Raw genomic sequence first — 144,179 nt, forward strand, 5'->3', positions numbered from 1 at the left:
CCTCAGAAGCCCACAGCCTGATCAAAAACTCCCCAATTTCAATAAACTATGACTCCAGCATTTACTCAAAGGATCTTTTATTTATTTTTTCTGAGCTTTGAATTGAGATTGACAAATTTTAAGCGGCCCTCATTCAACAGTTGTTTTGAAGGAGCTGCATTTGTGGCATTCTTTGAACAGGAACATGCAAGGACTGCTTTGCTTGCAAGGCTGAATAGTATTTAGGTTACCATGGAAACTTCAGGAGCAAAACTGAAATAAAAGGTCTGAGCACAGCAGCCCTTTCCTGGGTGACAAGGGAGTGATACTCTCTTTGTAGAGGAGAGGAATGTGAAAGGCAGCCTCATCTGTATTCTGGCGCACGAAACAACCCAAAGATCCTATGCATAATTGCAGTCGCCCAAGGCTACTTCAGAGGTAGAGGCATTCTCTGCTTTCCCTCTGCTCCATTTAAAACTTCAACACTCTATCTCAAGTTATTTTTCCAATAGAGCGCTTCCCGGACAATTAGTAGATAGAGTAACAGCCCTGCACGTAAACCTGGAACTTCTCACAGAGTGAAAAACAGCTTCTCCAGACATCCAGGACACAAGCCACTGAGTGGAGAGAGTCTCGGCCCCTCAGCCGACAAAATGTAGTTACAGCACAGAACTGTGCTGAATAGTGCCTGTGTGGCTAATTGGAACATTATTGTGGGCTCAGGAGTGAGCTGATTGGACGAGGGGCTGCGTCATAAAGATTCCACTGTTGGCACACACACAGAACAATGAAGTGTCAAAACATCTTGTCATGCCAAGAAGCCGTGCTTGTGACTTAGTTTCTTAATTTCATTAGCATAAGCATAATTCAGATTGCTTTTACCAGCCAAACCTGGAATTGATCCTGCCATTAGCCTAATTTCAGCATTTGTTTATCTTAAAATTTTATCATTTGAACATTCAGTTTATCAAAATTATTAAAAAAATACTCCTCCATAGTATCTAGAATTGTTTTGGTTTATTTGTCCAGTTTCTAAGATAGTCCTGGAAGCTTGGTGGAGTAGTGCTGGTGAGCTAACCAGTAATCACTAACATGCTAGCCAGCCATGAAACATGCTTTGCAGCCATTTTGCTGACATGTTAACGCTTCTACAGTTCCTTTCGGCAAGTGGGAGATATCTCTGACTCAGAATTGCTACTAGGAGGCTGACATGAACTGTTACTCCGACTAGGCCGCTTGTAATTATGACCTGAATGATATGACACAAACCCAAAATAATTCTGTTAAATCTACAGACCTCAGTGTCAGCAGTGGAACTACATTATAAAAAGAATCCTTATTAACGCAGTGAGGACTGTGGATTATCCAGAGTGATATGGACACTATTACAGCAAAAATGTTTTTATTCCAAATATGTAGAATCTTGTAAAAATCAAGCTTTTTCCCTTCTCCTCCATGGCAGGTTTCTGTCCTCCCTGAGCTCACCTTAGGACAACTTCTTACTGTGCACCACAAAGGAAATTCTGTTGACCTACATGTAGTGGGGTGGAGGCGTAAATCACAGAGGGGGATATCTAAAAGCCTGGCAATTGAACCCCAAACTATCTACAAGACTAGGTAAATTGATAAGATAAGTGGTTAAACCATTTTAACATGTCTACTCTCAACACAGAAAGCAGAATATTAATTCTGGACTGTATATGAGTGGACGTTACACATGGAAGAGCAGTGTAGTGTTACCTCATCCATAATCAGATACTGATGATGCTGCAAAAAGAATAATCACTTCACGTTCCTGGCCTGACATCAGTGTGCTCCAGCCATAAAAAAGTGATACTGGATCAGAGTTGTTCTGCAGGTTCTGGTTACGGGGAATAAGCCAAAATAAAGAAGCTGGAATTGGAGCTCCCTGAAGATGGCAATTGTCCAGGTCTGGAGGCGGGTCATGTGACATCTATTGCAAACCACTGAAAATTCACCAAAGTGCAAGGGTTTTAATTTTCTCTGATTGTTTTGTTTCTTAAACTGCACATGAGAATTACAGTGAGGCAAAGAAAAGACAAACAACTGCAGGTATTGAGTTGTGAGGAAAATAATCTACGTCCTTGGGTCGACTCCAGACATGCTAAACACAGTCTTGGGGAGGGAGCCAAGCGTGGAGAACATCCATCCCAGTGCTAACAGCGCGTAGATGCCTCGGATTCCAAATATTTTCTGTTTGCCGTATTAAATGGCTGCATTGACGTCAGGGCCACACACACACATGCTTATCTCCTCCTGTATCGGCAGCTGGAAGTGCTCTGTCCTGATGTTGCACTTCAAGACCTCCTCCTCCTCACCGCTCTCCTTCCTCTGCTATTTCACTTTACCCTTTGTCCCAGCTCGTGGTTGACCCACAGGGGGTAAGTGGGTGACCCCTCTACTTTCTCTGGACACAATAGCCTTTGATGCCCAGTGGTGGGAAAGAGAGCAAAAGGGGGCTCATTGCACATTCAGACGAATTTGGGCAGCCAGGGCCGGAGCGCTAGCAGCCCTTAAATGGATGCTGCCATTGATGGTTAAATCAATTCGGGATGGTGACAGCGTAGCAAGGCTCCAGACTGTAACAATTGCAGATTACAACAGTACTACGCCCCTCCCCCAATATATACCCCACCTCACCCCATCACCCCCCCGTTCTCCTCCTCCTCCAAACTCCCCCTCCTTGCACTGCCTTTTTAGATGAAGTGTGGGGACTTCAGAAGAGTTTAGATGGGAGGGGTTGGAGGGTGAAGGGGGACTTTAGACAGGCGGGGAGGGTTTAGGGTAACAAAGGAGAAAGATCTTTGGTGAAAGAGAAGAGGGTGAGAAGAGAATAGGCACATTTGGCGCAGCTGAACACACAATGCTGTTTCACTCTTTTCTGAAAAAGGGAGAAAAAAAAAAGCCGGCACCAAACATTACTCAGTGATGAGAGAGAGCTGCTCCACTCAGCTGGTCTCTGTCCTCCTCCGCCTCCTCCCTCGCTTTCCTTCCCCTTCTTGCTGCTGCGCACATGCATTCATGCATGCATACCAGCACACACACACACACGCACAGAATTCATTTTTATTCTGTAGGTGATTTGACGGGTGGGGGCGGGGGTCAGTGAGGTTTAAATCCCAGTCAGGGACTTTTAGTGCTGGATGGGTGGTCCTACATTCATAGTGTGGGTTGTGACACAGCAGGTTTGCGTGGATTCTTTGTGGTGAGGAAGTGTTAACAGGGATGCACAAGGAAAGGCTCAAGGCTGCCCTCTTCAGAAAAAACTGCGAAAAACAAATAGGAGATCTGCATTGCCATCTCAGCATTCTTCTAGCCTCGTATGTGGTGTTGGAGAAGAGACGAAATGGTGGAGTAAAAATCCACAAGCACGACTTTACTCAAACTTTACTATTATATTTGACAAAACCACCTTAAATATGCTACGTTTTTATAAAATAATGTGTGAACAGAATTTTCTTTGCTGGTGCAGAAACACACACAGTCATACTATGAAGAAGCAAGACGGCAGTGTGTTCATGTATGTATGAGAGGTATTGGCTGACAGATGCTCTAGAAGCCAGAGGTGGTCCATGGTTGCCATAGTGACTGTGTGGGCTGAAGGAGCCGTGAGCATATTGAGTATGCAGGAAACGGGTCCCCTGAGATCTCTGAGTGGATTTAAGATGGGCTTTCGTTTGCTGTGATGGCAGCATGAGGAGACATACTACAGAAGGATTATAACTTCATTTTATTTGGACAGTGACAAGAGCTAAAGCTCATTTGCCTGTTTAGTAACAGATCTGTTGATGAATCAGGTTTTTGATGAGGTTTTTGATGCAGCTTCTTTTCATCTACAGTCAGCTTTTATTTCACTGCCTCTCAGCAGAAATGTGGCTGAACTCCTGTTGAACACTGCCTTTGCCCGGACCCCTGTTGCCATGGTCACAGTAACTACGTCACAAAGCAGAGGAAGTGGATGATATCTTCTCCAGATGTTGTCCTTCTCCTAACAGACAGGAAATGAAAAGCAAATATTTTAAACATGTTGATTTTCAAAACAATAATAAAGAAAAGTGTGTTAACATTACAAGGAAAAGTCAGAGCTCCATATTTTCCTTTGATTCTGAATGAGCCGGATACAGCTTGCAGTTCAGAATTATTCTGAGGATGCATTTGTTATAATTAACAGTTGTTGGGGGTTTTTTAAAATCAACAACTGAAAATTTTTCATCAAACTTGTATGACTCACAAAATGCATTTGTCTCAGAGGCAGATGAAAGCATACTAGAAAAAAGTGAAAGAGAACCGATAAAGCAGAAATGTCAAAAGCAGAACATGCCTAACAATAAAAATAGGGATCTAAGATATGTAATGGAAAATAAATTCAATATTGAGCTACATTAATACACAATATTCAATGCAAAGTTGGTTTCCCCGTGCGAGCCAGCTACAGCTACATTCTCCAATCATGTACCCAGTGGTGGAAATGGGGGGGAACCACCATGATAGCGACCCCACAGAGGTTAAATAGTTCCCTTCCAGTCAGTCAGAACTGAAGAAGCCTCTGGGATGAGAGGTGAAATGTCTTTAAGTATCTTAAACTAAGTCCACTTAAGGCCCTTGATTTTAACATTCCTTGGACAATAAGAATTTATAAAAAACAAAAACAAACCCATAAAAAAACAACCCACACCCTCTTTACCAATTATCCTAAAAATCCTTAAAAAGAATAGGAATAGCAATAAATATATGTGCATAATAGCAGTCTAAGGCAGTGACCTAATTTAGGATTCTAGGGAAGAAGCTGAGGCTCTCAGTGCTGACCTGGTGTATCTGTTACCTTCTTCTCAACTACAGCAGGGAGAAAAGGCCATGATCGGGATTTTTGGTACTTTAATGATTCTCCTAGACTTATTCTTGCAGTGCCTGGTGTAAATATCATTTAGGCATGGTAAAGCACTGCCTTCTGTATATTCAGCTGAACAAACTACTCTTTGCAGGGTCTTGAGGTCCTGTTTGGTGCTGTTTCTGTACCTCCTGGTCCAGACCAGTAACTCCCAGTTGGAGGAAATTACTGAAGCCCTGAGCTGTGTTAAAGTTTCATTTACAAGCATGTAGTGCTACTGTATAGTTAAGATGACAATGCGTCCTTGTTTTCCCGGGCATGTCCTCTTTTTGGGACATAAAAAAATGCGTAGAAGGATTCTAAATCGTCTAAAATGTCCGGGATTCGGCTTTTGCTTTCTACAGTCGGCATTCATTGTGTGTGTTTTTGCATTGCTTTTGACCTTTCTATTTAGGTCCCGCCCTCTTGCACGACATGATTGGTTGGGCATATACACGGCACTCAAACATTGGTCAAACTGCATCTGAATCGTTACAACAGACAGAGCAGCAGCTTGTTTGGCAGTATATTACATTACCACCAAGGCCTTTATAAAGTGTATTATAATTATTAAATAATTTTTAAATTTAATTTCTTGACAGTAATTGATGTCTACATTGGCAGCAGCTATCCTGGACATCTCCTGCATATCTTCTCAGAAGCTCATTATGTCTGTTTACATGATTTCCAGAAACAATTTCACATAAAGACGAATGTGTGTGTTCATCTGACAGCATCAGCAGCTGCTGACAGGAGCTCTGCTGCCACGGAAACACATACAGCAGGGCAATGACCTCTGTGCTAGCAAAGGCTGCCTCTTACATTAAGCGTCTCAGTCAGAACCAGAGCTACACATCAGCCACTCTGGCCTTGCTTTCAGCTCGGTCCGTACTGGTATACTTGTGGCTGAGATTGAAATTTGCCCCAAGCAATATACAGAAGGACGTAGGCATTGCTGGAAAGACAGGAAGAGTAATTTTTTTGGCCCTGGATGGGGTGTTCTTTGGTTGAAATCAGGCCCTGATAGGCTTTAGAATGTCATAAATGAGGTCCCTTGTGGCAGGAACGAGATAAGTCTGGGAGCACTCCACTTTGAACTTGAGAGAGCTGCAGTCCAGCAGAGCTGCAGTGTGACAACAGAATGATGTCTTCACTGGCGTAATTTTCTTCAAACACTTGTAAGAAAATATTCTTCACTGGGAAGTGCATCTGTAATGATGCAAGCCTTCCTCAGAACTGTTTCTTACTGAGGCCACATTACTTATTTCAAGTTTTTGCAATTTTAAGTTATTATAAGCAATTATAATTCTCTTCTTTTGGCATTTCAAAAGTTTCTACTTACAAGTTTCAACACAACACCAAAACAACTGGTTTTCCTCGACATTGTGTGCCAACAAGGGCCACCTGGATCAACCTCCCTTGAGTTCCAGTCTGCTGCGAGTGGCTATTTTTATTGCAAGGACCATGAAAGGAGCCTTTCATCTGCAGGGCCCGTATTGAACATAAAAAGTTGCATTCACACTTCTGTGCGTTGCTAAAACAGCTGTTAGGTTATGTTTTTAAGAGCCTCCTTTTATCGTTTTAAAGCTCTTTGACACAAAACCGCACTTCCCTTATAGAGGACGTGCAGTAGAAAGAAACTTATTGAACTGAGTACCCTTTCTTCCTGTTTGTTTGCCCTGTCTGTCAGTTAAGAAGAGTAATGTTCAAGCTTTTAACCTGTACATTAAAAGCTTCCCTTTTACTGATTATTATCACACCAGTGGTTAAAGGAGCGATTACTCCAAGTCTTGTGGCTTCTCCTCCAGGATAAAGACCCCCCACCACCACCACCTCCCCCTCCTGCACCTACTGCACCTATTCCACTTACAAATGTTATGACCTGCAGGGCATAGCTAACAATACCTAAGCTCTTTAAGGTGTAAACATTTACCAAGACATTGTTCATGGATCAAGTATCATGTTAAGTGCCATGGGCTAAAGTCTGTTTGGCTTCTCTGTTCGGGTGTTGTGTTACGTACAACACCATTTGACTTTCTACAATCTTGATGTTTTCAAAACTCTCCTATTTTACACAAGGCCATAGAAAGTACCATTTTCAGTCCTAAGCAATGGATGAAGTATTCCTCTGTGTATGGCATCAAAAAGCTCAACAAAGATGATAGGGCAGCCTGTATCATACCTGAGAAACAGCTTATAGAGGCTAAGCTCCTCAGTCCTTCCAGCGTCCTCAATGTGACCTATTTTCAGAAAAATAAGTACGGAGGTTAACTGTGACAGACAAATCATTTTTTGATCCCGGGTTGATCTGTGCCATGTGCTAATTACACATATGCTGTTTATCAATTCAAAAGATAATTTTGCAAGTCAAAAAAGTCGCAGCATGATCTTTTAAATTGACAAATGTGTGTGTAATTGGCACATGGCACAGTTCAACTGCGATCTCTTGCCATCAACTATTGTACTATTGTATTTTTCTTTGTAGAGTTGTTGGCTCAATTATTTGTAAAACGTGTTGAAAAGATGCCTGAAAGACACAGTGTTGCAGGGGTGATATTGTTCTACCCAGCTTATATCTGAAGTTGACTCTGAGCACTGTATTGTGTACTGTGTTCTCATAGGTGAACAGTAAGAGCACAATATCCACAACTTTTAAAGTCAGCTTCCAATAATTTCTGTAACTTTCTGAAACCAGTAATCTGACAGTCATGTCCACTTTACACAGTGATTGGCAAGGTCTGCTGAGGTGAAAGAGTATGCAGGGTTGGACTGCCTTCAAGTGTGGTCATTCCAACATGTATAAATACTTTTTTATTCTGAAGTGGTTGGACGACAGTGTTACAAACTTGTTTGTTTGGAGCATACCCAAGCCTTTGGTTTTTGCCTTGTTACATAAAGGGCACACTATTTCCTAAATTAGCAATAAATGTTGGCATTAGCTGCAAATCCTGAGGTGCACAATTGTCTACTATGGAATTCCTCAGCATTCTGGGCTGTGCTTTTTTGACAAATCTTTGACAAACGTTTATATAAATAGTTATGTCGGAAGGTCCATCAGAACTTTCACTTCCGAAAGTTTTCCTCTTCGGGAGGACTGATGAAATGCCCTGTTTCACACAAAAAAAAGAGAGTGGATCTAGGTTCCCAAAAACAGTTACATAAAGGCTTACATTCCAAGTATTAAGGCCACAAAACTGTCCATGATTTAATTAAGCAAAGGAACAACTCCCCTCTGCATTTGGCAGCACTTGATAGCCCATGGATACAGCTCATTAGCAAAAGAAATCTCCATGACACTGGAGAAAATGTGCTTTCATAGGCCCAAGGGCAATGTTCCTTTTGACTGCTCTCACACAGTCAATTCTCTGTCTACCTATTTTCAGTTCCTCTCTGGTCTGGTCTCAGCAGACAGCACTAAGTGGTCATGACAAATATCACATCTACATATCCATAGTTCCTGGTTTGGCTTCTTTCAATATGTGCACCAAAGGTGGGCACTGGACTGTAACATCTGCAGAATGCACGTTTTCCAGGCTTACAGTCATTAAAACCGGGAAAACCTTAAAACTGGTTTATGAAACCAGCAAAAACAGACGAGAGAGGTATTCTGAGAAAGACTATAACACACCATAGAGCTGAGGGATGGGGCATAATTCTCTGTGGGTTGTGAGTAGGTAAATATTGATTAGTGCATCTTTAATATTTCATATATATAAAGCCCCATTTTTGGCTTGACAGCAGAAGCCATTAGTAATATGTTTTCACTGTAGTATGTAGAATAGTTTCATTCTGCAACACCACACCACCAAATCTTAAGGATTATACCCTTGCAACAAGAAAGCAGCTTGTTTTAGTGCAACATTATAAATAAACATTCAGTGTTGTTCACTGGTTCACAGTGCTGTTTGTGGGAACTTTTGTCTGGAAAAGAATCACGGAGCACTGTGGTTTACTGTACTGTGTTGACAAGTTTAAATGTAGCTGTGGTTACATTCAAGTTAAATTCCCATGATTCAGTAGTTAAATCTTATTATTGTGTGAAAAAATAAGCCCTTTTTCAATGCCTCATCTTTCATTTTCATCTTAACTCCACACATTTTGAATGGCAATTCTTCAACAATCCAAACGCCATGGTATCCACTGACGGGAAATAGTGGAGCTTAGGGTGCTGCAGCTCCACCTAAAACCAAACATTATAAAAACTGTCAATTGAATAAAAGATGATGCAGATTCGCAGCAGAGTGGAGGGAGATGTATGTAAATGCTCCATATTTGTATAGCGCCTTTCTAGTCTGTTCGACCACTCAAAGCGCTTTTACACTACATCTGCATTCACCAGTCATACACATTCATACACTGGCGGAACAGCCACCAGGGGCAATGCAGCCTGGAGGAGCCGGGGATTGAACCGCTGACCTTCCAATTAACGGCCATAGCCACATGTGGACAAGTGAGAGAGTGGGAACATGAATGTGGACGAAAGTGTCCACGTGATACGCGCTGTCTCTCCCTCATCATCTCCTTTCAGTTCTCATGCATTAGTTCCTGTTTTTGACTGTGTTGCTGCTGTGGCTGCAATGACATACAGTATTTTGGTGTTTAAGTTTGTTGTCTGCTGTGGCATAAAATGCTCTCAAATTGTTGTGAATAACTGTTTGATTGAAGTTATCCTGGCCATTCAAAATACATAAATCGCTCAACATTCATACTATGACTTATACTGACCTTCTCTCAGTAACCAGGTGTGACTGACATCCAGCGTCCCTGATGGTTTCTATAATTTAATCAGTAATTTTAATCAGTGTTTCAAAGTGATGTTCAAGAGTTTTTGCTACAAGAAAATAAACTTAGAACTTAAAGGGTTCTTTCTTGAATCAAGAAATCAGCTTGACTAAGAATTTGTTTACATAAATTTACTTTACATTTACTTTGTACCATGGCAAGCACCTTGTTTTCAGAATCTCTCAGCGATGATAAACTTTATTTATTATTTATTATTATTATTATATTACATAAGGCTTGTAATACTGTTTACTTAGATCATAAAGATGAAGAATGAGGACACAACTGATACCATTTTTTTGAGCAGAAGCTGCAGAGATAATACTGTGTTTGGAAACAGAGTATTTCCAAGGTGTTTTCCAGTTTCCCAAGATATGGTGAGAGAAAGACCACAGGTCATTGCCTTCCAGCTCCCCCACAGCTGTAGTTCTGCAGGCTAGTCAGTCCCGGGGCCTCCCTGCTTCCTGACCCTGGGAGTCAGAGAACTCCAGGCTGCCTGGGCAGAAAGAAAACACTCATCCACTGTGAAATATCTGCAAAGTATTAGTATTGCCTGGCCACAATGGCAGAGGCCTTCACACAATGCCGAGGAGTTCTGCACAGCACACACACATCCGGTGCAGGCCAAAAGAACACATCATCACATTGTATCATTGTGTGGCTGGGGGGTGCTCTCGTGGGGAAAGAGGCCATGTGTACCCTTTGTCTTTATCTCTAACTGTCTTAATCCTTGCTCTTTTCACAGGCAGGCTGTGGTCCAGGCTGGGCTTGTAGAGCAGTGAAAGGAGCTTGACAGTTAGCAGGCAAGAAACTGCCTGCCAGACTCTTCTTTTCACTTATTTAGGCGTCCAAGCCCAAGGGAGCTGGGGGCCACACATGCAAGGCATTGTGGCTCCCAGTACCAGTCACCACTAAGTGGCGCTACAATGAAGTGATTTTTTTTTGTTGGTTAAGTCATACTGCAGTTTATATCGTAAAAAGTATTATATTAGACTGCTGCACACACCTCAGGGGCAAAACATGACACAAGTACATCATGGTGTTTTGGACTGAAATCTTACAAAGTACGTTCACATTCAAAAATAATAAACACAAAACTTGGGCCAACAGATTCCCTTGCCAAACTGAAGCTCTGTGCAATATGTGGCACTAATCTGCCACTAGTTGGCTTTTTTTTGTTTTAAAAAAATCATGAAATTATTTTTTCAAACTACCCTCCACTTGTGACCTACATCATTCCAGTGGGACTATAGGTCCGACTTGCACTGCCTCAATGGACCGCCAGGTGTGGCTTGCCTCAGGGGGCGTGGAATCCGTTAATACCTGCTAGCAGTTCTAGTTCTTTTGAATCTGAGCCAGCCTAAACTGTCATTTCATTTCATATCCTCTTCCTGAGCTATATTGTACTGCAGATGCTTCCCACCGTAAATATACTACAATAAAATCTTGGCACTGTCACAGTTTGGCCTCAGGCCAGAATGGGATTCCTGTTATGACAAGCTCTGACACTTGAATAGGACACTCTTCACTCTCTGAATTCATAATGCATCACTAAAAGTTATCCTTTGACAGTTAAACTGACATAGCACACAATGATCTGTGGACAGAGAATTTTTAGCTACGTGTTGTTCTTTGAGATCACATGACAGTACTCAGGACTAAGATTTTGGGCAGTTCAGGATCTGGTCCAAAAATGTACATTAATGTGTCAAATGAAAAAACACGGGGAAAAGATTTCTATAAAATTGTGCTACAACTCTATGTAGCATGGTTTCACACCTTAGCTTGTGTGTGTATGTACGTTTGTGTGGAATGTTTTTATGCCTCTGGCAATGTGTACATATGTGTACATGTGTAACTGGAACATTAAAAGGAAGTAAATTATAAACGTCTCTTACCAATAACACAGTACCAGCCACCTGCAAAAAAACTGGAAAAACTTGAACAAACAACTGCCTGTTGTTAAATGTGAGCAAGCAGGGCTGGAGGGTGCCCCGAAGTTGTTGAAGAAAGAAAATACACAGTGTTGCTCAGTGTGGCCTGAGAAGTATGTCATGTAACAGACAGACAGACAAACAGAAAATTAAGCCTATTTAATTTTACGTACAGAACATCTACTTGCTGATGGATAAGTAGTTATTATCATTAACTGCATTGTGCTACATACTTTAAACAAAGATATAATTATGGAATTATATTCCTTTATTCCATTATGATCATTCTTTCTTTTTTATGATGTTTTCTGTTTGTTCTGACCATCCAATACCATACCATATTATATACCAATGTAAATCCTTCTACTGCTGAATGACTGAAGCTAAGCAGGTTTGGGCTTGGCCAGTACAGGGATGGGAGACTTAGGAAAACTAAGTTGCTGCTGGAAAAGGTCTTGGTGGCTAGTAGGGGTAGTCTTCCCTCTGGTCCTAATAATAAGATCCCAATTCCCCAGTGCAGTGATGGGAATACTGCGCTGTAGGAGCTGCCGTACTTGATCTGACCGAGGTCCTGACTCATTGTGGTCATTAAACGTCCCATGGTACTTGTCACAAAGAGTAGGGGGTTCCGAAACGGAAGGCAGTTGCCTCCCTGCCTCGATACCGTAATAGACAGCTGCCTCAGAAGGAATCACTTTCAAGTGAAGGCAGCTCTGTTTACATTAGTTTCGAACAACCTTCTAGGGCAGCACTTACAGCAACATGTGACGTCTTGCGCGAGACGCTAGCCCTAGCATAAGCTAACTAGCTATTGAAAAGCCAAACGGCTAACAGATGGCACAGAAGTCATACTGAACAAACTTTGTTGGTTACAGTCACGGGCTATTATGATAGTTCAGTGTTTAGTTCTCGCTAGATTTTCAAAAATTTAAGCGAGAAAACTACTGAAAACCTTTAAAAACGTATATTTGTGTACAAATTCGTCTCGTTTGTCCGGCATCTTGACCAGTTTTCGAAAGCTCCGGGCGGCCACAGACGCGTTGCTTTATGGGTAATAGTCAGCATCAAGTCATCATTGATGCTGCCTTCAAAACAGCAGTTTAGCTGTTTCGAACACAGCCTCTCTCTCTGCCTCAAGCTGATGTGTGGTGAGCGTTCTGGCGCTAAATGGCTGCCATGCATCACCCAGGTGGGTGCTACACATTTGTGGTGGTTGAGGTGAGTCCCCCCCACTTCACTGTGAAACGCTTTGAGTTTCCAGGACAAAGCGCTATATAAATGTAATTCATTAATTCATTATTATGTTTGACTTCATCACAATAGATTTCAAGGAGTTAAATTAGCATATGCGTCTCAGATATTGTGCAAACCCCCATGCTCCTTAAACAAGGTCAGACCATGCGTATAAAAAACATGAAGTTTAATGCAAGGGGCGAAATTCACCTTCCAGAGATTTTTTTCCATGCTTCATTACACTATTTACTAACCCTGGTTATGACGTTAACCGTGACACAACAGGGGGAAAAAACACAAAGGTGAAAGGAGACGATTTCCAATTTTTACCGCATTTAAAAAAAACTGCTTATGCACTAATTGTGGTGTAAAAAGAGTATTACATTGTAACAAGTTAACCTTTAAGAAAATATTTCTGTTAAATTTCTGTTCTAAATAGCTAGTTGTAAGCCCAAGCAGTGGCCTCTAGAGGCTGCAATGTTACTTAGATCCCACTATATGAAAATGTTCTAATGGACAACAAACTGACAGTTGTGATTATATTTCTGTCTTACCAATGAGATAAAAATGTAAATGTGTTGATAAAAGACAAGGTACAAGGTTGTTTATTTTAGTTTGTAGCCCCCTCATGCTACACACACAGAGCTTAACAAATATTAAGTGTATATTAAAATATGGTAACAAATACAATAAAATAAAACTAAATACAGTTATACATATACGTATACACCCTGAACATTCCGCAATGCAATTTTTCAATTTGTGTCTGGGGAGAATGTAAACAGCAGCAACACCATGTTAATATGGTTTTATCTTCACACAAAAAGATCTGACATGTGGGAAACGGAATCCATCGTGACTGTGTTTGAGCACCAAGCATCATCGATGTCATACACAGAGTCAGTCTTCTCTCAACTTGCCGGAGTCTTGCACTGACAGCTCGGAACATGGACCGCCTGCCAAGTGCATGATCCAGGATGTTGATAGGGCAGGTCTCTGTAAAGATGTGGGCATAAGAGTCTCTGCTTCTAAAGGTCCGGTCTGGACAAAATGGGACTCATGATGACCAAGCAACGGAAATCAGAATTCAGTCCAAGCTGGGCCAACATGGCTTCCACCTACCCACCGTGGTGCCTGGTCCAGTTGTTTAGACTGGGAGGATCTTGGTCTGCTGCTCTTTAATCCAAAAACCCCTTCCTCCTTTTCCAGTGACTGTATTTCAGTACATCATCAAGACAGATTGTCCTGCCTCTGAATATCATAGTTCAATCAGCCACGGCATCGAGTTGTATTCCGACCCAGTCTGCTTAAAAATCGGCCCATCTCTCTGATAGAGTTTCATGTTCAGGTAGTTTTATTCTAATATTCTACCAGCCGATCGGGGCTGCTTTAAACAGAAATTTGCTGTGGCCAACGTAAGTGTTAAGCATTGACTTGTTAGTCTATCAGCATTTGGTTCTGCACTTTGAGCTTAGCAGTCACAGGGTCAGAGCCCTGCGCTGCTCCAGTAGTCAGTCGGGCCAGCCTGGGCAGGAGCTGACCCAGAGTAGCCCTGGCAGCCAGGACTCCTGCCAAACAATGTGGTCAGCTGGGTGTAGTAGGAAGTTCTTCTGAACTCTGACAAGAGTTCAGTTCAAAGTCATTATAGTGACACAGATATATGGTGTTGTCATTCATGCACCTGGATAAGCAATGACATTGTAACAGAGGGTCGAAAGAGAGCTCTAGCAAAACAGAGAATCAGCATGTTTTCACAATGAGTAAACTATCAGGTGAATTAATGGAATGATCTGTCTCAGTTATAGCCTTCCACACCTTTCTCCTTTTCTACTTAGCTTTTTACTGGGCTTTCAACCGTAGTTGTAATCTTATCCATTTTTCATCCTTGGTTGCTTAAAAGTGGAGCATAAAATTTGAAACAGTAGTTTGACAAAAAGTCTTTTGAGCTTAGTTGTTATAATATAATTATTTCAATATTTCAAAATAGTTTTATGACGTCTCGTATGCGTTTGCTTAAAAGTTGAGTATAAAAGTTCATTCTTCATCATTTGACAAGTAAATTTTAACTCCCCTTACTAGCGTTCTACAGAGCTGTCTACCATGTCTCTAGGTCTCTGCTCTGCAGAGAGTTTTCTCAGTTGTAATCTTCACAGTTTTCAGAGTACTTTGAGGACTTTTTGTCTTGCTTTTTGAAAGTTAAATAGTGAATATTGTAATAATATAATAAGTATGACGTTTGGCAAATTTGCCTTCAAAACATAATTACAATGTTATTTGGATACAGCTACTGCCCAGTGTTGTTGTCTACTGGAAGTGTGTTATACTGTAAGTAAGTGGAGTTAGGGGCCTTGCTTCAGGCATCTTAGTACAGGTGTGACTGTCTGCTCATTGCCTACGTAGTGAAAATGAAGTATTTATCTCAACAAACCTGTGTCCCTCCATCAAGCTCACACTTTCAGAAGCATTGGTCTCCTTGGGTGGTCTGTGAGTGACAGCTACCTGCTGGCCCTGGCTAGACTCCACAACCATCCAGGCCACATCAGCAATAATAACAGGAGGGATATTGATCTTCTTCCAGGCCATGTTTTCCTTACACTGAGAGGATCTTCAAACACAGACCTCACAGCTGTCACAACACAGGGGATTGAGGATAGAGTTCAGATTTAGGGAAAGGTAACTTTGGGCAACGTGTCCTCACCGGGAAAAAAGATAAAGAGCATCTGATGTTTGTACAAATGCTTTAAACAACCTATGTTAACATTTTTTCTGAAAATCAAACTTACTTGTGATCATTTGAATAATGTTACAGCTCTGCAAAACCTCTAATGACCACTCAGATGTTTTCCTTTCAAAATGGTCAATAACCTATTTGGCTGTCATAGAGTCATAAATTCATGACTTGTGTACCTAGACATAGACACAGCATCAACATCAGTACTCCTCTGCTTTGTTATGTTCTTGTTGTGCATACAAGAGTGCTTTGTTGCTATGGGTCAGTGTCAGAGAACACATTGTAGAAGCTGTCAAGCTAGGTGCGAGAATTTACTTCAATTTTATCTATATTGCGCCAATTCATAACAGAAGTCCTTTTCATAGAGCAGGTCTAGACCGTACCCTTTTGAAGATTATTAACAGAGACTCAATAATTTCCACCATGAGCAAGCACTTGGCGACGAAGTCATGGAAAAACTCAGTTTTAGCAGGTAGAAAACTTTAGCAGAACCAAGACTCAGGGTGGGCGGACATCTGCCTCAACTGGAGGGGGGAGAGAAAGAGAGACAGACATGGAAAGAGAGTAGCAGCCCAACTTTGTATCTACAGAAAAGCAAAACAACAGTAAAGCTGGTAATGGTGCAGACATCAATGACAATGAATAATAGTACTAATAATGAAAGCAATTTTAATGATGATATGAATGCCTGGTTTGAGACATAGTCTTTTTGACATTGTAAGGAGCTCCAACCCCAGATGCATCATTGGTTGTTTTCCACTATGGCACACTACATGGGATAAAATTAGCAACTGGGGTCCAAATGTCGACACATTTTTACAAAAAAGCCGTGCTTTGTGTACTTCTAGTGGTTCCTATCACCGTCTCACGTTGCCGGATCTCCTATAGCCATGGGGTGCAGGTTCAGGCTTTAGCACTGCTGGTGGTGCGCTGTTGGTGTTCTGACAGGAACCAGGAAAAGAGATCACATTTCTCCTGTCTTAGCTTCTCTGCATTGGCTTCCAGTAAAATCCAGAATAGAATTTAAAATCATTCTTCTTACCTACAAAGCTCTTAATGGTCAGGCACCATCTTATCTTAAAGAGCTCATAGTACCTTACTACCCCACCAGAGCACTGCGCTCCCAGAATGCAGGGTTACTTGTGGTTCCTAGAGTCTCCAAAAGTAGACTAGGAGCCAGAGCGTTCAGCTATCAAGCTCCTCTCCTGTGGAACCAGGTTCCAGTTTGGGTTCAGGAGGCAGACACCATCTCCACATTTAAGAGTAGGCTTAAGACTTTCCTCTTTGATAAAGCTTATAGTTAGGGCTGGCTCAGGTGAGTCCTGAACCATCCCTTAGTTATGCTGCTATAGGCCTAGACTGCAGGGGGATTTCCCATGATGCACTGAGCTCCTTCTCCTCTTTCTCTCCATCTGTATGCAACCTCATCCCATTATTGCATGTTACTAACACAACTTCTCCCCTTTCTGGTAGTCTTGTGCTTTCTCGTCCCTCTCCTCTCTCCTCCTATCACTTCCTGCAGGTTTTCTGGCTCTGGAGCTGTGGAGTCTGGATCTGTGGCTGCGGGTCACCTGCTGCCCCCGTGTTCCTGCTCGACACCCTCTGCTACAACGACTTTTGTTACTAGTCCTATTGTTATTATTGTTATTATAATCATTAACATTACGATTGTTATCATTAACACTACTATAAATATCTGTACTATTTTTCATTCAGGCTATAGCAACATTACCTTCACTGTCTGTACCTCTGTGTATATATTGTGTGGGCTGCCTCCCTCCCCTCTCTCTATTCTTCCATCCCCCTCCCTCTTTCTCTCTGTTCCTCTCTTGCCCTCTCCCTCTCTCTCTCACCCCCAACCGGTCGAGGCAGATGGCCGCCCACCCTGAGCCATGGTTCTGCTCGAGGTTTCTGCCTCTTAAAAGGAAGTTTTTCCTTGCCTCTGTCGCCTAGTGCTGCTCTTGGTGGGAACTGTTGGGCTTCTGTAAATATCATCTCAGAGTATGATCTAGACCTGCTCTTTTATGAAAAGCTCTCAGAGATAACTGTTGTTGTGATTTGGCGCTATACAAATAAAATAAAATTGAATTGAATTGAAATTGAATTGTCTTCACTATGGAAAAAAATATTGGTAACACCTAATACTAATTCTATCCATCCTACCTTAACCTTAGTTTTTGTTGTTGATGCCCTCCTTTTGAGATGACATCATTGCCCAAAATCACCCGTTTTGTTTCGTAGGTAACAAGCCTCTGGTTAGGCTTAGGACTTGTTGAGTAAGGCCACATAGTGCCTAGTGACTGGCCAGGAGTAAACGTCAAAACTCAAACTCATGAAAAGCAGGTATTTTGCTGAAAAGAACATGCTGTGTGTGCTTTTCAAACTTGTCAAGGTAAAGGAGCTGTTAATATAGGACTCTTCTAAATACTTAAAGCAGTTAACTGTCTCTCAGTGAGCTGTTTGTTGAAGTGGTTGTGGGTTGGCACATGTGGTGAGGTATGCAGAGAAGTGATAAATTGTCACGTCAGTAGTTACAGTTGTGTCCAGACATCTCAGGACGAGCCCAGCAAGGGGAGAGTAATTGCTCTCTGGGGATTCTAGTTCCAAAGCTCAGACAGCCAGGAAGTGTCTCTCTTGGGAGACAGCAGCTCATTTAGTCGACTGCAGCTGGAAGTCTCTCTGCCACCAGTCGGTGGAGAACAGTTCTCACTTTCTAACATCTGACTTGGCCAGAAAAGAGAGATGTGAAACTGCTCTGCTCTTTTGGCACAGTGCTACAATTCAGTACAGAGAGTTTTCTTTCTGTTGCATTGTTTGGATTTGTGGCCGACTTGTGGCTTGAGTTGTGTTACCAGCGTAGAGATGGATACACCTCCTCAGCAATCACACACATTTCCAGAAAATGCACTTTTCTAGTTCCTATACTGTAGCTTTATCATCATGAACACCATTATCATCACCACTCACTTCACATTATAGCAGTGTGTTAGTGTTGGAGACCAGGTGCTGTTTTCTTACATTAATCAGTAACAAATGACGGGCAAGCCCACATTCCTTTGAGAGTGAATGATTAATTGATCAATCCTATTATCAACACAAAGACATGAACCCAGGGAGCTATGGAACATTTTGAGGAGACAGTGACTGACCATCCAAGGGGATTTCCCAGGAACATGCAAAACGCTGCTTGATCGTGTACAGTAAAATATGATGCATGTGGATTTTCTTTTCAGTTTTTGCCACTTCTAATGTGAAATATCGTAAAACATATATTTTCCCTCCCTTCCCTCTCCAGCTGTGAAAATATTTTCACTGTCAAACATCTGTTGGAGGAATGTGGGGGCTTCCTGTCAGAAAAGCTGCTGAGTGGTACTCTCCCAGCCACCCTCCCCTCTCCATGGCGGCTTCCCACAGTGGGTTCCAAAACCTACCCCATACATGTCCCAGCATCCTTATGCCCACCTATACCCACATATACAGTACTTTTGTATGTATGTAATGTACTCTACAGTACTTTGAACCAGTAAGATGACAGTGCCTGACTTGAATCAAGAATATGCTTTATTTTTTCACTCAGCGGGAGAAGCAGAAAATGTTCCTATCAAATCACGGTCACTTTAGGGACAACCAGTCAATCATATGACCATGTTGACTTTGCTCCTCCTACCAACAACAGTGTGACAGTGTCTCTAATTGGACAGTTTTACATAAGGATCATGTGAAAGGTGAGGGCAAATAAAATAACTTTAGTCATGTTAAAGCTGCACTAATCAATGTTTTTGTTACTCATGGAGAAAACCTGCATTACCCACGAGCTATATGTTTTTTGCCTATATTACTGTAGCTATTCAAGCAACAGCAGGTAGGTATTCATGAAAAAGACCCTGGTAAACCATTTAAACTAGCTTCCTAGCACTAAGGAGAAAGAAAAAGTTAGCAGTTAGCTGGTGAACATAGAAGAGTGGGAAAAAAGGGAGTGAACTTCCATTTATCACAGAAACAAAGCTCCAAATGGGTCTGCCAGATGTGTAAATAAGCAACTGTTAAGGAACTCTGAAAGGTGATAATATGTCATTGCTGTGTTTTCAGCTCGTTCTGCAAAAAGAAAACAAAAAAAAAGATCAGAAGTGCAGCTCTAAGGTTAATAGTTGGCTTTAAACATAGCGTTAAATCAGTTCGTAATACAGCGGGGGACTCTTGAATGAAAGAAAATAATGAATATAACCTTGAGCTGCAATAAATTTCTTTACACCTTCAAAAACTGTACTACCATCATTTTGTCACAGACACTGGGAGGGTGAAAGTGCATTATAGACATTAACTGTGAAATGGCTGTGTGTTTTCATATGAAGAATTAGCTGACATGTTGACAGGGTAATTGCTCATGTTATTGAGGCTTTAAAACTAAGGCCAAGAAAACTATTTTGACACAATTACAGAAATATTTCCCTCCTGGTTAAGCACAAACGACTTTAACTAAAAATGAATTCTTCAGGAGAAAATGGGTTGCCATGCCCGCCAATATGTTCAGGAAGTATATTCTGCATAACAGTTGTATTAAACCTTTCTGCTTTATGTTACTGAACATGTGTTTAAGCTGCACGTAGACATTTAAGGTACATTATACAAACATTTTGAGTTAACCTTTAATGGGTGGAGCCATTATTGAACAATAATATTTTGGAGCACAAGTCAATTTCCTGCAAAAAATAATAGCAAAATATAAATAAATGAGTCAAACTAAGTCCCGAGCAGTTGCGCATGTTAGCATGCTATCATTTGCTAATTATAGCAGTAAACATGAACAGCACTTAATGATGATGAGATGATCATTAGTTTGTCAGGTAATTGGTTGCAAAGCAAAGTTTTGGACAAATTAAAGTGATGGCACTAAAACGTTAAGGGATCACAAAATGGGCAACATGAACGTGTGACTGAATTTCAACAGCAATCCATCTAATAATTGTGGAGGAATATCACTCAAAACTACTAAATGTCAGTCTCCTGGTGGCACTAGAGGAAAAGTCAGGGAATTGCCAAAGTCAGTAAGATTCATCCTCGGTGTACCACAAAAGCCCATTTCATACCAACCCATGCAATACAAAAAACAAAAGATTACACTGTTACAGTAATATAACAGTGAATAACAATAATATGAAAGGCACTATAATCACACTAATGTATTATGCATAGGGGCTGTAACCTTAGCTGTCTCCAAAGAACTGGTATCACAGTCACCCTGCTGAGGGGTTCTTCAGCATAAAACAGAATCCCCACATTAAACATTAAACACCTATGACTCAGTTTAGATAAACAGCTTTCCATCATGTGTCCTGGCCCATAGCATGATGGACAGTATTTTGTCATTTTCTTTCAACAAGGACTTGAAGTGAAGCTTAATGGATTGTTGATGTGCAGTCTCTGCACACTGATGTGGTAACCCTGGAGTCGTGAAGTGAAGACAGTTTCTGTCCGTAGGTGCAGTTCAAACACTGACAGCTCTTGGCACTTTTATCACAGTACTGTCATTTGACTGTTTCCACACATAAACAGATCTTCTTAATCTGTCTCTGGCTATGCTTCTATAAATATCTCAATCTGTATATAATACAAGTTTTTATTTGCATGATGTTAACATCAGATAATTCTGAGTGACATTCAACAAAAAAGAATGAAAGCTGGATGGTGGTTGTAAGTGGAAAGAAAAGGGTTTGAAGAGTCACATATAGCAATAAAGTTTTGTAAAATATGCATGAATAATTATGTAGAAATATTATATACAGTACATGTTACCAGTTTGTTCCACCGGCATAACCTGGGGGGCTTTACAGTTGCCTGAAAAGGGAATTTATTTTGTTTGTTTGGCTGGTTATGTGAAAGGGGTCACTTGTAGTGGCAAACCAACAGAGAATTAACACCCAACTCTGCAGTTCTCAGAGCTCTAGAACCTTTTTGTGTCTTTCAGCTCATTGTTTTGATTTATGATCCATAACATTACTGTTTGGTGCAGTCTTGCCACTTTCATTAGCAAGTTACCAGCACCAGAAGACAGCTGCTTTCAGTGAAAAAGCCCATTTAAACCTACTGTACCTACTACCTACTCAGCATGAAAGACAAAGTCAGCAACTAGCCAGTGAATGTAGTGGAGAATTTAAGACCAAAGCATTTTCTTCAGAAGTTGTTGAAGACCAAAAGGGGCTAAGGCCCCATCCACACTACTGTGTTTTCGAATTAAAACGGAGACCTTTTGCTACGTTTGCACCTCCCGTCCAGACTAAAACGACAAAACAAACAACAAACAAAGACCTTAAACGGAGAAGTTTGGAAACACTGCCGAACCCGTTTTGCGTTTAAAAACTCCAGAGGGCGTTGTAGTGAAGATGGGTGCTCACGCTCAGCTCTCTGATTGGGTCTTAGAAGTCAGGCAAAGCAGAAACACAATGCCACTGACAGAGGTTTAGACATCATATTTTTATTAAAATATTATGTACTGTGCAAATAACACTTACAGCATACACTTGTGCTGTGCATGTTGCCGTTTACTTTTGCGACGACTCCCACTTTCCGCCACCACAGTCCCATGTTACATTCAGTAACAGTCCCAGCTCCTTATTGATCCATGCAACAAAAAAAAACTGGTCTGATTCTTCGTCTGTATTTATTTATTCTTTCGCCAAATCTTCTGTAACTACGGAATAGACCATCTGCTTCATGTTTACACCAGCACGCGCATGCCCAGTGTACATGAACGGGTCCTAGCTGTGTGCTTTCAGTTATTTTAATGTCAACTCCAAAACACAGCGAAAACGCTGGTGTGGATGGAGATCGTATTCGTTTTAATTCTCCGTTTAGGCCTAAAAGAATAGTGAATACTGGACATTCATCAAGGACAGAAATTCCAGATGAAGCCAACAACTTTATACAGTGATATATCTCGTCCTGCTGCCCCAAAATGGCACAAAAAAACATATATTATTGCATATATCATCGTTAAACTAAACTTTAGTTAAAGGATAACTCCAAATAATTTAAACGCAGATCTCATATTTCATAGTCCCATTCATTGGCCATTATTCCTATTGTTAATAATTGTATGAGATAATTGCTGAGATCTGGGAATGCGGCAACATTTCTTAAAAGAACTCATTATGACGCATGATTCTGAGCAGGCTTAGCAAAGGTCGTTCATTCACTCAGAGGTCATCCACTCAAAGCTACTGGCCTCTGCCTTGGCCTTACCGCCACTGTCTGAGTGACCTCCAAGGTCAGGCTGGCACGGAAGCAGATGGGCAGGGGTCTGAGATATCACCACATGCTGTGATCAGTTGTGATTGGCCATGTTTCTGTGCGGCTGGATGATGACAGAGTGTGTTATCAGAGCAGAGTGTGAGAGGCCTGCTGTTTGACTTTGGCTGCACTGGGCCCTGACAAGAGCAGCTGGGCCGCTGCACAGGGTTCCCATTATTCATGTGGGGTCCTGGCATTAACGTTCCTGCACACTGCTGCGCTGGGGTGCTGCACCAACTGCCACTTACTGTACAATCAAGTCTGTGAAAGGACACGGTGAAGGAGAGGGCAAGGGGTAGATGGGAGGGTTTCCTGCCAACAATCTTGAAAGACTGCCCTGATACTGTACTGTGAAAAGTAAGTGTGTTATTAACTTATAAAGCTGATTCATTTGGAGTTTGAATTTAAGTCCAATATACATTCTCCTTTGAGCTCTCGTTTGGTGTCTATTAACTCCTGACTATCTGGCTCTTCTGCTAGAAACAGGATTCGGTGAGAAGTACAGTTGCAGGCTGTAAAACCAAAAGAATGAGCTTAAAGAGTCAAAAAAGCTCCATAGAGCTGAGGGAAACTACAGAGTGAGTTATAATTCTGTGTGGGTTCATTACTACATGTGACACTTTTCATATTACACATAGTTATCTGACCTATTGTTTATATAAAAATATTAAATAGTTTAGCTATATCAGTATGTTTCATTGAGTGTAATGAACATGGCTTCTCTGATATCTACTAACAGGGTTTCACACTGTACTTGTAGTGTTGTTCCTTTAAGGCTAATCCAGGTCTGTCTCTTGAAGATGACTAATGATTCCAAGGATTTTTAAAATATCAAAATCTCTTTATTGTCCCTGTAACATAAGAACACAACTTCCAAAAGCCCAGCCCTGCTGCACCATCAAATATTCCACAGGGGCCCTGACAGTTGTTGCCTCCTACTCTTCCTGTCTGGAAAGCACTAGCTCTCATTGGGCTCAATCCGTCGAGCAGCTTGTCCTCCCTTTGCCTTCCCCCTAGGTGGGGTGATTAGCGTTCAGATGTGGACAGTGAGGATATATATAACTCTGGGCTAATCTCCACAGTGCCTCTTACAGTCTGTCTCTGCACCTTAGCTCAGTATAATAACCTCAGACTTCTTGCCAGGAGTCATATCGGGATCCAGTTTATCTGAGCAAACATGTAAAATAATCTTTAGGGCCACTGAGCACATGAAATGGTGGTCCTACATAGCATCTAATCTGAGCTGCAGCATGGTGGTGATTGTCCATTGTTGATTCCACAGTACTGCCATTCCGCTGTCAGCCATGTCATTATTTGATTCAGGTGTTGTGGCACAGTCACAATTGTGAAAGCTGCAGCAGCATGTCCTCAAAGCGAGATTAATAAGTAAGTAAAGAAAAGGTGGCATTCAGGGAAATGTGAAATAATTCTGTACTTAATACCGTATGTAACTGTGAAATCATAAATGGTTTCACTAAAGTGTAGTATTTCCATTTGGGGAGAAAGCATTTGTTGGATGATTTGGCAAATATGCTTACTTGTTTTCTTGCCGAGAGTTAGATGAGAAGACTATGTCTGTACAGTGTAGTAAATATAAGGCTTGCAACCAGGACACCGGACGTGACCATATTTGGACAAGACGGTGGCACTAGCAAGCTTGGTTAGCTAGGTGCATCTGTAATTCACCTTAACTAGGATTTTAACCGGGATGCTAATTTTGCCTAGCTAAAAACAGGCTTAAAACAAAATGTACCTAGCGGGAAAAATTAACAGCAACTCCTAATAAGCTTTTTCAATGACGCTGGTTAAATGTACACTAGGACGGGCTTCTTTTTGCAGCCCCTGCTGGCCGTTAGAAAGAATGCAGGTTTAAGTTACTTCCACATGGCTTCACTTTTCAGACGTGGAAGTTGCCACTTCGTAATAACACTAAGAGTCAACAGGCATGCTAGCAGCTCTGTCAGGCTCTGAGCTAAATACAAATGTCAGCATGCTGACATTCTCACAGTGCTAATATGTTTAGGGCATAAATGCCTGTACCAAATTGTATGGCAATCAAACACTTGAGATGTGTCACTCAAAACCATAAAGTGACCCTCAGGGTGGTGCTACAGGAATAGTTGGGGGATTACTAGAGTCAGTAGAATACATTATCTGGGAACCATAAATGTCTGTATCACATTTTGTGCCAATCTGCTTTGTAGACGTTGAGATATTTCACAGGATAAGTGAAAACCTGTGGTGGTGTTAGAGGTAAAGTTACGGGATCACCAAAAGTCATAGTGATTCATCCTCTGTGCACCATGGATATTTGCACCAAATGTTAAGGCAATCCATTCAACAGTAGAAGCACATTTAAACACTAAAACCCTAAAATGTCATCTTGCTGGTGGTGCTAGATGAAAAGCAAAGGGGATCGCCAAAGTCAGCAGGATTCATCCTCTGAAGACTATGAATGTCTGTACAAAATGACATAACAATCTAGTCCAGGAACTATCTGGTCCAGAACTGAAATAGTTAAGATGTGGTGACATTGCTGCCACAATGAGCCATAACTTGTACTGGTGAACTGCAGGTGGGACTGTTTTCAAATGAAGGATATCTTATTTTGGAACAAAACTTCAGTTCCTCATTATGAGTGATGCCATAAAACAGGGTTAATGTTCAGAGACTGAGGGGCTATTACCAGAAACAGCTGTGCATGTGTTGATTATGCCCCAGTGAATAGAAAACAGCAGTGGCCTCCGGTCAGTATGCACAACAGCTGGCTCTACTGTACTGTGTTCTTTAGAGAGAGGGAACGATTGGATGAATTGACAATTCAATTCAGCTTTATTTATACAGCGCCAATTTATAACAAGAAATTATCTCACTGTACCTTTCATAGAGCAGGTCCAGACTGTTCTCTTTGTAATATTATTTACAGAGACCCAATAATTCCCACCATGATCATGCACTTGGCAACAGAGTTAAGGAAAAAGTCTCTTAGCAGTTTTAGCAGAAACGCATAATAAATGTTGCGCTAGGTGTCAAGCAGGAACACAGGGGCAGCAGTTGGCCTGCAACCACAGATCAAGAATTATAAAAACATTGGTACTAGACTTAAAAATGCTGTCATTGAACGCATGACACGGGGTTTTACAGAATAATCCAAAGTCAATGTTTTTATGTGGTCGGCTCAGGGCAGCGCCACCGCTGCAATCTGTCCAACAATGCCATGGTAACTTGGTGTGACAGTTGCACCAAGTTGCACTTTTGGTGTGAAAGCAGGGTGAGACCCCACTACTAATGAGGCATAAATAAGATATCCCACAAAACATGGCCTCAGCGAATCATGGATTCTGGATGTGGAGTCAACAAGTAAGAGCGACTCAGCTAAATATTTCATTATGGTCCTGCTCCAGAGGCGTGGTCGGATCCAGAGTCTGCAGTATTTTGTTCTCTCAAGCTCTGGTTCTATCTGTGTGTGTGTGTGTGTGTGTGTGTGTGTGTGTGTGTGTGTGTGTGTGTGTGTGTGTGTGTGTGTGTGGGGCCACTGGGGGATGTGCACTTTGATGGCAGCAGTTGTGTGTCTATGATCAGCGTGCCTGACCTCTGCAGTCACAGGGGAGGCGTCACTCCAGGGAAAAGATTAAATCTCCTCCCACATGTCCGACACAGGAAGCACTAATGTACACAGCAGTCATTTTGGTATGGATGTGAGCTCTGAGTGATTGTACCTGCAATGCTTTTTGCTGATGTTTGTTGTTTTTTGCACCCTTGGTCTTCAGCACATCTTGCTGAATGCGACGCTTAACATTTTTATATTTTATCATCACAGTCAATATTTCATAGAGCTTGCGTTCAAATCAACCATGACCTCTTCCCATTCTCCTTGCAAAGTATTAGAATACAGATTAGACAGGAGTGATGATGAGGGATGTGTTTGTCATTACATGTCAGAGCTGGGCGTCAGAGGGAGCCGAACACTACAGTAAATGTCCACCCTTTTGGTTTTCCAATAAATCTTTTCAGTGAGTTTCAGACTCACCACTGGATCAAATCACTTGCTCAGATATTTGAGACATTTTCTTCAGTGTGAGCTCTACCAGAATCTGGAGAGTGACAGACGTGATGAGTCACGCACAAGACTGATAGTAAATTACAGCCCCATTACATCTCCCTGCCCAGCAAAACCCCCTTACACATCCAGCAACATCTATCTGCATTCAATGAATAAACCATTAGAATGCAGATACAGTACAGTATACGCACAGGATGCACTGTAATCACACACTGACAACATGCAGGATCTAAATTCTGCAACCTTTACAGAGCTCTAATGGATCCAGAAAACGCATGTAGAGGTCCCCAAATCTGTCTCAGGTTAGGAAATCCTAAAATAAAAATGACACATTTTCTTTGCACTCACAAAACATTAAAAACATGCAACAAAAGCAAATTAATATATTCTTTCAATCAACCATTACACAACGGACAACAAAAACCAAACTACAGCTATCAATGAACCAGTTCAACCTTAATTTGTGCTAAATATGTTGTGCCATTTGTTGATACTTTACATAGTTATAGTATGCACCAAGCAAGTGAAGCAAGTATACCACAGCATGAAGTGTATTATTTTTTCAAAAAACCTTGCTGCACTCTGCACCTGCGCTTTTTACAGTACACTTTTTAAGATACTCTGTTTAAATACTGTAAAACAACTTACATTTGCCAAGAAAGTTTTCTTCATTCATTTAATTCTTCTGTGCAGGTCTTTCTGTGCTCATGAACTGTAGTTGACATTAAGCACCTAGACTAGACAAATTCATTCATTAATGTGCAGCTTCTGTACAACATGCTTTCTTCACCAAAGAACAAAAGAAAAGAATTTCACCCAAAATCAGAAATAAAAACTTTTATGGCACTGCAATCAGGACCGATTACCATGGCCTCTTATTCTCCATACGACCTTTGGCCTCTGTGATCACAGATGTATCTTTTATGGAGGAATGAGGGCTGATTGCTGATTGAAGAGTTGTACAGAGAAGAGGTGCATTAGAGATTTTATGTATTCAGCTGTGAACAGATGTTTTCCTAACACAGTTAATCCAGCAGAGTTTGGGGTCTTTCTATGAGATCTGTGTTAACTGTTTTTGGTGTAAAGAATGTGTGAAACAAAAGAAAAAGTGTTAGCATTTAAGTCATCTAAACATTTCAACATTTCAACAACTCTTTCAGTTTAATCATTGTGACAATCACATAGTCCAAGATTAAACAATGCAAGGCACGTGTTTCAAAATGACTCACTGAAGTGCTAACAGTAATCTGTGACTGTTCACTGCACTGATTCCACATTATGCAGAAATGAAACTGAACATTACCCATCACAATCTACAAAAATAGTTTCCATATCAATGATCAGCGATAGTACTGTATTGTACATGCTGTAATCATTGCAGTTATACTGTTTGTTAGAGCTCTAAGATACTAGCACTAAGGTTTGAATCCCACTGAGGTCACATGAAAGTCTCACACCTTAGGGATTCTGAAGTTCTGAATCCGGCAAAGTAAACAACAATACATATTAAACAAATGTTTCAGCGATGATCAATTAGGAACAATAAGCATAGTGATAGTGATAGAACTGTATTTTAACAATAGAGAAAAAAAACTTGTCCAAAGTTATGCATGTTCTTCGTATGAACATGTTTTTCTAGATGTTTTTTTTTACTATCGTGAAAAAGGTCTTTCTTGATGATCTGTTGTTTTTTGTACTAAGTGTTGAAATATAACCACTATAGCGACAAACAAAAAGTTCCAGTTACCAAACAGAAAAGATAGGATCTGCCCCAGATTTGTTTTGTTTTTATCTCAGAATATGAACAGATCTCCAGGGTCCACAATAGACCTCTACAATCCTCTGAGGTCCATATGGAAGTGTATAGAAAAAGGAATTTGTTGTGCTTGGTTACCAGTTTGCGGTCTGTGCCAACAATACAGTCTGCTACAGATAAGGTTATCCACTGTATCAACAAAAACAGGCACCTCATGGGAAAAGGACATCTCAAATAATACATAATGCATAATTCATAGTTTGAATACACTTGGCTGACTCGGCCTCCCTGTGACTGAACGCAGCAGGTTCTCTTCTTCTTTTCTCATTTCTATGTAAAGCAGTAACAGCGCAGGTAAAACTAGTGCCATTACCCCATATGACACCCTTCTTACTGACTGGCATGGGCCATAATTGCTGTGTAGCTTCAGCCATAACACTCACTTAGTGAGCCATGCCAAATCTGCTGATTTGTGATCTGTCTGCTCTGCCACAGTTTTTTTTTTTTCAAAGGGTGTCTGGCAGGGGTCCCATCCTGCAGAACCTGGGAAACAAAAGAGGAGGAGAGCCTCCTTCCTCCATGCCAGCAGGCCCTGGGGAGGCACTGCAGCTGGTCCCGCCGCTTCAATCCGAGAGCAACACTGCCCTCTAGAGTGTCTGCTGCTGTAGCTGCAGGTGGTAAGAGGGGGTGGGGAGGGTGGCAGACGACCGGTCCAGTGCTCCTGCCATGGTGGTGGTGGAGGTGACAGTGGTGAGGATTGCTGATGATGACAAATTAGATTGTTTATCTGATTTAGTGCTTTGTTTTCCCATGCAGATGTTGACAAAGCAGCACTGACAGCAGTGTCTTTGTGTCTGTGTCTGTGTCTGTTGGGGGGGGGCATGTACTGTGCGCGTATGTGGGGTGGGTGGGGGTGGGGGATTTAAAGTGTAGCTGAAATGCTCATTAGCAGAGATCCCAGAGATATGAGGTTAATTGTTAATTAAAGATGTGATGACACGCCATGAAATAATTTCAGGGTTTCAATTTTCTCTGATTGGGTGACAGCTGTAGACTCATTAAGCTGATTCAGTCCTGCAGTTTCTACCCTTCTCCTCAGACACGAGGCAAAAAACTTCTATCTTAACAAGACTGCATGTCTGAGGTTCAGCCTTCTGGTGATGTTTTCCCTTAAAACTAGGATCCCAATAATTGCACTTGTTAAAAGTGCAGTTTCCTCTCTTTCAGGAATTAAAAAAAAAAGATTGCTAGTTGAGACCTGTCAGATTAAGGTGGAGTCTTGCATTAAGATGACTCCACTGCCAGATGTTTATTTGTCGTCTGTTTAGAGGAAAGAAGATTCTCAGAGCAGACACTCTTTTCAAAATAGGCTTTCTTTCTGTTTGTGTAGCAGCACATGTTCTGATGTGGTTTTGAACAAACAATTCCAACTTGATGGCAGGGATGGACAAAAAGAATAGAGGTGGTTTATTGTAATGGTTCACAAAGTGGAGTCTGTGGATTCCCTGGGGTCCTGGAGGTGCACTATAGTTTTTGGACAACAAAATTACAGAATCAATACAATTATTCCATGGTCATTATTTCAAATCAGAATTTAATGAAGCATTCATCTTTTCTGTGTTTGGTTATACTAAACACTAACTCCTAACCTCTAACATGCACTTCCTGTGCTCTTCTTCTTCTATCCCCTACAATTATCTTGTATTGATTGCACTTTTTTGTTTTTTTTGACTCTCACTTCCTTCCCTAGGTATTTACCTCATTAATGTGATATGTACTATGAGCTCTTACTAGTATTTATTGCTGCTCTTACTAGTATATATTGTCAGTTGTAGATCTGTAGTTGATGCTCTGTTGATGCTTGTATGTTGTTCCTCAAATGTAAGTCGCTTTGGATAAAAGCGTCTGCCAAATGAGTAAATGTAATGTAATGTATACTAACAGGGCTGTCGCTACCAGTGAGGACACTGAGGTCACATCCTGAGGAATATTTCTAGGTATTTGGGGAATTCAATCACAATCTATGTTAAAGGTTTTAAGTTTGATTCTGATACATTTTTGAAAATATCTTAAAATCGGTAAGTGTAGACTTGATTTTGCTCCTCTTCTGGTTTATGGAATACATTTGCAGCCATGCTTGCACATACACGTACGTCAATGCAGTCCTCTCCTTGCAGACACACAACACACACAAGTCATTTAGCCAGTTATCGTGTCCTTTAATCTCATTCCCTGATGGCTCATCTATTTATGTTTGTGTTGAATCCAGGTGAAGCAAACTGATGTGTTTGTCTCATGCCTAGAAGAAACCACCTAATCCTCCAAACACTGTAACCACGCTAAGTAAACTGTGATGCTCTCGAGCAAATATTTGCTCATTTTAATTGTTGCCTGCTTCGTTTTGAGCCACATCTCATTTCCAGCCGCTCCAATGTTTTGTCTTTCAATCTTTTCCCACTGCCTCAGTGTCGTCTTTCTCTCTTATCTCTTACATTTTGATGTACCTGTATTTTTTTCATTTATGTCTCCTTTGTATTTGTGATTTAACAAATGAGCATATGTTAATCCAACATTATGACTAACTTATATTTACGTATATGGTGCAGCCATTAAAACACAGAGTTTTGGGCTTGAATATTTCCCTTAGTGTAAAAATTATATAGCTCTTTTAAAAACTTGAAATGACCAATTAAATAATATCCATTATATGTACAACACTGACATATTATCACCTCGTGAAGTTGTTGCAGCAAACATGTTAGCACTATACTTAGCTGTAACATAATGAGTATTTACACATTTAGCAGACACAGAGCAACAGTAGCATGTGATTTAGAACTGTGTTTCAGTCCACCTGATGAATGTAAGTCCAATAGTCTCTGTTAGCTCTGTTTTGGTCTCCATCAACCCTTGAAAAAAAATATCTGTCACTTTAGCTGCTAAATGCTTCACTACGTTCGCCAGCTAGTCTCTAACTGTGCCTGTCTGCTGTTGGGTGCTGAGCGGGTCGTGTACAGCGGAGTTTTTGATGAAAAGAGTTGCTTGTTGTGGTTGATGTGGACCGTAAAAGCAAAATACTGAGCTGTAAGATGCTAAGAAGCTCCATGGAGCTAAGGGGAACTGGGGAGTTGGTAATAATGCTGTCACTGCAAGGGATACCTCATTACACATAATCATTTGATCCATTGTTAATATGAAAGATTAATTAGTGCAGCAATCTGCTGCTCTGTGCTACATTAATGCATTTAAACTTGGCCTTTTTATTAGTTGGTTACTTTGTTCACAACACATGGGATGGTGACATTGTGTGTGTGTGTGTAATCTGCCAGATGATTAAAGGGTTATATAACCAAACATTTTAACCTCAGGTAAAAAATAAAATGTGTTCTTTTTTTGACGAAGAAGTTGGCTGCCTGCTCACTATGGAATGGTTTGGCAGAAGTGTTCAAGACAAGACAGCAGGTGTAGGATTTTACGGGAGATTTTTCACTTTTGACAAAACGGAGCTTTTTTTGAATCTTATGCTGTGCTATTAATGTAATTATATTGTGCTTTTGTTATTTTGTCCTCTCCTTGAATACGTGCTCTTTTTGCCAGTGAATCCCTTTGAAGTGTGTGATAATGACGTTCTTACCCACACTTCTGAGAGCTCAGTGTTTCTAAAATGAACTGCAGCAGTCTGTGACAGTAAGGACGAGGGACGCAGCTCGGAGCGCAGATGTTTTCGTTTGGCCGACAGTGCACGCCGGCAGATTCTCCGTCCTTCCTTTCTGACAGCATCTGGACTGAGTGTGCAACCAATTAGACGAAGTGCATTTGTCGCCCAAAATTCCTGCGGGCCAATCTCGTAATATAATAGGAGAGATGAATGAATGACTTGTGGCAGACAGACAGGAGTGGAAAAATAAATGAAAGTAATTTGTGTTGTGTTTTCTTCCCAGTGACATGCATGTGTGGGTGGACAGCTGGACGGGGTGAAAGAGAGTTTAGGGAGATTTGTCTGATGGATTACTCCGTCTAACAGCAGCAGAGCAGAGAGGGTGGACAGCAGGTAGACAGCTCTCTGTTGTGTGAGCTGTTAGTGAGTCAGACTCCGCTGTGACCAAATCCCGTTGATTTATGACAGATCACCCGCTCTGATTCTGTTTCTCACTGTTTCTTTATAGAGTCTTTGTTTGTCTTTCTCGACTTAGATTCACTCTCAACATTGGACTGGCGCGAATACACCATGAATCAGAGCAAGTAAACACAACAGCAGCTGGTAAAGCGAAGACGAATATATTGCTACGAACTGAATTGTCTCATCTCTCTCTCTCTCACGCATACAGCTTATTGTCATGGTTCTGCAGTGGTGGGTGTCTTACATGTTTCCTCCTTTACTTTGTTGTCTGCCCTAGTGTCTTTGTCTTGTTCTACTTCCTGTGTATGTGCTTACTGGTTGTCTTAGTGGTTTCACCTGTTTGTGATTATGTTTATCCCCACTATCCCCACTATCCTGTGTTTAGTTGTTCTTTCCTGGTTTCCTGTTTTGCTACCTGCGTCTCTTGTTTTCTGGATTGTCTGCTTCACAGCTGACCTTAACACTCAACATGATATGATCAATGTCATATTCCCATGGTTTGAATGCAAACCGTGTCATGTTCTGGCTCCATCACACCTGAAAGACTTTTTGTTTATAATTAAATTCTAAATTCATTCAGATTAAGGCACTATGTAGGGGGGGAAACACTCTAGAACAGTAATTCATGAAGATCGGCACAGGACTCACTGGACAGGCTTGGACCATGTACCCATGATAAAAACATTTCAAGCGCAGAGATGCTTAAAAAATAAAAACATGAATTCATTGACATGATGCACAATATAAAGGTTAAAGAAAGGATAAGAGTATTTGGCAATTAGATCCCTATCGTGACGTCATATTTTAAAGGGGTAGTGATGCCGCGAGCTGTGTTCAGTATCCCTCAGTGGTGGTGAAGAGCAATGGCTGAAGATCTAGATGGATGAGATGTAGAGCAGGACTTCTGGCTGGGATTAAGAACAGAGGTGAATGTCTGACAATGAAATGACTACAGACAGCAGCAGAGAAAAGAACCCTTTTTATACTTGAGATGAGATCATTGGCTCACAGAGTTTGTTGGGAAATCTGATTGGTTTAACTGAAAGAGTGAATTCCCTCAGTCAGCTGATAAGTTGGAATCAGGGAACAGACACAAACAGAGAGAGGGCAACTAAACAATAAATAGAGCAAGCAGGAGGAGTCTTCCTGATCGAACATATGCTAAGCTTCATTATGCCAAGCCACCTCTCATTGGAGAGGAAAATAAAGGCGATTTTTTTTAGTTTAGACAAGTCAAGTACTTTAATACAAGACAAATATTTACAGAATCTTCACCATTTCTAAAATAAAGAAATAAATGTGTAGACATCCCATCATCCTCTCCACTGTCCTTGGGCCTCTGCTCCTGATATGAAGAGACTCACAGCTGTGCAGTTAAACATGTTCTGGTAGAGAGGAGGGGTCTGTTGGTCTCAGCCACAAAGTCTGTAAGAATTCAATACTTTTTAAGGCACATGGCTTGTTAGACTCAACCGTTGCTCAAGTGGTGTTTGAATTTAGCTCGTTCATTACAATTCACTATTAGCATAGTGGCAGAGAGGCAAAAATCCCCATTTGAATGGTTTCTGCAGCCACGCTCTACATTAGCAAACATTACCTCCCTCTGTCCTGTCAAGTTTCTAACTGCAGTTTTAACTTCTGCTGCTTAAATTTGCTGTGACATTGCTGCACGCACGGAAACATTCAAAATGACTGAAAAGCAGCCTCATCATTAGTCATTATTAGTAAACTATTAAAGGATACATCAATGGTTATACATCAATACAACACACAACAAAGAAATCACCTGAAAATCTTGCGCTGCTTGAGATTATTTAAAAGGTAATTCAGCCAGCAGGGACCGGTAAAGGTGGAGTAAAATGTCCATGCGGGTCGGAGAAAATAATTGGGCGGGTGGATGATTTATGCGTTTGTGCAGATTCAGATAAAGTCACAGATATACTTTAACAAGAATACATATTCCCCCAAGCCTGGTGTGCATTAGGGGATATGTGGGAGTGTGTGAACTTTTAAGTGTTTGAGTGTCCATGTTGTTAAGTGTCTCTGCATATGATTCCAGACTGTATGAGTGTGTGTCTGCTAACAGGACCAGTGGTGTTCTCACAGTGTTGAGGAGGGGGTTTTCCTGTTCTCCTCAGCATTACACATCTCTGCAGTGGAACACTTCCACTCTTACCTCTATGTGTTGAGTGTTGTGCTGATGGACCCCATCCTGTTCGGTGGACACAGGAACAGGCTGAGTACAGCAGGATACTGAGTTTGGTGTCTGAAGTCATGGAAGTAAAGTATTCAGTGTTAGGTCAGTGTGTAAAATGATCTAGCTCACAGGAAGTAGATTATTATGTCTCTCCAGCAGCATATACAGCAGCTTCTTTTCAAAGATTTTGGGGGGGGAATAAGCCTGTTGACAGTTGACAGTGTGGTCAGATACACAGTTGTGGTCAAAACTTTAAATACATTTGTAAAGAACACTTATATCATGACAATCTTAAATTCCATTGATTTTTACAACTGTTTTCCTGTGATGGAATTAGTGAGACACACATGTCTGTCACAAAAATATTCATGCATTTGGTTCTTGGTTTGGTTTTTACAAAATCTGCAAATTCTCGAGAATTAATCAAGGTCTGACCTGCACGAGTACGTTGCCTTCTTGAAATTTGGGTTAATAAGATGTTCTTCAGGACCCTTCTTCCTGTGTACTCTCCACTCTCTTTACCTCTTATTCCACCCTCAGGTCAAAATTTACCATCTCTGTGTGCAGCTGTAGAGCTATATAAGGACATTCCAAAAACAACCCAGACTCTTCCAGAGAGTCTGTCGAAGTGTCCTTGATCAGGTTGGAACCTTCCATGGCAGCCTCTGCCATCAGTGTGTGAGATAAGATAAGATTTTGTTGATCTCACACTGGGGAAACGCACTTGTTACAGCTGATTCAACAAAACACAACAGAAAGGAAAGGAAAGTAATAGAATAAATGCAAGATATAATTATACCAGTTTTATATACAGATGTGTGATGTAAGGGAGTAAATAAGCTATATAGCACCTATATACGGGGTGGTGACGGCGCAGTGGCTAAGACACATGCCTTTGGTGTGAGAGACCTGGGTTCAACTCCCTACTGTGACACATGAGCAAGACACTTAAACATAGTTGCTCCAGACCTCTCTGTGTGACCTCTGACACATGTAGCAGCTTTGGATAAAACAAGAGGGGTCACAAAGTGCTTTACAGTAAAAAACAAATAAATAACATATATCATCAAATACCAACCAAAAACTATCCTGCACGCAGGGGGCCGGAGCCAATCCCAGTTTACATTGGACGAAAGGTACACCCTGGACAGCAACACATAGACAAACAACCACTCACATCGACACCTAAGGACCGAAACCGGGGTTTGAACCCACAACCTTTTTGCTGTGAGGCGACAGTGCTGACCACTGTACCACCTGTCAACAAATACCATATAAATCTAAAGAATGAAAATTTCTTCAAATGACCATAAAATGTCCGAAAGAATTGTGGAAAGCAAAGCCTTTTTGATAATTAAAAGCTTGTCTAAAAAGATGTCTTTAGGTGTTTTCTAAAAGTTTCTACAGAATCCACAGGCTAAAGGGAGAGAGTGCAGAGCCTTGGAGCCACCACATGGAAAATGGATGAATGTCTGTGTAATATGTGGATGTCGGCATGTGTTGTAAATCACTTCGCTAGACTAAAAAAGCGCAGCAAAAATGCATTCCATTTGCCATTTAGGACATGGCAAAATACAGTAATACTGAAACATGTCCATAGGTCTAATTTAAAAGAGAGCGACGGGTCAATTGGGGTTCAGCCCCATGGAACCTACTGCACTGTACAGAACTGGATAGCAGCATACTTTGGCAAAGCAAACACAAGTGATGTTATACTGAAACAAATATTTGAGCAGTATGATTGAACAAATTGGAAAACTGGCTCCAGGTCCGAAAACAGATGGAGTTAAGCTGTGTGATGTGCCGCACTTAATCTAAATTATAGAAAACATTTTAGTGAGTCCTCTGAGACTCAGCCTGCATTGGCAGAATATACTGTATGAATGCTAAAATTCACCACTGCTGGATCCTAATGGACTTGGTGATCCCCTGACTTTCCCTCTTGCACCAGCTCTTTTGTTTTTAATGTAATACCTGCAAAACTAATAACATTACTACTCTGGAAATATACTGCATGTTGTTGCGTAGCAGGAATATATGTTGTAAATGCATGTACAGTATATATAGCATGATATACCACTGTCACTACATCCTGCCCAATCAGTACTGTGCAACTTTCAACAGAGATGGGTATGAAATGATATGGCTAACTCCGCATCATATGGGCAGCCATACATACCTCACTAATGTGCATGTTTTACAGCTAACCCAGGTCTGAGTGCAGAGTTTAAGTGTCTCTTGATTGGAAATATGCTACTTCAGAGGCTTTTTGAATATCAGCACTAAATACCGTCTTGAACTTCACACACCCTCAAAAATCCACAGAGCACTGGACTGAGTGGATAATCACATGGACCAAGAGGCATTTGAGCTACCTGTTGTCCTGTTAGGGTAGCTATGATATTTTAGACAAAAGCATTTATGAGAGTTAGGGCAAGAGTATTAATGGATCAAAAGGTAGACGTATTGCTTTTGGCATACTGATCTTTATTAATACATTAGTGACTTTTAAAAGAACAATATTTTATTTTGAAGCGATGTTGGGCAAGTCAGTAAAGTATGTATTTACTTACTCATTACACATTACTACAACACAATATTTTATTAGAATGTCTGAGGGAAGAGGTTTGGGTTTCTGATTTAGCTCTACAGTGTTTTTGCTCCTATACATCTAAGGACATATTATCTGTTTTTTGGCTGTGATTCTTATCGTTGCTATGCCGAGAGTGAGTTTCAATGAGGTTTAGGTAGAAGTGAGAGATACCAAGTTTAAAACACTTGAAACAAATAGAAAATACAACAATTTGAACTTGTATGTCCCTCCCCAGTGCCTAAAACATTATTTGACGTGACTCCTTTGTTTTGCACCCCACCACCCTAACAACAACCCCTAACGTGCAAAGAAACAGAGCAATGTGCCAACAAAGGCAAGCGAGATGAGAACTGCTAGCAAGTAATCATGTATCTAAACAATGCATGATTTAAAAATATTTTTATGAGAATTCAGCATTATTATTACAACATTTGTTAGACCACAAGCATACACATAATTACTAATTGGTGAGACACAGTCAATGTAAGCTCATAAAGAAAAGTCTTTGAACCTTTGAGAAAAACTTTCTCTGGCTGTCCCAATGCTTTGTGCAGTTACATCACAACATAACTGATATTATTTTTTGCTGCAAACTGCACAGTATTACTTGTCAAGGGGTTATATGAAAGAAGTTGTTATAATGCTCTCACTTTAGTCTGTAACTTTAACCTTGTGATATTGAAATTTTAAAATAAGTTCTAAGTAATGCTTGCAAGTAGGTCAGGGCCTCAAGCTGATGACATTAAATCTTAATTTAATTTGCATCTAAATGTTAGACTTTTGTTGTCTTTTCATTTTGATCTGTTGCTTGGTATGTGCAGAATCTAGCCGGCTAAGGCTAGCTTTGCATATTAAATCTCTTGTCTTGTTTTTTCCATGAGTTGTCTTGGAAAGAGCCTGGACTCAGATGGTGTAAGCTTACCTTTGGGGAAATGCACATGAAATTACACAAGCACTGCCAGGATTTACACATGTGATTTGCAGCACTCTAATCGGTCTGATAGTTCAGTGAGGACAGTTTATGTGAGTGGAGAATAATTCTATTTTCCCACCAAGCCCAACCTCCTCGCTCTACATTTTTCTCTGCTCTCTCACACCCCCTCCTCGTTCCATCTGTTTCTAATCAACACTCACTGCCAAGACTGAGATACAATTCTCCCTAAGGCATGAACTCACAAACTGTGAGATATTGTGAGGCTGTATGTAAACTGGACAGTGAGAGTAACAGGATCCAACTGGGAGAGCAAACATGCCTTGCAGAAGACATTGATGTAAATGTTTACTCCTTTGGATGCTTACATGACTTTGGTTGTAAATCTTAAATATTGAGTACCCTAGGAAAAGGATACCTAAATCTCTAAACACCGTTTACCACTGATTAAATACTGTCAAATCCTTAAGGCCTGGGTGTATAGTAACAAATGTAATCTACCATCTTATTTAACACTTTGTGATAGACCTTTTTCACTGCAGACATTTTGACTTGATTTAGCAGGGAAAGCACAGGTGGAGCCAGTTACAATAAAGGTGGGTTCATTCTATTTGGCCGTTCTAGTGAGTCATGTCAGCGAGCCAGCATGCAGAGTGCTGGGGCCCTGGAACTGGCATACTGAAATGTAGCCTATTAAGTTTGGTAATTATTTTCTGTTCCTTCTATAACATGTCAAATGTCTGCAGTGAATGAGGTATGCAACCTCCTTAAGTTCATATTTTGTACTGTCTAAAGGCATGCACGAATCAAACCGCTTGCCGAATCAGACATTATGGTCCTCAGATGGATGATGTTGGTGACCTAAGAAGTCAAATCTACTTGGCAGGTGGTGTTGAAATATCCAGAGTACATCCTTACTGCCCAACGGATGAAATTGTGCACTTTGGACACTCGATGAACTTTCTACTTGGACCACCCTCACCACAAACTATCAAATTTTCATACAAGATACAGCGGGACACTAGAAGGTTTTATTACAAGTGAGATGTGAGTAAATGGCTACATTTATATTGTGCTTTTATATAGAGCACTTTTCAGGTTTTTGCCAGCGAGCAACGCAATATGGGGTTCAGTGTCTAGCCCTAACAGCACTTTGACATGTGGACAGGTGGAGGTGGGGATCATCAACCCTGTAATCAGTGGACAACCCGCTCTAACTCCTGAGCTACAGCTGCTTCACCAACATTTTAAGTTCCTCCACTCTCAGTTTACCACCAAATAAAATGGTTCAGATCTGGATAAACTGCTGGCTTGTGTCCAGCCTGTCAGATTGTCTGACTGTCCATGTTTCTTGCTTCAGCGGCCATTGTTTTGTCATTACTTTGGTGAATACAATGTTTTTCATAACTGATAGAAATGGTGGCCAAAACCATTAAATATCTGAGTTGTAATAAACCAGCACGTACCTTTAATTTTGCAGGACGCTACCAGTAAGTGTGTGGCATCAAAGTGAGGACGTGTTTGTTGTGGTGAAGGTTCCAGTTTTCTCTGGTATGTGTGGAGAGTGTAAGGAGACACCGCGGGCAGAGGAGAGAGGGCTGTTCTGCTGGACCCTCTGACCTCCCGGCCCTCTCAGGAGAGGCTGCCATGCCTCTCTCCTTCTGCCCTGATCTGGAGGTGAACCTCAGCACATCATGCGTGAGATAGGGGCACTGTGCTTTCAAAATAAGGTCGAACATGTGATTCAGTCTTTGCTTTTCCTGTTGCGTGGAAAAGAGTCATTCAAAGGTTAGTTACCAGGATGTTGGTCTGGAAGCTGTGGAGGCTGTTTACAGTGGACAGTTTTACAGTTCGCCTTTTGTTTTCTCTCCACTAAAGCTGGAATACTTTCATGCCCTGTCTGACTTCTTTTTAGCAATGTCTGTGTCTTCCTAAATGCCAGCAATTACTAATTTACTTACTAGTGCTTTGGTATTATTTAAAATAGAAATAGTTAGACCCAAGTTGAAATATATTGGAATAATCCTTTGTGAACCCTTTTTAATATGCTAAATATTGCCAGGCAAACAGCAAAAAAATAAGTACAAGTATCATTAACACATTATGGTTGTGATAAAGCCTTGTTGAACTGTATTAAGTAGGGTCTTGTGATACTCAGACTGCAGCACTGCGGATGAATTTCTCCCTGTTGCTTTTGGCTCAGAGGGCAGTGTTGCACTGTGCCATGCCTGCTGTATCACTCAGCTGCCAGACCCAGCAGTGGCCTTAGATCATATGAATGGCCTTAGCTGAATAGGGGACAAACCCACACCTTTTTAGAGAAGGTAAGAATACGGTGCTGCTGTTGTGAGACCGAGAACACTGAATCCAGCCCTCGTCTGTGAGTGATCTCTGGTGTTTATACCATGCCTGTGCTGAGAATAACAATGCGCAGTGGGCCAAATGTGGAAAAGTAAAAGTCCTCTCCGTCTAGCTGAGCTGGTGAAGTAAACAGACTGAGGTCATCAGCTTTCTGGTGGTTAGTGCCATCACTGTGCCATTTACATTGTAATGCTGGAATTGGACTGCATTACTGGAGTCTACAGTTACTCCCAAAACAACAATTAACTTTGTCATGCTACCAGTCTTTTCAAAAGCAGGTAATATATGGTAGTTAAAGACCAAATAAAGAGGATAGTGCTTTGATTGGCTAAAACCAAGGTCAATTTCGGACACTTTAGTTTTTAAAGTCAAAATGGAAGAAAGAAGACAGCAGTATTCCAGAGGGCATGAATATTTTGTTCCGACTGACTGGCAGTTGACCAGCTGTGTATTTGAGCACTATGTTACTCCGTGATAGCTAAACAAACACAAAAACACTGTGTGTGCAGGGACGGATTGTTAGTGTGTTTTCATCCTCCTGCTTTTATGCACATCATCAATTTGCATCAAATGCATCAAATCTGTCTGGACAAGGACACTGTGATGTTCCTTACCTGTCCCTAATGTGTAAAACAAACATAAATGCCATATTACCATGGTGTTTTACACTGGGTTATCCATTGTTTGAGGTTTGACTGGCGTCACCTTTTCAAACCCTGTTCCTCTGCAATGGTTTAATGGCATTTAACTAGCTAGTTGGCCTAACTTTCTGAGTGGCATACAAACTTCAGTCCTACCAAATGATTTAAAGGGACATACATCTTAACTAGCTAAGGTTGCATAACCAGGGCTATATGTGGGTTTGTTAAAAAAGGGGGAAAAGCATCCTTTACCAAGTGCAGAGGATATAGCCTACTGCTGACGTGCTCCAGTCAGTAGCGCAGCCCAGAACTTTACAGCTCACCTCCTACCAGCCAGCTCTCAGATGTCAGTTAACGTCTTTCATGGGAAACACCACCCCAGAGGCTCGAGGCTTCAATGCTGTTTCTACAGATGTTTCCAAAAACTCACCTATCTGCTTTTGGAAATTTCAGAAAATAGCTGCAGTAACATTTTAATGTATAAATCTGTAAAATAAATAACTACAGTATGAGTGAGGAGAATTCAAATTTCATTTTGACTTTAACCTTGGTTTTGTTCAGAATAGTAAAGATAGTCCTGGCTGAGGCCTTGTTTTGCTCTTGTGAGAATGACATCTCTGCCATGCATAACTGGAATGTGACAACCTGTTTATTCGTCACTTGAGACATATAACTTCCACATGGTATTATGGGCTAGCACGACATAACTTGGACATATTTGGAACTGCTTACAACATGGTCTTTGTGGAGAAGTCAGAACTGTCTTTGGACCTATGTGACATGTCTGCTTAGATTCATCAGTTAATCATGTGCTCAGCAATTCAGATCTTAGGGAACTACTGTTTTCAGTCTCTGACAAGACATCCTTTGTGCTGGAAATGTCACACTTCAGGCACTTCCTGTTAAGAGTCTCACACAATATCTGTAAATTTAGCAGCTTTTGATGGTCTGACCTTGGAAAACAAACAGAAAGCTCATGTCTGGGGCTCCGTGGTGGAGCTGGGCCAGGATTTAGGAGCAGCTGTTTCTTTTCTGCCTGCGGAGTGCAGAGTGAGTGTTGAAGCTTTCAACCCTCTGCCCACCCTGGCCGAACAGGGGGAGGGGGAGGGGGAGACCAGAGGGAGGGGAGCTGCCTATTGAGCCCAAGGTGAAAGGGTGCCTCGGTCCTGCAAATGGAGATGGGGCGCTAACACTCAATCTGACTCTGTCAGTCAGGGGGCGAAATATGCAGTTTGGATGGGTGCACTGTCTGACTCAGGCCTGCCTACTGCTCAAGAGACAGAAGCCCTCTGTTGCTCATTTGCCTCTCTGTCTGTCGTTCTTTCTCTCTTCCCTCTCTCACTCTTTCTCTCAGTTTCCAGTCTTCCCATCTGTATGTGATTTAGACACAGGCTCAGGGGAGAGGCAAGTCTGCTAGGAGAGAGGAATCAGGGCAGGGACAGAGGGAGAGAAAGGGAGGAAGTCTACACAAGTTTGTTTTACAGGACTCAGCCTGGGCCGGGACTAGGCGCAGTGCCGCATCTGGAGGTCAGAGCAGTGGAAAAGTGAAGCCAACGTGTGCAGCCGTGCAAGAGGAGCTGCCCAGAGACTTTCCTACAGCCAGGAGTCGCTGACAGAGACACAGACAGAGAGGGGATCAGTGCTCTACTGGGCAAACACACAAATATGGCTGCTAAATCTCTGTCCTGCCTCTGCCTTCTCTGCATCCTCTCAGGGATTTCCTATCCAGCTTCTGCCGCCAGGCTTGGGGAACAGCAACGATCGGTGCTGAAAGTAAGACAGATTTGGTTTTATCTATTTTTGGCTGGTAAACCGTGCATGCTAGCACAGCTATGTTTAGTTTCTGACTTTTTCTACCTACTTCACATGTATGTAATTAGGCTGATGACGACGTACACAAATGTTACGGTGAAAACTGTAAAAGGTGAGGCAGGTCTTTTTGAGGGGGATTTGTTCTGGCTGACTGGAGAGCTCTCAGAGGACTTCTATGTGTCTCTCTGGACGTCACAATGGTCCTGCGTGTGTTTATGCGTGTGTGTGTGTTTATGCGTGTGTGTGTGTGTGTTTGTTCCATCAGAGGTATCCCAAGGCGAAAGTTCACATGGGCTCTGAGTTACTGTCTCCACCATTATCATGCCCCCCCAGCAAGTTCCCTAATGGAAACCAGCTGCCAAATGTTGAGCAACTCCCCAGAGAGAGAGAGAGAGAGAGCACAATAGACAGCAAGGGCATGAGAAGCCATACAGGACCAATGTTCCCTTGGCTTAGTATAGCTCCAAAGGAAATGAGTTTATCTATTTTGATTTAAAGTTATAAGTCATTATATCAAACCCATGTTTGAACTTTTTATGGCCAAAACACTTTCCATAATCACCATTCAATGTGGTTGCATTCCATTCCACATTTCAACATTTCATAACAATACAGGAAGTAGTGTGTCCTTACTGTAGCAGGGTGGTGAGTAAGGGTGTGGAAGTTGCCGGGGTGGATGAGTGAGACTGGAGTTCACATCCTGTCACAGACCTTTCCCTAGCTTTAACCACATTTATTAGTTGCCTACCACTACCATATTTTAATTGCCATAACCAACATTGTTTCCCTAACCTTATTCATACCATGGTTGCATGTGAAGATTTTGTAGAAAGCTAAATTAAAAAAAAAAAAGGCTGGCATTGAAGGTAATGAAGGGTTTTGTCCAAGATTGACATTCTTGTCAACCAATAGGGTTGTTATTATTAACTCAGTTGTAAGTAAAACCGCAAAATATGTCTAATAGATGCCTAATTTACATATCTAGAACGAGATTGATTGGTTGATAGCCTTTCTTTCACAGTTTTGATATCATCGTAGTCATCACTGTTGCACCTGGATGCTTTTGGGGATGATTTGTGTCTATTGGCCCTATAGAACTGAACTGGACAGCCTTGATTCTTGGCAGCCAGTCAGTGTGAAGAAACATCCTGGGAAAATGGGCATTAGGTTAAAAATGTGGAGAGAGAATGAGGTGGTATTAAATCCCTAAACTTAGCAGTGCTAAAACAGTGCAATTTAAACAGGTATTCCTTGTTTATTTTCGGCTGTACATGTTTATTTCTCAGTGTTTTTCTGAGTTGAGGGTCATCGGAGAGGAGGCCTCACCATTGCAGCCAGACTGTCTGTGCACAGTTATTGAGTCACGATGAGATTCCCATGACCTTGGATCTGTAATGTCTTGAGGATGTTCAGAGGAGTTAGCGTGAATAAATCCAGTGTCTGAACCCCTCTTCAAGGTCAACTCTAAGTACAGCAGCCAGCTGCAGTTGAGAGGCGAAACGGAAATGAGACTCAACCTTCGAGCTTTAACATTTAATCTACTTAATTCTCTCTGGGAAAACTCTGTCAGCAGGCAGATGTACATAACTGCCAACACCACAACAACCAGGACACAGGCGTAGGACCAAGTGCATTTGAAAGTTACACTGAAAAAATTATGAACACACTTTTGTTTTTGCCCCCATTCATCATGAGCTGAATTCAAAGATCTAAGACTTTCTCTATGTACACAAAAGGCCTATTTCTCTCAAATGTTGTTCACAAATATGTCAAAATCTGTGTTAGTGAGCACATTTCCTTTGGTGAGATAATCTATCCACCTCACAGGTGTGACATATCAAGATGCTGATCAGCATGGCTATTGCACAGGTGTGCCTTAGGCTGGCCACAATAAAAGGCCACTCCAAAATGTGCAGATATGCGTTCATTATTTTGTTCAGTGTATCTTTATAAACTAACATTGCAGAGATCTGTCAGTCATAGAGGCTTCCCATCCCCACACACACTGCAGGGAGAGGGCATGGCCACAGTGTGTTGACATTGGACAGCACTCCTCTGCTGAGCCAAATCCTGTTTTTGTGCTTGATACCAGCTACATTTGTTCAGCTCTGTATCGCAGAGATGGAGCCTTATGGTCCGTCCTGTATGCATTCAACACTCAGGAAATACAGTGATAAATACTGAAAATCAGAGCAGAGCATTGGAGAAGGCAACTTCACATGAAAACAAAGAGAGTCTAAATAACATGTTGAATATCATCTTTGTTCTCCACTGTCGTAGGCACAGCCGGAGACCCGCAGAAATAGTTCACATTGCTGAGTGTGGTCATAGTTGGCAGAAGGCTACAAATGTCAGTTAGTAACCATTAGTTCAAAATGTGGAGCAATACTCTTATTTGTTGTTTGAGAGAGTAAAATGAGAGGATTGATATCAACTTTATGTCTGTGTAAGTGCTGAGCTAGATTCAGGACTAGAGCCTAGCTTAAAAACTAAGTGCAAGATAAAACAGCTATGCTAAAAGTAAAGTTCACTAATGAACATGTTGTATCTTGTTTGTTTCACTCAGTGGTTCTCAAACTAGGGGCCATGACAGGGAAGGGGGGGGGAATATTTATGGGGAAAAAATAGAAACAGAATGGTGTTTTCATGCTAGCAGGGCACAGATCAGCGACAGTTATTCGCTAACACATTTTGGGAGGAAACACAATCAGATAACATGTCCTGACTCCAGCTTCAAACTTCTCACTCTCAGAAAAAATCCTTTTAAAGTTTTTTTCGCAAGGATTAAAAAGACCTTCAAAAAGACCTTCAAAAAAACCTTTTGAAGGTTTATTTCCAGAAATGTTGAACTATTCCTATTAGGTCCAGAGCTTAAATTACAAATGCTAGCGATTACGACACCATGTCATCCAAACATGGGCAGAAATGTTATTTCACCAGCTGCTAGGTGTTTACTTGAGACGCATTCCTCTCATTTTAGAGAGTTTAAAGAGTCCATGTCCTACCTCAAGACTATCTGCTGCATCTCCCTCTAAGCCTCAACTTTCTGCCCTGTGCTCCCCTGTCTATACACTCCGCAGCTGTTTGTCACACTGCTAATAGGTCTGAACCTTTTCAAAACCCTTTTAAGTGGCTTCACAAATGGTAATACTTCAGGATCTCAGTGGTTTTCCCATAAACCTTTATTACTCCCAATGGCTTTAACCACCATTTGGGACCAAAACTAAAAAAAAACTTGCACCAAAGTTATTAGCATCTTTAGCTGCATTTCCAGGGTGTGTTTACATGGAAAATTGACACATTGAAAGTTTATATGGGAATGAGGGATGGGTCTGGTATGAGAGTATGTGAACTTAGGCTTAGTAGAAGCCACAGGAAAAGGGCCTGCAAGAAGAATCGGTGCTGCTGTTGACAGGATGTTTGAGATTAGCTACAGAGGCATGCCTTTGTCTAACAGCCCGTCCGTGAATAAATCAAAGGAAAATGTGAATCATTAGTAAGCATACAGAACTGTAAGTCTGTGGAATGTTCCGTCTTCTGGCCGTTCTGGATGGACAGCATCAATGTCCAGTTGACTGAATGGAACAAGGAGGTCAAACTATGGAGGTCTTACAGAGACTGCTGCAAACAAAGTGCTATTGTACGCCTCACTGAATGGTGCTACTTTAAATGTTCAAAGATTTTTATAGAGTTGTGTGTGTGTGTGTGTGTGTGTGTGTGTGTGTGTGTGTGTTTGTGTGTGTGTGTGTGGGGGGGGGGGGGGGTCTGAACTGTGACATCACATCATCCTGAGAAACTGTGGTGAACACACATCAAACAGGATGCAGGACAGAGAACTGCTGCATTTCTGAAGACTTTCCTCCCATCTCACTTGGTGCAGTTTTAATAAGTCAGTCAAGTTTTTGACCTGAAGCATTAGGGTCAATGCTTACATATCATGTAAAAGGTTTTTGCGTTGTTTGGTATGTTACTTGGGTGTATTGGCAGTATAATTCATGTATATTATATCTTGATTAAATCAAATATAGCTTTCAAAATTCCTCTATTACCTGCTGTCCTTACCAACTATAATCCCTTTCAGACATGGACAGATGGCTATTCTAGATGTGTTGTCGGGCACATTGAATTAGCTTTAGTTATTTAATCTAGTAACTTAGTAACTTGGTCTTATGCAATGTTGAGCTATATAATGATATAATGGCAAAAAACCCAAGAGATTACTAAAATAAGTACTATGTTATTTTTATTCAGCTTAGTTTAGGATCAAAACATGAACCTGGCTTAGTGGCCCCCTGAAGATTTGGGCCCCTGATCTTGTGTCTGGTGGGCCTATGCTTGTAGAGCTATTTTTGTCATTCTTAGTTCAGGCTGAGCTTTGCAATACCAAGGAGTTGAAGAATCTGTACGTTGTGGAAAAGTATAGCAGGTTCACTTGACTGGCAATAGTGCCCTGCGCCTCCATTGGAAATACATTATTTTATGGCTTTTGTGTGAACATTCACATTCACTATTTGAGTCATTATGCATTTTAGCTTTCCTGCATTTTTTGCTTCATGTGCTGAGAGGATTATTTCCTCGACCTCTTACAAAGCACAGGCTGGTTCAGGAACAGTTGTAGGCCTATAAGCCCCACTGACACATTGTATGTGTTTTTGGACAATACAAATAAACTTGAAGTAACTTGATATTGACCAAAAATGGTACTGGAAGAGGTACATGTGTACATCTGCAAGTGTGCGCCTGTAGTTAAGTGATGCCTGCCATTTCCTTTGTCAATTAGTCACTTTATTATTTACTTTGTATTCTTGCTTTGGAATTTGGATTCACAATGAGCATTTTCCTTGTGCCATCCTTAGGAGAAAATATTAGCCAAAAATGTGCTTTCAGTCCCAGTTTTCAAAAGGAGTGAAGGCAGTCTACTTAACATATTCGCTGAGAAAGTCGGAACACAGAATATGCCTGCAGTGCAAATGGCTCATGTGTCTTAGAAGACTTCAGACTGAATCATGCTGTGGGAGCTTATACCACAGTTTTACTTTTTTTCACTTAAGTAAGAATTTATATTTCTGCTCCCACTGTAGGTGTGTGCAAAGGGATTTTTCCTGAGCGAGCAAAACTTGTGCTTACCATGTAACTGCAAAGGCCACGCAGACTACTGTGATGACATCACTGGAGTTTGTAGAGTAAGTTTCCCTACATTGATTATTGTTCACTGTAAGTATCAGAGTGAACAAATCACATTAATGTCAGGAATATGGTGCCATCAGTTCTAATATTCTCCCTTTCAGAACTGCAAGGACCACAGTACAGGTGATTTCTGTGAAATGTGTGAAGATGGTTACATGCTCGCTCTCAGCCTGGATGGACGACACACCTGCCAACCCTGCGCCTGCCCCCTGTCTGTCCCAACCAATAAGTAAGCCAATCTGTTCTTCTTTCTGCAGCCACAAGACTGTGTCTTGGCAAGCAGTCGGTAATCTCTGAAATACTTTCCCCTGTGTGTCCGGCCAGCTTCGCAGTGCACTGTGACAGAGGAAGTGCCATTTTGAGGTGCAAGTGCCAAGAGGGCTACGCTGGACATTTTTGTGAGAGGTCAGTGCTGCGACAGCTTTGACAACCAATAAAGAAGTTATAATAAATCCAGCGTGAGCAAGTATTCTCTCTGCGCACATTCAATAAAAACTACAGATTACTGACTGAGGTGGGCAGAACTTCACAACAATACAACAATCATACAAGCAGTCTATGTTTTCTTACAATAGTTACAGTGCAAGCCACCAGTGAATGCCTGCAATATGTATCTATCCAGCAACTATTGTATGTTCTCTCTCCACTGAAATTACAATAGCAGCTGTTTCTTTGTGAAACTTCCATTAAAATACCTTATTATAAAAGATCTTCTTCATGTGCACTGGAAATCAAAGAGAGTACCCAAAGGTGGATTTGTCATTAACTTGTTCATTTGTAACATGCAGTGATTCAGCCTTTCCCCTCCAGGTGTGCTCCAGGTTACTACGGCAACCCGATGGTGATTGGTAATTCCTGTAAGAGATGCGACTGTAATGGCAACTCCGACCCCAACCTGATCTTCAGTGAGTGCCACAACATCACGGGCCACTGCCAGCACTGCTGGGGAGACACCGCCGGCGCCAACTGTGAGAGGTGTGCCCCAGGTTTCTACGGCGACGCCATCAGCGCCAAGAACTGCAGAGGTGGGGGCAACGAGCAAACTACAAGAGATGTTTGATTCATATTTGAAAGACTCATAATGTTAAGAAGTGCTTCCACATTCAAAGGTTATACTTGAGTGTACATCACAGGCTGACCAGTCAGCATGAATGCATGAATGAATGATGTACAAGAATAGCGTTGTATAAAATATCTGTTTTGACCAAATATTTATTTGTATTTCTACTCCCTGATATCAAAATGATTATATATGTAGCAAAAGTTACCGCTGATCTACTTTGTGGTGTGCATGTCATCCTGAAGCTGTTCAGTGGGAAAAAAAGACCAGTCACAGGGTCACAGTCCAGGATCAAGGATTACCATATGCTTTTCGAGGTCCTGCAAAGCCTAAAATAACCCTCTCCACTCTGCTCATGACATCTTTTGACCTCTAATGTTGTCATCGTTGCATGTGTCCTGTGTCTGTCGCAGAGTGCGAGTGCAATAAATGCGGCACCTCTTCATGCGACGACAGGACAGGAGTGTGTCACTGCAAGCCGGGCGTCACCGGACGATTCTGTGACCAGTGCGAGGTGAGAGGAACCATGTGACTCTGCCCAGTCCAGTCCAACTGGTACTTCTGTGTGAGACTTAAGGATTTCATGTGAAGAAGGATTAAAGGGCCATTCTAGTTTACTACAACCTGGGTCATATTTACCTGGTTTTGGCCATTATTTCTATGGGTAATACTCACACTATATTGTTTTTATAAGTGTAGTGGTCTGTGCTTCTTGAAGAGGTGAGTGAAACTGAAATTAGATCCATTGTAGCAAAATCCAAAAATCAGACATCAACCAGTAGTGATGAGAATGTAATAAAAGCTATATTTTCAATCTTTCTTTTCAGAATGGGAGATACACGCAGCTTTACTAACTACAGACCAGTGTCCTTGCTTTCATATTCCAAAGAGCTTAAACTGTACAAAAATAAAATAAAAACTTCTATTGGAAATAATGAAAAAAGTATTTAGATTTTATTTAGATCATTACTATCTTAAGTTCTAAAGTTCGTATGCATGGTGTGAGAGAAGTAGTTCTAAATTGGTTAAGCAGCTATAACAGAAACTACGTACAGTTACAAGTAATACAGGTAAAAGTTTGAAGACTGAATGTGGAGTCCCCCAAGACTTGGTTTTGGGGCCTAAACTTTCCATTTTGTATTTTAATGTCAAGTGCAGTTTGTGCTGTTTGCTGATGACACACATGTATTTGGTTCAGGAGATGAATTAAAAAAGCTTTAGCAGAGAGAATTGTAAATTTAATGAACAAACTTAAAAGATGCTTTGATAAAAATAACTTTATGGTTTCTGCAAATCAAACAAAAGATAAAAATCCTTGAAAGATAAAATTTGAAAGATAAATTTTGTTTTGGTGTGACATGGAATGACAAACTCATGGAAATCTCATGTAGCACATGTATAAACAATATTTCAGTTTTTAACAGAGATAGAAAGGATGGCCAACACTGCCTAAATAACACCCCCAGCTATAATAGACTTATCCTTTAAATAATGCACAACAATATGTTTCAAAATACACTTGAACAGCCAGATACTGGGATCTAACAGAGTCCTTCATTTTTGTAATCTAGGAGGGCTACTCTGGTTTCTCCAGCTGTCAGGGCTGCCGGAGGTGTGAATGCGGGCCAGCTTCCATTCGCACCACCTGCCATCCTCTCACCCACAGCTGTCCGTGCCGCCCAGGGGCCGGAGGTCGTTACTGCGAGCGCTGCCTGCCAGGCTACTGGGACTACAGCCCCTCCGGGTGCCAGAGTAAGTCATCTGTCCATCATATGACATGTCAAATGTTCTTGTGGTCTTTTTTGAAAAGATGCCCCCAGACCACTTGTTTAATGCAGATAATACTTTTCCAGAGGAAAAGGCTGTACTGAGTACTCACGTTCCCACACCCACTAACACAGTAGTGCCCATGATGTCAGAGAAGCATCTGCAGAGAGCTGTGACCCTGTGGCCGGAGAATCTCTGCAGAGAGCTGGATGACTTCACCATGCAGCCTAACTTTATACACACACACACACACACACACACACACACACAGCTCCTAAAACCATCAGTCCCACACAAGAGAGGCCACAAGACAGATGTGCAGGCCTCAAGCCAAAATACCATCTGTGGGTCTTGATATATTTGACCTGTTTCTAGCTGAACAAGAATTTAGGCTGATGTGCAGAGGGTTGTCTTACACTGTATGATGAATTGCATCTGCTTTTTACAGAGTGTGACTGTGAGAGTGGCCACTGTGATATGCATACAGGAGAGTGCCTGGCAGAGGCTGCAACAGTCAACCTGTGCAACATCAGTAAGTGGAGTTAACAACTGTAGCAGAGATAGAATGACACTACTACTACTACTACACTGCCAGTACAGTTTTGAAATGAACAAAAACAAATTGTTTGGAATTCGAGAACTGTAATCCACTTTTCTTTTTTTCTTCTTTTTAGGTTGTGATGAGTGCATTTGGCATCTGATTGGGGACTTGCAGCTGTCCAACAAGACACTGGACCAGCTGAAAGTCGGAGTGTTGAACATATCCACCGGTGCTGCGGCCAACGACAGGCTCAAATACTACAACTACACTGCTCATCGACTGCAGGTACACACACGTAACGGGATTAATGCAGATGAATTAAAAGACACGTTAAAGCTGCAATAATCAACACTGCATCAAAGGACAATGTGTCATGTGTAGAGACAAACCCCACATCCATATGTTCCACAACTCCGAGTTTCTCTTCAGCTCTACAGGTGATTATTTCTTCAGACAAATGTACTTATTGTAAGTCGCTTTGAACAAAAGTGTCTGCTCAATACCCTAAATGTAAATTTACAGAAAATATTAGCCTCTTTTAGCTCACTGTTTTGGTTTTATGACCAGGTCAGCATGCAGCAGCTTTCAGCAAACAGCTCTGACCTTACCTGTTTAGCATCAAATCAGAAACAACTTTAGTGACTAGCCAGTGGAAGTGTAGAGTTTAGCATCAGAAAACAAATCTATTGATGTGGAAATCCATGCAGAAGTATTTATAAACTATGGAAGCAGACTCAATAAACTGTGGGAACAGATTGGGAAACCGAGCACGGCAATTTCTGAAGAGTTTACAAACCCGTGATGACCCCCCCTTTGGCCAAAACAAAAAAGATGAATGCAGCTTTAAATGTAGGAAACATGGCAGGTAAAGATGAAGTGGGTTCACAGAAAAAGTCAATTGAGGCACAGATCAATCCTGTGTAACAGTGTTTTCTTTTTTCTTTACACTACGCTGGGCTTTTCACACTTTCTATAATGTGGTCAAATAAATGACATCATTTACTTTGCTTCCAGGCTCAGTTTCATGGCTGGAGAAACAAGTCTGATGTGATGAAGGCCCAGACTGGGGAGCTGGAGGAGGCCACAGAGGCTGTGGTGCTGGACATTAAACAGTTGGGAGAATCGGTCAGAAAACCATCATTTATAATTTCATGTACTTTAACCATTTAAGGGAAGTCTATAGATTTTAAAGGGCTTTAGAATTGGAAGCCAAAATTTGTTTCCCTAGTAATACATTTAATTTTATTTATTAAAACTCCTATCCTCAGAACTTTACTAAAGATGTTTCAGATTGCTCAGCTGCATGTCCTTGCTTCTATACAGTCAATCAAATCCATTATTTAGACTTCAGGGATTTGACAACATAACACAGCCTACAAAAGGTGGACCTGACATGTTCCAGTTAATTTAGACCTAGTCAAATCTTTGTACAGGACACCTGAGAGTCCCAGCTCGGTCTTCAGAAGCAAACGACTTCAGCCTCTGATTGATGTGTCATTGATTAGTTATTGTGGTGGTTTTCCAGGAGAGTGTGGTGAAGACTCTGGGGAACAAGCTGGAAAATGACACGCTGGAGACCATCACTCTGGCTGAGCAGCTCAGCACGAACCTCACTGATCTCAACGTGCGCATTGAAGGTACCAATAAGCTCTACTCGGGTGCAACCAGCTCTTTTGTCCTGTCAGTGTTTCCCGCAACACATTAAATGCACAGTATCTTAAGAGTGCTAAACTGTTTAACTATCAAACCATTTGGCCTCAAAGCCTAGACTTCTACAACCTGGGTGACTTGTGAATTTAGGTTCCTAACTCATCACATATGTGCACAGAGATGATCCATGACTGGGAGCTGTACAGTGTTTACCAGGATGTGGATCCAGAGGTGGTCAGACGGAACACTGAGGTGGCCCAGGGAATGGTGACCTGGATGAGGAAATTAGATCTGTCCCCACGAGAGCCCATCGCCACTGACGAGTCGACTGAAGCCCATGACTGTGAGGAGATATACAGAAGTTCCCATAACAACAACAAAAGAGCACAAACACAGCATTCTAGACATGATTATTTCTTGTTATCATTATTGTCATCATTGTGGTATGAAGTCAAAGCGCTCATGAAATTGTATCAAAACGACTCTTTGTCTATCATTATGGTGGAGAGTGAAGATTAAACAAAACTGACCATCACATTCAAACCCATTTAAAATAAAATAACAGAGGTTGTGTTTTCAGTGCTGAGGCGTATCCGTCAGCTGGAGAAGAAGTTAATGATCATAGACGGCCGCCTCCCGCCTGTCAGGGAGGTCCTGTCCCGCTTCTCCACCAAGCTTTCAGATGCCCAGGGTTTTCTCCAGAAGGCAGCCAGCACCATACAGGAGACGGAGGACCGCAACAGAGCCAGCATCCTGAAATTCCAAAGGAATGAGGTGAGTTCCCATGACCCCCCCTTGTGCCGCTCCCCTCTCATCTCCTCCGGCTCTTTCTGAAAGCATGCGTGCATTAGTAAACAGTCCTGTTAAAGAGCTCACAGCCCTTCCTCCCTGCTGTGAGGAAAGTGTTCTGGCATGGAGATCCTCCTCTAAGTGCTGTTTGCTTTATCTCTTCTTACAGTGTTGAGTTTCGCTCACCCTAAGGTACCTGGCCTTAAAAGACACAAGAAGAGCCTATCCTTAGCATGCACTGCACAGTTGGACAGGGGGGAGGGAGAGATCTGGTTGTTGTTTGCCAGGCCTGTCATAGAAGTCTATTACTTGTGGTATTTTTTAAGTGTTGAACAGAAACACAAAACCAACTGTGGGAGCTTTGGACTGTTACATTAGGAGGAGGCCCGCACAGAGGGAGGAACAAGGCTGCAATGCACCCCCACCCCCACCCCCCATGATATAATATCCAGAGCCTACACAAAGAAACATGACTATTCCCATGATAAAGCTAATAGTCAACACACAGAGTTATTTCTGCGCAGAGGAGATTCCTCTTTTCCCAAGAAAACTGCCCTGCAAATCTTCAGTATATAATAGATAGCAGAGATGTAGTGGTGTGTATACGTAGATCTACAGCTTAAACCCATCTCTGAGCAGGGGGCTTTACCATATATCTACCTTACTATAGTCAGAGATACATACTGGATTAGTACCACTAAGCTTTATGAAAAAGAATGTATGATGGCTTCAACAATATGCAGATGTATGTATGACGTCATCTGGCGAGTGCAAGCTACTTTCACTGGAAGAGGGTTGGCAACACAGGTGTTGACTACATGCTTTACCCAGAAGTGATGGGTGTGGTAAGAAGTACAGACCACACCTGACCACACCTAGCTGTGTGGTTCATGGGCATAGTCAGTAGAGATTTAATATTCCTTTCAACCTATAGAGGTCAGTGAATCTTTCATACATCTAATGTGAAGTTGCATATAGTAGCTAGTTAATTGAGTAGCTGCACAACTACTGTAAGAGGCAGCAGTATGAGATCAGTGGTTTAATGATCAAAAATACATTCAGGCAGGCAGGTAGGCAGGTCAAGGTTAAGGTCCGAGTTTAGGTGACAGAAGCAGAAAAAGAAAAAACACAAGGCAAGACAGGTGCATAGCAATTAGTACGAACTGACAGGAGAACAAAGAATCTGGGCCAGTATATGTAGAGAGTGGCTGAGTGGGATTGAGAAGCAGGTAAGGAGGTGGGTAGGGAAGGCCAGGCAATTGCAGAACAGATGAGGGAAGTGAGAACAGGTGTGAAGATGGATGGGGGCAATCAGGTGATGGGGAAACAAAGGAATGAGTGAAAGTCAGAGCATCTGGTGGATGGAAGGGAAAAGCCATTGAAGAGTCCTGGGGAGCAGAAATGTAGCTGGAAAAAATATTGTAAATATGTTTTTACAGTAACATGGATTGATGTGAATGCTATTTGGTGTATTACCTATCCAATACAAATCAGACATGATGCTTACTGTGATGGATTACCAACAGTATCTGAGGCAAATTTCAAGCCTCTGTAAGTTCATGTTCAGATGTAAAAGCCATATGCTGCCTGCCAGGTAGGAAACACATTAAAATATCTTAACATCAAAACACGTGCAATGGTTGGCAGTAATGTAAATATTCATGATTTGTAGTAAATGGGTTAAAACATGCAAAAACCCTAGAATGGGCCTTCAAGTCCTTGAGTTCATCAGTTCGTTCAGTTCATGTATTTTAATGTGATTCACAACTGTGTAAAATCATGTGTGGTTGGAATTTGGATCCAGGAAGTTGTGATCCAACCCTTGTCGTCACGCCCTGGTTGACATTATGGGTCTGCTGTCCAGCAGAACAGCTGCTACTGAATGTTACTGCACTATCGGGAGTGGAGATCTCCACGATCAGGGTCTCTCTGTAAATCAATGCCATGAATGGTGCACTAACCAAACATGGAGCCTCTCCTAATCCAGGGCTCTTCCTAGCCTCTGCACAGACTGGTCGACACCAGCTGCAGCCACTGTGTGCACACTGCCTGGTTCCCATAGCCAATCAAATGGTCTCATCATCGTGCCATACTCAGTCATGCAGTCAAATTATCAAAATGGGAATGTTATATGATACACATCTAAAACTAGATCAAAAACTAGATTCAGCCTATAGAAATAATTTGACATTTTTGGATCCCCCCGCGCGATCCTGTACGCAGGATAAGCGGTTGACGACGGATGGATATGCACTTATTCGCTTTCCTGCCAAGAGGCAATACCAGTTTTATGTCCATGTGTTAAACACAGAGCTGGAGCCTGGAGGCGATCAGCTTAGCATAATGACTCCATGGGGAGATGACAGTTACTGGTTTTACAGAGAGTTATGTGCTGTAACTATTTCTTGTTAATAACAGTTGGCAGTTCACCAAGAAATACTTCCAGCATGTACCTTCGTTTTATAACCACAAAATGTTATTTTTACATTTATGTTTGTGTACAAATAAAGCAAGTGAGATATAACGTGTTTATTAGTGTGCTTTAGAGGAATTGGAAGGCATGGACTTTGGTCAAAGGTGAACTAGCTGTTTCCCATTGCTTCCAGCCTTTATGCTAAGCTAAGCTAAAGACTCCTGCTCTAAACTGAACGCACAAACATGAGAGTGGTATCGAACGTCTCATCTAAGGCTACATTCACACTACTACGTTTTCAAATGCGAAAACCTAAAAGGGAGAAGTTTAAAAAAGCTGCTGACCCCGTTTTTTGCTTTAAAACTCCGGACAAGGGTTTTAGTGTGGCCAGGCTGAAACGGAGAAGTTTCAAAACAATGACGTAAACACTCACATTTGGCTTCTTGATTGTGTCTTATCAGACATGCAAAACAAAAACAATATGCTACTGAGTTTTTGTTTTGCTATTTTTATTCAACATTTTAAAAACAATTCCTTGGTGACAGCTCCCAATCTGTCTCTGCTCCTGTGTTCCGCCTCATCGTCGGCCCATGCAAAAAAATCTCTGATGAGGTTATTCACCATTGCTATTCTTTGTTTGTCTGTAGTAGTACTTTCTTCTTGTGCCACATCTTCTGCAACTGCTTCCTGTTTACACCGGCACGCGCATGCCCAGAGTATGTGACTGGCCACCAGATGTGTGTTTTCAGTCATTTTAATATAGACAGAGATCAATTCTTTTATGCAGCTAAAATGCTGGTATGGATGGAGATCGTATTCGTTTTAAAACCCCTGTAGCCCAACTCGCTCGGCAAGACAACATATTAACCAAAATAACAAACTGTTCCTTGAAAGATGGTGTTTCAGGATGTCTCGATTAAAGACGCTAAACATATAATTGCTAAATAAATTTAGCTAATGATCCCACATCTCATTTCATATTTACTGTATCCTAGTAGTACTGGAATAAGTTTTGAAGCTTGAATTGTGGCTGAATTTTACCATGTTGATTTCCTTGTGCCCCCAGGCGAAGCAGCAGAGGCTGGCAGAGGACCACGCAGCTGTCAATGATACACTGGATATAGCCAGAGACTTCATCTCTGAAACAGAGAGCACTGTGGCTGAGGTGGATGCGCTAGTGCAGGTGAGGCTTACATGACTGTGAGGACCCATAATTGTTAGGAGGACTTATGGTGGTTACAGAAGCAGGGGTCAAGGGTGCGAAAGGAAAAATCGTTGGGTCCCTGCTGTCCAGTGACGCTCAAGTTTTCTTTAAGGCTCACTGAACGAGAGGGTACATATCATAATCTAATAGACTGTCATATGAGGCTCCAGTGTCTCAGGATCAGGATTGAATTTATTCATGAAATGAATGAATGGATTCCTGAGACGCAGCCTGTGTGTCTAAAGCTGGCCAATTTGATTTGGAAGCAATTTGTGGATTGCTAGAGATCGAATAAGCCGTGTTCTCAAACAGCTTTACCTTTTTAGTCCTGGCTCTCTATTGAGTTACTCTGTTGGGTAAAACAATCATTCTGAGTTAACAATGTTAGCTTGGACGTGTGTGTGTGTGTGTGGACTTTGAGTAATCGCAAGGTAACAAGATTCTGAAAGTGGGATATAAATAGAAAACAGTGGAATGTCCCTGCAAATAGTAAAATATGTACGTGTGTTTGCATGTGTGTATACATCTGTGCGCACACAGAACGTGACCGAGTACCATGCAGCGATCGATGGCGCCAGCCAAAAGCTGATGGAGAAGACTGAACATCTCTCATTGGCTGACAGAGATCTGGTGCAGAGGGCCGACTCGCACGCTGAGGAGCTGGAGAGAGAGGCCAACGAACTGGAGGAGTGAGACACACTTTTGAATTAAACCGATTAGTTACAAATAGTCAGGCCTACTGGTTCCTACTGAAGATATAAATCTTGAAAATGATTACCTAAACAGGAGTTCCATATACGGTGCATTTGTGGGGAATTAATAATATAAAAGTACGGGTGTTACTAAAAACATTCAGCCGTTATTCATTTTAGTATTTATTTTATTTTTTTATCTTTTATTTTTCTTTACTTTACCTGTGCATTTCCTGCTGTCACATGTCAAAATGCAGCAGAAAGCAATAATATGTGTTTTTTTTAAGTCTCTATTTTCTAGTGTTATTTTTGCTACCATTTTTATTTTTATTTAACTCATTGGTATGGTACTACATGACAATGAAATCCTCCTGACTGGGAAAAAAAAAATTTGGGCTAATGTTAGCAAGCAATATGCTATTAGCACATCTAGCAGACACAGAGCAGCATTAGCATTCATTAGGAGTCGGGGCCACTGGTCTTGCAAGCCACCTGACAAATGTAATTTAAATATTATTTTTCACATTGTTTGCAAGCTAGTTGCTAACTTTGTCTGTCTACTGTTTGGTAAGTTAATGTACACTGAGCATGTCAGAGCTTACTTACAGACAACAGCTGCCTGATGCAGGGGACGAACCAAACAGTAAAGTTGTGGCCCAAAAACCAAACCAGTGAGCTGAAAGATACTAAATTGCTACCTAGATCTGAGGGGTACTGAAGAGTTGCATGCTTATTCTCTGTGGGTTGATCACTATGAGCAATCCCTCAGATTTACACCTAGTCATTTGATCCATTGTTAATCTAAAAATATTGATTAGTGCAGCTTTAATTTGAAATGAGAACTGGGATTCTTTAAAGCTATTTTGTGCAATATAGCAGTCAAACTAGACTGCTGTCATCCTGTCTCCTCCAGGGATCTGAGAGAGAGCGATGCCAATGGCTTCGTGCAGAGAGCCATAAGTGCTGCCAACGTCTACAACAACATAGTGAAATACATCGCTGATGCCAATATCACCTCACTCACCACCCTCAACTTATCCGAAAGAGCTGAAGATGTATGTTATGTCACTGAAATACACAGCATACATACATTGTTAATTCTTGTCAACATTCTGTGGTTTTGTTATGTGTTCTGTGTTTCAGGCCATCACAGGGATCAGTAAACAGCTTGGGTACCTGGTAACGCAGAGCAACAACGTTTTTAAGGAGGCTGTTTCCTTACGTTCAGAACAAATCGGTATGGCACTTTCTCAGAATGAGATATCAGTGAAATATTAAAGCTAGGGTAAGCAACACTGGGCAACTAGCAAGAGATTAGCAATAGATAGCTAGATAGCTAGATTTTGAAAGTATCCAACTGAAACAAATCCAGTCCCCTCCCTTCAGGCCTTCAATCCAAATCCTGTCGATATTCGAACTGAATGAAATAATTGGCCGTACATATTACAGTCCTGCGACAGCCACAGAAATCGGATTCTATTTATTTTATTTCTGAGAGCATTTGATTAATTGATTGCTGTCAAGCTGTAAAGAGAATATTTTAACAAATTTCAAACAATATGTTTCTGAAATAAATTGCCTACTCTAGCTTTAATGTGTCCTCTATCTGGCATCCCTTTGATATTTATTGTATCTCTCTGTAACAGAGGTAGAAGCTGAGGTGGCTGACAAGTTGAAATACATTGAGGAGACCAAAGAGACCATGGATAATAACAACAATAAACTTGAACAAATAGTGGAGGATATCAGTGGAATACACAGAGGTAAGACAATACTTGGTTATTCTACAGTAACAGTCTGACGTTTTGCTGTCAAACAGACAGATTAGAAAATCCAATTTCACATCTGTATGTTCAGTACAGTGAGAGGTCAGTGGTATACTTAGCCTAGCTTAGCACAAACACTAGAGGCAGAAGGAAACTGCTAGCTAAATGGAGCTTTCCCGCAGTTTCCCCTGTCAACATGCAGAATTCCTGAGTTGTTTTTTAAATTTTTTGATTAAATGGCTGTTGCTTCACCCAAATTGCAAAACCAGCCCAATTATAAGACAAAAGGCATAAAAAGTATTTTCTCTCTTCTTACCTGGCAGTATGGAGCTGATTAGCTTTTATTTGCCCAGGCCAACATACGCTACATAACGTCCCCACTACTCTGTATAATTCACAGACTCACTGAACAGTTTTCACTGGAATATTTTTGGTAACTTGAATGAATTGACCATTTTAAGTACTGGGTTTTCATGACAGCTGGCCACTTTTCACCATCAACTAAACGCTCTAGACCTTGATATACTGTATCAGAATTTGCTCTTTCTTACCCTTTGTATTTCCAGACCGAACACCACAGCGACTGGAGTTCACCTTAAAGGTGGCTGAGGGGACTCTCAACCGCTCAGCTGAGGTCCTTCAAACCATCACCCCAATCAGCAGCAAGGTGGAGGAGTGGGCCAACAACATGAGAAACAACAAATACTCTACAGCTGCTTATGAACAGGCCGTAATGTCTGCCGGGGAAGCAGGTATCCGTTACCACGCTCACGCCAACACATCAATCACCATTTTACCACTATAAAACAACAGTTACTCAAAAATCTATTAACCCTAATAGTAATGTCATGGGTTTCCTTGTGTATCTTATCTTATCCTGTTTCTTTTCCTCGTGGTCAACGTACTTTATAGTGGAGAACCTGAACGTGCTCGTTCCTAAGCTGCTGGACAAGCTGAAGGTGGTTGAGGAGAAGAGGCCTGTCAACAACGTGACCACCAACATCTTGAGGATCAGAGAGCTCATAGCCCAGGCCAGAAGTGTGGCCAAGAAAGTTAGTTCATCACTTTAAACGTGCTTCCATTGTGGCACATTTAGGACACTCAAATCAAGGTTTCTTTTAGGCCTGTTTCCTTCCCATTTACTAACCATCAAGGACGCACGATATGATGCGATAGAAGAAGAATAAGAAATAAACACATAACATATTAAAACCTAAAAGAAATTAAACGTGGAGGTGACGTTCATAAAATAGGATTTTTAAAGGATAGGTTTTAATAGGTGTTTTGAAATACGTTGCTGATATGTGCCAGGTGTCAAGCAAAGCTTAGTATTATTAAGTATCATTTATCAGCTGTCAGTGTCATGGAATGAAAATCTGCGCCTGTTTTGTTTTTTTCCAGCATGACAGTGTGATGCATCTGATTGACTGGGTTGTTTTCTACCCCAGGTCCAAGTGTCCATGAAGTTTAACGGTCAGTCCTCAGTGGAGGTTCATCCTCACAGCAACCTGGAAGAACTGAAGACAGTGACGTCCATCAGCTTGTTCATGAGAGTGGACCCTGACAAGGATCCCATCGAGGACCGTTTGATCTTATACCTAGGAGACAGAAATGTGAGAATTCCAAGGGGAAAGATTTGGTTGCTTTGTCATCTGTGGTTATCATTTACTATAAAAGAAGGGATGTTCTTTTTGCTCCCAAATCTAAAAATGATCCCTTATGTATCTGCCAAATAGGTGCTGGTTAGTGAGGAGGGTTAGGGTGGGTATGTGGCCCAGATCTGCTACTGAAACTTGCTCCCAGAGGCCCGGGGCAAAGATAAAAGGAAGGGAGCAGCTTGTGGACATGAATAGTTTGTTGTGATTATGGAGGCAGGAATGACAGGCTTTGAAAGTGCACAGTTGCCTCTTTCAAAAGGTCTCCAAGAGACAACTATAACAATAGCGCAAGTGTGTATCTTCAAAGCTGGAGTTTGATGGCATAAATACTGTTAGCCTCCGCCCTCCAGGGCACAGAAACCGCACCGCTACCCAATGTGAGGCCTCTGTTCTCTTTAACAACACTTCACCATGGTGATTTCACTGCCACTGTAATATATGCGGTGGTGTTTGTCTACTGCTTTTCAGTGTGGGATAATAGCCTCAGCATGAGTACTATTGGTATTCACAAATGAAGGATGTTTCATTTTTTAAAACCACCATATCTCAAGTTAAAATATAATAATTTTCCTGCTGGACACTCTTACCTCAGTGGTGAACAAAACATAAACCGTGGTGCAATATAGTCTCCTGTTTTTGCTCACAGGGTATGAAAGACTACATGGGACTGGCGATCAAGAATGACAACCTGGTGTACGTGTACAAACTTGGGGGTGAAGATGTTGAGATCCCACTGGGTTCAAAGCCTGTCAGCCAATGGCCTGCAGTCTTCAACTACATCAAAGTAGAGAGGTAATATCCATAAATGCAAGAATCACTGGTACAAAATGAGTTGTTCAAGTGGCACCTCGGTAATTTAATCATATCGTGCAAGCGCACAACGACAAACTCACAGGTGCGGTCGGTGTGTGAGCACCTATTGCACACCGTGCCGCGGGTTTCACACTGTTCCAGTGGTGGTGACATACCAACAACTACGCAGTCAAGGAGACTAGCCAGCAAGCTTAGCAAATGTTTTATGTGGAAGGAAATTCAATCAACTAGTTTCTTTGACCTAGAATGGATTTAGGTGAGTAACACTGAATGAAAACATAACTTGTGTTTATTTGTACTATAACTACTGTACTGTAACTTTTTTTTTTTAGACTTTATGATTTTGGCATGCCAACTTATTCAGTTCAAACCTTCTCTTCCTCTGACAGCTGCGTCGGAGTACATCCTCTGTTGTATTCAAAGGTGTAACATCATCCTACTGTCTAATGACAGCGGTTCCCAAACTTTTTAGGCAACGCACCCCCTTCTACAACTTGACCAGGTTGCTGCACCCCCAAACCCCTCTTTCTCTCTCTGAAGGTGCAATAAACATTTAAAATCTGATGATCTGTTTCTATGATGACAAGCAGCGCAGTGTCCCTGTTCCACCAGTGAACATGCCCGAAGTCACAGCTACAGGGATTCTCTCAGTGACATTCTTAACACTTAAACACAGCATGCGTCGGTCTTCTGTCTTTTCACTGATCGCGATTTAACATTATATATTTATTACTTTAAAATGTAACTGTGTCAGTAAAACTTTTTCTCAGATGTGATGGTTAAACTTTGCAATCAATCCACAGTTCATCTGCGTACCGAACCATGCAAAACATCCCCCCTCTGTTTTCTCACAAATTGCACCCTGTTATAGCCTCATAAACAGATAACATGGACAAAAAGAGGATCCATATGAGGATTTGTAAGTACAGAATGGGTGGCTCAGTCTGAGAGAGAGGGAGGGGAGAGGGAAAGAGGCATGTGAGTAGCCATTCCCTGTGATCTAACTATTAATATTTTATTTTTAAATTTAATTTAAAGGAAAGTTTTCAATTCAGGCTTTTATTTCATGAAAATTTACCCAAAAAATAATTGTTGTAGTTATTACACCACTACACCACCATTACATTTTTCCTGTCACGCACCACCTAGAGGCGCACCACATTTTGGGAATCACTGGTCTAATGTTCTCTCACCTGTGTTGTTTGTCACATCCCCTTGACGTCCTCCATGTAAGTCGGGGACTGCTCTGATGACACGTCTTTGGCAGCTGAATTAACAATTTTAGGAATACAAAAATGTTCTTGCATGAGGCTCATTGTCTCACGTGCTGTATGTCTCTCTAAACCAGATTGTGGTAAAATTACTCATGCCCGCTTTGTGCTCTTTGCTTACAGGCTTGGCAGACATGGAAAAGTCTTCCTAACCATCCCCAGTCAGAGCTCTACAGACGAGCAGAAGTTTATCCAGAAAGGCGAGGCTCCAGGCACTGACTCAATGTTTGACCTTGACCCCAAGGATATAGTGTTCTCTGTTGGTGGTGTCCCACCAAATGTCACGGTAATGCTTTATACAAACATACATTAATACAAATAAATCCTTCCAGTTTTTTGCCCTAATGATGACATGTTTTTTTATTTCATTACTTAGCTTCCACCACCTCTGAGTCTTGCTCCTTTTGTAGGCTGCATTGAGTTGGGTTCGCTGAACAACGACGTGATCAGTCTGTACAATTTCAAAAAGACTTACAAAATGGATGTAGTCACATCAACACCATGCCCCAGGTACACATTTTGCATGGCTGGATTAACCTGTTATTTGACCCCAGATCAAAATGTAGCTTCAATCCCACTGACCACTCACTGTGGACTTTGTATGTGCTCTGCCACCTCCATGTTCCTACTACAGAGATGGTTTGTGGTCGTTCAAACTAGATTTTGACACACAAAAAAATATCTAATAATTCGGGACCCTGCTTAATTAATTTTGTACATTAGTGGTGCAAATTCCCTAACAAATTTGCTATCAATCAAATTAAGAAAATTGATCTGATTATTATATGAATGAATGTATCACATAGTTTTCAAAACATTATAAGTATCAAATAACATTTCTCCTTCTGTTCTCAGGTACAAGTTGGCATTTTCCCAGAGTCGTATTGCTAGCTACCTGTTTGATGGAACGGGCTACGCACTCATCAGTAACATTGAGAGGAGGGGCAAATTTGGTGTTGTCACAAGATTTGATATTGCAGTGCGAACTGTCGCAAACAATGGTGTCCTCTTCCTGATGGTCAACGGGGTAAGTCTAAGGGCTCTTTAAATGTGCTTCAATCTTAAACCTCACACAAAAGACCTAAAGACCCATTTCACAATGAAATATAAACATAAGTCTAACAACCATTTAGTAAATGTGAAGTGAGTGTGACCCGTTATCTGACCCTCAGACCCTCAGACCCTAGGCTTGGTATCACTGGAAAAAAAAATCCAGATAGAAATGTCCACATATGCTGTACATTAAACATACACTACATCTCATCTTCTCTCTAGACATAATAACAAGTGTAGAAGCATAATTAGTTTTCATTGTTCAATGTAGCTAAAATGCAGAGGCAAATCCTAATGTATGTTGATCTCTTCTTTTCAGGATAACTATTTCCTTTTAGAGTTAAAAAATGGCTTCCTGCGCCTAATGTATGACTTTGGCTTCAGCAGTGGGCCACAACTTTTGGAGGATAACATACCAAAGCTGCAAATAAATGATGCACGATACCACGAGGTAGATTCCTTCTTCTCATTTAACTGGTTGAATATTTTCAATTTGAACTTGTGAATAGCTTACGTGTTGGCGTAACTGTCGATGCTGGGCTGTTTGCATAGGTGTCTGTGATCTACCACCAGTCAAAGAAGGTTATTTTACTGGTGGATAAGAGCCATGTAAAATCTATGGAGAATCCTAAAACCACATTGCCTTTCTCTGACATCTACATTGGTGGGGCTCCCTCAAGTGTTCTCAAATCAAGGTGAGTTAAATACACTAGAAACCATACGTGTAACACTCAACACTACAGAGGTCTGGATTCTCATGTGTAGACCAAAATCCTCAGAGCTAAACTGTGCATCACGCTTTGGAAAGCCCAAAAGGCAGTTTAGAAGAATGTATTTCATTTTTGACAGTTTGACGATCCAAATTCTCTGGATGACACAGATGCTCACTGCTGTCAAAGCTGCATTATTGATTTTTCTCCCACTTCAGTGGCAGCGGAACAAGCTGTAAACACAGTATTGACTCATATCACCCTACATCACCTTAAATTGTTAAAACATGTTAGCAAACAGTTGCCATTTTCACATCCAGCAGTTATGGAGCAACAGTGGCATTCATTTAGAGTCATGTCTCTTGCCATCTGACAAATAACTCCACTATGCTCTACCTATGTTCACCAGCTAGATGCTAACTTTGTCTATTGTTTGGCGCTGGACAGTGAGTTCAGCATAAGTATCATTTACACTAGGGATGCTGGGGACCCATGTACCCATCACTTTTTAAAATCCCTGATTTTGTCCCATCAGTTTTTGAAATCATTTGTAAAAAATGTTCTGAAAAAAAACTTGCATTTACATTTATCTGACGCTTCTATCCAAAGCGACTTACAATTGTTGTATATGTCAGGGGTCGCACGCCTCTGGAGCATGTAGGAGTCAAGTGTCTTGCTCAGGGACACAATGGTGTTTCACAGTGGATTTGAACCTGGGTATTTCACACCAAAGGCATGGGCCTTATCTACTACTCCATCACATCATCCAAGTAATGTAAAATAACAAATTTAAATGCTTTGAGAAAGGTTTATTTGCACAATAAGAATACATGCAATGCAATTAAAAAATAGAAGAAACACATGTGCATTGTCCAATAAATGTAACTTAAACATTATGCTTATTATAAATTGGCCCATAAATGTGCATGCACCTATCAGTAACTTCAACAACTTCTTGACTGTTTACATTTGGCCAAGTTCTCTCCCTGTGAACATGACAAAAGACGAGGGAAGGCTAAATCCTGCCTACCTGTGTGCTGACTCAGCAGGGATGATATCACATGAGAAAAGTTGATCTACAGGAGAAACAGATCTGAAAGCAACACAGAATGACTGAGAGCTGCACTGTTTTATATTTTGAATTGTCATCTCTCACCTTTTGTGTTTCCCTTTACATAAATAAAATATTTCCACCATAACTTGGTGCAGAAAAATTCACCAGAATGCAGGAAATTAAGTGTTTAGCGCTCAAAGTTTTCTAGGTGAGGACCCACTGATCCCCCACTCATATATTTTGGCACTGAAGATTTCGTCAAAATTTTGTCAAAATTTCTTCTTGTCTTGTTCTTGTGAACCCAGTATAATTGATCAAGTAAGTTCATCCTCACACCCCTAATCTGAACACCTATGTCCCCACCACTTTTCAACACAAAATAAGTTTAGGAGTTGGAGTTTAGCAGCACGTGTGAAAGAGGGCACCTACCTACAGAGATTTCTCCCAAGCTCTATGGAACTTTCTAGCCTCCTTAAACTCATTGTTTTGGTTTTACTGCCCCAAATTCTGCTCTTATAAATTCTGTTCCCAGCTGCAGCAACTGTTTTTAGCAAAAAAGCTCCGAAATATCATAGTACACGCTCAGCACCAAACAGCAGACAGACGAAGTTAGCAACAAGCTAGCTAACTGGAAGTCAAACATCTAGCAGCTAAAGACCCAATGTAATTCTAAGGAGTTGGTGGAAACCAAATCAGAGCTAAAAAGGGAGTTAATACTAGAGTTACATCTGACAGGTGGCCGGTTTTCCTGCCTCCAAGTGTCCAAAAAGTATATTACAAGATCTTTAAAAAGAACGTTTGGATTTCACTTTAAATTTGGGGCAAATAGGTGACTCCTTGGATTATGTGTATCACCACAGGCCTGAGCTGTCTGCTGTCGTAGGCCTGAAAGGCTGTGTGAAAGGTTTCCAGTTCCAAAAAAAAGATTTCAACCTGCTGGAGGAGCCTGGCACAATTGGAATCAGCAGCGGCTGCCCTGAGGAGTCCTTTGTAAGTGCTCCCTCCACCACTTCAGACACTGTCAGAGATAATACACTGCATAAGTCTCCCTGGAATATAATATGGGTGAAGAGTAGATCGCACACAAATCTACACACACACACACACACACACACACATACACACAAACTTTCATTCTCAGTTGTGAGAGAATAATTGGCTGTTCTAGTTCATCAGCTTTCACAAGAGTCAATCGATATTCCCAGTAGGGGATCACTGAACTGTAAGCTGAGAGAGTGATGGGCAATAGGCGATAAAGGGAGATGTGATTTTTTTTTGTAACAGATGTCCCGTAAAGCCTATTTCACCGGAGAGAGCTACCTGGGATCCACAGCAAAGATCTCACCTTTCGATACCTTTGAGGGAGGACTCAACTTTAGAACGCTGCAGCCCAGCGGACTCCTGTTCTACCACAGTGAAGGGGTACACACTCAACTGTGTCTTTTAGATGTCGTTTGGATCAAGTTGGATTATAGATTTTGTATAATGCTAACTTTCAAATTGTTGGTCAAGAAAATTTATTTTTGGTGAAGTTTCAATTGCTTTAAGAACTTTGGGTCAAAACAATGAAAGTATACTTTGTATGGTTAATAATAACAAATCATTAATTTACATTACATATTTTTTCGTAATTTAAAAAAACCTCAACTTAAGACCTTGTGCTTCTTAGAATAAGCTAGAAACAGATTTTCTCCCTCTGCAGTCTGATGTGTTCAGCATCTACCTGGAAAACGGCGCAGTGGTGCTGAACTCCAGAGGAACCCGAGTTAAATCACAAAAGAAGCAATACAATGACGGAAGGACACACTTCTTAGTGGCCTCAGTGAACAATCAGAAGTAAGTATTCAACCTCACAGCCACAGTCCGGCCAACAGCTGTCTTGCATCGTGTTGGGTTATGAGCTATCTCTACATCCTGTTTCCTCTCAACTCTTATAAAGTTAAACAGACTTAAATTTAGAAACATGGAATGCAAAAATCCTTTTAGATAGAACAGGTCTCCATCGTAATTAAAGGTCAAGATAATTTGATTGCTTAACCCATGTTTATCCGATGTGAATAAGTTTGATTTTATAATTGCAAGTTGTAGTTTGGTCTATAGGCATAGTGTTTAGAGGAAAATCAGTCACTTGCTTTGTGTTGCTTTCATCCAGTGGTGGAAAGTAATTAAGTGCATTTATTCAAGTACTGTACTTATGTACAAGTTTGAAGTACTTGTACTTTTCTTGAGTATTTTCTTTTCATGCCACTTCTACTCTGCTACATCTCAGAGGGAGATATTGTAATTTTTACTTCACTAGATTTATCTGACAGCTTTAGTTACTAGTTACTTCACAAATTAAGATTTTTACTTACAAAATATGAAGACTTCATAAAATATGTTTTGTTATAATTTAAACTACCCAACATTTTAAACAAGATTATTAGATTGACGTTGAAATTAACTGGCCACAGCTTTGATTGTTTAAGTCACTTTTCATGTAGAAAAATGCACCTTCACAAATGTGAAGTTTTGTTGCTTTTCCTTTTAATTATTTTAATTTATTTGTAATAATTTTGAGCTTTGTACTGTTGGTTAGACAAAGCAGGCATTGTGAAGGTTTCCCTTTGGGCTCTGGGTAATTGTGATGGCATTTCTCATGATTCATGCAGAAAATAATCAGCAGAGAAACCCATAGTGAAAATAATCATTAGCTGCACCCTGATACAAAATAGTTAAAATGAGCTCCTGCTCAACAATTAAAACAGTAAATCCTGCTTTTACATTAATGCATGAGTAATAATAATAATAATCTCATGATCTGAATTTTTCCACCACTGACACACACACACACACACACACACACATACACACTAACTTCAATTATTATTAAAAGGACAACCTGTTTATAATAAATACCATTGTTTAATGAATAGGAAAGTTTGCTTTCTGTATTTTTAAATTCTGTTTGTCATGTCAGCAAACCACGACAGACAGAACCAAACTAATAGTACTTTGGACTTTTGAAAAGCAGGTACTTTTGTACTTTGACTCAAGTAAAAGTTTAAATGTAAGACTTCTACTTTTAGTGGACTGATTTAGTAAGGGTATCTGTACTTTTACTCAAGTACGGGATTTGTGTACTTATGTATCCATCACTCCTTTCATCAAATATGCTATCAATCACATTTACAAAACCAACTCATTCAGTACGTTCATTAAACCTTGGACGTTTGAGGCCCTGTAGGAGTTGCACATTCTGCCCATAATCCAGCCCTGTCATGTTAAACCTTTGTAGCTCAGTCACTTTTAGTGTCCCAGAGTTGGATCAGCTGTAGAGGAGGTGGCATGGCTTTTTTTATACTACTAGGGGTCACCAAAGTCACACATTTTTAAATCCTACACATATGTTGCTTCAAGATTTGTAGTCAAGCACATGGTCTCTAGTTTCATGACAGTATATGTTGGAGGAAAGACCATCAATGGTGTGTGCAAATCCGGTGGTCACTCTATGGAGCAATGATACTAGAAGCCGTTGTGACAGATTAACTAAAGTAACTTCACTAAATTAAGTAAATTCGCTGTGGTGCTTTTTTAACCAGTAAGTTTGTGTTCATTCTCCATGGGAGATCCTCTGAGATGTGGGTACCCAGGAACCTAAAACTGGAGACTCTCTCCACTCTGTCAATGCTTATGTACAGTGGCCGGTGGCCTGCTTCTTCCTGAAATCTGTACTTTTGTTTTCTTTGTTAAGTTATCCTCAATGCACCAGTCCATACAGGATATGTGGAGGGGGGGTAACTGTAATTACTGTAGGTAGAAATCAAGGTGCACTGGTGACTAAAGAATTGAACGACTGTCTGAACATCTTAGGTATTCACTGTTGGTGGACGACAAAGACAAGCAGGAGAAGAAACGTCCGTCATCAGCTACAAGATCCTCATCAGGTTCTGCTGTAAAGACCTTCTACTACGGAGGGTCTCCAAGTAGCAGCTTCAAGAACTTCACAGGCTGTATCAGCTATGCCTACATCAACAGGTAAATCACAACGCAACAGGTACTATAGCCTATGAAGAGGGGATGCAACTAAATTATCCTACAGCAGGCCGTTATAAATGACAAATGCAATTGGGCCAGATTTCAAAACCAGGAAATGTAGATGGGCCTTACATTTTCAGCAGCCTGTTTAAATCCAACTGTAATATACAATCAAACTCCCCCGTGGTCGCTACATCCTGCCTGCTCACTTGTTATTTATTTCCCTACACTATATACAGTATGTAGTTTTCTTTTCTTGTCCTATATCAGATGTACAGTCTGAAAGCTGGGCCCCTCTGAGGTTATACTAGGCCAAATTGTCCCCTTCATATCTCACCAGACTGCAAAAGTGAGAGCTTTCTAATTGTGTATTTGGCTCTAGTCGCTGGTTAGTGTGGAGGCTTTACCCCGTCTCCCTCTTTACCCCGTCTCCAACTGCATGGAGTGTGTTGCTATGGAGACATTCTAGTGTGTTGAGAGCATCTCTGCAGCTCAGTTTCTATTTCTATTTTGCTTTATTGGTATGAATGTCGATAGAATGTAAGACAGCGAAAGAGCTTGAACCCTCGGCAATACTGTTCTAACTGTAGACAGGACCGGGACATTGAGCCTGAGGACTTCCAGCGGTACACAGAGAACGTCCATACCTCCCTGCAGGACTGTCCAGTCCAGCGCCCCCCTGCTGCTCTGCTGTCAAGGCACAGAGAACCCACGTCTAGAACCAAACAGAGCCAGTCACAGAAGGTAAAACAATAAGAGTGCCTTCAGTAGACCCTGATGAACTGCTTTTTTTGGGGATATATTCCATTTGGTTACAATGATCTTAGCCATCCTGACATTCAATAAATGCTCTCATAGGTTAGCGGGGAGAAGTCCAGCCTCCCTCTGGACCTGATGGAACTGAAGAGTGATGACCAGGAGCCATCAGAGCTGAACATCAAGCCCTGCTACCTCTCCTCAAGTCCCAGAGCAACCCGCCAAGCTTTCCACTATGGCGGCGTCGCAAACAGCAGGCAGCACTACACAGACCTCCCAGACTCCCTTTCTGAGAGGTATGGCAAGCGAAGAACTCTTAACAAGTAACCTCAAGGTCAAGGCTGTTCAAAAGCTCTCTGCACATGTACTCTTTCAAGGTTTTCTTTGTGTCTGCACGCACGACTTACTGCATCTACCACCTCCCAGGTCCCACTTCTCCTTGTCCCTGAAAACCCACTCATCGTTTGGCCTCATCTTTTATGTATCTGATGAGCAAGAAGACAACTTCATGGCTCTCTTCCTGGCCCACGGGAAGCTCGTATACACCTTCAACGTAGCAGATCAAAGAGTCAAAATCAAGAGCGAGGAGAGATACAACGATGGTGGATGGCACAATGTAAGTTCTCTCAGTCTGTATGTATGCATGGGTGGCTGCATGTTCAGTTATGTGCCAACAATTTCTACAGTGACAACCTCCTCTCTTCTCCGGCTGAAGGTTGTTTTTATCCGTCATGGGAGTATGGGGCGGTTAATAATTGATGGGCTCACAGTGTTGGAAGACAGAGCTCCGGGAAGCAACGTCTCTTGGCACGTCAGTAGTCCCATCTACGTCGGAGGAGTTCCTCCAGGGAGAGCCCAGAAAAATATTCAGGTATGGGTCAAAGTTTATGTGCAAGAGATTTAATGTTAAAAACATACACCTCTTACAAATCTCTGTAACTGATAACCCTCTGGTGTCTTCGTCGAAACATTATACTGTCCACCATTGTGACCCTTTCCCCTCAGAGCTGAACAGAAAGGCATCGTGTTTTTGTTTTTTTAAAGCAGGATCAGTTGATTGATAGCTGAATGCTCCACTGTGTTCACAGGCTAGTCGCTAACTTTGTCCATGTGTCGTTTGATGCTGGTACAAAGCTTTTTCCCCATAAACTGTTGAAAGCCATACAGCCATGTCTATCTAAAGTTAGCTTCTATTAGTCACCGTAAGATACTGGTCATACCAGAATAAGTTAACTGAGGTGGAAGAAACCCTGAGTTTGTTTAACTGAGCAAGAACATGTGTTATTGCTTATTTGTTCTACTTTTTATTTGTAAGAGGAAGAATGGGTTTCTTTTTATTCGGATATTTACATTACTCTACCTATCTACCTTCCTGTGATTTCTAAAAAATAGCCCTGAAATGTTTTTTTAAGCTACTGTTATGTGTTTCCGTGTGTGTACTTTTAGAGAAACTCTGTATACAGCTTTACCGGCTGTTTGAAGGACCTTCAGCTTGATGGGCAGTGGCTGTCCTCCATGGCAGAGACTTTTGGAGTCACTCCATGCTTCGAGGGACTCTCCGAGGCGGGAACATACTTCTCAGAGGAAGGAGGATACGTCATGCTGGGTATATTTCTAGCAGTTTTTAAAGGAAAACAAAAGGCACAGGCTTGTTTTTCCTCCATCCTCGTACTGATTCTAAGGAATTTTCCATTTTGCATTAATCCAAAGTTTTGACTTTGCGCAAATGTAACACGGTCATTTGGCAGGATCTGCAACTCTCTGACAGCTGAACATCTGTTATATTACATGGCTCATTAGATTTCCTTTTGGAAAACTCACAAGCCCCTCTGGTCTTTCACCATCCCTTGTGCACAGAGAGAGTTTGGTTTGGGTGAGGGAACATGATACCCTCAGTGCAGCTGTGGTGAAACTGTGTCTCTGCCGATGGGGGAGTGCAGGGCATGTGTGGAAGGTGAAGGCCCCACAGAACTTATGAACTGAGCTGTAGCTGTTGATAAGTCGAGTAAATTCACATGTGCACACAGACAACCATGGCTGATTAATGCAGCAAAAAGGTACTCACTTCATCTTGTTCTCTCTGCTTCTCTCCCTCAGATGAAACATTTGAGCTCGGGCTAAGGTTTGAACTAGTGATAGAGGTGCGCCCCCGTGTGGCATCTGGGGTGCTACTGCATGTGCCCACAGCAGAGAGCTACTTCACTATGTATATTCACCAAGGGGCAGTAAGTCACTGGTACACTTATTCAGAAATACACATTTAGGAAGTCTACAGGTTATATTAATCAAAAATGCAAAAAAAAATCTGTTAAAAAGTATGGACACAATATTGGTTTGTGTTTCCAGGTGGTGGTTCTTGTGAATGATGGGTCTCAGGAATTCTTCACAAAGGTGTCACCCAGACTGGGTCTGTGTACTGGCAACTGGCACAGAATCACTGGTGAGAATTTCCTAAGAAACACTCAAAAGGCAACAAAAGTAATGATGAAAGATTCATGTAAACTGAAAAGTTGCAAAAAAGTCAACAATTGCTATGATCTCATGTCCTTGATAGACATTTCACACTATATTTTTTAACTGGAGTCAATATCTGTTGCCAGTCTGAACAGGTCACGCTGTTGAATGGACCTGTATATACACAATAATTATACCAAATATGTCGCAGCAGAAGTTAAGTACAAATGTATTTACATACTGTATATGTAGCGCCTTTGTAGAGTTGACATCTATGTACAGCAGTGCGTCACAGTAAGCACACAACTAAAATACTGACACAACTAAGCAGGTGGGTCGTGAGCCGCACTAGTTGCTAGGGAAGCCAGTGTGAAGACATCATGATTGCTGTCACTTTTTAATCTTTTAAAGACCCCCTAAAAAGCTTTGCAACAGCATTCTGCAAGAAGAATGAAATGCTGTCATTGCAAAGATTCACTGTTTTACAGTGCTTAGTTTTGTAAGTTAAGTGGAGCATTTAATCTCGCACACCATTTAAGTCACTTTGAGTTTTGCAGCTGTTAGGCAGAGATTCAAGCAATTATTTGGTCTAACAGCTCACTGTCACTGAACATCTCCACAGCAGCTGTCCATGATCTTTTCCTAAGCACCAACATAAAGTCACAACTGGAGTGACAACATTTACGTTGAACCTGTGTCCATACAGACTGGTTTCTTTTTATTCAGTTTTGCTGGTGGATGAGTGATGTGTGATGTGTCTGCCATGTTTTTGCCATGTTTTTGCCACGGTGCAAGCCAAACATAACATGAAAACATTAGAAACATAGAAAACATAAGAACTGGTTCCAGATTAAACTACCCAACAGTAAACCTTTCAGTTTATACCATACATATACTGTTGGACATGTATTGGATACTATGGTACAACATATAGTATTAAAATTAACTTCATCTCCACCACCCAAGAAGTACTCCAGCAATTTAGTATTACACTTTCGTAAAATTTGGGAACTTGCAAGAGACTGATTTAAAAAAAGAAGAATAAAGTCAAACCTGTAGCAAGGCTAAGATATGTTGATGTTAAGTCCCTAAAATTGTCAAGCTCCAGAGAGATCCTACACTTCCCATGATGCATCTCATTCTGTAGAACTTTTTGGTTAAACTGATGCTCTCTGTCCTGCGTGATCTTAGTGATCCGGGATGCCAATGTTGTCCAGCTGGATGTGGATTCTGAGGTTAACCATGTGGTGGGACCTCTGAACCCCAGCTCCACACATGCCAGGAAGCCAGTGTTCATCGGTGGAGCTCCAGGTGAGCCAGAAACATTGTTGATGTTCTCCTGTTATACTACCCTTACACCTTTCTGACCGTGTGCTGCACCCCTCCTTCTCTCAGATCTTTTCCTCCCAGAGAACACTGCCACCAGGAAGTCCTACGTGGGCTGTATGAGGAACCTGACCATCAATAACAGCCCAGTGAGCTTCAGCAAAGCTGTTGTGGTCAGTGGAGCGGTCAGCGTTGGAACCTGCCCAGCAGCATAACATTTCTGTCCACACCATCACTATCCCCAATGAAGCACTGACCAAACACATTAAAAATGACCTTTCTTTAATACATAACCATTATGAGAAGTATTGCTACTTTTCGGTTCACTCTTTGTCAAATGTTTGTCCTTGTTTCTGTCTTTTACTGTAATTTGTCAATTCTTTTTTATTGGTTTACAGAAAATCTCTCATGCCACGAATATGACCAAATTGTCCAAATTTAAAAATAACCAGAAAAGAAATGCATCCGTATATGAGAATATGAACCGATTTCAGGTTCTGAACCATCCAGAGTGTATCCATGACTTAGACTTCAATTATTCCTCTGTAGTAGGTCTTTACTTTCTTCGTTTCAATGGCACTTTTTTTTTTTTGTACAAGCTCCTTTTTGTATACTGTTTTATTTCTGATAAATAAAAGATATTTCACATCCACGTAAGCTTGTTTGTTTTTCTAGTTTATCTTCAGAATTTTAGACGTCGATATTGCAATAGCCTATTTTAGAAAATGACGAAAGCATGTTGTGTTTTGTCTTAAATAGAAAACACAACTAACTTACACATATTTTCCATTTGTGTATTGTGCTGACAAAGAAAGTGAACTGTGGTTTTATTTTTGGTTTTGAATGTTGGGTAGACTTTTGTGACACCAGTGACGCCCAAATTGAGCTGCTTCCAGGATGGACAGCAAACTACTTACTTGAAATGACTTATTCAAGTGGTTCCTTTTATTCCTGTTGTCTAGAATTAATATATTATTTATTTGTCTATTAAAACTATACTTGAGATAAATGTGGAAACACTGCCCTCTATTGCCTATTAGGTGGATTTTCCCAACCAAAATGAGGATGAGAAGCTGAGAAACGTGGAAGTAATATGATGTGATTTTTACACAAAGTATCTCTTCAGTTAAAATGTATTTTTATGACTGATCTGCTTGAGTTATTGGTCCTAGCGCAATGTGTCGCCAAATCGATATTAGTGTCATTAGCAATAGTAACTTAACCATCATAATACAACCAAATCAGAGTGATGGTTCTTCTAAAGTGTTGACCGGTTTTAACTAAATATCTCTTCTAGGAAACGTTTGTCTGTAATAAACTGATGACTACGTCGTATCTCATATTTATTTGGACAGATAAAGAGGTGAGATAGCCTAGTAGGCACAGCAATGATGAATGACAAACCGTTGCAAAACGTTTGGAGATTGAACCTGAACTCGCCCCTGGTGAGCCAAACACGCCGTTTCCATGGTAATACGTCATCAGCACTCGACCAAACACAGTGGAGGCGCGAGTCGCGTTCAGTAGTCTTTTCAAAAAGTCGTTGTAACGGACAGCTGCGGACAGATGTTAAGTATGAGGGCAGCGTTATGAAAGGGTCTGTGTGTTGCTGCCGCCATGACACAGTCTGTTATTGTCCAAGGTGAGTTTAACTCGAGTGCAGCTCATTGAACTGAAGTAACATAACGTAACGCATCCAGAAACGAGCTAACGGCTAACGTTAGCTGTCATTTCCTGTCTTCTGATAGGCTGGGTGACTGTCCATAACTTAAATATTACTTCTCAGCTTGTTGCGGTCGTTGACACGTCACTAACCTCAGTCATCTAAACTTTTACATCGTGTTCTACAGTTGGACAGTGTGGCAACCAGGTTGGCTGCAGGTTTTGGGATCTTGCTTTGCGAGAACATGCCCATGTCAATAAAGTAAGTCCTAATACACACAATGCATCAAAGGCACTCTGTTGACGCTCCAGGTGCTCTCACTTCTAACCCATGTTCACCTCCACACGTGCCTCCTCTGCCAAGATTAACAATGGTGCTGTTACTAAATGTTTATATAATATAGATGATAGTTGCTGTCTTAATCAGATTATTGCACATGTATTAAATTGATTTACACTTATAATAGTCACTTGACTAAATCATGATTTGCACAAATGAATGTCGTTTGTTTTGTTTTTTTTAGCTGTTTTTAAGCTCTGTTGAATCACCCACTAACTGATTAAAAATTGAAAAAAACTTGTTTATCAGTTCTGATAACATTGTGCTCACCACAATAATTGAGAACACAACTCCATTGCTATAATGAAGTCTGATGGATAGGAATGATGGTCAGAACTTAGAAAATGTATTAATAAACCTGAATTATCCTTTAAGGCAAGCCATTACTTGTGACCTTACTCATCTTACAAAAACAGACATTTTATCACATAGCATGGCTTTTAAGGGCACCCCTAATATCCTGTATTTTGTCCTATTCAGAAAGGATTGTATGATGAGGCTCTCAGTAGCTTTTTCAGAAATGTGGACTCGAGGTAATCACATCATTCATATATGCATACATACAGCGGTCAAAAAAAAGTCCTTTGTAACCTTAATTTTTTTTTTTTTCCTGTGCTTTTCCAGGAAAAGTGACAGGGGAACCTGTGTTGGTGGGAGAATCCAACATCTGAAGGCCAGGGTAAGTTCTACCCAGAAAACAGCTTGACTTTTTTTTTTCTTCTGGCCTTCACAGGGGGTAACAGCTTATTTAAGAGTCAGTGTCAAGGTCAGCGTTGGATTCTGCGTTATGAAACGGTTGGCATCCACTGGTTAGAATTACAAAGAGGATTTATGGAATGACAGCAGGGCATTAAAGGCATGTGCTCTGCGTGAAATGGCAATAAAATATATGTGCTGGCCCCATACTCACATATCTGAATCCACAGGCGGTGCTGGTGGACATGGAGGAGGGTGTGGTCAATGAGATCCTGCAGGGCCCATTGAGAGAAGTGTTCGACAGCACTCAGCTCCTCACAGACGTGTCAGGTTCCGGCAACAACTGGTAAGAGATGGACTAGCCACAGGATGTCGGCTCACAAGCTCACATATCTGTTAGCAACTGTTGAAAACCATCATCTTTTCCATTCAAACGTTACATCAGTTCTAATGGTGTTGTGTTCAGGGATTAAACCAATGTAATTGGATTGCATTTGTCTTTGGCTGGATGAATTAAAACCTGCTATCTTATACAGCCTCTGCATTTAAAATACCCAAGAGTATAACAGCATCACAAAAGATCAGTAGAGGCTTTTCCTACTTTGCCCTTTCTCAAGGCTACATATTATAATTTGCGAGAAAGGTCAGCAGTGCTTCTTGACAGGGCTGGTGTGAATGTTCCCTCTATAGGTTTAAGCCTGACAGCCATTGTAAAAGGAAGCAATGCGTCTTTGCAGTGAGTTATGTTAGAGCAGTGCCTATCACATCATACATATTTCCCCCTAAGTAATGCCTTGTCCTGCCTCTCATTCTGAAGTTTACGTGCAGAAGGGTTAGAAAGGAAGTGCTAAAAGGAAGAAAACTGCCTTTTAGCACGGACTTTAAATTATTGGACAGGCCAGTGCCTGCGGAAAATCCTGCACATGCCATGTCAACTCAAGGAGTGTGAAAAATGTAGTCTCTACTTTGACAAACTCATTTACAGAGCTGACACTGCACTGCAACATTTAAATTTGTTTTTTGTTTGTTCTTCATGTGGAAATTTTCACTTTCATGTAGAGTGATTTAATGTTTTTGCCTTTAGCCTCCAAGACATTCTAAATCTATGCTCTATTTTTTTTCACCTCTTTTCTAAAGTTTGCACCATTTACACATAACACTTCTCAATGTATATGAACTTAACAGAATCAGGTTTATTGCCAAGTAGGTTTCCACATGCAAGGAATTTGCCTTGGTATATTGATACATAACAATTATCATAGTAAGTAGAACACATATGGGATTACTTTCCTATCTTTATTCAAGAGCGTGGTCTTTCAGTTTGAGAGCATGACTTCATATTTAGATTTTGTAATGCTTCCCTCAAACCCCTGCCCTCCTACAATATGAAAGAGCTGTACAGGGATGGGCAAAATATTGACAACCCCTCATTAATCTGCATCTTCTTCTCCAGGGCAGTTGGACACATGACATATGGCTCAGCCTACAGGGAGCAGATAGTGGATACACTGAGGAAGGCAGCAGAACACTGTGACTGTCTGCAGTGCTTCTTTCTCATTCACTCTATGGGAGGAGGTGAGACACAAAGACAGTTTGACCCCATCCATGCATGGAAACACTGATGCTGGAGGAACAGTTTGCCTCTCTTGCAAAGACGGGTGTGTGTGGATGCTTTCCCAGTCATTCATATCATGTTCAGCCTTTATTTGGTAATGTGATGTGTTGGCGGTTAATGTGTTAGTGATACGAGATACTGCTTCCTAATCATTTGGACTGACCATTTTTCTACCTAGTATTTATGTGTCTCAATTTAAGAAATACTAAACTATATAATAATTATACATTACATGCTCAAAAAAATCTTTTTTCTCTGGGGGAATGCTTTACATGGTGTCAAAGAAATCAGCTTACAGCAGAAAGAAAATTCATTGATTTTTGAATTTGAGGTACTGGTTCTGGCCTGGGGACCAGAGTCCTGAGCCTGCTGGAGGAGGAGTTCCCTGAGGTGTGTCGAATTGTCACCTCCATTTATCCGTCTGCTGAGGACGATGTCATCACCTCTCCCTACAACAGCGTTCTGGCCATGAGAGAGCTCACCGAGCACGCCGACTGTGTCCTGCCTGTGGAAAATCAGGTCTGTGCTTTTGTAAATGTTTAAGTTTTCTCTCTCTCTTTCTCTGCAAACATCTCTGTAGCAACAAAAATCATCAATTTCTGTTCGCCCTCACTTCTCCTACTCCAGTCGTTGGTGGACATCGTGAACAAGATCAAACATATGTCTCACGGTGGAAGGCCAGGCTCGATGATCAAGAGAGACAGCACCATCATCTCTGGGCAGGGCGGGCTCAGTGGGGCAGAGAAGCCCTTTGATGCCATGAATAACATTGTGGCTAACCTGTTGCTCAATATTACCAGGTATAGTGTCACTCTTTGCTCATATACAGTAGACCGTGTCTGCTTAAAGAACCTGTCTCAGAATGTTTATTTTATTACTGGACATGCTCCCATTATTTTTTTACTGTATTTTTAAGTCTTTATTTTGAAGCCATTTTATTTTTAAACCTTTTTGTATACATTTATTTTAGAATGTTCTGGTGCTAGGTCACTAAAATATAATGCTATTTATAGTACTACTTAATATATCAGAGGGTTCTTTTTCCATCCAAAGCTCAAGGCAGAGTCATACTCTTTGTGTTGTTAGGTGATCCCCCTTCCAATCCACATTTGTCTGGTATGGCTAAAACATTTGTTTAAGCTCATCCTGAAACGGGCAGCGTATTTGCATTTTTGAGTACCTAAAGATCCTAGGCTGTGAAATGACTCACATTTTTTTTCCATTTTCATCAAACCACTTAGAGAGCTTTTGTGTCCTGTATTGAAGCATCTGTTTGTCCCCGCTGTGTCCTTTCACATTTATTTCAATGTTTTCTTTAATTTTATCTGTAGTTTCCAGTGTGAGTGAGTGAACTTTGTGAGTTGCCTGAAGTTTGAATATTTGTGAGAGAGGCAGTTTGTATATGTGCATTGTTCCACTAGTAAATACTAAATAATTGAGCATTACACAGTATCTCATTATAAAACTGCCTTTTCTTGCTAAATCAGTGTCATGTCATCTGTTTGTCACTGCCTCTAAATGTTGCTTGTGTGTCACCTTTCTTTGTTGCAGCTCAGCTCGTTTTGAGGGATCTCTCAACATGGATCTGAATGAGATTGCCATGAATCTGGTCCCCTTCCCTCATTTACACTACCTGGTGCCCAGCCTCACCCCTCTCTACACACTGGCAGATGTCAGTGTCCCCACCAGAAGGTCTGCTGTCTGGCTGTCACTGCAGCTATTTTAACCTCACAGTTGTTTGGTCCCCCGCAGAGCTCCAGATATTGAGCTCATGTGAACTCCATCATCCTCTCAACACGAATCTCACGTTGACTGTAGTGTTGAATAAGAAGGTAACCCCCTTCAGTAATGACCTCAGTGATTAAAAGTGTGTAGTTACTTAAAGGTGGGGTAAGCGCTTCTGGAGAAATCCAACACCCTGATAAATACCATGATATAGAGTGAACAACGACTCAGCAATTAATGTAACTAATGTAAGCTAGGTTGTGGCTAACATGCAGAGGGGACGAGGCGGCCCCAGAGCCAGCACACCAGCTCCAGACTGCGATGCAATACAACTCTCTAGCTGCTATAGCTGACATCAAAACAGCATGTCTTGGCGAAATGGAAAGTAAGCTGAATGTCTGTGGGCGAGTCATTTATGTACTGACACACAAATCATGGCTGGAATAGTGTGGTGTGGCTTGAGCCTCTTTGTTTGTTTGAGAGCCAGGGCTTTGTACAAATACCAAAACACTGCCTTTGGACAAAAAGACGTGCATTGGATGAAAATCGCACACCACACCTTTAAACTGTCACTTGGAACATAATGATAAAATATTTCTGGTCATGTAGGAGAAGGACTTAACGTATTACAGATAGGGTAGGTAAAATGATGATATAAATGTCTCTATTTGCACCTTTCATACATAAATGCAGCTCAAAGTGCTTTACCTTCACAAGCACTTAAATAAGTAGCAAATACAGCAGCATGCACAAACGCCACATGCTCAAAACACAGGTATTAAAACTGGAATTAGACAGGGCTATAAAATCAAATAAATACATAAATAAAGTGTGTTTAATCAGTTAAAAGCAGAAGCATAAAGTAGGTCTTGAGCTGCTTCTTTTAACTATCTGTAGGAAACTTCTCTTATTTGTAAAGAAAGTCTGTTCCAAGCCATTGGTGCATGAGAACATAACGCATAACTTTTTACTGTTAAAACTAGAGTCACAGTACAAATAACAATATTGATTTGACCAATGTGATATGATCTCTAGTTTTTTTCAAACACATTTTAACTGTGAGAGATGATAAAAAGTGGGCTCAGTAGATGAGCTCCTTTAGCATTTTTTCTTTTTCAGTGTTAATTTAAATTTGATGACTTTTTGCTCTGATCAGTACCAAAAAGTAAACAAGAGGCAAAAGATTTTCAAAGACCACAAAGGTGGCTTTCATGTTATCGAGTGTGATGGTGGAAACAAACAACAAGCATCTGAGCCACCACCCACCCTCCTACCTCCTCCCCTGCAACAACTGCCATGAATGTGGCCTTATGTGAGGCATACAGACCTCATCTGCTCCAGAGGACGTGCTCATCGGTCAAAAAGAGGTGGTGGTTGTGCTGGGCCAACTCCCAGAGGTGAATATATGTGACTGTATGTGTGAATGCAGAGCAAAGTGTTGCTTAAAAATATCTTGCCTGCTCAGCAGAACCTGCCTGGATAAATAAAGGTACAACATGTCTTTCTCAAACATTAGCCCCTTGGGCCCCAAGTCTAACTCAACTGTACCTGAAATCCCAACACGGCCATTTCAGTTACCATAGCCCGTCAATAGAGACATTATGTTCTGAACAGGCAATTCTCAAAGGCTGCTATTTGTCAGGATCATTTTTTGTTGTAACATGGCGTGAATCTTCATTTCCATCTCCTAACTGTGCACTCTAGACTGGATCAGATGTTCAGTGATGCCTTCAGCAAAGACCACCAGCTAATCCGAGCCGACCCGAAGCACAGCCTCTACCTGGCCTGCGCCCTCATGGTCAGGGGAAATGTGCAGGTGTCCGACCTCCGCAGGAACATTGAGAGGTCAGAGCGCCATCCTTCCACTCAGTCTCTTTCTGCAGCAAAACAGCCAACGAGTCAGTTCACTCGCCCAAGCTGGCCCAGAAATGACCTTCACGCTCACTCTCCCAAGTAGTACCCCCATTCAGCACCGTCAGCAATGATTCATGACTGGTCCATAGAGCACCCACCTCTCCTCTGCTCTCCCTCAAGAGTGGATTCTCATGTGGCACGTTTTCAAACTTGAACTGAAGCTGCTGTAAGAGCAAATATTTATAGTGTAAAGGAGAAGGAAAGGCACAAAATGTGCATCATACTGCAGCATATTTTGCGGTTGGTTATCTCTGCCTTTTTTTTTCATTCAGAAAAATTATAATTTAACAGGATGTTTTCGTTCCTGTGAATTTATGTAGGTGCTGACGAAAAAATGAATCAATTAATTAATTATGAGATGAATCATTTGCCATGGTTGCTTCCACACTGCAAAAAGTGAGCTCTCAAAAACAAGGGGAAAAGCATTAAAATAGGGGAAATATTCCTTAAAGTAAGCAACATTATCTGCCAACAGAACAGGAATATTTCACTTCATTGCTACTGAAGGACAAAAAAACTTGAAACATAAACGCTGCCCGGTAAGAAGAAATATCTTGTCAGACAAAAAACATGTTTTGCTTTCAATTAAGATAATTTAGTTTAGTTTTTGCAGTGCAGCTGCTCATATATGAAGATTTGCTACTTTTCTCTATTTTATATCATTGGAAACAAGACATTTGGAATCTGGGGAACTGCAGGATAGTTTTCACTATTTCCTGACATTTTATTAACCTCATTAATTGGTTAACTTAAAAAGAATTAACAAATGAATAATGAAAATAGTCCTCAGTTGCAGTCTCATGGGTCACTCTGTCATTACCATTATTTCTCCTTGATAGCATATTGCAAATAATATTACAAATGGTGCTGTTTTAATTGTAACGAGGACTCATGTAGATTTTTCCATACATTAAATGTTAAATGTCCTGTTAGGTGCCCCGTAACCCTTTTAACCATATGAATCCTTTCTGCAATACTTGATGTGTCGTTTCCTCCCTGTTCTAGACTCAAGCCTTCGCTGCCCTTTGTCTCGTGGAACCAGGAAGGCTGGAAGACTGGCCTGTGTTCAGTGCCTCCTGTGGGTCATTCCCACTCCCTGTTAGCCCTGGCCAACAACACCTGTGTGAAGCCCACATTCATGGAGCTGAGAGAACGCTTTACCAAGCTCTACAGGAAGAAGGTGCATGTTAAAAAAAATTTAATAACATTTCTGACCAGCCTATTATTTTATTTTTTAGAGAAAGATTAATTCCTTTTTCATTTAGGTTAATTTCAAGTTGTTTCATTTTACAGGCTTGGAATGCAAAGAGACATACATTTAATGTAGGCTAATGACAGTGACAGAACTCAACCTGCCTATATTTGGGACAGGCCTTTCGTGACTTTTGCACAAAACTTGGCATGATTCCAAACCTGGAATATCAACACCAAAACTAAATACACCACCTTTAATGTGCCCCCTAGTCTCTTTTCGTGAGTATATAGAAAATAAAGTTGTGGTTGGGTCGGACTACATCCCAAAAGAAATTTTGCTCCCCCAAATGTATTCTGTCATTCCTTTAAAGACAGAGAGGAATCTAAATCGGATTAAAATAATTTTGTTTATGTTTTTTTTTTGTTAGACTTAATTACTTAACATTGTGCTCTGTCTCTGTTTTTTCAAAGGCTCACTTACACCACTACCTGCATGTAGAAGGGATGGAGCAGAGCTTCTTCTCAGAGGCCATCAACTCTCTCAGCTCGCTGATTGAAGAGTACCAGCATCTGGATGCCACCAAGGGGAGACTCATGCCTGACGCACCCAGACTCAGCGTCGCCAGATGAAGTTCCCCTCTATTGTAGATCTGTTTTCTGTCTGTCTGCTTGCATAGCAATGATTATTGTTCCAAATGAATTCACACAACCAAATCTTTTGTCTATACTTTTATAACTTATATATATGAATATTGTCTAATTTATCAACAAAAAAAAAGCAGGAACTTGTAAAAAGAATGGAAGAGTTTATTTAAACCTGTAGTATGACCTGACTTGGCATTGTTTAGGCCCCCTGTTCATAGCATTGCGAGGTACTGTTAATGAGTCGACATCTGCTGTTACAGCTACTGCACTGGCCACAGTCTTTGTTGTTCTTGCACGTAAGATTCATAAACGCTTTTATCATAACTAAAAACCTATATTTTCATTTATTTAATGATTCCAGCCATTCTTATAAAATGAGGTTTTGCAGTTTCAGCTTGTTTTACTGTGAGGAGAACTTAGTAACCTAAGTATGCATAACTTTCAGTCCTTAGTCTGCCACAGCAGGGCTTGTATCCTGTGACTGTCTCTGGACTTCTTGGAGGGATCAGTTAGAGTAACCGCAGGTCAGAAAACATGTCACCTGGATCATTGCACTTCCTCTGGCACACGCATGACATTATCCACTGCATCTTCCACTCTATGGAGCCTCCCTTGCACGTGAAGTTGACCTTGATCATGCGTGACTTGTTGGGGACACAGCAGCGCTTGTCTGTGCAGACACCGCAGTACGTGGGCTTAAACTTCTTGGTACTAGTACAGCCTGAGAGTGTCAGCTTCTCCAATTTCTTTGCTTGGAATTTAGGCCGGCATGTCTTTCCCTTTGGCACCTGTGAGGGGAAAACAGTAATTTTATTAGTAAATATTTAGATTTTATTTAAAACTATGTCAACACTTGAATAAAATCTGACGGACTTGTCACCTTAACACTCTTCATCACACTCTTCTCGCACGGTCGCAGCAGACACAGGCGTCTGTCCTTCCTCATCTCACATTTGCTGTTGTCGTTGTTGACACGCACAGAGATGCCCAGGCCGCAGGTTTTGGAGCAGGGGCTCCAGGGGGTGGTCTGGATCAGACAGTTCTTCTTCCAGGCTAAAGGAGGATCCCTGTAAGCTTTCAGTATTACAGTTAAAGGGCACTGTGTCAACAACACCCTACACAAAGAACTAGTCTGTGTGCCACCGCACAGCAAAGCAGAGCACAGATCAGAATCTACCAACATACCCCAAATCCCTGTTCTTACACACATGGGAAGCTCATTTTCTGCTAGCAGTTGTATAGGGTCCTAAAATTCTAAATGTTTTCTTTAAGCTGTATGTACACGAGTTAGTACTGTAGATACACTGCGATTTTGTAGCTTTTCGTTGACATTTTCCTCTGAATGTCAGCTCAAAGCCACGTGTTCTGTTTTTCCACATTGACAAATTAAATTAGCGTTTTCCTCAATCTGACACATCGTGGTATAGATAGGTTTCATGGCAAGCAAGCAAACTACACAGGTACATCAGTGTAGAATCTTTGGTGCTCTTAATAAAAAGTGAATTCTCCCTCCTGTTTATAACAGGAACCATCCATCTTTCTGTTTTCCCCGGTGAGGCAGTCTGACCACAGCTGGCCGCACCTCACTGCTCCCTCCGCTTACACCACCAGAGTAATGAAAGGCCCACTCCCCTTCACATCGAGCTAACTTTGACAGCAATTAGCATTCCTGGCCAGACAGGCGTTCCCTCTTTTCACAGTTTTACTCTACAAACACACACCTGACATGTAGGTAGTGTCCTGCTGGTGCTTCTTTGGGCTCTGGCCACTGCGAAGGCCGGCTGGCATGCTGCCCATCAGCGGGGCAGGGCCTAAGAGACCGGCAGGCTTCTCGATGAAAGCAGGGGTACAGCCTATGGCTCCAGCAATGCATGTGCACTTATAGAGTGGGCTGGGCTGGAAAGCTTCTCCGTTCTCATAGTGGGCCCCATTCAGGTCACAGCCCACGGCCATCATGTCTGAAAGTGTCAGGGAAACATTAAGGCTCTGTTCATCACTCATGCAAGCAACATATCTCTCTTAAAGCTGTGTAAGGTTTTTACATAAATTAATGTAAATGTTTTTGTGATGATCCAAGAACTTTTAATATATTTGACAGTATATTAATTATTCAGAATTGTCACTTAAAAGTAATATTAATCGACATGTTGCAGTTAGACATATATAATAGTATTCAACAGTTCATTATGAGAATGACAAAAGAAGCACTAGATTTAAATAAAATCTGGCAATTTCTTTACAAAAAAAATCTACAATGAAATTTGGAAATGGTACATATCCTGTATTTATATATAAAGTGCTTTTGTTTCACAGTCAGTTGCATAATTCCTGTAGTTACGCACATAAGCTGAATAAAGTCTTTAAAGGTGCCATAGAATAATTATTTTCAGATTCGTGTATTTTAAGATTTCTCTTAGAATTTATTTAAAAACATTTGTCTCAACCTGTCTGTTGCTTCAGCACCTCTATTCACCCTCTGTCTAAACACTTTTGTTTTAGCTCCCGTCTCTTTAAGACCCTCTGCCTGAAAGCCCACTTGATTGACTCTGATTGGCCAACTTCTAGGGGCAGGGGATTACAAAAACAGACAGTGAGCTAAACTGAATTCTATAATGAGATTGTTGCCACACTTAAGTATAACAGTTATACCTAGTAAGTAATGTTTTGAATGGGTCTTCCACTGTGGTGTTATCCTGAGCTGTTATGTTGCATAAGTTACAGTGTCTGAGACGGTGAAGAAACTGTGCAGTAATAGGCTGAATGCCAAATCTGGGTCAGTTTTTATATCCAAAACAAAGCGGAGGTCTCTACCGACTCAAATGCCTCTCTGATGTTAACCCAGGTTATCGCCTGATGTTGATCTGACTTTTTGTTGTTTTTTATCCTTACGTGGAGTTTGTATGAAAGTCTGTGTTGTGCTGGGAAGTGGTTGTTTCTTTTGTGTTAGCGGACTCCATTTCGTTAGCTGAGGTGTTGTTGCTGTGCATGCTTCAGAATCAGTAGGCAAGAGGTTTGGGAGTGTGCATGAACATCACAGCCAACATAAACCAATGGGTTTTGCGGATTAGTATGAATACTTTCAGCACCCCTGTTCCTTTGACCTTCCCTCTCATCACTAATCAAGAAAAGATTGGAGTCACTCACATGCACACACTCCAACCTCGTATCTTGGGTGGTCAGCTGAGAAGTCGCAGTACATGCTCTTGTGCGGGTCACAGACATCCCTCTCGTTGCACGACTCTCCAATCTGCCTGGCACAGGTCTTGCAGCAGCCGCACCCGTCTAGGACAGAGCTCACCCCCGGGGCACAAGGAAGTCTTTCCCGACACTTGCAGGGCCACTGGCAGAACTGCCGCCTCTCGGCCACAGCCCGTCCGTCTCGAGGAGCCAGCTGCCCATTGTTCTGAGCCCTGCTGAAGTACTGGGTGAGGAGGAGGAAAGATCCATTTTAAATGTCCTTTTGCGATACAGTTTTTTTCACCATTTTATACTCATTATTCAGTCATTTCTTTTATTAGATGCAAAAGTCTGATCGCTTTAGAAAGCTGAACCTAACAGGTTTCACAGGGTGCAAATTACGGGGGAGTCAGGGGGGGGGCTTGGCTCCTATTAATAAGACACAAGCTCCCCCGAAAAATTTTTTGTGAAATCTGGGGGGGTCTCTAAAATACTGACAATATGCTATGTTTGCCACTCATTTCTATTTTTCTGTATCATCGTGGATCACCGACCGTCCGCAGTGCACCGGGCCACTCCACTTCCTCCTGTGCCTGGCCACTCCAGCACCCCGCTCCCATTCCAGCAGACCTATATGGCTTGTGTCCAGGTCTGGAAATTAACACCCTTCAAGAGTCAAATGCGGGTAGATTTTCCATTTGGCGGCTAAATGCTGGAAGGCTACCCGCCACATTGGCGGCTAAACATATTCGGTACGATATCACCATATAACATCTTTTTTACGGTACCTAACCTTGATTTTTGTTGTGTGTCACACTTAAATTGGTCCCCGCTGTACCAAGGGATCTAAAATCATGTAACACACGGGTTAGAGGCGTTCATGTTCATTTCAGGTTTCTTGTGTTTGATTGGCGTATATATGTAAGGGATAGTTGGGAGTCGTCAAGTTGTGCTTGGAGTACCTGGAGTTTTTTCAGCAATTAGCTAGCTAGCTACTACTCTAACGTTCATACCTGTCAACCCTCTTGTTTTCCCCGGGCTTCTCCCACATTTTGCCGTTCTCTCTTGGTGTCCTCCCTTAAAAATATTTCCCTGTAAATCTCCTGTTCAATTATAGCTGCTGTTTGTTACGTTCCCTTCCGTTAAAGCCAGTGGCATGTAGACAGCTCGGTAACAGTAAAACTAAAAATAATAAAACAAGAAGAAGAAAAAAGGCAGCGCGACGGGTTCAGGACAGATGATGCGTTGCTAAACAGAGTATTTCACATGCATTTGCCTGTATAATAGATACGTGCGAATGAGAAAAATGATCCATTGTGTGCTGTTTTCTGTTAGATCTTGTCTTTGTTGGATGTTTGTTCCAGCCCAGTGTCCTGTCTGCTTGATTACCAGATCTGTCACCCATATATCTCGCTGCCTGTGTGTGTGTGTGTGTGTGTGTGTGTGTGTGTGTGTGTGTGTATGGGCCTTTCCGAAAGTACTACCTGCTTCCACTCTGTTTGCGCGTTCATGCGGAGGGTTAGCGATGCGTCTTTGACTAGTTCACGCATAACGACTGCTGATATATCGCATGTGGGGTTGTTAAATTCCGATACTACACTAACATTTCTATATCACCACACACAGGTTAATAACATAGCCTAAAGGTTATACTGTGTTTTAATAAAAAATGCTCTTGCCTGATAGACGATACAACTGTTATTTTTATTCTTATTTATTCCGTACGAAAATCTTCAGCCAAAACAAAAGAACATAAAACGATAAACAGGGGTATCATGTAAAAAGCAACAAAGGCATTAAATAAAAAGATTTGAATCTTTGCACATTTTATCTGTTTTAATTACTTTTTCTTAACACTGCTGTTGTTTGTTTGATACACGAATGAGAGCAGTGAGTGCAGCATTATCACGAAGTACATCAGGCCGTATTTACCTCAGGGAGAGGGAAGTTCATCGGAAAGTTGGCTGCTGTATTTATAACCTACAAGTTAAGGGAACTGTATTTGGCTGTGAGGGTCTCCGACCAGAGTACATGATAGAGTGGAAGTAGTGAGGGTCTAGTCTCAGAAAGGCCATTTGTGTGTGTATTTTCCCTGTACTGATTGCCTGATGTGTTTCACCTAGTTGTGCTCCACCCTGCTTGTTTGCTCTTGAATAAATTGTTGTCAGTTTTGTTCAGTCTTCGTTTGGTTGTCATCATGTCTCTAAATTTAGAATGATATTAAAACATAACGTCCCGATTACATAGCCCATTTTCACTTCTAAATGATAACAGACCATGTCGTTCAGACAGGACCCTGACGTTGATGAGGTCAGATGTTGAATTTCTTAGTAAAAGCCCTCTAAAATGTCATCATGGCATTGTCATTTATAGATTACTTTCATACATAGTAGCATGTTGTTTATTAACTTTAATGTAAACAATATTACAGAGATGCACATAGGAGGTGGAGTATGTAAACATGAGGCGTTACGTCACATGTCTCAGTACTACAGAATGAACTGGTTTACCAAATGGAACAATGAGGAAACCTGCAGGTCCGAGTGGCAAGATAGATTTGTTTTGTATTGCTGTCTTGCAATAGTGACTTCTTCTATACTTATAAGTGGAATCGTTCAGTGGAAACAGGACCTTTCCTTGTATTTGTAATCATAATTAAGTGGGAATATAGCTCATGTAAGTTTTTGATACTGTCAGACTGATACACTGGAATGGCTGACTATCTTTGTGAAGTGCAATAAATCTGTGGAAACAGTTTCCTTTTAATTGTAATCTTAATTTAGTGGGATTAAATCAAATGATTTTTTTTGTTATTATTTAATATTTCTTCTAGTGCTGGGCAACGCTTAAAATTTTTAATCGCGATTAATCACGTGTAAAAGTGAATAATAAAGTAGTGTATTGCGCAATTTTAATTTAAATGTACTGCTATATACACAAAGGTGTGATAACATGTGGTTTGCAAACACTTTAAACAAATAAGGTGCTTTTCCCCAGCAGTATTCCTTTACACAGTAGCAATAAAATATTTCTCATAAATCTCAACTTAAACATTAATGTAATCAAAACCTTCACTTGCACAGACTTCACTCTGTTAAAAAATTTAAATGACGTTACAAGTAGCAGTGGATATTTTACAAGCACAGACCAGGTAACATTAAAGGAACATTGAACACAGGGTGCAGATGTTGGTTTCGGCTGTTTGAGTTGTTTGATGACAGCATAGTTGTTGTGGCAGCCCGGCTGACCGTGAGTGTCCTGTTCTTTTCTCCTTTTCATCAGTTTTTCTGCTTTTTCCTTGGTTTTCTCTGTTCCCTGCCGGCCTCCCTGTGTCTCCTTCCCTGTGTGTGTGGTCTCTCTCTCTCTCCCTCTGCTCCTGATCCGAGCCTACAACCTGCACCTGCACCTCATCAGCCACCTCGTCAGCCTGCCACACCTGCCAGTACTCAACCTCATCCCTGCCTGTATTTCAACTCCGGTTCTCCACACCATTCTTGCTTGATCGTCGTTGCTCCCAACCTGGTGCCAACCTCTCAAGCTTTGTTTTCCAGCCCCTGGTTATTCCTCGCACTAACCCCGTCTGTCTTTCTGTCTGCTTTCCACCCTTTCCAGTCGGCTGGGCTCTTCCTCCAGTCCCCTCCTCCTCCCTCACGGCGTCCTCCCAGTCCTTCTTTGCTTCCTCGGCCCCAGTGTTCCCCAGCTCTCTGGTCCTAGTCATCTCGGTTCCCTGTGCCTGCGTTTCCCCGGCAATCTCCTCTCCCTCGACTCCAGTCCCTAACCCCCCTTTCCTCAATAAAACCTGCTTAAACTGAACATTGCATTTGGGTCCACTCTTTCCCCACACCAGGCCCCCCCTCTAACAGTAGTCTGCCGAAGCCTCCTTCTGCTGCTTGTCTGGGTGCTGATTTGCATGCTGATCAACATCCCGCCCCTCCTGTGACCCATGGTTTGACTGGATGTGTATTCAGAGCCAGTGAGCAACTGACTTTAAAACTAATAATAATACAATAAAAACTGCGTTAATGTGCAATAAAATAATTGTTGGCATTAATTAATTAATGCATTAACGTGCCCAGCCCTAATGTTTTTTTTATTTTTTTATTTGTTAGTAATCATTCATTCACTATTGACTGACTCATTCTATCCACGCACTTTAGGATAATTGGGACAATTTCGGGTCACATTCTCCCCTCCTGACAATTGCGGAGATATTCCCAGTTCAGAGGCTGGTTAGAAAAGATTATGAACCCAAATGATCCTTTAGTGTGAGGGTTTTACACACATAATCTTAAAATCACTGACTGGATTGTACATTGTAAACATTTGTTTATGTCTGAAGTCAAGTTTGATCACACATTTCTGTGAAGTCCCCGGGAAGCCACTCTGAAAGTGTGTATGGTCCTGCGTAGGGACTGAATCGGCTGGTTTGTGCATTCTTATGATTAAAATATTGAAAAACAGGCAATTCTGTTGTTTTGACTTTGGTATATTTAAAAATTGTTAAGATTTGAAAATGATGTGTTTGAGTTTAGGTTTGTTAAAAAAACCAAGCGATTTCTTGTATAGTTGACGGGAATGCAACATTGTTATGCAGATGAACCTTGATTAAAAAGAAAAATATTTTTTGGTACTTTTACATTTGCAACTGCTGCGGCTTCCTCTGCTGCCATTTTTAAGAGTTGTAAAATAGGTTGGGAGTTCCTCCCATTTTGCTACGTAGCCAAGATGGTGACTGTTGAGGGTGAGAAATTCCAAGCGTTCCAGAAACAACTTTTTGACCATTGTCAGTACAACTTCTTGGTACTCATAGTGCGCTGCATTTTGACATACGTGTCAGTGTGAACACACTTATGCAGTCAAAATGGCATAGTAGCAAGTATGAAAGGGTGCAAACAGACACAGCAGTGTCTTTCAAAGTGGAGGCTGGCTTGACCACTGTACAGTTCACTAGGTCAGTGCTTAGTTACTTACTTCACTTCTGTAGCTAGATGAGCAACACATGAGCACTGACACAACCGCAGGATTGGATACCTTCAACTAATGCGCAGCTAATCTCTAATAAGTAGGAAAGAAACAGAAACTGCTAATGTCTCAGGGATTTTCATTTATAAACTTAATACAATAAACTTTTAACACTAATAGACGTAACTACTTAACTAGGTAACTACGTAACTGGTTTAGTTACCGCTGACAACTTCCTATTTATATTCCCATCCATCTTTCTGATGGACAGCTACTTGTCCTACATTCTATGTTGAGAAAAGTTTGTTTGAATTTGAGAAATCTTAATAGGGCATAAAATGCATTTTCACATGTAGCTTTGCACTTCATTGAAGTGCTATTTGGCTGGCAGGTTCAGTGTTTTGTGTCAAATATTTTTTGGCCCAGCTTAAGAGAGACAGAATGCTCCCAAAAGTTATAGCATGTTTTTCCATCAAGACTGAATAAAACTCGAGTGAGCAGAATACTCCTTATATTCTAATCTCTGCAATCGTCACCAAAAGGCAATATCAGTTTGCCAGTTTGCATTTTCTATAACTTTTCCAACTAAATCTAAGCATACTAGTTGTTGTACCAGACATGTGTAAAGATGAGATACCAAAAAGTCATCCTGAGAAAACAGATGTGGAAAAACATAGTTATGACGCTGAGGCAACAGTTTTCAAAAAGAAATGTTGGAATCCCCTGCTGCAAAACGCTCACATTTGGCTCTCTGATTGGGTCTTATAAGTCTTGCAAAGCAGAAACACAATGCTACTGACAGAGTTTTTTATTTTTTTAGTATTTTTTGATTTGGTATTTTAATAAAAATATATTGTACCATGCAAATAACACTTATAGCCTACAATGTGCTGTACTGTGTATGTTGCCACAGTCGCTTCAGGGTACAAAAAATGTGTTAAGGAAACACAAGACAAACTAAGAAAAAGGGTCTGCTCTCTACCAGAGAGTTAGACCTGCACTTAGGGGAATAAGGTTCAGCGCTGCAAGTGGGACATCCCCTGTAGCCGCTTACGCAGGCAGTGGAAATGTGGGTTGAGCGATATCGCAGCCACATCGCTTCTTTGTTTCCCATAAATTGAAGTCCCCAAGAGTGTGCTAAAATCTACAGTGCCCAGCTGTTTAAGGAATTCATGATCCCTTTCTATGTAAAACTATACATTTCTGACCACTTAATCTTGAGAATGAACCAATGGGCTTGAGTGAGAGTCACTTCCCTACCCTAACACATTGGAATAAAAATGTTGTTTACAAATATTTTGGATATATCTTTTATCCTTTAAACCAGCATTAACTCATTTTGGCCACTGGAAACTAGCTGTACTCAGAACATAAAATTATCATCTTATAAAGTTGATAATAGCTAACATGTTAGCAAACATCCAGCAGATACAGAGCAACGTTACCATTCAGTCATGTTTCTGGCCACCTGATGAATATATTTATCCTTTTTAGCTCTGTTTTGGTCTCCACCAACTCCTCAGAAAATTATTCATAATGTAATGCATAACCAGAATATAAAATAGGCTAAGCTAGTTAAGGTCAATACTAGAAAGTGAAACTGACTGTCTTCAACTGTGTCAGTGATCATCAGCCAGTCAAAAGTCATGGTCAGTATTCAAAATGACCAACCTCCTCCTATCCACATGTCAAAGTGTCCTTGGGCAAGACACTTCACCCCATGTTGCTCCCCAACCGCCAGCGATGCACAAGCCAGTGAATTCCTAATTGCCTGTCCTAAACCCAGGTTAACAGGGAGGGTTGTGTCAGGAAGAGCAGCTGGTGTAAAATAAAAATAAAAAAACCCTATCCCTAACCCTGACATTTATTATGATGCAATCCATGCGTAGTGCCACTTCCATGACTATTCAGCCCTTCCAAGGGTCACTAGGGGTTATGCCAAAAATCTGAAGCCTGTCTGCCAGGTTTACTGAATGAGCTCATTTCACAGTGTTAAAATAGGTCCACAGGAGCTTTATATACAAAGAGCTCAGACTTTGCTCCCCTTTTGCCAGTTTATAAAACCTGAAAGAAAGACTAACCTCGAGCCCAATGAAATAAGAATAACACTACCAAAAACCTACCAATATTAGTCTAATAATCTGATGAGTAATGAGTCTAATAATGAAAAGCACATTTCTTCAAAAACAATTCTAAACAAGACAGAATAGTAGTAGTGGTAAAAATAAAAGAAATAAATTTTTCTGTAAGTCACTTTTAAAGAGTTGATGATACTGAGAACACCCGAGCTTGTCAATTGTTGTAGATTTTCTTGGTTCTTATATGGTAGATGTTGAGGTGTACTATCAGACATACCCCATTCTGTCTGTAGTGTTAGAATAGAAAAAGATAATGCTCTTCTTACCTGTTGAGCAAGGATGAGCAGGAGGGAATGGCAGAGAAGTGATAGCATCTCTTAAGTGAGAAGGTTTGTGCGAGCTCCAGGAGGGTGCAGGGGGACGAGGGAGCTGGAAGGTGGGATTTAGGGTGAAAGACTGGCAGAGCGATGGAATAATGGGGGCGGGAGGGTTGGGAGAAGCTGACCTGTTGGAGAAGGAGACAAAGCTCCCCTCTGTCTCCTCTCTAAACACACCTTTTCCTGCCTTACTGATCCAGAGGGGAAATATTTGTCTTCATAACTGCTGGGCCACTCTAAGGCCTTCAAGTCCTGCCCATTTTTTTTTTATTCTTAGTTGGTTGACATCACTCACATTTATCTGGTTGCAGTTAAATCTGTAAACCGTATGTGACAGGCTGCTACATAGCACTCAGTAAAGTACATCTTACAAAATAGTCTTTTAATCTTCAATGGACAAAAAGTGAATTCACGAGTAGAATTCTAGTTAGTAAATGCATTCACTGTAGGTTGTTTGTTTAATGCGGTGCCTAAGCTGTATGGTCCCACTTAATGTGGACTGACATGTATTTGAGGTCACATTCCATTATTATTTACATTGAGTAAAGAGGTCCCTCTCACAGCCAGCACTCTGCCTCCATCTACGTAAAGCCAACACCCCTTTGAGAGTTCACATAGACAGGACAGAATAAATTCTGCTTATTTGTAATGTTCCAGTTACTGCTATACCTACTGAGGACCATGAGCGCCTCAACAATACTGGTTTTCTGAGGCTGTTATCAATATAAGAGTTTAAAAATTCCATACTATATCAACCACAGCTTGTTTTTTTGTTGGTTTTTTTTTGCCATGAATCCAAATGATTTTGGTGATTCCAGAGTTTTCCTGTAGCGCCACCAGCAGGTCAAAGTTTTGACTTATCCAGGGAATTATCTCAACATCTGCTGGATGGATACACACAAATGTACAGACATTCAGAAAAAAATTACTTTACACCATAAAATGTGTGTACCTGCATTTCATGGTTAACTGATCCTGTCGTTTACCTTACTTTGCCAAGTGTGTGAGGAGGTTCAGACTGTCTGATCAGAAAGTCCTGCTTCGGCACGGTACAAAGTAAACAGTACGCCATAAGAAGAGACACACACACCTCCAATCTGTGACCTTGTTTCTTGGGTATAAAGATTTCAAAGATTGTTACTTGAAGCAAATCTCATTTGCCACTGTTTTGTGGGGTTTGGTTCCAGGTAACTGTCTTGTCTTTGTCATAAATACATTCAAGACTGAGACTGAGGAGTTTGTTCATTAGAACTGAATCTTAAACCTGATAGTACAATTCGTTCATGTCCACCTCAGTTCCAGTGAAGGTCAAAATCGAAGGCAACTGTGGAAAAACACTGAGCTGCAGCACACACTCTCCTTCCCAACACTAGATACCCTCCAGCCAGTAAATGGATATAAAGTTGTTCCTGTGATGTAGAGACAGAGCTCAGTTAAAACTTTATGGATGAAAGATACATTTGTTACAGATTAAAAACTCACCACTCTGAAACTCTCTCTCCAGTCCATGTTGCCTGCAGCTGAACCGAAGCGGTTTACCGACTTTTCGCTGACCCGCCCTTCTCTGCTTCTGATTGGCTAGTAGTCCTTAACTAGGAAATGCGCATGTGCAACTCCCAACAAAGATCATTTAGAGACAAGATAAGATAAGAAAACGAAGTGTTCATCTTTGAAGCTGCAGCAATGTGCAGTATGACAAAAAAAAATGTTTGTAAAATGTGTTTTTTGAAAATGAAACCATGTAAACCTGTTCTGGTACAACCCCTAAATAAGATTTTGAACCTGAAAATGAGCAGAATACCACCTCTTTAAGTTAACTTAAAATAAGTATAAAAACAGAAAGATATGAGATCACTCCAATCTGAATTTTTGCTCTTAAATCCCCTTAGGAGAAAAGGATGAGATGAAGAGAGATTGAGGTTTTGAGATTTAGGTAAGACAAATGGATACTGAATTGAGATTACAATAGGATAAATGAAAGTAACAGATGAGATCTCATCATTGTATCTTTTTGGGTTCATTAATGTCTTGCTTGTTGCTCCTAAAAGCAGTTGGGAGCTCTGGGGAGATGTTCGTGAGCTTCATTGTATTACATTACTGTCTGTGCTTGGAAAACTGTGCTGGAGGATTGCCCTGAGCTGGATTTGAACCCTGTTCCTGCTGTTCAAAGGGCAACACTGCCGCTGCGCCATCCAGCTAAACTTAATAGTGAAGGACTGATTGTCTTTAAATAGAGTACAATTTTCCTTTACTTAAAAGAGGAGAAATACCATATTCCACAATTAAAGTCCTCAAATTCTACTCAAGTAAAAGGTATAAAAGTATTCCATAGTGAATGTACTTAAGTATCAAAAGTAAAAGTGCTCATTCTGTATGACAGATACATGTTGTATCTCAGTTCTTGCGTGCATTCGGTCATTAATGAATTAATCTCTAAACAACATGTCAAAGTATTGGGTGTTTCAGTTATGCTGTCTGTGAACAAACTGGAAAACATGACATTTGAAGTCAAAACTTATTTTATTTCAGTAACTTGTAACAACAGATAATTAACAATAAATACAAAAAGGATTTGAAATTAAGCGGGTGTAAAAGTACAAACCCCCATAAAAAGAAAATACTCAACCTCAACCTTTGACGTAAGTAAAGTACTTGAGTAAAATAACCCCTAAGTGGTATCACTAAGACAAAATTGAGAAATATCTTGGGGCTTTTTTTCTGATCCACATTCTGGAGACTGAAATCACACTTATTTAAGATACTGTAGAGTTCTCATAGGTTCATAGGTAGCTTTATTGTCACACATGCACAAGTGCACAGTGAAATTTGTTTCTATTGGAGCAAGCCTCCGGGCCGCAGCTATATTCAGCGCCGCCACTCGTTTTCCTCATGTTTTAATCAGAGTAAGACAGAGATGAGTTTGGTCCTGAGGCCAATATGAGAAAACTGAGACATATTTGAGAAGAATCATGAGATCCCAGGAGTCATAACTTAGTTTTCTTTGAGCTCTTTCTCTGATCTCATGGACAAATGTTCAAGAGACTTAAATTAGACTTATTTAAGATCAGTTAAAGATGTCTTGTTTTGATCGGAGTCAGACATAAATGAGATTTTATGTGGTTGTTTCTCCTGAGATGAATTTGAGAAGTGGGAGAAAAGGCCTTTGGTCTCACCTTGGTATTAAAAGCAGCTCATTTGTGTCCAGGAGAAAAGAAAGAAACAACTATGAGATCTCATCTTGGATTTTGCTTTCCTATGACACTATGATGGAGTAACATGAACTGTACTTAAGCCAGGAATCCACTGACTCCGGCTACGGCACGTTACGGCTACGGCACGGTTTTGATGCGTCCATAGCCCGGCGTCAAAGTCCACTGGAAACATCTCGGAAGCATTTCAGCAGTGGAGCTTGCAGCCTGCCCCACATTATTTACTTGTTATTAATTTGTCATTTTCGTGCTTCTATCTTCTTCACAGCTGTGACCCTTTTTCGTTCTGTCAACTTCACGCTGCATTTCCCACAAGAAGCATTTCAGAACCAGAGCGTTTTGCTGACATGTTTAGATTTTTTTGATTTGGTAATCAGTGTTTGCATTTTGTGCTTCTACTATGATTAAGTAGGCCACATAGTTAAAGGATATCTTTTTGTGTCTGTTTTAATTATGTTTATTGTTGTTTTACGATCAGGAGTATCCACAGGGTGTTTTATTTTGAAAATTCTCTTAAAGATTCTCTATGCCATTCTGTATCTGACTGCCTGCCTGGTTCGATCTGCTCAGTGCTGCTTGAAGCAGCTAGCGGCAAAAATAGACCTACTACCTATTCTCTGCGGAGCGGAACGGAGAACCGATTCTGGGACGCGCTGTGGCCGCGTCTGGTGGGCTCAAAAGCATCAACTATAATGGCCGCGATTAGCTCTGGCATCTGCGGCGCAGCTGCAACACACCGTAGCCAGAGTCAGTGGATTTTAGGCTTAAGAGTTGTAATATACTTTCAATAACTCATGGTCATTACCTTCAGGTTTTAACACAGTATACACTCACAGTATCTGAAAAACTAAAAGTAAAACCAAATTCTTCAGAGTTCAATAGAAAGAGGCTCAAATAGTGTTACTTAGTTACTAGATATATGTATTTTCAGTAAGTTTGCTTACAATATTTGTATTTATATACAGGAATTTTATTTTTGCAGAAGAAACTTTGGAATAACTACTTTAAATATTAAATTTGTGGTTGGGGGCATTGGTAATTTCGGAGAGGGACTGGTACTATGTCCCCTGACTTTCCTGCAAGGTACGATGGGTATGTGAAAGGGGTTTCAAAGTCGCAATCAAAAGTGCATACATAACTAACATTTAGTTTTCTTTTCATATATTCTATACAAATGTAACGTTCACCACTTTGCAGAATGACACAGGTTCGTTTAAGGGGGTAAAGTGTAAAGTGACTGAGTGAGTGATTTCAAGACTGCAAGATTTTCGTGGATAACCCATTTCTCCAATTCTGATTCTTGCTTAAAGCCTTTAAAACTACTGTTGTTCTACCAACATACCAGAAAAGGCAGAACAACAAACTGCCACAGACTGGTTGACTGCTGTGGATGACTCAAAGACACAGAAGAGCTGATAAGATCTAATTTCAAGAAACAACACAAACACAGACCAACCAGCCAGCCTTAGGGAATGGGACAGAGAAGGGCTTTCCTGGAGAACATGTTAGATGTAGTCTATTGAATCAAATTAAATGTAGTCATGTAATCATTTCTTGGATCAACGCCTGGACTGCGCTGCTGCACTATTGCAACTGCGACCCTGAAGGATAAGCAGAAAATAAAGGGATGGGTTTCAACTGATTTGTTTTTCCTGGAGAAAACAAGACACACTTTTGTGAGAATGGGTTGTACAGACCACAAACCGTTTGCGGAGAACTATATTTCCAAAGCCAAATGGTATTATAAACAGTATACAGAACATATTTGTATCTGAACTGGGAAAATCAGAAAAATCCATGTGTGGCTGTGAAAATCTAGTCTTTAAGCCAGTTAGCCCAATCCTTCGGTATGGTGCTATGTTTTTTCAACGTACTTATTTTATTGCAGTCCGTGTAAAGTGCAGTTGTGCACAGGTAGCTTGAAAATTCTGCACAAATGGAAAAACCCTAAAATAGTACAAAAGTACAAAACTCTTCAAATTACACCTCTGAACACAGCAGAAATATTTTTTGGTTTCACATTACATCATGCCAATTTAATTCAAATATACTGTACGTGTCTGTAAATAGTTGTGTAATTATTTATTAACCATGTTATTTTGACATATCCCACTTTTTAACCATCAATATGACAGAATATTTCAATGTGTTGATGAAGCCTCTTGCATATTTATTCCTTACAACAAATAAGAATTTAACTTAGGCATGACCAGCCAAGGTGGAAATAAATGAAGAGCCGTTTGGGAACCAAAAGAGCCAGCTCTCGGAAAGGAACAGCACGATGAGATCCAGCTCCCTTTAAAGGCCATAATTCCCCTCGCTACTGGAGAGGAGCCTCTACCCCTGGCTGTATACCTCCAGCAGTGTGAAAAACCTACTACTACTCTGGTTGTTTAATTGGCTTCAAATGGGGTTTAATGAGCGAACACCAAGTTCAGCAGGCTAAGGCCCCATCCACACTACTCCGTTTTAGTTTATAAACGGAGAATTAAAACGAATACGAGTTAAAAGTAACTGCGGAGGCGGAAATCAGACTGGGAGTCGTTGCAAAATAAATACGGTGACATACACAGTACAGAAGAGTGTAGGCTATAAGTGTTATTTGGATGGTAAAGGATATTTTAATAAAAATAGTCAGTAGCATCGTGTTTCTGCTTTGCATGACTTATAAGACCCAATCAGTGAGCCAAGCCTGAGTGTCTGTCATCATTATTAAAGTCCTCTGTTTTTGCCCATCTTAAATCTAGTTCACGCTACACAATTTTTAGCTTGATTTGCTGCTCGGCGACCATCAGGCTGTGATCAGGAGTAAATCGGCGGTTGATTTGGGGTCGGCAGTCGTTATGTGTGAACTACTCAATGACTCATCAAAACGGCTCCCCGCCATATTTCTGACACATCGCCGACGTCTACCGGATATCTAACATATCTGGAGGAGTCTGCTGACTCGACATCCACATCCAGCCAATGAGAGCAGGCAGCTGGCAGAGCAGGCAGTTACCTTTTCACCTCATAACACTTTACTCACCTCCAGCTCTGTGTAGCACAGACGATCCCTGCTACCTGCGCATGCTAATCCATTCTTTCACCCAGATTCTTTGTCTTTATAATTTCTATCTCTATAATAACAAACAGCTGTTTCGTCTGTAGGTTCGCATCATTTCACGTTTCACATTTCACGTGTTTTCTTGACAAAACGTGGTTTGGAGACCGGCGTCGGGTGACACAGCTGCTGTCATTGATCAGTCACGTAATGTGAACGCCACAACGCCGAGATTTGCATCCACCTGTTTTTTCAGCACAAATGAGCGTTACCAGGCATGAAGTTCTTGGCTGGCATGCAGAACTCCGCACAATCGGGCAAGTCAACAGCAGAAACAGCTGATCAGACGTGAGTTTGCTACGTCAGAACTTATTCGGAAGAAGTGTTTCCATCTCCCATTTAGCACATTAACTCTTTTTTGACAAAGGCAAAAAACACCTCAAGCGTAAAACTTTTTTGCAAAATTAAGAATTTTTTTTGTCAAATTTTGCCATTTCCATCAACCTTTCTAATGCGATACACAAAATGCATTAAAAAACCTTGATGGAAACACGGTTATTGATTGATCCAACCTTGCTAATGTTTCTTATAAACAAAAATATTTATTTGTGAATGAACGAGTGAACAGAATTAGCCCATTTAAACAGCAACAGCTAACAATACACCCCAACAATAATACATAAGTTTAAAAAATACATCAAGTCAATGAAAACCCTGACACTGCTTCCAGTGCATGAGATATAGAGAACACATTAAAAAAACTTGTTTAAACAGATTCAATAAAAATACATGCACCAACCACCAGGATGATATCATTTCTCACCTTCTGAAGCTAGGCTGCTTGCTATAGCCCAAATTATACTATGAACATATGTAGTCTACTCGGTCATGCTCTCGCCATTGTAGGATTATTAAACTTAAACCCTTGTAGGTAGAACTTGCTGAACAAGGGCATCCTGATGAGAGGGATGACAGACTGCATTTCATTTTCATGTTGCCCCAAAAAGAGCATGGTCACATGTTAATTTAATAGACTGTTTAATATATTGCATTTGAATATTGTGCACTGTAAAGCAGGTTAAGTCTTTGAAAACTAAATTTCAAATGCAGTGTTCATTTTAATTTTTGAATTGTTAGAAAATTGGATTTTCACTTTGACTTAAAGGGGCTAAATGAAATATTTCAATTAAATCATTTATTAATAATAAATTCCTTTTTGTCAATGAGCTGTAACCTCACTTAGAAATGAACCCCACGTCTTGCTGACTAACGCCAACCAGTTTCTAACGTCATCTGATGCAAGATACTACAGTTTTAACGTTATGACTTTCCACATTACTTCACCAGCTAACGGAGAACCAAGCTAACGTTAGCATGGATCTGCCACTGTTTGCTTCACAACGTTTAGATTTAGTGTCGTTTTACCGATACTCAGGTACTCATCTTCTCCATCGCTGTAACTGACGTGATGTTAGCTTTACGCACTGGACCTCGGAGTGTTCCCGGTGAAAGAGCTCTGGCGCAAATCAGTCAGTTGTTAGGAAAGAAAACAAAACGTCTCTGAAGTGCTACTAACAAGCTAACGTTAGCTCATCGCCTCAGAATGGGCAAATGTCTGAAGTTCAGAAGGCCGACGTCAGAGTTGGCGGACGAGGCTGAGGGCAGTGACACTGACATTAGCTCAACAAGTGGATCGGCGTGCGAGTCAGTCATACTATGGCGAGCGCTAATGGAACAGCGGAGCTGGAAAACCCGCTGCAGGTTCCTGGTCACTTAACATTACAACAGCAATGCAGAGACAGTTGTGTATAAGACGAGGACCGTGTCTGCGCCACTGTTGTAGGGTAACATTATGTGAATGGAAACCATCCAACATGCTCACACACATTAAACTCCTTATCCCCGCTGCTTTCAAGCCAATACTATATAACACAATAATTCAAGCAGCCTTTAGATGCAACAGAACAGGATGAATAATCACTGCAAGCAACTGGCTTTTTACATTGGCATATTATATTATATTATATTACCTTATCTAACCAAGGTGTAACTAATTGTAACAACTCAACTGCACAATTTATTTTGTATTTTTAGTTTCACTCAATAAGAGTTCTTAGTGTGACAAATATTGTATTCATTTCATAGGTGTCATTTACGCTGGGGACGTGTCTCCGTCATGTTTTAAAGCATTTGTTAAATATGTTCTGAAAAATGGCTTGCAACAAGAAATGTTAAAAAAACAAATGAAAATGTTTTAGGAAAGGTTTATTTGAACAATAAGAAAACATGCAATGCAGTGTAAATAAAGAAGAAACAAATGTGCTTTGTCCAAAAAAGTAACTTAAGCTAAAAAAAACCTGCTGCTGATTACTGCATTGTATTCTGTTTGAATTGTCACCTGACTTTTGTTTCACCTTTATATAAATAAAGACAATTCTACTATAAATTGGTGCAGTCTCCAGAATGCAACACACCACTTCATCATTTAGTTTTAGTCCATTTTAGTTAGATTCATTGTGTTTTGCTTTGTTTATCTTTTTAAATAATTGCTTATGTATATACTGGTTTCTTTAATGTTGCATACGAAAGCAAAATAGCAAAGTTGGAGAAACGCCGGTTGAACTGTGTGTGGAGGTCTGTGAGAGTAGTGATGTTTCTGTTGGTGTGGCTTGGTGGCAAATCCAAGGTAGCCAGTGTAGGGAAATGTATGAAGCACCTTATTTGTCGGGAAAACAGGGTCAGCTTGGCTTTGAACGCTTGCACGCATAAATACAACTTGTGCACAAATACATTCCTCCTCTGCAACTTCAGATTGAGGTCATTCAGATGGCTCATGACATCGCCAAGTCAGCGTTACCAATGGTCACCAGATATGTCCCTATATCTCCTCTTAACTCCTACACACATTGAAACAACCCTCCTGAGGCTCGACCAGCAAACATTCGAATGGTACGCCTGAATGTTCTCTCACTTTCCTCCAGTAGCTGGATGAACTGGCCGTGTGGAGGTGGGCATGGTTTGCATTCACCTGCAGTAAGGAGAGGTGGGGGAGGAGGCTCAGGTGAGCAGAGACAGGAAGAGCAAATTGACAAAGCTGCTGTTCATTGACTAATTATGCTCTCCCTCTAGAAGCAGTAGTGTGCTGGACTTCAGATGTCTGCTGCCAACCTGCACTACACACGCAGACACAGTGGAGATGGCCTTGTTTGGAGCTTTTGTTAATTTGAGTTGAACCACGTCAGCTGGATCAGAGTGACCAGCAGGAGCGGGTCGGACCGGGAAGACGTCGAAGAATCGTGTTGAGTGAATGTATGTTTGTGCTGGCAGCAGAAAAATAGTGTGAATCAACTTCTCCGTTCACCCGTGGGCCACCTATTGCCGACCACTGTTCTGTATGGTTCAGTCTTACACTGTACCATTAATGCATACTGAAAGAGGATATATTCCACATAGCCCTTAGTCCAAGGGTTGGATTTTCATCATCTCCATAATTTTCATTATCTTTAATCTCCATTATTTTCATCTCATCAATTATTTCCACCTTGCCTACTTCCAGATCTGGTTCCAATTAATCTAAAGAAAAGCATATTCTATACAATCTACATACATATAACTATGTTACAATTCTTATCAAAACATTTGAGAAGATCTCTTCCACTCAGTACATTTCTTTTATAAACAATTGCATATTAGAAAAATTCCTATTAGTTTCCAAGCTTTCCATTGCACTAAAAAAAGCTCTAATTGAGGTCACCAATTACCTTGTACTCAGCTGATCCTGGTGATTCTACCGTTTAATCCTACTGGATCTCAGCTCTGCATTAAACAGTTGATCACAAAATTTTAATCAATGAGCTGGAAAAATGATTTAGCTCCTGAATGATCCTGCTCCTGTCTCACTGAACGTCTCTGAGGAGGCCTTTACATGCTGCCCTTGAGGCACATACAGTACTTTATGATTATTCACAATAATAATAATAAATTGGACACATACCTTCAACTCAATCTTGTCAAGAGAATTTCCTTGGAATTTGGAAAAGATCTTTTCTCCATTGCAAGTAGAAGCTTTGAGACTTTTGACATTTCTGCAGGTGATGAAAGTCTTTGTGGACCAGGATGTCATGGTCCAAAACATTGGCTTGTTGGTCCATTATTCTTGAGGTTGAGAATCCAGGACAATGTTGCAACATGCTTGTGAAGATGTGTAGACCTGAGATATTAGGGATTCTTTGCATCACACGGACAATCCTGATGCAGTCCTCCACTAGAAACTTGAAAGACTCAAATGTCATTTGAGACTTCTCCTGCATGACATCTGTTGAAGATAATTATTTGAGCAAGTGTCACTCCAAGCCAGCTCTGCATACGTCTGTGGAGACTCAGGGTTTTTCAGGTTTTCAACAGTATCAGCTGATTTCCTTTCCAGGAACTGGTGGAAAAGCTGCACAACCTTTGTGAATGGTATGGTTGATGGTTTGTGTAATTTTGATATGTTCAAAGTAGCAAGAGCAGTGTGGGGGATAAGTTCTGCGTGTAGTTTCTTGAATCGCTGCTTTTATTTTCTCTTCATCCTTTGCTGCAATGGCCCAACAGAGAATAATGTCACCAATCTTTTTGAGCAAATGTCTAGTTTCAGAGCAAGACGTGGTGTGCAATAGGAGTGCTTCTCTTCATCATAACCAGCAACATCTCTGACAGCCTCAATGACTTCAAAACTAAATAGTTTTTTGTCTTTTCAAGCTCAAAAAAAGTCTGCCCACTTCCAAGGTTCATGATCAGAACAGGTATGAGGTCTTCATCAGCGCAGAATTTGACTGACTTGGAAGCAGCTTTGTCCTCCCATTTGACTCAGTTTATAGGTTGTGGCACACTCTTTTTTTCCTCTCCATAGAAGACTCTGAGACAGTTGGTGCAGTCTTACAATATGGTGGCTTTATTGGCTGGATTATTGATGGTGGAAAGCTATCATCACAATCACAACTTGGTGCAGTGGAAGATGAACACACTGAAAAACACATTATAATAAAAGAAAAGAGCAGTTGATGTTTCTTTAGCTTTAGTTTTCAACATTATATCATTGAGTACTGTACTGTGGCCAATTAAAGTTATGATTTTATAGCACCACCTATAATCCAAAATGCTTCAAATTGCACCACCTAATCATCCATCCGTCATCAACCACTTATCCTGTGTACAGGGTCGCGAGGGGGGCAAAAGGCGGGGTACACCCTGGACAGGTTGGCAGTCAAACCATGTGTGTTGAATTTGAGTGCAGAAACATATCAAAGGCAGATGCTTCTGTGCACCAGGGCTCACTTAATGGTTTGTGTATGAAAGATGCGATGCGATGGCCTTTACAGTCACCAGAGTTTAAGATTAAATCTCAGTTTCACACCCATGGAAGAGTTTGGGCCAATGTGTAAGACAATGCTGTCCACCACCATCTCAGTAAGACGGAACAATTTAATACCAACTTTTATCTTCAGATCTATTTAGTGATGTCTGTAACGCTATAAGTCCTTTTGTTCTGTCTGGCTGTACTCATTACCTGATTAAATAAAAGGTGGAGTACATAAATGAGGGAATATCTTCAGGAGGAATGGTGTTAATCCCTCCATTAGAGTTCCACAGACTTGGCAAGTAGCCCTGAAGCTGTTCTGGAGGCTCCATACTGAGACACTTCATGTTGTTTTTTCCCCTTTTATCAGGGTCAGAATTTCTGGCTTAAGACCCAAAAGCAGACCAAGACAGTGAATGACTTCCACAGATTTCTTTGGGCTGGCTGGTAGTTAGTCGGGTCGAGGGAGAGCGTCTAGGACAAAAAGGAATCGGGTTAGCTAGGTTACAGAAAACCAGACTAGCTTCGTAAAATAAGATTCTTGTTTCCAATTTGGCAGGCAAGCGGCAAGACGTACGAATGTGACTCGACGATCCAGCGAGGACTGGATCTCTGGTTCTGCTTAAGTAGAGGCATAATTAAAGATCAGCAGCAGGTGTGGAGCTGGCAGGCGGAGAGGATGGGCCCCTCACGTCCCCAGGCCACTGCATGAGAGAGTGAGGGAGAACAGGGAAAGGAGCAGGGGGAAACCTGGGGAAAATCAGACGAAACTAAAACACAACAGACACACTCCACCCGCACCAAAAGGTCAAAGAAACTTCAAAACACACTCAAACCCAAACCAGGGGGGTTCGTGACACCATCCCTATGTGCCACGCCCTTTTGCTAACTTAATTCTGGGAGTATAGAGACCAAATTTGGTGACAATTGTCTCAACAACCTTTCACATGTAAGATCTTTCCATTGTGTGAAAGACTAATACATTTCGATTTACTTTCTCATTCCCTGGTGTGTAGGGAGTTGCACAGTATCACTTGACTCACAACTGAATTCTTGCCTTATCCGTACATTTCAGGTCAGTGCTGGGACCATCCCCTGACACACAAGGAAGTAACTTGCTAAACGTGATGGGCTTATTTCTAGTCATGTTTCACAAGTTGTCCTTAAAAGATAGCCCTTTATCTTACAAAGTACTCTAAAACATTCCACCAGCTTCTGTTTGACCCATTAACGGGTGGAGACATCAGATCACTATTAGAAAGACAATAGTCCAGACAAAAGAGCCCTGTGCTATGTCCACCCTTATGTAAGAGTAAAAGATGATTACATCTGAGTTCCATCACAGTGTCACTTGACAAATCACAGGATTCCTGTAAATGAGTAACCTTTCATTCAGCAATCAATGTGCTGCAACACTGGCCATTTGTCTGGCAGAACTTTCACTTACTAGCCAACAAGAAAGGATGAACGGAGTAAGATGTCTTTTAAAGGGTGGAATCAAAGAAACGTATTATTCTTGATGAAGCAGGTTTTGTGCCAGAATGTAAAACACACTGAAAGTAAGGAGTCACATTAGGGTGACGTCCAATTTCAAGCTCTTTTAACTGACTTTATCCTGACTCGTAGCTGCAAACTAGCTAGCTTTCTTCAGAGTCTGGACCAACTCTGCTGTAGTAACGTTGGATTAACAGGGTCTTTTTATTGCTTTTCTGGGGCAGCAAAAACAATACAGAGCGTTTCAGGTACTATAACCTGATTAGTGTAACCTTAATGTAAGTACACTGGACCGTCCTTTGCGAGGAAGGAAAGACGATCATTGTGTCCTACAATTGCTAGGGCCTGCAATATTTAAATCGACGCACTGTCCTCGAACTCAAATGATAAAATCTATCATAACTGATGAAGGACCACCATGTAAGATACCATTGGCTATTAAGCATTTTCTCTTATATTCCATAACTTGCTAATATGCATATGTTTTGAACTGTCAACAATAATTTAAATCTGTACACAAGCTCTGAAATGATCAAAGCGAGGATAATGTTGCAGCGTGTAGGCTATATGCTAAGTTTGCATTAGTTATTTTTGGCCAATGTTTTGCTAGCCTCGTTTTGCTAGCCTAGTCAGAAATGCTGACACTCTTGCCGTAATAAAAGCAAGCTGGATAACCTCAGTGGCCTTCAGTGGCAAGAGAAATGCTGCCGTTAAATAATCTTCTTAGGGGGCTTAATTGGTGGGACAGGGAAAGGTGAGACAGGTCTAGTTTGAAGTCATTAGCTGACCCTACAAGTGTTCACTGACCTTCCAGCTCTAGTTACTTCTCACATGTAACTGTCCTTGTTAGGTAGAGACAGTAGCTCAGGCTTGCAGAGATCGGTGTTCTCTGGGAATCCGGCAAAGTTGAGTCTTACAAGAATTCTTACAAGAATTTACCGACTCCACAGATTAGAGAACAACTCGTGGATAGTAATAGATTCCAATATGACGTACAGTATGAATTCTCCTTAATGTCTTGTATTTATCTTGTGATGTTTTCCATCTAGCTCTTCCAAAGGAAAAGTGGTGAGGAAAGGACATAGGACCAAGAACCTGAATGCAGCCCTGGCCAGACTGTGTGTTTACAGGAGGAAACAAAAGAACACAATTTGGTGTATCACCACCACGATGGCTGTTTGTTTTACAAGAAAAATACAGATGAAGCTTGATACACTTTGTTGTCAGTTAATACATAGATAACAGTATCAGTTACCAGTTCAGTAATTCCAAGAATGTACCGTTTTAGTGTAAATTTGAAGCCATTGTGCCATCTGCGATTCTTCTTCCCTCCTGGCCAGATCTTAACTGGAACCTTACTGTGAGATATGGAGAAAAAGCATGAGGGACTTACTTCTGTTTTTTCAATAAGGAGTTAAGGAGGAAAAACAAATTAAGATTATTCTGACACCACATGAATCCATCTTTAACCGCTCACCCTTCCCTTTCCAAGCTCGGAGGAGAATCTATGGTGGCCGACACGCTCTGTTGGTAATAATAAATAATACGTCCACTTGTCCAAATTTCTTTTCTCTTATTACTTTTAATAAACTAGACAATTACACAACTGTTCATTACGTAAGGTCTTTATACACCACTGAAAACATAGTTATGGATATTATACTGCATTTCTGTCAATAGATCCTCCTAAATATTACACACTGGACCTTTTTAGTGTTTCTACACATCTTGACTTGTGAGTACTTGTCGTTTGTGCTCACAAGTCTGAAGTCCTCACAGGCTAAGGGCCCGATTTACTAACATCCCGAATAAAGAGGACTAAATTGCGTGTGCATTCTAAAATATTGCACGTGCAATTGTAGTACCTGTTATGGGTGATTTACTAAGAATTATTGCGTAGATGACAACAGGAGCAAACACAATGGAGATAGCAGTATTTAAAGGAGGGTTTTGTGTGTTTTAATGGTTAACGATCACTGACCGTCCGCACGACCGGCGTGCTGTGAAAAGTTGGTGATTGTTCCCTCTGGCTGGATGAATATTACGCGTGATCCGTGCACTACTGCAGCGGGGGGCTCTCCGCAGCGTCACGCAACTTTCTAAACTCTTGATCTCGCGGAGAAAAAAAGTGAGGTCGAAACGAAATTTGCTTTATTGGCAGAATGTTAGTACAACAGTATTGCCAAAGCTAAAGGAAAATACAAAAATACTATTCAATTCATATAGTTCATCAAATAAATACAATAAAATATTTTTTATTTCTATTTATTGGATATAGAATAATTATCTAATATTGTTAATTTCTCTACATCTTCTTTCATTACAGCTGTGTCTCTGCGCAACACTTGGCGGTTTGCACCTTCCTTTCAAAGGTATTAAATCCAGATGCTGTTGCTTGGTAGATCACATTGCGTGTAGTAAATAAATGTATTTGCATGTTACGCTCCAAATTGCATATTCATTAAGGCAAAAGTAGTAAATGAACAACAGGTGCTATATTGCACTTTTGAAAGACGTCACTCTGTGTGCACACCGTTAGTAGATCAGCTTATGTTATAATTTGCTGGTGATATCAAGTTTGCACGTTTTTACTCACACAACCCTTTAGTAAACCTGGCCTTAAGTATTTATTTCATTGAGCTGAGAGAAATAAACGTACAACGGGCCTTTCAAGCTTTGATCTACACCAAATGAGGCAATGTAATTTCTGAACACTGACTTAAAGAACATATCCTATAAACTCTGATGCAACTGTGTGTTTATACAGAGGGCTAATCACATCATTGTGACATGATTTTTTGCCATTCAGATAATCAAGTTTGACTTTATTGGAGACTGTCAATTTGTTTTATTTACTCCAGTCGGCCATGATTGGAACCTGAGTTGAGCTAGCTTCTTGTAGCTTTCTTTAGCTAGTTACTTAAGTGGTCCCGGGCTTCTCCCATGTCAAATCACTGAAGCTAGATATTATCTTTTTCCAGGAAACTCACATTAGTGTAAATGAACAGCACAGACTGAGAGCAAATTGGATTTCTCAAGTTTTCCAAGGCCCGTTTACTTGCAAGGCCAGTGATGTCGTCAATCTTTTTCATAAAAATCTTTTTCATAAAAATAGTTTGCTTTAACTCTATGATAGCAGACCCATATGGCAGGTACCTAATGATTTCAGGTCATAGAAATTCCCTTCCAATGACAATGCTTAATATCTATGGCCCAAATATTGACAATCCTGTGTTCTTTCTTAAGGCTTTTGATATGAGGCGAGCTTCTCCTTCCAATTGGAGATTTGTTTAATTGTTATTTTGGTTCTGATCTTAGACAGACTCTCAATGAAAACACTTCCTGCCAAAACCTCAGTCCAAACTTAAAGTGATTTGAGACAAAATACATAGTCCATAAGTCATGTCCATAAGTCTTACACTAGGATTTCCTGATGTCTTCTGAATTACTATCCAGCATTACCAACTCATAATATTTTGGTATCTGATCATAGCTTGGTCTCGCATTTATTTAAAACTATCCTGTACAGCTTGGCGCTTCGACCCTCTCCTTCTTGAGGACCACTATGTCAATGAGCACATGACTGTGCGTTTCTTACCACTCACGATAGTGGGGAGGAGACAGTGGGAGACTGAATTTATCCCTGGTAGATTCTCATTTAGTGATGTTCCTCTGGAAAAAAAAGGACACACAAACTGTCATCTAATATCTCGACGCACAGGAGGCATTCGATCAGATTGGCTTTTTATATTTGAAAATTGTGCTACTGTGTGTGTTCATTTTCCTCCTACGCTCTACCCCCCCCCCCTTCCCCGCAACCGGTTGAGGCTGCTTTGGGCTGCCAAATGTGTCATCACACACCCCTATAGCAAACACTCACTTGTTCAAACCAACTCTGAACAGTTAAGTGGTACATTGACAAAAAACTACCATATATACAGCCATGAAAATCAAACAGACTAAAACACTGAACTAAGTTTCAGTACAGTGGACAGCGCCTACACTCACGCCCCTAATTCAGCCAGACAAGATTCATCATTTACGGCACAAATGCCAAGTTGCTTAGCAGTGATAATAATCATATGCCAAAAAGCATTAACCACGTGCCAGTAAGCAGTGCATCTACCAAGTAAAAAGTTGCTCCTCGGACCCAGCTGAACAGGCTCCCTCCTGTAGAGATGGGGACTGTTCTAGAAGGGACCTGGTGGGACTGCGACCTCCTAAGGGCCGGTCTAAAGCAGGAGAATGTAAAGACAGCAAGGACAAAGTAGTAAAGGGGCAAAAAGAGAAATAAATGAATAAAATAAAGCACAAATAAATGAAACCTAGCCTAACAGCTGCCCAACCGGTCCTGGCTCTATCTATCTCTATCTCTTCATTCCCGGGGCCCAACACGTGGAAGAAGTTTGCCTTGAGGGCTTTCTGGCAGAGAGGCTTTCTGCCTTTCTTTTTTCCTAGTCCTAACCAAGTAGTTAGGTTATCTTCTTGTTAATCACCTGTTTTGCAATATTTAAAAAAAACTCGCACACAAAATGAAATGACACTGGAATTTAATTTGTTGTTTGTTCTTTTGGCATGTGTGATTTGGCCCTTGACAGTACGGTGGAGCCCCACACCTCTATAAAAGAATTCCAAATGTCAGTCCTCTCAGATTACCCCCAGGGATCTCTGTTCCAGTTTTGTGAATGGTTTTGGTCGTGGTGTCCGCTTTGAGCCACTGAGTAGTGTGAAGCTCACCCAGAGAGAGACTCACTCTCATGTTTAAACTATGCAACAGTAGCTCAAGCCAGAGACCCTGATAGGCAGAGGAATGGGAGCTAGTGCTGATGGGAGTCAGTAGCCAGAGCAGCCTTAATCCCGCCCTGCTGTATTTGTCTACTTCTTTTGTGTCACCAGCTTAGATGCTTACTTCCCCGAAATGGAATCGCAGGTCAGATGAATTACAGAATACCAGTTGGAATGTGCTTTTCTTTTAGCTGGTGTTAATGTCCTGCTTACAACAATTGAACAGGTTTGACAACTGAAATGCAGCTTTGAAAGTCCATTTGATACCTTTTTCTCAAAAGCAATGTAAACATGAGAAGTTTGTCAACGTAAAGGTGTTTTGTCTGCAGTCCATAAAATCCCACTGAGTGAGGCCCGTTTGTCACACATCCTGGTAAAGTCAAAATGTGTTACCTAAAACAAATCTTATGAAACTTTTTGAGGTGGGGAAAGAGACAAAAACAACTCCTGCAGCTCCTCCCACACAGAGCAAACACCTCCCTCCTGCTTTAGTTCCCTCCCATCACACTGAGGTTAAATAACCTTCACACAGCTCCACATTTCACAACAGATAGCCACAGGTTGTGGACTGACTGGAGCACAAGGTGTGGCTGTATCTGAATGAGGATTCTTTCTATACTTGTTAATCATCAGCCCGGCACACATTCATTTCAGTGTTGTATCTCTGACATTTGACTGAGGCTTGGCTCTCTGCCTTTATCTGCTTGTGCATTTTTGGCCTCTGCATTTTAGGAGCACTTTTGGACTTTATGAATGAGACCTGATCAGTTACAGAGTGACACATTTTAAAGTGCGCATCTACAAAAAGCAGGGGAATGAATTTTGATGAAATTCTTTGTCTTATCGGAGGCTTCGGGAAGTTCCAAAAGATCGTGTATGTATGGATCTGTGTGCCGCAGATCTTTCTGGCATTCCACATGCTGGTCTCTGTCTTCACGGGGGCTGTTCCTCCACATTTATGCCGCTCCACATGGCCCTCAGCTGGTGATCCGGCCTCTTTCAACTTCAACCTCAGCCTTCAGTCTACCCCTGATGGCCAGCCTGAGCTGTCCTGCACAGTCCCCTTGAACCACAGCGATGCAGTAGCTCTTGGTGATGGACACCCTACTGGGAGCTGCCAGAGGGGCTGGGAGTACAGCACAGAGACCTTCCAAAGCACCATAGTAACTGAGGTGAGTTAAAAACCAACAGCTTCTCTGACAGACTCTAAATCAGGATTTATATTTATTGAATATACCTATTTTCATCTGTTTAACATGAGGGCTCCATGCAGCTAAGGAATGTAAATGTTTTTTTTTGTGCTCTGGTGATATCTAAGACTGGATTACAGGTTACCTTAACAATGTTACGGTTGAGAGATGGAGTCCTGCAGCGCAGGTATCTTCCAGGCCTTGAGGCCCAACCTGAGGGTTGGGCAGCAGGAGCGGTTACATCGTAAAATGATGCGATTGGACAAAGCAATGTCACATGTGACCAGAGTCACAGCCAGCAGGCAGGACATCTGCAGTTGATTTAAAAATCTCTGGAAGTTGGCCAGTAATATTCCAGCTGCGGATAATATAAGGACTTAGCGGTTCTCAGGAACAATAGCAGTAGTTTAAATCTAGTCATGACATGTGGTTTTATTAAAACAAGACTAAGCCTCCAAAGGAGAGTGCTTCACCAATATGAAAGTGTTGAACAGAACAAAATGATGATTTCTGTATTTTTAAATGAAATTATAAAACGGGTAGTATAAATATAGAGAGCAAAATTCATGGCACTCTGGATGGTAGTTGGGAGGTGTCTGCACTTGACCCTCACTTTTCAGGCAGTTCTCAGACTAAACCTTCCTAAATGTGTAAGTGTTTTCAGTGAAATGCTGTGCCTCTTTGCAGTGGGACCTGGTTTGTGATAGAGCCAAACTGAACAACATGGGCTCCTCCATCTACATGTTTGGCCTCCTTGTTGGAGCTGTTGTGTTTGGGAGCTTAGCTGATAAGTAAGTTTGAAAACACTCACCATCTTCAGAGCACTGTTGAATAAATGATGGAACTTCTTACCACTTGTTCCCCGGTTTTGTCTTCTGCATTACTTTCTAGAAGTGTTAGAATTTTGCATCAGGACAAATTTTAAGTCGCCTTTACATGGAATGACCAAGTTCAGAAATGTCTTGTCGTGATCCAGGTATGGTCGCAGGATCATCATCCTCATCAACCTGGCTTCCCAGGCTGTCTTTGGGGTTGGTGCTGCTTTCGCCCCTAATTTCTACATCTACACGGCCCTTCGCTTTATGGTTGGAACATCAGTCTCTGGTGTCATCATGAATGCCTTCGTCCTAGGTCAGTGTCTTATAGAGGGGTGCTCAAAAAAAAGAAAAAAAACAAATACAATATTATTTTTGAGGATTGGACTGCACAATGAATCCTTTAATATCTGTGAATATGTCTGTGGCTTCCACAATTAATAAACTGGATCAGTGCAATATGTATCCTATGCTTTGATAGGGCCTGCCTAATTTCATGATTTTATTTGTTCAGTCAAATTGTATTGGGGTATCTAGCCAGGCAGATTGGCTTGATTTTGTTTACCATGGGTTTGATATATCCAACTATGTGAATTATGCTGCCACCTTGGAACAATGGAGGTGAATGGAAGTACTTTGGTGGCGCTTTCAGCATTGAAAACATCCATTTGTAAAACTTGATAGCACTGTGTCTTTAGAGAAAGAATGTTGCAGGTACTCAAGATAGTTCACAGACCTCACTGTTTTCATTAGCAACTGTCTGCCTAATGAAAACTTTTTTACAGATTTACAGTGTCACTGATTAACAGGTTAAGAAAGAGAAACAGGAGAACGCCTGTCAGCAGTGGAGCGCCATGACCGTCTGGAAAAAATCAACCAAAATCTATTACCATTTGGGATATTGATATTAATTTGGTTGAATTTGTCCTTTTCAAGCTTTTTTATTTTTAGAAGTACAGTATGAAAATGAAGGCAGTTTAAAATGTTTGAACACTATTTTATTCCAAAAGGTGGGTGAATAATCAAAGCAAATCTAATCTTAAACAGATAGTCCACTGATTTTACACAAAAGGCCCTACTAGTAATGAACAGTACTACTCATTCTGTTGTATAACCTCTTCTGTGTCTTTGGATGAGAAAATAACCTTGATGATATCGTTGAGGTTGTGGAACGGACTGGGTTGATACCCCTATTTGTACATAGTTTCTTCAGTCATTATTGTGTGTACATACAGTATGCTGTGTGATTAAGGTGTCCCTGTCATGTTGGTGTCTCGTCCAGGCACAGAATGGACAGGATCTAAGCAGCGGATGTTGGCGGGTATAATCACTGACTACTTCTTTGGCATTGGCTACATTCTGCTTGCCGGATTGGCATACCTCATAAGAGACTGGCGTAAACTGCAGCTGGCAATCTCAGCACCTGGTTTCCTCTTCATTTTCTACATCTGGTGAGTGGTCAGGGTCAGCAGAGGGACCCAGATTTGATGCAGTGTGTTTCTTGAGTTTCGAAAGACAAAAAATTACTTTAACAGTATCTTTAGAAAATCAACAGACTGGGTTGAGTTTTGCTTGTGTTTTTGAGAGTATATGATAAAGGACATCCCCTTTTTATTCCCTATGAATGAAAACAAAATGTGTAGTAGATGCCAAATTCCTCTTTTACTTTTAGTGTAGGAAAATGCACTGACATACTTGCTATAGATCTCCCTTGACACACATTTTTAATTGTCAAACACAACTGATAACCTGAATAATGGCTGCATTTGACTGAAGACTTCCAGTGTTCTAATGTTATTAGTTACACCTGCCCTTTTTCTTAATACAAGTCAACTTGTTTGCGCGGTGATAGTAATCAGGCGGACACTCACATTGTGAGATGCACATGTGTAGATTTGTGGTGAGATTTCTGCCTGATCACAAGTGTTTTCGGTTAGTTTCGGTTTCCACCTCCTTGTCTCATCCTAACATACAGTCCTAAACTGAAGGGCGTACGACCATATCAGCAGAGCAATAACTCTCACTCTGCACAGCCCAGAGTAACGGCAGAACTTTAAAAAAATATTCTCATTAAATGATGACATTAGTCTCGTAATGTCATGACTTTTTTTCTCTGTAGGAGAGATTTTGAATGTGCAGAAATTTGACATGATAACAAATCCTGCTGAAGAGCTACAATGTCCAGAAGTTTATAAATTAATTAAAATGAATTCATCACTGAGTTGAAATGTGCATTTGACACACACAAGTCACTTCCCCAAAGGTACAATTTTTTTTTTTTATTACTATACAATACAAGGTTGTATGATACACATACAAACATAGAATCAAATGTGTATTAAAATATGGTAACATATTTAAAATGATCTGTGCTGGGAGCTAAGGGTGGGCGGGTAGGTGGTGGTGCTGGAGTGGGTGTGGATGAGGGGCCCAATTTGGAAAATGTTGTCCCCCTGTCCATAATTCCTAATGGCTGGCCTGCCTGCACCACCTGACGTACGGAGTTTCTGTTCTGTACCTCTCCCACTGCTCTGTCTGAATCCACAAGAGATGTTGAAGCCCTGTCTGTCTTGCATTTATAGAAGCATGGCATGATGGTTTCTGGTCAAAAATTCATGTCACATCATTTCTGTGATAAAATGTAATAATGCAATGTAGAATTACAATAAAATAGCTGCTTCAACTCCACCTAGGGCTTTTGGCTCAAATTATCCCATCACTGCCATTCAGCAGCTAACGTCATGCTAACAGTATAGCCTCAAACTGTAACTTCCTAAAGCACTAACACCTGAGATTTATTCACACTTGTTTGTAATAGTTAGGACACAAGAATCATTACTTTTTAAACTTAAATGTGCTTATCATTTATTCCATGGGCCTCTCTCTATCACAGGGTGAGTAAAATGGATGTATCTTCAAAAATGTGTGGTCACATGACCAATGTTGCAGAGAAACAAGGGGAGGCTCAACTTCCCCACAGGCTCAAATTGCCCTGCTCTCCCTTACAGGTGTTTGCAAGAAGTTTACCTGGGCAATTTGTTTTTACGTTTTTAGGGTGTTGCCAAAATCAGCTCGCTGGTTAATGGCCAATGACAGAAAAGAGGAAGCATGGGAACTGATTCTGAAAGCAGCGCAGATGAATGGGAAGCCCCTCACCAAAGATTTGGAGATGTGTCAGGTAAAGATGCAATTTTTTTTTTTTACTATAGATATTTTTGATTTACTATACAAAACTGATCTTTGTAAAATATAACCTCACCCCCCTTACTTACTGCTGCTATGACACGAAGGATCTTTCTTTCCACAAATGTGGAAATTTAGCAACCAGCAACCGTCGATTTTGCCAGCTGAGTAGAAAACTGTTGTTTGCAGCTTTCTCAGCTGTAACTTTCTAGCTAATTAAGCTTAACTAAGTACTTGATCACTACATACTGTATGATATTGTGGTAAAATGGGGGGGGGGCTAAATCTTGAGAAGCTACAGCGTTGCAGTCTCTATTCATTAACATACATTTCCAGCTAAAGTGAGGCTTATTATTAATATCAATACATCAGTCTTTGTGTGGTTTGTCAGTGCTATTACGGCCGAACGGTCCACGAGGTTCAGCACACCACCAGCTAGTGATGTAGCACTCGAGACCGGTCTTGGTTTTAAGACCACATATTGATGGTCTTGGTGTTGTCTTGGTCATTGAGGACTCAGGATTTTATTTCAAGACCAGTCAAGACCATAACTTTGGGAATATCAATAATAAATTGCTTTTGCATTGTCTGACTTGTTAACATCCTAACTTTGTTTGGAAGTAAAACTTATTGCTTCAAATGCAACCAATATCCCTAATTAATGATTGTCACCCCTCCCTGCGATGCTTGCGTTGATTTCAGCTCTTAGTGTTTGGATGCGGGTGTTTTAATGGGAATGTGGATCTTTTTAGATAACTTTGAGAACTACTTATGATCTCATTCCACATTTTATTGCGTGCCATGCAATGCAGGGAACTGGTCTTGGTCTTGACTACAACACTACCACCAGCACAGCTGGAGCTCTGTCTTTTCCTCTTCACCTCTATGTAGAGAGACACACACACGTTTTTTATGGGTTAGGGTTACAATTTAGGATTTATTCACGCACTTTAAAAAGATTTATTAAAAGCTTCTTTCTTTTCACATTTTTGTTTACAGCTTTATATGTTATTTATATGATCATAGGCTGTGTATTAATGCATTGGGAGAAAACCAGTAGTTCTACGTAAAATCAGACATTGAGTACCCCCATTTAGCCAAAATGGTATGATCCTCATTATAAATGTATCTTCTAACCTCACAAACTAGTTAATTAAAGCTCTTCCTTAATGCTTCCTTCATGTGTTCATTGGATGGTCCCATGTCCCGAGTTGTGAAGTCGTTCTTCTGACCTCAGTGTGTTCATGTGCTTTTAAATGGGAATGTGGAAAAAAACACGGACGTTACAAAGATGTGTTGGATTGTCACTTTGAAGCTTTAAGTGACCTTAGAGAAGATAAAAACACTTAATCTATTCTGTGCTCTTGTGTTTTTGCTTTTACCCTAAACAGTCTTTAAATGCAAAGTTTAGTTCTTACTACAGCCACATGTACCCCACTGAGTTTCGACAATCATTTGTAGGAGGGGTTTAATAACTTGTTCTGACTGGAAAAAAAGATAATTTTATAATTGATAAATTACAAATTAATATCAAAATTTGTAGATCACCTCATTGGTCTTCACTGCATATTTCTGAATAGCTCTTCTTGATTCAGTAGCAGTGAGAGTGCACCAACTGACTAGTTACTCCACTATCAAACAAATGCCTCTGACTCAACCAGCAACCATTATTACTTTGCATAAATGTGTCCCTCACTCATTATCATTTAAACATGCAAACTACTTTAAACAGTACTGTTCTGTCACTTCAAACTCCAGAGCGTCTTACTCACTGTCTAACTCAATGTTTTACCAGGTCTATAAAATTGAAGAGGATACAGAGGTGAAGAAAAAACACTCAATCATAGACCTTGTCCGAACCCCGAAAATGAGGAAGCAGTCTTTGATTGTTTTTTATCTCTGGTGAGTATGAGTACAACATTCTATCTCTCTTTATACAAGTTTCAAGACTTCGCCACTAAATCTGAAAATGTCACATCAACAGGTTTTAATGAGACATTAATTGCTGCAGTATTGCTTTTTCCTTGTGGTGTATAGTGGCACACCCAAACAGCAGAACTTCTCAGGAGGGATGCTTGCCCTCCCACATTCCTAACAGTCTGGAACTTGCCTAGCGCACTCTTCTTTGCCATCTCTTGTCAGTGTCATATTTACAACTGATTTAACGAGAAAACTCGGGGGGGGTTATGTATATATTTTAAATCACAAAATGGTACTGCGTCCTCACATCCACCCCCCAACTAAAAACTAATCGCTAAGATTGTAGCAAAAGGGGGGCATTACTTGTAATCATAAATTACAAGTAATGCAGAGCATATTCTTATTTATGCATTTATTTTTACTTATGTGTAACAGTATGGCATGTATAATTCTTCCCTGTGTGTAGACTAGCTGCTCTTCAATCACTGGATGAAACTTCTAAGACAGCTAACAAGTGACAGTGTAGTGTGTGTGTGACATGTTAAATAAAGGTTAAAACTTAAATGGAACAGTTGAAACCCAACAAAAAAAACAAAGTTCCTAGGGTTAACCATGTGGATTAGTGACAGATCATTAGGAAGACTGGAATGCACATGTGCAGCTCATTTATGTTAATGAGCTTGCTCACTGAAAACAGGCCAGATAGCTGCAGACTACATACCCCTCTAGTTTTTGCCCTTATTCTGAAAATTACTTCTTACTAATCTGTTTATAGCTAAGGAAAATTAAAATGTCACATCCCTTTTTACATGGAGCCATGCATACTCCAATTAATGTAATGATGTACGTTGTACTCCTACGCCCTAAGGAGGAATATTTCAAATTGCAGTCATGTTACTCCCAGGGTTGGTCTTCCCTGTTAAAGTAGGTGTGGTTCTCCTAATGACTCCTGACTCCTTTTGTGCATGCATCTCTCCCTTTCAAACCGTTGGCTAGTTGGTTTGTTTACAACGCACAGAGCTGAGGGCACACAGCCTTTTGACATGAAGCCTATGCCGAGTTCTAATAGTTCTACTTTTAAACGTTAAGACAGGTTTTTGAAAATGCAAATATCACAAGCCAATCTTTTCAGGACGGTGGTTGAACAAATGAAAGCACGAGCCTGTGTTCGTACTGTCAAGTCTGTACTGCACCTCTGCATTCAATCAGTAACATTGGTCCAGTCGTATGCAAGACTAGCTGCGGATCTCTTAGCTGCCTTTATGTCCGACAATGACCCTTGCTCTGGGGGATATGGGATGAAACTCATTGACACTGGTGCCAGTGCCGGCAGCCCGCTGGTGTTGTTGGACACGCCCTTCAGTCCTCCTCTGCTGGAGGGTGTAATGGGTGGCGGCACAAAGAGGAATCACCACTGGAATCTTAACTACCCGCCAACGCTACCTGGGGACTTCCACCCCAGGAAATGTTCCATTTCTACTTTAACCCATTATACAAAGGCTACACAGGTTTACTGAAGTAAGAGATGTGGTTCCACAAGAATTACTCATTTGATAACTAGTAACTAAGTGCCTGGAGAGAGGGAAAAAAAAGTGGTCACTAATGCAAATAACCAAATTACAATAAAGAGTTTTACAATTTCAGCAAACATGTTAATAATTTTAACAAAACACTCCCAGTTATTGTTGATTATTGAAGAAACAAAAGGTCGAAGTGGGCCAGGGCCAGCTGTGGAGAGGCAAACTAAGGGTGTGCTCCAACTTACCCACCGTGTGTGCCTGCAGCAATCGATAGTCACTGCAAATCGTGCCCCAGTGCTGTTAACACTACACTTGGTGAAGGGACCCACACTAGCCTCCACCACTAAAACCCCTGAGAAGGAAAATAAGTTAAATAAAACACAATGGGCCAGTTGGTTATGTCTAAAATGCAAGCATACTCAACTGGGAGAGCGCCACCTGGAGGCACTGCAGCCAGAGTGTACCAACAATTAATTGTTAAAATCTTAGATTAACTAAGGCAAAACAGCAGCTGACAACCTACAATAAAATAAAAGAAATACATTAACAACAGGTTTATAACAGTTACCTCTGGTAGTTATCATACCCCACTTGTTGCTCATTAAGCTTCTCATACCTTAACACAAGGTGCTCTGTAAAAGGACAACACATCATGCCTCTCTAGATAGGGAACCTTGGAATCAGTCAAAACAACCTCAGTCATTTGGAACACAATAAAAACATAAGACAGGTCACCTACCTAAACGTCAGAGGGTTCCGTGGTGCAACAGACAGGCAGGGAAAAAGCAGATAGGCAGTTACGTTATGATAACACAGCTGCCTTAAATAAGCTTATCTAATTAGGGGGTTTGATCTGAGTGGAGCTAATTTGATGCTTTAGAGGTGCATTCAAGCGCAAAACACCTGTAGGCCTGCATAGAAGCGCGCACACACACCACTACAAATGTATTTGTTCAGTCTCCCTGGCACAGAGACCTGCCAGGCAGATCTATGGCATGCCAGAGATAGTCTTCCCTGCACACGTGCACACACACACAAACAACACACAGTCAAAACTAGATAAAAGGAGTGTTATCACTCAGGTGTATGGACAATCTGGCAGAGACTGGTTGGAAAGCCGGGGTTTAAGACAGGAGTGGTGATTGCTGGATCTGCTTCAGGTGAGTAGGAGAGAGAGAGAGAGGACCATGACCGCCACACCCACTCAACACAGGACAGACAGATGACAAAGCACAAACACAAGGGAGAGGGAAACAGACAGAACGCACTAAGACTGGGAAGGCAGCAAGCCAAATCAAGACACACACGAACAAACTCACGATCCTCTATGGACTACTTTCTTTTTTTTTTTTAGTTCCAGCAAATCACAGTTTCTGTCAAAAATGTGTTTTAAAGCCAGTCAATAAGATTTGACTTACTTGTTGTACAACATGACCGTAATGTGAGATGGGTATGGAAATAGAACAGTCTCATAAGTGTTCACAAAGTATACATTACACCACGGTGCTGGCCTGCCAAGATACGTTACTCATACAACCCAATGCACAAATAAATGTAGAGTGATTTGTATCTGGATCTGTGCATCAACTTTACCAGTCTTTAATCATCATTTGAACATCATTTTAGCATTTTTAAATAGAAATATATTGGTCGATCTATCACTTTTTGAGTGGATTCATTTGAGACGCTTCTACCGTTCTGTTTCAAACTAAATCTACAAATTCATGAGATGATTTAGCCTCTATTTAGCTAGCCATGCGCCCGCTGCGCCTCCCCTTCTTCAAACAGTGCGGAAGAACAGTCGGTATATGATAAAGGGAAAGAAGAAGTGAACGTGAACCATGTGTATGACATTCTCCAAAGTGGTGCTTATGTTCGACTTTTTTCCCATCTGTCTCAGGTTCGCCAACGTGCTAGTGTACTACGGCCTGTCTCTCAACATTTCTGACTTTGGAATGAACATCTATCTGACCCAGATGATCTTTGGCCTGGTGGAGATGCCTGCACGCACCATCACCCTGTTTACCCTGAACCGTTCTCGTAAGATCTCCCAGCTAGCTTTCCTGGCTGTGGGTGGCACAGCCTGCCTGCTGACCATCTTCATCCCCAGCGGTATGAACACATGTACAGCTGTGTACTGTAGATGTCCTTACATTTTTGCTTGGGCTGGTGACTTTTCTCATTTTATCAACATTCAGTGTGAAATAAACTACTTTTCATATGACTTCCCCTAGACCTGTCTGTCATTAAGACTGTGTTGGCCATGACTGGGAAGTTTGGAATCACAGCCTCTCTGTCCATTATTTACGTCTACTCAGCTGAGGTGTTCCCTACTGTTATCAGGTGAGTGTTTCCGTCCCAAACCCTCCTGTGTGTTCCTGACAAAAAAGATAGCTGCTCCCTGACAAGGTTCCTGTGCCGCAATTTGATGCAATTTAGCAGTTTTGGCTGGCATTGTCCCTGCATTTCCTTTAGGTGGTTTATGACCCTGTCCAGTGCTCATTTTGAAATGAAGCCAGCTGTGTTGTTGTTGAGGTGTAATGCCAAAAAATCCATTTGACTCAAAACAATCAGCAGTCTAAAGGCTACTTAAACTTCAATAATGTCAAACAGTTAAAGAGCACAAAATAATATCAGTACTGTCCAGCCAGAATGCTTTTATAGCACAGATATTTGTGATGCTCATCAGCTCATGAGAAAACAAAGCTGTTACTCTAAAGAATGAACAATTGTGTTCTCAGGCCCTCCAGTATCCTTGAGCACTGAATGTCTTTGCTAAATTTCTATTAGTCTCTTTTGAAAAAACCCTATTCTGCTGGGAGTATAAGACATAAAATGAGATCCTTGTGAGTTTTTCTAAATCTAAAGAAATTTAGCTTTTCTAAATCTAAAGAAATAAAAGTAGTGGATGATTTAAACATGTAATACATGTTGAATATGTAAATAAAAAAATTTTAGAACTTAAAACACATTAACTAAAACAAGCTTTGTTATAAACTTTATGAACTTAAAAGTTTATAACAAACAAACAAGAGCGGGATACTTTGGATTGTGTCCCTTTTTTATCTGATATATTCCATATGTTTTTTTTCCAGAGCAGTAAATGCAAACCAGATGCTGGAACATCAGATTTAGGAGCAGCAGTGTCATTGTTATTGTTTGCAGACTGATACCATGTACACTGCTCAAAAAAATTGTGGGAACACTTAAATCTCGATGAACGAAATAGTTCAAATTTCAAAATATTTACTGTACATTATATAATTTGTTGAGAACAAAATGACGTAACTAGGGCCGAGGCGATTGCATCGCGTATGCATCTGGTTTTTAGTGGGATTCCACACAAGCACGGCACATTAGGACACGTAGTTCGTTGAAATATATTTTCTTCATCCCCTTCATGTGAAAAGTAATTGTTGTCATGGTAACGTAACGTTACACCGTGTGTGATCTAACGATCGGCTGTTTCATATTTTCTGTTTGTGTAACGGCCACGTATGAGCGAGAAAACAGCTGCATCTAACATTACAGACAACAATAACCGTACAGTCTGTGAATGGTTTCAGGTGTTTACTTTGCCCCACACTGATGCAGAAATACATTTGATTATCATACTGCATTACTCAATATTGAAATAAATCCATGTCAGAAACATTTAAAGTTTTAAGTAAAGCAGCCTAATTAATGTCTGTTATTGTTGTTATCACAACACATCAGTGAAGAGGAAATTTGATTAATTTTATGATATGCTGCTATTGTCATTATTCTAATGTGCTTCATCAGGATGACTTGATAAAATCTTATTGATTAGACATGTTTTTGATATTTAGTTTTAATAAATTGGGATGTTAATCGAGTAATAGGCAATTTCTTTTCTTTAGAATACACAAAAATAATCATTAGATTAATAGACTTGAAAAATAATGATTATGTACAGCCCTAGACGTAATAACGGTCCAATTTCACCAACTGATTGAGGGCTGGATTCAAAATCACACCGAAAATTAAAGTAAAACTCTTGAAATCACAGGCTGATTGAGTTTGTTTGACTTTTATCTGTGGTGCTACTTGGTGGCGATACTGATACATAACTTCATAGCTTCAGGGCTTCTCAGCAACTATTGTACTTAACAAAGTTGTATAGCAGTATATTTTCTGCTGTCTCTGTCCTCCTCCCTCAGAGACACCTCTGCTCTGTTTGACTGTCTCTCTCCTCCAGGATGCTTAATTCCCTCTGAAGCGAGTAAGCTAAACTTTATCAGAGGAGGTGAAGTTTACATTTGTGTGGATTTGTGGTGAGATTTATTTCTGATGACAAGTGTTTTAAGTTTTGGTTTTCTACCTCTGATGAAGAGCAGTGCGCTCGTCTCATCCAGTACAGTCCCAGAAGGGCTCTGTGTCTGTCAGACGGTCTAAAGGGGGAAACGTACTACCATATCAGCAGAGCAATAACGCAGGGTAATGCACAGCAGAGGGGAAGGTAGGTTTTGTTAAAATATTATGACTTCATTATCATTAGATTGCCATTTTATTCTCGTAATATTATGACTTTTGTCTCAAAATATTAATCTGTTAATGTCAGGGAACACAGATGTGAATGTGCAGAAAGTTTTGAACATGAGTAGAAATCCTGCTGAAACACAGGAGCTAATAGTCCATTTATCAAGCTTCTCTTAAGTGCTGAGAATAGAATAAATGTAATTTACTCCTACTTTTAAACTTAAGAATAAAAGTAAGTTATCAAATTTCTCAAAGCTAAGAATCACTCTAAGTTATTTTAGACAGCTCTCATGTGGGTGCTGATGGTGTAATGGATAAGACGCCTACCTTTAGTGTGAGAGACCCAGGTTCAGTCCCCCACTGTGACCCATCCACCATTGTGTTCCTGAGCAAGACACTTAACCCCTCGTTGCTCCAGAGGTGTGCGACCTCTGACATGTATAAGTTGCTTTGGATAAAAGCGGCAGCTAAATGAATAAATGTAAAGTAAGTGGCTAGGAGTTGCCAGTAGGGGCTTGTGATGGCACTGTGGAGACAGAAACATAGGAAGAATCTTTCTGAATTATTTGACGACGCGCAGTAAATTAGACGGGGTCGGACAGTGCAGGCATAATCTTTGTCAGCGAGTTGGTGAGGGACGTCAGCTCACCACTGACTTTACACAGTAATGCGTTTTCAGTTAAATTGAAGGTTGTAATGACGCTTAGTTTATTTGCTGATGATTTTGGCCATCACAACCATCGATAAGCTGAATAGTCATGGAAACAATTATAGCACTTACACACACTGTCATGCGTTTCATCGACTTCCCAACACCCCCGTAATCCGACAGAAGCAAACACAGTTCATGCAAATAGCCGGCAATACAGGAGTACTAGGCACCTTTGATGGCGTTCATATAAAGATAAACTTTTTTATCTTTTATTTATTAATGTGTAGGCCTATATCATAATGTATTATCTTAAAAAAAATGTTATAGTTAAATGTGTGTTGAATATAAACTCCTCTTAGGAATTTCACCATTCAATGTGAATTTATCTGAGAACATTCTTAAATAAGGAAATCTTTTCAGTGATTGGTCCTTGGCTACATCGTCATCCAAAATCCTGTTTGCTGCACAGCAAAGTGTCGTGAATCAGCACTAAGACTGACACTTAAGATTTAGTCCTACACTTCACTCAAATTAGGACTATGATGCTTGATAACTAACTTTTAAGCTCAGCTTTGAGCCAAGAATTTTTTTACTCTTAAGTCAGTTCTTAGCAGTGTTCTTATAAGTAATTCTGAGAAGCTTGATAAATATGGGCCCGGGAGTCCAACCAATTAATATTATCTGCGTTAATTATTATCAGTAGTAATTGTAAAAATCTGAAAAATGTATTGATACATGATACATAATTAAAATGTAGATCAACTATTTATAGGTAAAGTAGGTACAAGGTTCAATTTCACAAAAGGCATGACAAGATTGCAACAGAAAATGAGACGGTTGGCAGAGTTGTTGTGCATTATCTTGTGGGTCGATACACACCTGTCTCCTGGTATATCCTCTATGCTGGGAGAACATAGCAATCCTTCTTTCCACGCCATGTATGGCTGGGCCATCCTAGAGGAGCTGGACTACCAGTAGTAGTTTTGCTAGTGTCCAAGGACACTAGCAAAGGACACTGCATTTTGCATTTTGCAAAACGCAAAACTAGAGAACAAAAGTCAGAAAGAATAAAAAGAGAGCAACTGTCTGTGGCCACCAACTGCAAAACCATTCTCTTTTTGTTGTGTTGCTAATGACCTAGTACACCTGTTATCACTTTCATTTGCACCAAAACAAGTGAAATGATTCACAATCGCTTATGCTTCCTAACTGGAGAGACTCATATCCCCAAAAGTTAAGTTTAATTGACATGATGTTATACTGTGATGATTAAGTGGTTTTTGAGCAGAGTATGTACACGAACACTAATCAATAATGAGGGCATTTCTTATCTTTACACATAAGAATTAGTTGATCCTGAAATGGTAACCTCCATTTATGTTGGGTACCTTAAGACTAGATGAATCCTAATCCAATAGCATGGAATACTTTAGCAGTTAGCAAGAGCTAAATGGATAGTAAGTAAGGAATTGTGATTTGATTAAAATAAATATACATAATTATTTTTTCACACAAAAAATGAGAAATTTGTTTTGTATATTTATAGAATGATTACCATCACAAATCCAAGGTGATGTCTTCATATTCCTTCTTTTATCCAACCAATAGTCCAAAACACAAATATATTTAGGTTACTATCAACACAAAGGCAAAAAATAAGACCAAAAAATTACCAAAAAAAATCATTATCGGAGTTTTAACTCTAATATTGATTTCCATAGAAATACAATATTGGTTGAACTCTACCAGTGACCACTCTCCCACTGGAAAGCTAGTTCTATTCTCATCTGCTAAATAAATGAACATTGTGACAAGAGAGTGTTCAGCATTACAAGTTGACCCACTCAGAAGGGGAAGACGGAAAGAGGCCTTGTTCAGTAATGTCAGTGTTTTTGTTGTGATTTATGACCTGTCACCAGACATTTGTGTACACTAATGTGAAATGTGATTTTAAATACTATTACAGGTTAACACCGGTCTGTTTTTTTGCTGATAAAGATTAATAGGCCTATAGGTCAAATATTATTCTGATCACCCGAGAATTGCTTGAAGACAAGTGACTCGGCAGAATCAATAAGGATATGTAGGTTCTGACTCTCTTTGTCCTCCCACTCCACTGTCACTCACAGACAAAATGGGATCGGTATAGGTTCCATGTGTGCTCGGACTGGAGGAGTCCTGGCTCCCATGCTGTACCTTCTGAGGAGCATCAGTCCACAGGCTCCCATGGTTCTGTGTGGCCTCTGCCCTCTGCTGGGTGCTGTCCTCACCCTGCTGCTACCTGAGACAGCCAATAAGTCCCTACCTGACACCATTGAAGACGTGGAGGGATCCAGCCTCAGGTTTGACACCGCCACTTTTAGACCAATGTCTTTAAAGCGTCAGGGGCCTGTACTATGAAGCAAGTTCAACAAAACCAGGATACCTTTTCATTGTCTGGCTTCATTAAGTCCAACAATAGATCACGCTAAGCAGTCACACAACGCTGGTCGTCAACTCTGTAAGGCAACCCAGGATTTCCCAATCCAGGCACGATGCTGTGTAGACTGTGTAAAAGGGACTGGCAACAAAGAGCAAACTATTTAAACTATATAGACAGAAATTAAGAAGTTTAACACATAATCCAGGCCAGAAGCGAGCTGAAGCTGCCACATGCAGGAAGGACAGCTGGCAAAAAAATTAGAGTAACATAAAATTGGGCCTCATGCGAAAACAACTTGTAAACAGAATTGTTCTGAAGTGAATGTAACTCTACGGTTGTTGAACGGCTGTAACGAGGCATAATAGTCAGAATAAAATGTTTCCATTTCTTGTCTTTGTCAGTGAGGAGGATGGCGGTGTGAAGCCAGTCAACTTCCAGACTTCTTGGAAGAAAACGGACGTCGTTGGGAACACCAGGGCGAATTTATGAGCAACAGCGCCATATATCATGAGGCAGTCAGTATTATTTCAGGACGATTCCATAAGTCTGTTTCCAGTGGGAGTCAAGATTACATTTAGTTTTTATGGGTCTTTTACAAGATACCCAGATTCTGAACACTTAAACAAAAGTGTAAGTATTTTTACTCTTCTTTTTTTTTACTACTTTTTGTACACGTTTGTATGTATGCCATGTTATGTATGCCATCTTTGATTTTGTTCATGTGTCCATGTGTTAAATATCATCAGCTTATGTTATGTCAGTGGAATAAAATAACTCATTTTGAATGTGATCTTACGCATTACACACCTATGACACAGTTCTACATTCTAAAAGTAAAATCTGATATCCATGTGGAGGTAAAACATGAGTCCTCAATAAGCCATTATAGAATTATGGAAATTATAAAGATATATACACCCATGTTTGAAAAAACGCAGCTGAAGTGCCCTCTTGGACTCCCCAATGGGAGCTAAAACATGATAAAGTGTCCTCTAGGCTGGCCCAATGTGTAAGATAATGTGATCAAGTGCCCTCTAGGGTGCCCTTCCAGTGGACAAAGCGTGATGAAGTGCCCTTCCAGTGGTGAAAACGCAATACAGTGAGATATAGGCTGCCCTACATGCTGAAAAAATTTAGCCTCCACATGCTCCTACATGCAAGACAATTTTGCCTCATGGTGCCTCTATAGTTGAAAACGTTATTTTCTGCGTGATGGTGCCCCATTTCATTTGTTGTGCCCCTGCCCATCAGACAGTCTGAGTCTGCCACTGGATATATAGATAACAGAAACTGGTGCCAGTACAAGAAACTGCTTCATCATCCTTCAGCATAGCACCTATTTGCTGAAGCAGCTCGTACTTGTGTCACGCAAGAAATTCACAGAACACAATTTTTGTACACAGCACTTAAAATCGCATGAGTATGACTGTGAAATTTAGGCCTTTAAGGTACAATGTATAAGAAATGAGACTCTTCTGTACCGGTTGAATTCATACTCACCTGATTGGCAAAGGAGGCATTATACATATATCATTTCAAAATCTATGTTTTGTCCAAACCGAAAGACCTGTCATCGAGGCTGTGTGGGCGCAGGTACGCAGTAAAGCGCTGGTTGGGTGCTTGTCACAGATGCAGATGGCAGATGCAAACATTTAGAAAATCAGGCAAATATCTTTCCAGTTTAAGGCTTTATGTTCTACTAATACAACTGAAATCCAGTGAGCGCACACCACGGCACTGGTGGCCTGTTGGAAAGCAGCCTGCGTCGCTCTTTAACAAGCCAGCAAGTGACATACTTTCACTTTCCATTAACGGCGCATTAAAAGCGTCTTTAGTCTCTGCAGAGGAAATGAAGACTACACACTGTAACATCTATGTCAGATGATCACTGCATTGATTGAGCTATATTAAAAGTGTCCTGTTGTTGAACAGAGCATCGCTTTGGACATTTCTTTTCTTTAATACACATTGGTTACTATTTGTTCTATAGCAATGTCCGACGGTGAGTCCATAAAGAGAATGTCGCCGGTGAAACTAATCTTTCACTCAGCAGCTACCAGCTGTTATTTTTCTTTCGAGATGCACAGAGAGAGAGAGAGAGAGAATATGGTGGATAAAACAGTCCTGTTGGGTTTTACACGTGACGCACAGCTTCCTCTGTATGTAGGTTTACCTGCTTCAACAACGAGCTGCTCCCGTGTTACTGTCACAATAATTCTTTGCGTTGTGAAGATTATTTAGATGCTTCAGGAATAATCAGATTGTTTTGGCAGCATGCGCTACTGCAAAACAAGCGGTTTGATTGGCTACATCTCCATAATAAAAGGCACAGGCAACAAAAGTTGGCTGGGCAGCAAAAGTGATATTTTAAAGTGATCTTATCAACACCTTCATGGAGATTTAAAAAGGAAAATAATTGTAGAAATAGAATTGTAGAAATAGCTAAATTACAGATAATCAGCTTCTTCACTGCATTTGCAGGAATATTTTAATGGGCAACTCATCAAGTTGTCTAGTCTAATGCAACCATTAGTCCATTTTTACTCTGATCTATCTTGACCTTTCCTCATGTGGACACATAGGGGCTGTGATCCTGCACAACAAAACATGCAAGAATTAAATCCCCACACTACCATGGATAGTAGTGGTGCAACGGGTTGCAGAATCTGTGGTATGGATCCCTTCCACACGGTGCGGCAAAGTTTATGATGATTTATCCTGTTTGACCTCTCAAAACATCCTTTATTCTGGAAAAGTCAGAGAACCCTGTGATATTCTGAATGTGCAGAACTTTGAACATGAGCAGAAAACCTTCTGAAACACAGGAGCCATTAAGGTCCAGGAGTTTATCACTGAATTAAACTGATTTAATTTATTATTGATGAGGTAAAAAGGTGCCACATGCACATTTAAAGAGGTTACCTTATCCGTCACGCCTGAGTGTGTGTTGATTGAGCAGTGATGATATTAAAAGTTGATCTACAGGAGAAACATATCTGAAAGCTGAGAGCTGCTCTGCATTATATTCTGTTACAGTTTTAGATTTTAAATTGTTTTATTAAACCTTTATTAAACCAGAAAAACTCTTTTTCCAAGAGTGTCCTGGCCAAGGCAGGCAGTAGTACAATTGCACATTTAAGATGGAAATAAATAATCAGTTACAAGGTAATAAATTATCACAATGTTCTTAAATTTTCACCACAATTCAGTAACACCTGAATTTTGTGTGTCCCTTTACATAAATAATTTCCACAATAAATTGATACAGAAAAGGCAGAAATTGGTGCAGAAAAACACCAGAATGCAGGAGTACCCCCAGACCCTCCGGTTCATACTGTCGCAGTTTTGTTGTTATGTTATTATAATTAGACACGTGACATTACAATTTAGCAACATCAAAATGAGACAGTTAATAGTGTTGTTGTGAGTTTTGTTTTGCCATATAAGTAGAGGATTTTTACGGTTGCTTTACTGCTTTACAGACTTGTATGTAGTTTTATGGGCTGGGCTAAGCCCCCAGTGTTTCAAGATCCTAAAAACGCCCCTGCGTGTGCTCCTTCATTTGTCCAAATGTCATTTCTCTTCTTACTTCTAATCACCCAGAAGACTACTCAGAGACTGTATATTATTATTACTTCTTCTTTGTACGCATTCAATGTAGTGACTGGCGTCTACACTGCCGGAATTATACAAGCAGAAGAAGAAGGCCTTGATGACTAAACACGCTCTGTAGCGCTGTTTACGGCACAAATGAATTAAAACACAGGGCTATCTGGTTAGCAGGCTACCTTCAGGAGATATCTTTGTAACACAATGTGTATGTATATATATATATATATATCTTTGACCAGATGTGATAATGTTATAATATAATAATAAGATGTTTTAAGCTAAAATTCTGGCTAATCTTAAACATCTGTACCTTTTAAGGCTGCATTAATTAAATAGTATTTTTGGGTCGCTTGGGGCAGTAGACTGTAAAGACACAGACATTTTATCATCACCTTAAAAAAAAGCTAACATCTTAGCAAATCATTCTGCAATCCAGCTGACACAGGGCAACGTTTTTCTTGGTCTAGTGTCCATCAACTCCTGACAAAAATCTGCTGGAAATGTTAACACTACTGCAGCTTTAATTTTACAGACAGCGTTGACTTAAAAGTGCAAAGATACCTGGAGACCGCTGTGTAAGAGCCTGGGGCTGGTTTGACCCCTAGTTGCAATAAAGGCTAAGCTTAATGCCACAGTGCCGAGTTAAACTGTAGACAATTATGTTGTTCTTACTGTGTGTAAAGAGTTTGTGTTTGTCCCTGCCCTGTGTCAACATGAAAGTGCCCCCGAGCACAAAACCAGCTCTCGTGCAAACACACTCCTCCACAACTGTCTTAGACTTACTTAGAGATGAAAGAAGGAAAATAGAAAGAGAGAACGTTAAGTGTCAGGAAGTTCAGACAATAAACAAAAAGTCTTTTAAAGTTAGTCAGGGATGTTGATGCAGTGAATCTCTGCTTTCTAGAACTCTGGTGACAACACAAATCCGTGGTGTCTTCACAAAATGTGATGTGCACAGTATTTTAAACACACTCAGGTTGATCAGCATTCAGTTAACCGTCTATAAGGAAACGCTGACACTCGCTGGCGTACAATGAGCATCACATCTTTTCAGTTCATCAACAAATATTTTACTAGGTTAGGTAAAGCCATTGAAATGTTGGACTTGCACTTTTCACTGATTCTAGCAAGGGTATCAACATTTAGGCAAGTAAGATTTATTTAGCCAACAAAAAACATACAAAACAATACAATATAAAAAAAGACATTTGACAGGGAAGAAAAGAAAAACAGGTATTACCACTCAAGCAAACATATCAGTTAAATCCAAAATATAAGGAAGTCTATGTGGCTTTCGATTTCAGTAGTAGTAGTAGTAAAGTTCAACATGGATTTTTCAATTATTTCATTTTGATAATGTCACATTAAAAGGGTGTTTAAATGAAAACATCATGGGACTGAAAACGAAAACGTGTTCATGAGACTGGGTGTATATATATATATACACATACATATACACAGTTCTTTCTACATTATGGTATACACTGTTAAAGTAGGGCCTCAATGTTATTTGGCAAAAACAAAACATTAAACCCACCAAGAAATCAATGACACAAGAATAACATAATACCCACTTGTACTGGATGAAGTGTATGGATAACTTAATTTGGATTTCAGAATGCTCAGTTAGAACCTTATAATTAAATTCAAAATATATAGAAACAGAGACTGATGACCCTATTCCACTTTCATCATATCAAGTGTCGGTGTAATGTGATTATGTTTTTGAGTTTCATTATGTCAGTGGATGATGTTGGCGTAACGGTCTGTGAGTGACTCCGTTCTGCCAAACAGGAACAGCTGTATGTTATGAGCTGTGGGAAGCTGGCAGAGGGCAGCGTGGTTGTCAACACTCAACCCTGACCAACCAGCCTGCAGACATCAGACAGCAACTGGCACTTCAATTAACAGAGGATCCAGTAAGGCAGCAAAGGCTAAAGCACCACTGTTCTCCCTTTGCAATCATGCTGTGGCACTGCAGCTTTGTTCTAACTGTTGTAGCAGGCAGGATTTAATGACCACAAGCTTTGAGAAATGCTCTACTAATGGACTTATATTATAGCACAGCTCTTATATATATTCATTGTCTGCTTATTTTATTCATGGAGAATTTCAGCTAAAATAGGGTTTTGATCAAGGTAGAAAACAGGAGAGTAAAAGTTACTTTGCTGTGTAAGATATTTAGCAAAAGCCTAAATTTTGATTTAATAAAAGGCAGCGGTTAACAGAAAAGTATTCTCCCTTGATTGAAATTACTGAGAGTTGCAGCAGACCTGCTGCTTTCTGAGAGTTTGTTCCAGATATATGGTGCATAAAACCTAAACGCTGCTTCTACATGTTTAGTTTTGACTCTGGGGAAAGAAAGATCTTTCCCAGACCACCTGCGAGGTCTGGATACATACACACAGTGTACAATATATCTTCCACACAGAAAAGTGCAAATTAGTGCAGTATTTTTTATTGCACTAGGTATAAATGATCGCTTATAGATCTTTTTGTTTGCCAGAAGTACTCTGTGTTATCGGGGGGTTTACTGTGACCAATGATGGACAGATAAAGGTCATCATGTGACTTTTGTTGCTGGCCGATTATCTTTCCTGCTGTTTTGACAATCCTGGCCAGCTTGTTTTTGTTTATAAGTATTGTCCAAACTAGACAGATAAATGAAACATGGGAATACTCTCTATCAGGCTGGCATACATTGTCTCCAAGATGTTTTGACCAACCCCAAACCCCTTCAGTTTCCTAATTAAAAATACTCTCTGGCCAGCTTTTTTACATATGGAGTGAAGACTTTCAGTGAAACTCAATTTGTCATCCATATGTGTTCCTAAATATTTAAATCAGTTGACAGTTTCGACTGCTTGACCACAGAGCGGAAGTGAAAGGGACGTGATGCATGATTTAAAATAAGCTCCTTTGTTTTCTCAGGCTTGAATAATAGACAGCTGGACCTACACCATTGCTCCAGCCTGGAAACCTGTGCAATGTAATTAGAGACAGCATCATGCTAATAAAATAGACCAACTAAGGCCCTGTCATCATCATATTTAAATAACTTTAATTGCTGTCCTGCAGTGTCATCTCATTAGTGTCCACAGAGAATAACAATAATGGTGATAGAACACAACCCTGAGGTGCTCTTGTGATTAGAACAATCTCAGCAGATAATGTTCCTCTCACACAGACTCTCTGTGGGCAGTCAATTAAAAAGTCCATGACCCCCGTTTACCCCCAAGTCCAGCCGTTGCAGCAGAATATGTATCTGCATTGTCTTAAAGCTGAGCTAAAAACTACAAATAAAAATCTGGCATACGTGTTATTTTGCTGGAGATGACTGGAAAGCATGTTAACCATGGTAAGGGTAACATTCTCAGTCCCCCTGTTTGTCCTGTAGGCAAACTGTATAGGATCTGGATCAAATTGTTCTGCTATGCATGAGGTAAAATGTTTGCTGAAAACTTTCTCCATGCACTTAGCCAGTATAGGGTAAAAGTCATGCAGGGCTTTGGACTTTGGTTTTTTGGGTACTGGTCTTATGATAACATGTTTCTATGTGTTAGGTTCAGTGGTACACATACAAACTGGAATATTACAGTGAAACAGTCTTTAGCTGGATGTCTGTGAAGGTTCTCAGTCATCCAGGTCACAGTTGGTTGAACTTGGTTGAACATACTAGAAGACAATCTTCTTCTAGTATCTTAAACCAAGTCCAGCTGCCCTTGACCTCAACCTTCGTTGGATAGTCTTTAGCTGGCTGACACACACTACAGAGCACGTCCATGTAAGCCATCAGGTCCTGGTGCTCGGTGGGGCTTAATCTGTGAAAGGCAGGTGCCAACCTATTGCTCTGAAAGCTGAATTGTAATGTCTCTGGGTATATCATCACAAATGGCGTTGCTCTTATCTTAAATATCCACGGTGTCAAATCTTGCATAAAACATACGTTTATGTATTGTAGCTGATGGATTTATCCAAAGCGACTTACAATTGTTAAATATGTCAGAGGTCGCACGCCTCAGGAGCAGCTATGGGTTAAGTGTATTGCTCAATGACAATTGGTTGATGTGTCACAGTGGGTAATTGTGGGTCTCTCACACCAAAGGCATGGGTCTCATCCACCGTTCCATCACCACCCCCTTAAAAGGTTAAGGTCATTCAGGAGGGAGTGTCCAGAAAGCTGTCATCTTCTCTTTTGGGTATCCTAACCATCATTGGGTTAAGCCCTTTCCATGCTTGTCTGGGGTACACTGTACAAAACTGATCCTCCACCTTATTTTTAAAATTTTGGCGCTCTGTAACTTGGATCTGAGCTCCGTTTATTTTGCATTTAACACCGTCAGTGTCTCTCCTCAGGAATATTGTCATTAAGGCATCTCTTCATGTATTTTAAAAGCCAGGGCTTTAAGAATCTGTTAGAGAATACTCTGACTCTGACTATGGAAGAGATACAATCTGTCAGTCCATGTGGGGTCTCTGAATGAATCAAAGAACAAGGCCCAGTTTGTGGTTTCAAAACAGCTCCTAGCTTATCGTAACTCTCTCTGTCCCAGACCTTGATTGTCTTGACTATGGGGTTTTCCCTCTTCATCATTTGTCTGAACTTCGGCAGTAAATGGATGACATTATGGTCTGATTTACTGATAGAAGGTCTGCATATAGCCTTACATGCATCTTCAATGTTGCCATAATATTTTATGAGAAAAAGCATGGTGAATGTGTTAAGAAACAGGAAGCACTCAACAGATCCTGCAAATTTAGTATTAATTCCTCGTCAGCCGTAGCCTGTCGAAATAAGGGGGCCAGATAATGTTTTTAACACACTAAAATTAGCTTTGTTAAACATTTTTTAATCAATGATTTTATAATAACTCACAATCTTAATTTCACGTTTTTAACTGAAACTTGGTTGGACCAAGATAACAGTGCAGCTGTCCTTATCGAGTCTACCCCTCCCAACTTCAGTTTTATAGTGAAGCTAGAGAGGAGGTGGAGTTGCCATTTTGTTTAATGACTCCCTCCAATGCAAAAAGATGTCTTATGGGAATTTTGCTTCTTTTGAATATGTGGCTCTTCAGCTGAATTCCTCTTCTCAAGCTAATTTTCTAAATATCTACAGGCCCCCTAAATAATGTGCAAACTTTTTTGATGACTTTGTTGAACTGCTGTCTATAATCTGTATTGACTTTGACTGTGTAGTTATTGTTGGTGATTTTAACATCCATGTTGACAACCCCCAGGACAGAGGGACTAAAGAACTGTGTTGTGTTCTTGATAATTATGGACTGACTCAACATGTGATGGTCATCAAGGGTCTGGACATTTCCAAGGTTGTGGTGACTGATGTTGCTCTCTCTGATCATTCCTGTGTTTTCTTTGAGAGTGCTATCTGCGTGCACACAAATGTTAAAACAGAGGCGATCACAAAAACGGCATATTACTGAAAACACTAGTGAAAAATGTATTGAGGCTTTCTCCTCGACACCCGCCCTCTCACGGGTCTCAGTCAATAAGCTTGTAGATAATTTCAGTTCTAAAATTACAAATGTTATTGGTGAAGGTGGTCTCTGGTAAGAGAAGATCTCCATGGAGAAATGCCACGCTGGTTAGAACTCAAAAAAGAGAGTGTTGAAAAGCTGAACGCAGGTGGCGGAAAACAAATCTCCAGGTTCATTATGACATCTATAAAGAGAGACTTCGCATTTTTATTTAGAGCTGAGAAATGCAAGGCGGTCCTTCTTCTCTGACATCATCACCAAAAACACAATTTGCTTCCTTCTTCACAGACAAAATTCAAACAATTAGACAAGCAATCAGTGCCTCCATGTCAGTAACAGGATATGTCTTGTCCCTGTGTCCACTTAAAAACAATTCATATAGCATGAGACAATTTGATTCTATTAACCATAAAAACCTGGAGGACATAATACAACATCTGAAATCCTCCTCATGCTGCCTTGATATTCTGCCAACAGGTTTTTTCAAAAATGTGTCTAAATGCATGGCCTCAGATTTACTACAGATTGTCAACATGTCTCTCATCTCAGGTTTTTTCCCACAGGCCCTGAAATCTGCAGTCATTAAGCCACTCTTAAAAAAGAGCAATCTAGACAGGTCACTAATGAGCAATTATAGGCCCATATCAAATCTCCCATTTTTAAGTAAAATCATTGAAAAGGCTGTTTTTCAACAGCTTAGTGCTTTCTTGGCACTAAATAACTGTTTTGATGTCTTCCAGTCAGGTTTTCCACCACACCACAGCACTGAGACGGCTCTTGTTAAGGTCTTCAATGGCATTCATTTAAACACTGACAGTGGCAGAATTTCAGTCTTAGTATTATTGGATCTCAGTGCTGCATTCGTCACGGTCGACCACAACATATAACTAGACAGACTTGGGTTGGACTTTCTGGCACAGTACTAAAATAGTTTGAATCCTACTTAAAGGACAGGGACTACTTTGTATCTATAGGTAATTACACATCTGAGCTGACAAAAATGACATGTGGAGTTCCCCAAGGCTCCATTCTGTGACCTCTTTTGTTTAACATTTACATACTTCCACTGGCTTAGATTTTGACAAACAACAAAATATGTTACCATAATTATGCAGATGACACAGATTTACATAACCATTTCACCAAGGGACTATGATCCCATACAGGCACTGAGTAACTGTATTGAGCAGGTCAATGATTGGATGTGCCAGAATTTCCTTCAATTAAACAAGGATAATAATAATAATAATAATAATAATAATAATCCTTATTTGTAGAGCACTTTTCAAAAACAAGTTACAAAGTGCTTTAACAAGTGTAAAGAATAATGCAAAAAAAAAACAAGATAAGAGCATGAAAATTAATATAAAATTTGTAAAATACAATAAAATAAAAGGGATAAAATAAAGTCAAATAAGATCGGGAAAGGCTCTCCTATAAAAGTATGTTTTAAGAAGGGAGTTAAAAGAGTTCACTGACTCAGCTGACCTGATTTCCTCGAGCAGGCTGTTCCAGAGCCTCGGGGCCCTGACAGCAAACGCTCTGTCCCCTTTAGTTTTCAGTCGAGACTCTGGAACAGACAACAGACCTCTGCCCGAGGATCTCAAGGTACGTGCTGGTGTGTATGGGACTAAAAGGTCAGAAATATAACAAGGCGAGAGGCCATGAAGAGCTTTAAAAGTGATCAATAGAATTTTAAAGTCAATTCTAAAACATACTGGGAGCCAGTGTAATGAAGCTAAAATAGGAGTAATGTGGTCATATTTCTTTGTTCTGGTTAAAAGCCTGGCAGCTGAGTTCTGGACAGTCTGGAGTCGATCAATAGATTTTTGGGTTAAACAGGTGAAAAGGCTGTTGCAATAATCCAGGCGTGATGAGATGAAGGCGTGTAAAATGGTCTCGGTGTCCTTAAAAGTTAACATAGATCGAATTTTTGCTATATTTCTAAGTTGATAAAAACATGATTGAACAAGCTTTGTGGTGTGCTGCTCGAAATTTAAATTACTATTAAACCAGACACCAAGGTTCTTTGCAACAGGCTTAATGTGATTTACTAGGGAACCAGCAGATGGCAGGATAAAACTGAAGTTATTGTTTTTGGAGCCAGGGAGGAACGATTGAAAGTCAGTGCTCGACTTCAATCTGTAAAGAGAACCACAAATCCAGCCAGAAATCTTGGTGTAGTCATGGACTCAGACCTGAATTTGAGGAGCCACATTAAGACAATTACAAAGTCAGCCTACTATCACCTGAAGAATTTTTTCTTCAAGGATTAAAGGACTTATGTCTCAGCAGGACTGGAAAAGCTTATCCATGCATTTATCTTCAGTGGACTCGACTACTGTAACAGTGTCCTTACAGGGCTCCCTAAGAAATCCATCAGACAGCTGCAGCTGATTCAGAACGCTGCTGCTCGAGTCCTCACTAAGACCAAAAAGGTGGATCAGACCACTCCTGTTCTGAGGTCTTTCCATTGGCTTCCTGTATGTCAAAGAATTGATTTCAAAATCCTGCAGTTAGTTTATAAAGCACTAAATGGTTTAGGGCCAAAATACATTTCCGATCTTCTGCTTCGTTATGAACCATCCAGACCTCAAAGGTCGTCTGGGGCAGGTTTTGCTTTCTGTCCCCAGAGTCAAAACTAAACAAGGAGAAGCAGCGTTCAGTTATTATGCTCTGTATATTTGGAACAAACTCCCAGATAACTGCAGGTCTGCTGAAACTGTCAGTTCTTTTAAATTAAGACTGAAGACTTTTCTTTTTACCATTGCTTTTAATTAAATTACTGATAACTTACACTGCACTATAACTTTTACTGTCCTGTTTTCTTTTTCTTTGTATTTAGCTTTTTATCATTGCTTTTAATTAAATATTTCCATTTAACTCTATTAACCCTGATTGTAACACTGTAACTTTTATTATATTTTATGTTGCTTTTAAACTTTTTTATATTTCCCTGTTGCTTTTATGTTTTATGTAAAGCACTTTGAATTACCTTGCTGTTAAAATGTGCTATACAAATAAACTTGCCTTGCCTTGCCTTACAGAACTTAAACATGGGCAAACCAAAAAATAAATAAATAAATGTAATAAAACATCTTCATTTGCATTTGTTTCATGTTGCTATGACCAGGCAAGAACATCTCTAAAGTAAAGGCCCCCAATGTATTAGCAAATAGATAGGTCTGCTTAACTTACTAACCCTATACACTACATTTACGTTTAGAATCCATATAGTAGGCCTGCTTTCAGCAACAATAACTATTAAAGGGAAATTGATAAATGAGTTGTTGAGTCTGTTCTGTCTAGCAGAGGTGCTGTTCTACATGAAGACAGCAGATGGCGCTCAACGTTAAGAAAAAGTCAACACTTGAAAATAGATGTCAGGTCATCTAGCACCTATTCCTAAGACATTTACACCAGTAAATTAAATATAAAAACATCACAATAAAACTGAATTACTAGGTAGTTTCTATGCTCCATATATATTGAGACCTTTTAATGCTTTATTTTTGTCATTTTATGCCCTATGTTGTTAAGTTTCTAAAAGCTAATAAAACTATCAAATCTATTCGTTTTGCAGTAATATCTGTATAAAATCTTACTAGACATCTTGATCAAAGAACTATGTTTAGCACATATTATACACTCACATTCCCTGTCTTACCCACCTCCCAACCTTCCCTATTCACTGACTGGACGGGCATTGTGTCATTCAACTGACTGAACAATGCTCTCTTCACTTGCCCCGCCAAAAAATCTGAGTTGTCAGAACATAGAAATAAATGATGGAAATAAAAGCAATCAACAAAGTAACAGACTTGGGTTAAAATTGCGGCAGTTGTTTTATTTTTGAAAACAAACAACAGAAAGCCACATGACAATGCTAAGCTGAGTCAGTCAATATCCAAGGAAGAACAATACTTGCTGCAATTTCAACAAAAATCACTCACTAATTTCGATAAATAATTTTGCCTGACTTTTGCCGCGTCTGCCCCTAAATTATTATTAAAAATGATCTCGACTCGACTATTCAGAAAACCACACACTTTCCTACTCAAGTCTTCTTGGTAGCCTACATCTCTTTGTTGCTACGCGGTGTTTGACGAACGTAACTTCTTTGTCATCCCACATTTCCGACAGCTCGTGAAGGCAGCAGTCCTTGCATTGTGGCCCTGCAGAGCTAACGCCATCACACGCAGTGGCTACGACGAGCAGCACGTCGACAACAGGGCCACCACAGCAGCGCAGTCTTTATTACTGTCAAATTATTTCATTATAACGGCTGTGGAATATAGTGCTGCGGATTATTAGACGCGTTTGAACTGGTAAGAGACATTGCTTTCCATTTAACTCGCCATTCAACTCGCTTGTTTATCTGAAGCCAAAAATGAATTACTTTGATTTTTCCAGGTTATAACTATTATTGACATTTCATGAACGTTAAGATGCTTAACGGTAGCCTGTTAGCTTGCTACATCTTTCTCCACCTCCTCTAAATGAACGGCTGTCTGGGCGAGGCGGCGGCTTTTTTTTAGTGCGTTACTCTGTGTGTTTTCAGTGAAATATATAACGTTACACCGGCATACATCTGCCCTGGCTAACTGGAGTGATGAAACAGCACACGAAGCTAATTAGACAAGTAGGTTATCCACGGTCAGCGGCAAAAGAGAAATAATACGTTGTGCTTGTTATCCAACAGCAGGCTTTTAGTTCTCAGAGCTTCTTGACGCATTGGTTTTTGGTTCTCTGCTAGGTTGTTTACCCCCCCCCCCCCACACACACACACACACTTTCTCCCATCATCATCAGCATCTCCTATAGATGCTTAGTGGAGTCAGATGAAGGGCACAACCTCACGTGATTGACAGTGGTACTCTTTTCTGGGATGCATTTAGGCTCCTCTGCATGCCATAGGGAAACCACAGTGCTCAGTTAACTTTGAGGACCAAGTTGCATTCCTCCACATGAGACGTGTGATGGCATCACTTTAATGCTAGGTACCCAAATTGTATCTTTCCTGATGTGTGGTTGTGATTTCTGGAGGATAACAGGGTGTTTATGACTTGTATGGCCACTTTGTTTTGTTTTCAAAAAGTCAGATACATTGCAGTGTGCTGAGGA

The 144,179-nt window shown here is 40.7% G+C and overlaps 5 protein-coding genes and 1 long non-coding RNA gene across 11 annotated transcripts in view; 4 read left to right on the plus strand and 2 right to left on the minus strand.

Moving 5' to 3' along the window:
* The first annotated feature begins 42,699 nt into the window (after window positions 1–42,699).
* lama4 (laminin, alpha 4) lies at window positions 42,700–76,146 on the plus strand. The gene is made up of 40 exons (XM_038726517.1): window positions 42,700–43,269; window positions 48,390–48,491; window positions 48,597–48,724; window positions 48,820–48,900; window positions 49,306–49,520; window positions 49,969–50,069; window positions 51,127–51,307; window positions 51,771–51,854; window positions 51,997–52,148; window positions 52,878–52,988; window positions 53,389–53,500; window positions 53,692–53,856; window positions 54,094–54,287; window positions 57,782–57,898; window positions 58,460–58,608; window positions 59,525–59,666; window positions 59,755–59,848; window positions 60,258–60,374; window positions 60,944–61,129; window positions 61,290–61,429; window positions 61,826–61,990; window positions 62,682–62,827; window positions 64,243–64,405; window positions 64,496–64,629; window positions 64,975–65,146; window positions 65,492–65,623; window positions 65,725–65,867; window positions 67,797–67,926; window positions 68,221–68,358; window positions 68,639–68,772; window positions 70,789–70,953; window positions 71,544–71,697; window positions 71,812–72,005; window positions 72,136–72,325; window positions 72,425–72,580; window positions 73,156–73,315; window positions 73,807–73,934; window positions 74,056–74,149; window positions 75,355–75,474; window positions 75,559–76,146. The coding sequence occupies exons 1-40, from the start codon at window positions 43,162–43,164 to the stop codon at window positions 75,702–75,704; spliced, it is 5,643 nt and encodes a 1,880-aa protein (XP_038582445.1). The 5' UTR covers window positions 42,700–43,161; the 3' UTR covers window positions 75,705–76,146.
* Window positions 76,147–76,979: 833 nt separating this feature from the next.
* tube1 (tubulin, epsilon 1) lies at window positions 76,980–85,611 on the plus strand. The gene is made up of 12 exons (XM_038727131.1): window positions 76,980–77,131; window positions 77,340–77,413; window positions 77,972–78,024; window positions 78,116–78,170; window positions 78,418–78,533; window positions 79,641–79,762; window positions 80,134–80,321; window positions 80,430–80,602; window positions 81,354–81,494; window positions 83,232–83,372; window positions 84,447–84,621; window positions 85,107–85,611. The coding sequence occupies exons 1-12, from the start codon at window positions 77,107–77,109 to the stop codon at window positions 85,263–85,265; spliced, it is 1,422 nt and encodes a 473-aa protein (XP_038583059.1). The 5' UTR covers window positions 76,980–77,106; the 3' UTR covers window positions 85,266–85,611.
* Window positions 85,425–95,952, minus strand: ccn6 (cellular communication network factor 6). 4 transcript variants are annotated; one of them, XM_038727135.1, is made up of 5 exons: window positions 95,824–95,952; window positions 88,425–88,701; window positions 87,002–87,238; window positions 86,161–86,333; window positions 85,425–86,068 (listed from the first exon to the last, which is right to left on the minus strand). In XM_038727135.1, the coding sequence occupies exons 1-5, from the start codon at window positions 95,869–95,871 to the stop codon at window positions 85,790–85,792; spliced, it is 1,014 nt and encodes a 337-aa protein (XP_038583063.1). In that variant the 5' UTR covers window positions 95,872–95,952; the 3' UTR covers window positions 85,425–85,789. The 4 variants fall into 4 exon arrangements, with proteins under 4 accessions (XP_038583063.1, XP_038583061.1, XP_038583062.1 ...); XM_038727133.1 differs by having other exon boundaries at window positions 86,161–86,354; XM_038727134.1 differs by lacking the exon at window positions 95,824–95,952 and adding an exon at window positions 89,012–89,221.
* An 18,325-nt stretch (window positions 95,953–114,277) lies between these two features.
* On the plus strand, window positions 114,278–130,735 carry si:dkey-119m7.4 (uncharacterized protein LOC560629 homolog). Its single transcript, XM_038727466.1, has 10 exons — window positions 114,278–114,915; window positions 115,621–115,724; window positions 115,910–116,064; window positions 117,031–117,199; window positions 118,803–118,926; window positions 120,727–120,833; window positions 124,272–124,483; window positions 124,606–124,714; window positions 129,653–129,865; window positions 130,347–130,735. The coding sequence occupies exons 1-10, from the start codon at window positions 114,559–114,561 to the stop codon at window positions 130,432–130,434; spliced, it is 1,638 nt and encodes a 545-aa protein (XP_038583394.1). The 5' UTR covers window positions 114,278–114,558; the 3' UTR covers window positions 130,435–130,735.
* On the minus strand, window positions 121,309–123,527 carry LOC119909299. The gene is made up of 2 exons (XR_005445418.1): window positions 123,111–123,527; window positions 121,309–122,723 (listed from the first exon to the last, which is right to left on the minus strand). It is a non-coding gene; the product is annotated as an uncharacterized LOC119909299 (long non-coding RNA).
* Window positions 130,736–143,227: 12,492 nt separating the features above from the next.
* The window catches only part of fynb (FYN proto-oncogene, Src family tyrosine kinase b), a 78,531-nt gene continuing 77,579 nt past the window's right edge, over window positions 143,228–144,179 (plus strand). For all 3 annotated transcript variants that reach the window (XM_038726722.1, XM_038726720.1, XM_038726721.1), the window contains exon 1: window positions 143,228–143,383. The gene's annotated coding sequence lies outside the window, so the exon portion shown is untranslated. The remainder of the gene's footprint in view (window positions 143,384–144,179) is intronic.

The sequence above is a fragment of the Micropterus salmoides genome, unplaced genomic scaffold (genome assembly GCF_014851395.1).
Source record: "Micropterus salmoides isolate LMB-PRFRI ecotype aquatic unplaced genomic scaffold, ASM1485139v1 Ms_hic_scaffold_18, whole genome shotgun sequence".
NCBI lineage: Eukaryota > Metazoa > Chordata > Actinopteri > Centrarchiformes > Centrarchidae > Micropterus > Micropterus salmoides.

Excerpts from the sequence above, each read along its gene's own strand:
- si:dkey-119m7.4 (XM_038727466.1), top strand. The coding sequence starts at position 114,559 with ATGAATTTTGATGAAATTCTTTGTCTTATCGGAGGCTTCGGGAAGTTC. Across the intron at positions 124,715-129,652 it reads GTGTTCCCTACTGTTATCAG|ACAAAATGGGATCGGTATAG; the intron begins GTGAGTGTTTCC and ends TGTCACTCACAG. Across the intron at positions 129,866-130,346 it reads GTGGAGGGATCCAGCCTCAG|TGAGGAGGATGGCGGTGTGA; the intron begins GTTTGACACCGC and ends TGTCTTTGTCAG.
- tube1 (XM_038727131.1), top strand. The coding sequence starts at position 77,107 with ATGACACAGTCTGTTATTGTCCAAG. Across the intron at positions 80,322-80,429 it reads TCCTGCCTGTGGAAAATCAG|TCGTTGGTGGACATCGTGAA; the intron begins GTCTGTGCTTTT and ends CTCCTACTCCAG. Across the intron at positions 80,603-81,353 it reads CTGTTGCTCAATATTACCAG|CTCAGCTCGTTTTGAGGGAT; the intron begins GTATAGTGTCAC and ends TCTTTGTTGCAG.
- ccn6 (XM_038727132.1), bottom strand. The coding sequence starts at position 89,077 with ATGGGAGCGGGGTGCTGGAGTGGCCAGGCACAGGAGGAAGTGGAGTGG. Across the intron at positions 87,239-88,424 it reads CGAGGTTGGAGTGTGTGCAT|ACATGATGGCCGTGGGCTGT; the intron begins GTGAGTGACTCC and ends TGACACTTTCAG. Across the intron at positions 86,355-87,001 it reads GGACACTACCTACATGTCAG|CTTACAGGGATCCTCCTTTA; the intron begins GTGTGTGTTTGT and ends TAATACTGAAAG.
- lama4 (XM_038726517.1), top strand. The coding sequence starts at position 43,162 with ATGGCTGCTAAATCTCTGTCCTGCCTCTGCCTTCTCTGCATCCTCTCA. Across the intron at positions 62,828-64,242 it reads AACTACATCAAAGTAGAGAG|GCTTGGCAGACATGGAAAAG; the intron begins GTAATATCCATA and ends CTTTGCTTACAG. Across the intron at positions 67,927-68,220 it reads GCTGCCCTGAGGAGTCCTTT|ATGTCCCGTAAAGCCTATTT; the intron begins GTAAGTGCTCCC and ends TTTTTGTAACAG.